The 142957-nt window shown below is 32.0% G+C and overlaps 12 protein-coding genes across 21 annotated transcripts; 7 read left to right on the plus strand and 5 right to left on the minus strand.

Annotated features, from left to right (window-relative positions):
* The first annotated feature begins 1685 nt into the window (after nucleotides 1-1685).
* LOC126774242 (pyrimidodiazepine synthase-like) lies at nucleotides 1686-3510 on the plus strand. The gene is made up of 5 exons (XM_050495665.1): nucleotides 1686-1904; nucleotides 1978-2145; nucleotides 2248-2405; nucleotides 2511-2756; nucleotides 3240-3510. The coding sequence occupies exons 1-5, from the start codon at nucleotides 1880-1882 to the stop codon at nucleotides 3405-3407; spliced, it is 765 nt and encodes a 254-aa protein (XP_050351622.1). The 5' UTR covers nucleotides 1686-1879; the 3' UTR covers nucleotides 3408-3510.
* Nucleotides 3511-5128: 1618 nt separating this feature from the next.
* On the minus strand, nucleotides 5129-15191 carry LOC126774160 (RAB11-binding protein RELCH homolog). Of its 2 annotated transcripts, none has more exons than XM_050495524.1 (16): nucleotides 14832-15191; nucleotides 14575-14745; nucleotides 14298-14458; nucleotides 13829-13999; nucleotides 13027-13349; nucleotides 12582-12776; nucleotides 12130-12292; nucleotides 11691-11856; nucleotides 11166-11537; nucleotides 10508-10856; nucleotides 9835-10119; nucleotides 8898-9016; nucleotides 8600-8756; nucleotides 8135-8328; nucleotides 7669-7795; nucleotides 5129-7497 (listed from the first exon to the last, which is right to left on the minus strand). In XM_050495524.1, exons 1-16 carry the CDS (start codon nucleotides 15055-15057, stop codon nucleotides 7275-7277), a joined length of 3402 nt encoding a protein of 1133 aa, XP_050351481.1. In that variant the 5' UTR covers nucleotides 15058-15191; the 3' UTR covers nucleotides 5129-7274. The 2 variants fall into 2 exon arrangements, with proteins under 2 accessions (XP_050351481.1, XP_050351480.1); XM_050495523.1 differs by having other exon boundaries at nucleotides 13775-13999.
* An 851-nt stretch (nucleotides 15192-16042) lies between these two features.
* LOC126774165 (centrosomal protein of 135 kDa-like) lies at nucleotides 16043-20246 on the plus strand. The gene is made up of 2 exons (XM_050495542.1): nucleotides 16043-19294; nucleotides 19754-20246. The coding sequence occupies exons 1-2, from the start codon at nucleotides 16184-16186 to the stop codon at nucleotides 19895-19897; spliced, it is 3255 nt and encodes a 1084-aa protein (XP_050351499.1). The 5' UTR covers nucleotides 16043-16183; the 3' UTR covers nucleotides 19898-20246.
* A 90-nt stretch (nucleotides 20247-20336) lies between these two features.
* On the minus strand, nucleotides 20337-22248 carry LOC126774262 (transmembrane protein 170A). The gene has a single exon (XM_050495698.1). It carries the CDS (start codon nucleotides 21980-21982, stop codon nucleotides 21584-21586), a length of 399 nt encoding a protein of 132 aa, XP_050351655.1. The 5' UTR covers nucleotides 21983-22248; the 3' UTR covers nucleotides 20337-21583.
* A 400-nt stretch (nucleotides 22249-22648) lies between these two features.
* On the plus strand, nucleotides 22649-26845 carry LOC126774240 (craniofacial development protein 1). The gene is made up of 4 exons (XM_050495662.1): nucleotides 22649-22794; nucleotides 25476-25983; nucleotides 26130-26307; nucleotides 26657-26845. Exons 2-4 carry the CDS (start codon nucleotides 25476-25478, stop codon nucleotides 26748-26750), a joined length of 780 nt encoding a protein of 259 aa, XP_050351619.1. The 5' UTR covers nucleotides 22649-22794; the 3' UTR covers nucleotides 26751-26845.
* On the plus strand, nucleotides 22814-25181 carry LOC126774181 (nucleolar GTP-binding protein 2). Its single transcript, XM_050495580.1, has one exon. It carries the CDS (start codon nucleotides 23003-23005, stop codon nucleotides 25049-25051), a length of 2049 nt encoding a protein of 682 aa, XP_050351537.1. The 5' UTR covers nucleotides 22814-23002; the 3' UTR covers nucleotides 25052-25181.
* Nucleotides 26846-28722: 1877 nt separating the features above from the next.
* On the plus strand, nucleotides 28723-83329 carry LOC126774189 (breast cancer anti-estrogen resistance protein 1). Of its 3 annotated transcripts, none has more exons than XM_050495592.1 (9): nucleotides 28723-28872; nucleotides 77605-77745; nucleotides 78707-78847; nucleotides 79205-79510; nucleotides 79622-79808; nucleotides 80204-80444; nucleotides 80554-80722; nucleotides 80884-81107; nucleotides 81204-83329. In XM_050495592.1, the coding sequence occupies exons 1-9, from the start codon at nucleotides 28819-28821 to the stop codon at nucleotides 81514-81516; spliced, it is 1776 nt and encodes a 591-aa protein (XP_050351549.1). In that variant the 5' UTR covers nucleotides 28723-28818; the 3' UTR covers nucleotides 81517-83329. The 3 variants fall into 3 exon arrangements, with proteins under 3 accessions (XP_050351549.1, XP_050351550.1, XP_050351548.1); XM_050495593.1 differs by lacking the exon at nucleotides 28723-28872 and adding an exon at nucleotides 30380-31229; XM_050495591.1 differs by lacking the exon at nucleotides 28723-28872 and adding an exon at nucleotides 75908-76042.
* Nucleotides 83330-85800: 2471 nt separating this feature from the next.
* Nucleotides 85801-91204, minus strand: LOC126774211 (uncharacterized). Of its 2 annotated transcripts, none has more exons than XM_050495625.1 (9): nucleotides 90955-91204; nucleotides 90523-90878; nucleotides 90172-90249; nucleotides 89554-89578; nucleotides 89349-89484; nucleotides 88720-88875; nucleotides 87319-87490; nucleotides 86437-86534; nucleotides 85801-86027 (listed from the first exon to the last, which is right to left on the minus strand). In XM_050495625.1, the coding sequence occupies exons 1-9, from the start codon at nucleotides 91005-91007 to the stop codon at nucleotides 85824-85826; spliced, it is 1278 nt and encodes a 425-aa protein (XP_050351582.1). In that variant the 5' UTR covers nucleotides 91008-91204; the 3' UTR covers nucleotides 85801-85823. The 2 variants fall into 2 exon arrangements, with proteins under 2 accessions (XP_050351582.1, XP_050351583.1); XM_050495626.1 differs by having other exon boundaries at nucleotides 86004-86044.
* A 465-nt stretch (nucleotides 91205-91669) lies between these two features.
* LOC126774254 (N-alpha-acetyltransferase 11) lies at nucleotides 91670-93726 on the plus strand. Of its 6 annotated transcripts, none has more exons than XM_050495688.1 (4): nucleotides 91670-91688; nucleotides 92382-92710; nucleotides 93207-93355; nucleotides 93465-93726. In XM_050495688.1, exons 2-4 carry the CDS (start codon nucleotides 92551-92553, stop codon nucleotides 93696-93698), a joined length of 543 nt encoding a protein of 180 aa, XP_050351645.1. In that variant the 5' UTR covers nucleotides 91670-91688; nucleotides 92382-92550; the 3' UTR covers nucleotides 93699-93726. The 6 variants fall into 6 exon arrangements, with proteins under 6 accessions (XP_050351645.1, XP_050351644.1, XP_050351642.1 ...); XM_050495687.1 differs by lacking the exon at nucleotides 91670-91688 and adding an exon at nucleotides 91829-91868; XM_050495685.1 differs by lacking the exon at nucleotides 91670-91688 and adding an exon at nucleotides 91849-91998.
* A 2311-nt stretch (nucleotides 93727-96037) lies between these two features.
* LOC126774247 (uncharacterized) lies at nucleotides 96038-97003 on the minus strand. The gene has a single exon (XM_050495672.1). It carries the CDS (start codon nucleotides 96742-96744, stop codon nucleotides 96100-96102), a length of 645 nt encoding a protein of 214 aa, XP_050351629.1. The 5' UTR covers nucleotides 96745-97003; the 3' UTR covers nucleotides 96038-96099.
* An 8215-nt stretch (nucleotides 97004-105218) lies between these two features.
* Nucleotides 105219-124868, plus strand: LOC126774216 (BTB/POZ domain-containing protein 6). The gene is made up of 2 exons (XM_050495634.1): nucleotides 105219-105544; nucleotides 122325-124868. Exon 2 carries the CDS (start codon nucleotides 122349-122351, stop codon nucleotides 123570-123572), a length of 1224 nt encoding a protein of 407 aa, XP_050351591.1. The 5' UTR covers nucleotides 105219-105544; nucleotides 122325-122348; the 3' UTR covers nucleotides 123573-124868.
* Nucleotides 124869-125240: 372 nt separating this feature from the next.
* On the minus strand, nucleotides 125241-125786 carry LOC126774259 (uncharacterized). Its single transcript, XM_050495695.1, has one exon. The coding sequence runs from the start codon at nucleotides 125719-125721 to the stop codon at nucleotides 125266-125268; it is 456 nt and encodes a 151-aa protein (XP_050351652.1). The 5' UTR covers nucleotides 125722-125786; the 3' UTR covers nucleotides 125241-125265.
* Between the last annotated feature and the right edge of the window lie 17171 nt (nucleotides 125787-142957).

Raw genomic sequence — 142957 nt, forward strand, 5'->3', positions numbered from 1 at the left:
TTACGCAGTTAGTCATAAGCCTGAAAAAAGTATGAAGGAAAGTTCATTTCGCTGATTTTCAAATTCGGAACTGCAACATATCTATTAATAAACAAATATTTACTTATTTAACCATGTCATTATCAATAACAAAAATAAACCAATACATAATATATGCGATAAACACAAATATTTATTAATATTAATCTGATATCATCTGGTACTGATTCGATTTCCAAGTACCATAGACTCGATACAATATCTAGATATTGAAATATATAGATACGATATCCGATATTCAAAACCGATATCTAGATACGATACAATATCGCTTCAAAGCGATATTACCCATGCCTAAATGTATGTGTATAAATATGGCTTCGATGCTAGTGCACTATGGATCCTGAGATTCCAATTTCCAATCATTTCTAAACATTTTTTATATAAAAAAAAATATTTCTAATTAAAAATAATAAGATTATTTATTTGCGTACGCGAAAGTCTACAGATACTTTGCTCGCACTTTACAGTTTTTGTACAATGAATGAAAAAGCCTAAGGTATGTTTTTCAACATAAAAAATAATTAAAATTTTGAAGTGTTTATAAGTTGTTAGGGGAACAGGAGTAACTAGTTACTTATGTAAGTAGTCGTCCCAGTTACTATTTGTGCATCTAAGACCTACGTACTTTGTAACTGCTTTAATTCGCTACTTAAGTAGCGAAACAAAATTGACAGATGGTGCATTCATTGTGTTTTTTGTTCAATTTTCGCTTATTCTTACGTTAGAAAACGATTCTACGTTCTCTGTCTATGGTAGACAGAGAAACTGAGTTAATTTCTCTGTCTACGATGTAAAGTGAAGATTTCAGATTGTGATTGTGAAGTATGCTCTGAAGTTTGAATTGTACGTTGACAACTTTATATAACATATGTAAATATGTCAATTATTTGTGTGCCTATAATAGAGAATAGTCCTTTCTATAAACAATTGCATGGCTTAACATAACGACTCTATTTAATGCCACTGAGCCATACAATTAATGCTACTTTAAAAATAAGCTATAATATAAAGCTAAAGAGAGATTTCGCAAACTTCACATTAAAAATATCACATACATGCACGAATCCACACTTTAAATTTTTTGCTTATATTAAATAAACAAAAAATTAAGTGTGGATAGTAAAAATATTGTAAAAAGACAAGATATATTAATCAACTCAACTTAAACGACATAATATTTGATAGTTTTTTTTTAAGTTAGAGATTGACCATTAATAAATTGCATTATCTATATATTATACCATAAAAAAATATTCAGAATACGTATATAATTTGTTTCACATTGTTTTGATAAAGTGGAAATAAAAGTACTTTAAACTTATTTTTTTATGGATGATTGCCTTTAAGTAAAACATGAGATACGTATGCTTAATTAAAAAGTATAACGGTGCTACATATAAAGATAATTTAATACCATAACATGTTAGCAAATAACATTATCTAATACATTATGTACTAGTCATGATGAATGTAGTTTAATTCTAAAAAATATGAATTTAGGTCAGGCCTGTTAAATAAAAAATGAAACTTTTTTTTTATTAATTTCGTCCTCGACTCCACAGAGTACCACTACGTTTTGTTCGACTCTACGACCACAATATTAGTACCTAGTATATTATACTCTTTGGTCTCTTTGGTCCGATCATTTTTATCATTCATTAGCTAGGTACTTTTAAAGATCTAGCAGAAACAGAAAGTAAAAAACTTCAGTTTTCGACGTTTCATCATTGTCAGTAACTGCCTTTTTTTCGATTTCTAGTTTGTACTTTCTCATCCCGTACTAATAATAATACACTGAATAAATACTTTCTACACAAATATAATAAGAAACCTAATAATGTCGGAAAAACATTTGCAAACGGGTAAGTGACAATTATATTGCATATTTTTACTGATAATTGATAACATTTTCAATTTATCAATTTTTACTTAAAGGAGACGACCTTCCATCGCACAATGGAAAATTGCGTTTGTTTGCGATGAGATTCTGCCCATATGCTGAAAGAAGTGTTCTTGTACTAAATGCTAAAAAAATCCAATATGACTTAGTTTTTATCAATTTGGATCACAAGCCAGAATGGATTTTTAATTATAGCCCCAAAGGTATGTAACACCAATAAAAACTATATTACATGCTACTCACAGGGGTAAACTTTTCTTCAACACCTTTTAGTGCTTAAAACAAATAATTATATTCTATTGTAGGCACTGTTCCCGCCTTAGAATATGAGCAGGGAAAAGCCATATTTGATAGCAACATCATCAATGTATATCTTGATGAAAAATACCCTGAAGTATCTCTTCAGTCATCAGATCCGCTAAGACGTGCTCAAGATAAAATGCTTGTGGAGCAGTTTGCAAGTGTAAGTCACATTTTTTTTTTATTTTTACCATTTTAAAATAACTTCTTGTATTTTCCTATTCAAAATTGTTAAGTTTATAAATTAACACTTACTTGTCCTTACTAGACTCAGTCGGCATACTATACAGCTGCTTTCAATGCTCAAGCTCTTCAACCGAATATGGCTGAAAATTATCACAAGGGTCTGGAGTTATTGCAAAAAGAAATTAAAGCCCGTGGTACTAAATTTTTACATGGAGATGAACCAGGCCTAGTTGACTATACCATCTGGCCATTCTTGGAACGTTTTGAAGCTTTACCTCTACTGGGCAAGACTGAGTTTGCTATTGAAAAGTCTAAATATGAAGTTTTGGTAAGTAAAAAAAATATATTTGGTAGTTGAGTAATTGCTACAACTGATAAGTAATATTTTGATAACCTTTTTTTTAATTTATATGTGCTGAGGTTTCATATTAGTTGTGTGGTAGAAAAATAATATTTTTTTTATTTTTATATAATTACAGTTCATTTATAAGTAAGGGAATAATTAATAGACTATTTTAAGCTTAGTATATTCTAAAATTACCTTGTAAATTACAGTGCACAGTAAAATGAAATATGCTTTATTTTGTTTAAAAACTATTTAAGCAAACATGAGTTAAATTAAAACATGACTCATCAAATTCTATTACCGCACTCACACCTGTCTCCTTTTTTAACAATTGTAAGGCAAGATTTTATTGTTGATTTCTTAGTTGGGTGGTGGGCCCTCAGTCCCATCCCCAGGGTTAGATTGGAACTATTCAAACATTCATAGTTATGATAAAACATATAAAACAAAAAAAAATCATTACAGACCAATTACATGGATGCCATGAGGAACGTGCCAGCTGTCAAGTCTTATGCCTTAGCTGCAGATACTCACGCTAAATTTACCGAATCCCGAATTAAGGGAGATGCTAACTATAACATGTTGGATTCAAGTGCAGTATGCTGCATGCGCCCAAGGAAGAAGAAGGAATAAACTATGAAACTTGTTACAAATATTATGTATTTAAAAAGTACTTACTCATGTTAAAAATATTATTGGTGCATTTAAATTGTAATAAAAGTACAATTTTATGTAAGATGTCTCTTATTTATCATGATTGGTGTCTAATTACACCAATTATACACAATTACAAAAATGAAGCAGGTGAAACAGCTGAGATGGCCCAGTGGTAAGAACGCATGAATCTTAACCAATGATTGTAGGTTCAAACCTGGGCAAGCACCACTGAATTTTCGTGTGTTTAAGTTGTGATTATAATTCATCTCTTGCTTGACGGTTGCATTGCATGTCTCTAAATTCACTGAAATTCTGCCACATGTGTATTCCACCAACCTGCATTGGAGCAGCGTTGTGGAATAAGCTCCAAACCTTCTCCTCAAAAAAATGGAGAGGCCTTTGCCCAGCAGTGGGACATTCACAGGCTGTTACTGTACTGTAATGGTGAAGAATAAAAATAAAACACACTACAGTAATGGTTTTTTTACATAAGGTGTAAAGTTTTTTAAATGAATAGTACCACAGCGTCTATTGAAGATCTTTTAATTCAAAATAAAAAAAATAGTATAATAACCAAACTGTATAACTTCATTGCATTCCTAAAATTGGATTATATTAGTTGGGATACTATAAGAATTCAAAAACATACTTCTACCATATCTGTTATATTACGGATTTGCATAATATGGAAACTTTTCCTTCTCTACGGCAATTTCTGATCATATTTATAAATTATAATCTACTTATATACATAAGCTCTTTCTTCAGGTATGACCTCTTAGCAATTTAAACACCACCAAACTAAGAAATATTAATACCTGAAGGCCGTTTCTATATATCTATTACATCGACATTCTCTCCTATTTCGCGCTTGGATGTGTCTGTAATTGACAAAGCATTTTTACCTTTTTTTCGTAGATTGTGTGTAAAAGTGTGTCGCCTAAAACAAAAATCAAGTTTTAACTTTATTTACTTAAATGACCTTTACAGACAACAATCTTTATATAATTAAATGTATGTCACTAAACTAAACGGTCGGATCAATCTTGATAATATTTATGAGTGAGTTAGAGTGGGTTACTGGATGGTTTACATTGGACTCGGTAGGTGGTGCTGTGATGGGGAAGTAAATAACTTATTCCACCCGTATGAAGTCGGAACGGACTGCTTGTAAATAATACAAAAATAATCCATTTACCTATTCTATTTCTATCATAGAATAAAGTAGCACAACAAATTGCAGTCTAAACTCGTCTGGCGTTTTTGCGGTTAGTTACGTTTGTCGCTGCCCGCTGGGTAACCACGTTTGGTTATTTATTTAGGGCATTTTTTATCTCTACTAATTATATTTTGAAATGTTATTCTTATGGCCCTGGCTTGTTTTGTTAACTGTTATCGCAATTTTATAACTACATTCATTTGGTTGTTTTTGTGGTTTCGTTGTTTGTGTATCGGTTTTGAATTTCGACAAATAAAATAGCGTATAAAGATCTGTAAAAGGTTAAAAGACAATAAAAACATTCGTTTTTTATAAAATTTATATTTCACCAAGGATTTACTACACAACCTATATTTTCGTGTACTAAATTAAAATAACCTGTAGGAATAGAATATATCACATTAACATCAACATTTCAAATAATAAATTGAAACAAAATTTCATTAGTTGGGAGATTCATAAATTATTTAGTATTTTTTTTATTTATTTTATTTTATTATGTTATTGAACAAACTCAATACAAATTATACAGTACATTCTACTCCAAAGAAACTGTCACAATATTTATTTATATTTAATCATTTTAAAATAAAATACTCATAAACAAATATAATTTTAAAATACTATTTATGTCACATATTTTAAATGAATTTAAATGAGAATAGACAGCACCATTTTCTAATTTTTTGTGTTACTAATATAATGTTACATTTTTTAAATTTAAATATGTTAATTGTACCAGTTAGTACTGCTGGGCTAAGGTCTCCTCTCCCTTTTGAGGAGAACGTTTAGAGCTTATTCCACCACGCTGCTCCAATGCGGATTGGTAGAATACACATGTGGCGTAATTTCAATAAAATTAGACACAGGCAGGTTTCCTCACGATGTTTTCCTTCACCGTCAAGTACGAGATGAATTATAAACACAAATTAAGCACATGAAAATTAGTGGTGCTTGCCCGGGTTTGAACCCACAATCATCGGTTAAGATTCACGAGTTCTAACCACTAGGCCATCTCGGCTATGTTTAATATTGTATTTTCATATAGAATAGGTGTGGAATTTCATGTTTTATCTTATTTTAAATATAATTGCTGATTACTATTACATTATTTTGTACCGAACTAGCTGCTAATTAAATTATTATGCATCGTGGAATACAGTATGTCCCAAAAAATATGTTAAAACGGGTCTTGGTCGACCATATAACCCTATAGGTTATAATTATTATAAAGGACCATCCAAATCTGTTAAGGCATTTAAAAGTTAAATTGGAATAAAGAAATATACACACATATGATATAGAAGTGTTTTCAGGGATCAAGTACCCTGAAAACAGTCCTTTTACACTTTTTTTTAAGTGGTCGTGTTAAAAATGATTTTGTCCAATGATGACATACGAAAAATGAAATGCTTGAAATGAAAATTTCGATCGAGTCAATTTAGAAGCAACAAAATTTTATATTGTAAATATTGCCATTGGTAACAACACAACAGGGTTTTATGTTTTTAATAACTACATTTTCAAATTGTTAAGCACAATTTGATTTCATTTTTAGATTTATTACAAAATTTTATCGGTTATGTATCATTTATCCGTTCCAAATTAGTTCTGCGAATAGCCGTTAGGGTATGTCCTTGTAAGTAATATTTATAACCTAAGAAAAAGTATTCAAGTCACGTGCCTCGGATATTACAAAAAATAAGGTAAAATATCAATTAATCGCTTATTATAATTCGGGACATCTGTAAAAAGCAACATTTATTTTAACAGCACTTAAAATTTGTATAATTTGAAATATTGTAGTTTATGGTTTAATATTATAAGCCATTATATATACTAATCTAAAATAAGCAAAACTGCAAATGTAATTTTTTTTTTGTAAACCTATCGCAATTCAAAACAAAATTTTGTTTGTATCTGATTTAAAATATTATATAATAACATTTTTTTATATAATACTAATAATATAATCTTATTCATCATTTCTAAAGTACTTACATATGGAATCAACATTTCAAATAAAGAATACCAGCAACATTTGTACAACGATATAAAATATTTACAATTCATTTACTTAACGATAGAGAGAAGCACTTTATAGAGAAATACATTTTAACGATAACAAAACACGAACATTTATATAAACTTTTATGTCAACATAAAAACTAACTATGAACCGAATAATAATATTAGCGATATTGTCTGTGGAACTTTCGAAATTTAAAACAATTAAGTACAAATGCCATTCGTTAATAAAATTTTGAGTGTCCTACGAAATATTAACTTCTATTATTATATAAAGCTGAGAATAAAGCGAATGTTTTTATGTCAACCATCTCGTTTCTACCAATCACTAACATGTGTTGCCATATTAATTTACTATTTTTTTAAATCTGTAAATCGATAATGAATTATAAAGTGAAAAAAGTTTTATAAAAGCATTCGTGACAAGAAAAAATACTTCATGATTTAAATAAATTAATTAATAACTACTGATATTGAGTGATGGTGTAATTTAAATTACATGCTTTTATTCTAATTTTATTAATAAAAGTTGCACAATGTATATCCGAATCTAGATCAAAGAATAAAATTAATAATTCTAAGAAGGACTTTTTAAACTACGTCTTTTTCTTAAAAATGTTCTGTAGATTCATATTAGTTTTGGACTGAAATATTTGCGTAACTCTTCTACCGACTTCCTGTGCAGCTTGAAGATTGGTCGACGGGCGGGGCGAAGGGCCGCGGGGGACCTCGGCAGACGAGCCCACGATGTGCAGGAGGGCCTCGATCGTCGGCTTGTACTGCGACAGGGACGGCGACTGAACAATCTCTTCTAGTTTCCTACGAATCATTACGTACATTGTCAGCTACCTCGATGAGTATTCGATAGTAACGAAGCAACATACCCGATACTTTTAAATGTTACGGGGGTAATACTCTATAATAACATTTTGTTTATTTTGAAATGTCGTAACGTATCAAAGTAGCAATAATATGAAACAAGGCAGTCACCGCAGCGCGCGCGGCAGGTCGCGGTGCGGCGCGGCGCGGTGCGCGGCCAGCTGCAGCGCGGGGCACAGCGCGCCCGCCGCGCCGCGCGCCGCGCCGCTCTCGCACAGCCGGCACAGCTGCGCCACCGCTGCAACCGACACACGAACACTATTATCTATGGCGATGACGCGAGCGACTCGACTTAATAATTATTCCCCGCATCGTTAAAGACGTTTAGGTTGTAAATACCCAGAAATTCATAAGCCGCTACGGACGGACTTCATTACATAAGTAGGCCGTGCGCATTATGAAGCTTAGTCTTAATATTAGAGATTTTTAAATGCGTCCACATGTTTAATGTGGTCTTATACATGAAAGGTAATGCAAATAATTATTGGATAATAATTATTCTGTCAAAATATTAGAAAAAAATTGTAAATTATTTGACACTGTAACGATTGTTCGATGGATCCCGAGAGTGAGTTACCTCTCTCGGAGACGGGCCGTCCGTCCTCGTGGGGCAGCAGGAGCAAGGCGAGCGCCTCGGCGGCGCGGGCCAGCTCGCCGGCGGACAGCTCCCGCGAGCCCAGCGCGCCCTCCAGCGCCGCCCACACGCGCGCGTCGCCCGCCACGCGCCGCGCCGCGCCGCCCCACGCAGAGATCCCCGCCTCGCGGACCGACCTGGCGGGCGGTGGACTTGTAGTTAGTTAATTTATCATTTAAAATATCGAATCAATGCCAGCAAGAAGCTGGTTGAATAAAGTATACATTTGTAATAAAAAAATTTGGGGAGCGTCAGAAAACATGAATAGACAAGGACAAAGAATGATGGATAAAAAATCACAGATTCTATGGTATAATATTAAAAGCATTTTAGAAAAAAAAAGATATTCTATGGAAAATCACTTATTTCTACCCAACTGGTATTTTAAATTTTTATATTTAAACTTACACATCGTCATCATAGAGAAAGGCGACGACGGCGGGGAGGATCTGTTTGTCAATACACTCCTCGTCTACATCCGTTATGTTCAGGAGTTCCGTGATTAGATTCGCGATGTACACTCGCACTGCGCTGCCGCTCGAACTGTCGCAACTAGTTGCTGAGACTGCAAATGAAAAAATAAAACAACATTATATAAAATTAATAAGTTTAAAAATTGGCTTTTAAATAACTAACATTTTAGTATTTGGAAAAAAGGTAAAATTTTGTAACAGATTCTTATATAATTAAAAAAAAATCAACTTACACTCCCGTAGATGTTGCAAAAAGAAATTAAGTGTATCCGGCCGGTTTTCTGCCAAATATTTAAACGGAATAGAGAATATTTTTGTTGGAAGACCTCTCAAGCTGCTGTACATGACCCATCTGTTAAGTTTCAATAAAATAAAATATCAAATACTTTGTTGTACATAACATTGTTATATATATGTGTCTAATTCAGTGAAAATTTTCATGTGCTTAATTTGTGTTTATAATTCATCTCGTGCTTGACGGTGAAGGAAAAATCGTGAGGAAACCTGCGTGTGTCTAATTTCATTGAAATTGTGCCATTGCCGCATGCCGCATTGGGGCAGCGTGGTGGAATAAGCTCCAAACCTTCTCCTCAAAAGGAGAGGAGTCCTTAGCCCAGCAGTGGGACATTAACAGACTTACTGTTAATACAGTGAAAAACCTAATTATTGGTTCTTTAAGAAGTTTAATTTCAAACAGGATTATCATACACCAACTATAACCATATTATATAATTATTGTGTATTTAAATAATTACTATATATATAATCAAAAGTAAAAAATATACTTGTTTTATTTACAAATAAATAGAATACAATCTTTTTAATTTAAGATTTTGGTAACATGAATATGTTAAAAAAAAAATATTTTTTTGGCTTTGGTAACTATTCGTAATAGCAAATTTAATTTAGTCTTCAAACGTCTAAGTATTAGAAATGCAAATAACTGAATTATTTTAAGGAGTTTCTAAATTATTTAAAGATACCATTTGTAGTGAATAATAAAACAGGTATTATTGGGATATGCAATCGCATGTCATAAGTAAATGACGATTTATTATTGCCGAATGAAGAATGAGCCGTTTGACTTAGACCAAACTAGATTAGTATTTATTCTCAAATAAGGTTGATATATAAGTACGGCATTCAAATTTTAATGAAATTATAACTTACTTTTCCAAAAATTCTCCATGTTGCGTCCTCGTTCCGCACGCTAGCAACACCGTTATTAAATATATGCCAACAACAACGACACAATCAATATTTACTTCATGTAGTTTCTCTAATTTATTTTCTAAGTCCATAATTATCTCATTGAATATAGGATTTAATATTTTCGAAGAGAATTCAGCACCAAAGTTATCTACGTAATTATTAAATAAATTTATAAGCATTTCATATATTGAGTGGTGATTTAATATCTTACTTTTTGTTGCTATATCTAAAATTTGTTTAACTCTGAAAAAAAAATTACACTGATGAATAAAATGTACTTTAACAACAAAATGCATTTAGGAAATATTAAAAACAGAAAGATTTTAAATTGCTATTAAGTGATAAGATTAAAAATTTTAATAAACAAAACTAACAATAATGTACAATATCTTCATAGAAATTTATAGATTACAATAAAAATTAAAATAGTTTTAATAGTTTTAATTTTAGCAAATTAACTTCAGTGAAATTCTACAATAATATCCAGATTCTGAAACGCTTATCAATAAGTCAGATTAATACTGAACTCTCATTGGTCACCGATAGCGTGATCAACTGCCATCGATCAATGAAAAAATTACAAATCCAAAAATAGGTGGTATGTCTCGAATAAATAAACTGATATACTCACACACTAATAAACCAATTCAATTCCTCCCATTTAGCTTCAGGGTTGTCTTTTAATAATCTAGACATTGTCGTTAATAAAACCTTAGCATCAACATCATCAGTCATATAACATTGTAAATCTATAAACTTTTTCTCACTCAACGGCACTTCTTGCAGGTTCACGGTTTCCATATCACAGTTACTCAGGTCAGTATTTTTAACTAATTGTACATTTATTACATAGGCCAATTGCGCTAAAACTAAAGCTTGCATCACATCCAAATATTGAATTACGGTTTTCCATTCGTTATCTGTGCTCGCTATAACTAAATTATTCATTATTCTGCTAAACAGTTCTGAAGAGAATTTGCCTGTAAGACAAAGATCAGAATTTATTAATTTTCTTAAAGCAAACATTTCATAGATATTGTTATAGTAAAAATGAAGCAAGCTGACAAGGCCTATGGGTGTCAAGAATGAAAATAAATATTAATATTTTGTTGTTAATAAATAAATAAATATATTAAATATTTGTATTAGGTTTAAATATATTAAGTTTGAAAACCTGTTAAAAAACCATATCATTCAAGGATAATAATTAAACAAGAGCTCTGTTATTATAAAATTAAATAGACTATTTGCCTTATAAAAATAAATATTTTAAACAATATAATATTTACCAGCAAATAGAGAAGTCCTTGCCAAAATCGGTACAAACACACTAATAGTATCTTTAACATTCTTCTCAACTGAATCCTTTAGGAAGTTAAACATGATATTCTCTAGCTGGCCATACTTATGCTCCGCAACCGGACATATAAGGCAGGCGGACTTGAGCCCCATGCTTCTGATTTCCGGTTCACTAGACTCGCACATGAGTACGACCAGACTGAGCAACAGAGATGTGCACAGCTCGATGGGCACGTACGGGGCTATCGAGAGACAGATTTGGCTGGCGAGTATTCTTCGTTCGGAGGACCTGGATGCTAAAAGCTCCGCTATCGAAGATAGCACCTCTCCACTGCCACCCCACTTTACGACTAAACATGTCGCTGGAAAAATAATAAAATTAAAATTAAACTTTGCCGTACATTGCATAAAGGTATTGGAAATAAATTGGCAAGATATTGAAAATCGTTACTCAAAGCGACATCTCAAATAAAAAAAATTTCTGTTGGTGACAAGGCAGTATTGCGTTAAAATACCTTCGCAGACGGCGCGGGCGTCGGGCGGGTCGGGCTTCTTGTAGAGCGTGAGCAGCGCGTGCAGCGTGCGCGTGCGGCGCGCGTCGCCCGCCGCCAGCAGCGCCGCCACTCCCGCCAGCAGCGCCGCCGCCTCGCCGCGCCGCGACACCAGCGTGTGCGGCAGCACCTGCGCCACCGCGACAACGACCTCAGAGCTCTGCTCTCCGTGGGCCTCCCCACCGGTGGAGGGGCAAAATCGGTCGAAAGAATATCGCCGCTTAATCCCAGCCACAGCGCGGATTTATTTTAATCTTTATACTACTTATTTATGCGAAAAAACTGACTATGATTCGGTTATAAGTTGGCACAACGTTAATTGACGTTTATGAACAGACATCGGCACAGTAAGTAATATGAGCTATTCCTTACAGGGCGCCACCTACTCATAATATTAACTCACTCGGGGTAGTGTGTCGGCTACCAGTGGTAACAGTCCAGGTAATGTGATGGGTTGTTTGCTGTTCACCAGATCTGAGAGTAGATCGTTTGCTAGAGGTTCATTCAGATCTGATGATTCGTAACACCACGACAGTATCGATTCCTTCAAGTTGTTGGGAAGATTACTAAAAATAAAATAAAAGAAATAATTAATGTATAATAGTATTTTTTAAGTTCTATTTATATTATAAGGTAAATTAATAATGTGTTTTTACCAGCTTTTATTTTCGTCAAGTTTTACGAGAAGCTTAAAAGCAGAACTTAATTGTAAGTCCAATTATTTTTTTTATTTCGATTATTTTTTTTATAAAGCAATTTTTTAAGTTTAACCAAGAACAGCGCAAAATCTATTAACGACTTTCATTTATGCCAATAGATAATTTGGACATCTTTGGTCATCTAATCTTATTTTACCTGTCAATCCACATTTCCTTGCTGGTTTCAATAGTATTATACTCATATTGCACTCTCGTCCACTCGCCCGCGTCGTTGATACTCAATGTTTCGTCGAGTGTGGTCACACTACCGCGTCTATAGGGTGAGCCGCGAACACTATCGCCAAGCAACGCAGGTTCGAACGAACTTGTGTTTGAACCTTCTTTTTTTGTTCTATTAATATTGAAGACACAGTTAATATATGTTTTTTTTTTTTAAAAAAATGTTTTTTGTCTATAAAATATTTTAAGATTTACAATTCAACACAATGACTTCATAAATGTCAAAGTTCCTGGATGAAATGAATGATTTGTAAAAACTTTTTCAACTATATCCCATGAAACCTATACATACACTGGCAGACTACAAACTAAAAGTAATCATAATATGAAAAAAAGTTAGAACATATTTGTATAATACTTACGATCCATTATTTTTCTCACTGTATATCATCTCAAATTGCTCTGGTGTGACACTATGAGTGGAATTTCCACTACCGTAATGATTTTCTGATGCTGAACAAGGGAGTGGTTTGTTTTCAAAATTCTGTTCTAATCTTGGTCGATCAACAAATAACTTATCACCTGGTATTTGCAGATCAAGAGCTTTGCCCTCGGATGTTGGACTTGTCAATGAATTCAAACTTACTAAAGCAGCGTCATACAACTTTTGAAAATTTAACTTTTCTGTTTCTAATGCTATTATTTTTTGTTTTAGCAGCTCTATCTCTTCCGCCTGAATTAAAAGCTGTAAATTTTCATTTTCTTTTTTTAAATGTACCATATATAAAAATGTTACGAAGTAATTAAGAATTTATATTTTTAAACATTGATAATATTTGAAAAAGTTATATAAATGCAACATAATTGCAAAAAGCAAGGAATGGTCAATGATTTATTATACACAATCAAAATATTTGAAAGGAAAAATGTAGCAACAATTAAATTTTACATTGCTGTTACTTTATTATTTATATTATTACACTATTTTTTTTATAGTATATTACATAATACAAAGAACCAATGTTTAGTGCCTGTTTAATATTATAACTATGCAAAAAAAAAACAAAACAATTTATTCTTAAACTGATATAAAATAAAAAAATTATAAAGGTAATTCAGTTATAATTGATCATTACCAGTGTTAGTAAATAGGAAATGAATGTTAATCACCTCATGATTCCATTCAGAGTCATGGTCTAATGATGTTTGACAACTCACACATACATTGCCCTCATCAAAATCAGTCTGACACTCCATATCTGCTAAAGATATACTTGTATTCATAGCAGAGTCCTCCTTAGGTACATTCAGATTAGTAGTGCTTCCTCGAAATAGGGATATCAAACTAGCCGGTCTCGGCATATTTAAACCAACATCATCCCAATCTTCAAATTCCTTCAATCAAAGTGTGTCTTAGAAACTGTAGGTTTAAGATAGTTAATACATAAAAATAAGTCAACTTCTGAAATTATGAGCAAAGTCCATGTACTAATCTCGCTAAACTATACAGTTTACTAAACTATTCAGTAACCAGTATTAGTATACACTAACACTATTTACAGAAAACTCGGCAGAAGCCACCATTCACATGAAAGTCAAATAAGTCAATCATCTAACTTTGATCGGTGTTTCAGAAACTGAAAGTAGTTTTTTTTTCTTTTCTTTAAGTATTGTAGTTATGTTAATAAATTACCTGATCTGGATTCTCATCGGAAAAAGTTATGCTTGTTAACTTGTAATTTTGAAGCAAGAGGTACTCGTTTATGAGAAAATTCAAAGCTCTCTTCTCATGTGGCTTTAAAGATCTTTCATTGAAGTTTTCTTTTGTTGTTTTATCTAAAGATGATTCTCCATCTATGATACATTAAAAATTAATTTCAATGAATTATTATACATTATTTAATACCAACTCCATAATTGTTATACAACTTTATTATAATGTTATGTTTAAATTTTCTTATTTTAATTACCAGCAAATTGAGTGAGGTTTGCCCTCAATGCATTAATGGTTTCACGAGCTTTTCGAAGTTCAAACTCAAGCACTGCAACATCTCCACCACTCCCTCCACGATCACCACCTCCATCTTCAGAATACCTTGCTGTGTCTAAAGAGTCTAACGTAGCTTGACTTGGTGTCCGGTCTACAGAATATAAGAAATTGATATTGAGTTTGTTATTTTATTTCTCATTTATTTTTTTAATTACATTTTTTAAGATTAACACATACGCATAGAACTAATATCTGTCGCTCGCAATACATGTTGCTCAAAATTGCCTGGATTCGAAAAGAATTCTCTAAGTTGAGGTAATTCCTTGCCGCTTTCGACAAGTTCTGTATGAAGTTCCAAAGCAGATAAAAAGAAATTGTCTTTTAACAATTTTGTTGCTATATCTTCATATGTGAGGTGTAATGTCGTAAAGGAACTCTCTTCTGCATCCTTATATGGATTCATTTTCTCGATACTTTATGTTAAAACATGACATATAAAAATATTTATTATTGGATTTCTTGAGGTAATCACATTCTCACTTATGTTTATATTTTTAATAATTGTTTTCACAGTGAAAATTAAAAACTAACCACTGTCTGTCGCACTGACGACAATTTGACAATGACTTCTTGTTCAAAGACTTGACTTGTCAATTTGACATTATTGCTATAGTGCTACTAGCATTTTAAACTAAGCCGTAAGATATGATTTAAAAAAATACATAATCTTGAAAACTAGGACCAATCCAAAGTGCAAATCCAAATCCAAAATGTAGCTATCACATAAGTGGTAAATATAATGCCACAAAACAAGAAAAAAAAGAATAAAAAAAAGGATAATGCCAGGTAGATACCACGGACTTATAGTATATTTTATTTTCCAGTTTGAAATGAGTGAGCCAGTGAACTACAGACACAAGGGATAACATCTTAGTCAAAGGTTGGTTTGCGATATAAGGAATAGTTAATATTTTTTTCAGTGCCAATGTCTATAGGCGGTGGTGACCACATCCCATCAGGTTGAAAAGGGCCAACAGACCGTCCGTCCGCCTAACTTAAAAAAAAAAAAAAATTTATTTATAGTAAGAGTTTATATGTAGTTGCTTATAAATTGTAATGACGACTAAATATATATTGTAATAACCGGCGCAAAAATATAAATAAAGCTATATTACCACAATGTGCGTCGCTACGCTATTTCGGAAATGTGATATCGGCTCAAAATACATGGTGGCTAACACAATAAAGGCCATTTTGCAATGAATAAATTGCTAACATCTAAATAGCGCTTTATTTGAAATTCAGTACAGAGTACTGACAAGACATTGGTTCATAGTCGGCCGAACACACGCGCCGAACGTGTACTGACTGGCTTTACACTTATACATATAAATGTTTCGAATTTTGATGTTTCACTGGACATATGTTACTTCATACTTGTTATGAATTTTCAGTTTTGAAGTTTGAACCATAACAAATAAACAGTTTAATAATTATTACAGTCAACGCAACAACTTTTGTTATTTATTTTAATGAGAAGCGGTATTTCAAAATATCGAACTTAATAATTTTACAGTACAATTTATAAAATGGGTGAAACATACTTCAATTTAAAAATGAAACTTGAAGAACTTGGATATAATAGCTCTTTGCCTATAGAAGCAGTGCCTTTAGTAGAGTGTATACTTGCTGATTTATTACAAACTACGCGTAGCTTACAGCATTATATGGATCTTTCTAAAGAGGCCCTCATGCAAAGAGAGGAACTGATGAAGGAAGCGGAACCTTATAAATGTGATAATATTAAACTTATTCAAGAAAATAATCAGCTACATAGAGATATCATACATTTAAAGGAAGAAAATATGAAATTGAGTAAAGACAGCAAAAGAAAACTTAAATTAATTAGTGAAGAACTTACTAAAAAAGAAACTTTAATTAGTAAATTACAACATGATTTAAGAGATTTAAGTTTGAGGGGTATTTGTGCGGAAACTCAGAGCAGCCGTAACAGAATGAAACGGAAAGATGGCGGTGATTGTTACATGTCCAAAAGCTGTATGTGCAATGAAAAGACTATTTCTGCTGACACAGAGGTTTTAGAATTGAACAAATCAATTCAGTCTTTGTTAGAAAAAAATAATGAATATAGTGACCAAATCATATTGCTTAAGACTCAAATTGAGCACAGAGAAAATGAAATTGTAAGATTAAAAATTCTTTTAGAAGGAGGTAGACCCATAGCAGCTATTAATAAAGATTTTTACTCATATAAACCAGATTTGAAAATAGAGAAATTATCAAAAGAAATTAAGGAACTTCAGAAAGCTAACGAGGATTTGAAAAAGGAAATAGAAAAAAGTTTAGAAAAGCAACATGAAGCCATGCTTCGTGCTTTATCTTTGGCAGATGCGAACAGAAACTTACAAGAAGAATTAAAAAAGGTTGACAAATTAGCATTGAAAGTTGAAGATGATTGTAATAAGAGATTAGCATCATTGATGAATGAGGTCAACTTCATGCAAACCAGAATAGAAGGATTGACACTTAAAAATTCAGAATTGGAAAGACAATTATCGCAACAATATTACAAAAGTAGTTCACCACAAGTTCAGGAATCTTTAATAATAGCATTAAAAGAAAAGGATGCTTTACAAAAAGAAATAAAAGACTTAGTTGAGCTCAATAAGAGCTTACAAGACAAAATATTTTCTTTATCTGAAGTTAATAACAATTTTACCGCAAGACTTAGAGTAAACAGTGATATTCCTAATTGTAACTTCAAAGATGAATTAAAAAAACTGTTTGAAGAAGAAAGGAGAAATTATGAAACATATATTAACAACATGCAACAGAAGTTAACTGAAGCAATGAATCTTTTTAATAAAAAAGTTGATCAAGGTGATAATTTTAAGTCAAAGACAAATATTTCATCTGACAGAGTTTTTATAAAAGATTTGCATACTAAATTATGTGAAAGTGAACAAAAAATTCTCATGTTGAGAAAAGAGAATGATGATTTAAAAAATAAAGCAATAAATAAAGAAGATTTTAATAAAAATAGTTACCAGGATATTATTAGTCATTTGAATGCAGAAAATTCTGAATTATCTAGGGAAAATATTTCACTGAGTCAACAGTTGAGCCAGTATAAAGCGTTAAACCTAGCATCAAATGGTAGAGGTGATTGCCATAAACAAGATCTAGTTCAACTTAAAGTTCAAATAGAAGATATGACAAAACAAATAGAAATATTAAAAAAGGATAAGCAAGAGTACAACTTGCGATATAAAGATGCAGTAGATTTGGCAGATAGGTTAAAAAGAGATTTAGCATATAAGCAGAAGGAGTTAGAAAACTTAGAGGAAGAAAATTGTTCTTATAAAATGACTAATAGAACTGGAAAAGCATCTGCTGATCAATTAAAAGATGAGTGTAATTTTTTAAGAGAACAAATCAAGAAAATGCAATCAGATGTTATTAAGGAAAAAACATTAGCTAATCAAATTAAAAATATTCAACTTGAAACTGAAAGAAGTAGTACTGAAATACAAAATGAATTATTATCTGCTCAAAAAAAACTCAGTTTATCTAAGGATACAATTGATGTTTTAGAAAAAAAAAGTAAAGAACTGCAGTCTGAAATTATAAAATTAAAAACAGAAAAATCTAGCCTCATAGATAATATTAAAATAATGGATACTGACCGTGATAAATTGGTAATAGATTTGGACCAGAAAACCGAAAATGTTTGTATTTTAGAGCAGAAACTAAAATCACAAACCTATGAGATTAGCAAGTTAGAAAGTGAAATTGCTGATCTTAAAAGAAAACTTAATTTGAATAAAGTTAATGAACACAAAGTAGTGGATTATGAGTCCCAAATTAGTTTTTTAAATAAAGAAGTACTTAGAATGTCTCAGCAATATGATACAGCTGTTATGGAAAATAAACATTTGCAAAATAGTTTAGCAGATGTTAACGGTGTTTTAAAACTTACTAAAATTGAATTAGAAAAGTCCAGAAAAGATGTTGATGGATTAAAGCAACAATTACAGCATTATGTAGCAGAAGTAAGGAGAATAGAAGATCTTCTCTCCCAGAAAGAAGCTGAAAGGTCTGATATGTTAGAACATTTTGCGAGTCTATCCGTAGAGGCAAATATATTGGAAAATAACAATCACTCTTTAGAAAGTGAATCTGCTTCTAAAACTCTTCAATTGCAAACATACATCAATAAAATCCAAAATTTAGAAGAAAAACTTGTCGAGAAAGATAATATAATTGATAGTCAATCAGCTCGAATTGCTTCAATGACATGTAAAATTCATACATTAGATAACGAAATTAAATTAATAACAGAAGAGAAAACCATTTTTGAGCAGAATGTATCATATCTTAAACAGATGTGCAATAATTTAAAATTGAGTCATAAAAACAGTACTTCAAGTTTGAATGATAGTAATTCAGAACTAAAATTGTATGAGAATAGAATAAAAAACCTGTCAAATGCTAAAGCAAAATTGGAAGCAGAGAAAGAGACATTAAGAGATAATTTAACGACTACAGAGAAACTGTTGTCAAATGCAAGAAAAGAAATTGTTGATCTGAAATTGGCATTACAGGATGCTACAAGTGAAACAAAGTCATTGCATGAGCGTGTATGTAGACTAACTACCACAGAATCAAACATAGAAGAGGTAAAATATACACACTATGACTTACTAAGACATAATAATAATAATGTCCTCCAGACCGATTTCGGCCATGGCGGCCATTCTCAAGAGAGATTAGCCAACAGCACAGGAAATATTATAGTGCATAAGTGTGTGCGCAAACACAGATGCAATTTCTATTCCCTAGCTCTCATAATCCGATGGGACGGCAATCCGACACAACCAGAAAGAGTTCAGGTGCAGGACCAAAGGCTTTACGTGCTTTCCGAGGCACGAGAGTGTACACATTTCCAACTTCCAGATCCTTGGCTGCTACTGAAAATTTTCTGACAGAAAAATCCAAAAACTTTTTTTGGCCTGACCTAGGAGTTGAACCCAGGATCTCCGGGTCAGCAGCCTTATATCTATCCACTAGACCAATGAGGTAGTTAGATACATACAGACCATACTATTTTAATTGATCATAGCAAATTTTTTTTCCAGAATATTTTATGCAAAGAACATTTAGACTTGCCGCTGAGGTTAGAAGAAACAATTCATGAATTAAGCAATGAAGATGATGAAAGTGAAAGATATAATCTTGCACATAAAAGCTACACAAAGTACTCACACAGCAGTACTCTATGATCATAAGTGAATGAAGGTGTTATGTTACATTTTTTTACTTATTGGTTTTTACATCAATGAACATTTTAAGTCACTAAAAAGTAATTAACTCAAAAACATAAAAATGCCAATGATGTCTTCATTTGTTCTGTATGAAATGTAATATATTTAAAAACAGAAGGTATGCAGGTGTTGTTTACAGGAATAATCAAATATAATATATATTGTAAAATATGTATAAATATTGTATAATACAGGTATGGTAACTGCAGCTAAGCGGGTGCTTAGCTGCAGTTGTATTCTTAAAATTAATTTACATTAAATATTTATATAATTTAATATTTTGTATAGAATAATTTAAAAATAAAGTTATAAGTTAGCATATCATTTTAACAGGAATCTTTGTATTTTTTTTATAAATAAGAACATTTTTTTTATATATGAAAACCAATTTTATTTTTTCTTTTTATATTGAAAAACTTATACATTTCAATAATACATATAAAATTTAAGAACTACATAATTTACACAGAGTTTAAGCTACTATTATATATTTTCTAATATTTAGGTTACTAACTCAATACCTAAATTGAGTTTATTAACTTTTTATGAATGTACACTTTATTTGTTTATGTTTATAAACTTTAACACATTAAACAGAGTCATTGGTGGAGTTATAAATTGATGACAACAAAAAATATATTATTTCATAAGTATCCAGCCAAGTGATTAAAATGAAATAAATTATCGGAATTATCTATTCTCAACTGAAAAAAAAAATTATACATAGAAATGTCCAATAAGTGGTAATTCACTTAAAACTTATTTTTCTTGATAAGTACAAACATAAATCTAAAAAAAGAAAAACACCAGAAATATACAAAAAAAATCTTTGCCAATTGTAACAATTTTGACTAATATTTACAAATATGAATACATTTTGAAATTCATTGCACTCATTTTTAAAGCTATCATAATTTACTATCACAAAAAATGTGCACTTTTTTTTCAAACAATATCGGTGGGGACTTTCTAGCACTAATAACTGACAACATTTAACCCAAATCAATTCAACAATCTTTATGTTTTTCTTTAACAACTGTTACAACATTAATTATGCATGGTTATACCTTAATGAAGATTTTTTAACATAAAAACTTACATTGTCATAAGCATTTAATTATGAATAATATTTTAGACAATTTTGTAGTTGTTATGGAATGCATATTACATTTATATCTATGAATATTATCAAAAGCACTTTGTCAATTTTCAGTCAAGTTTTTAATAATTAAGTATTTACAAAGTGATATTCAAACTGAAATCTACATAAATAGTTGTATCAAATATTTTCTTGTTATAATTTTCATAATATGATAAGATTATACTCTACAAAAACATGGATGGTTTACAATCTTTACAAATTCCTTTACAATAAGGTTAATTAATATCTACAATTTGCAAATAAAACATCCTCAAAGAATGAAAAAAATATCACTACAAATAGCGAGCACAAAATGTACACTAATGAGTATTTATCTTTATGATGCAAACATATTAAGAAACTCTGCGAAATTCAGCACCATTTCTTAAGATCTCTTCACCTTATTATACACTATTATAATTGACATAGCTATAGCTTTGAACTTAGATGTTCATTATTGTTGAACTTTATTGTAGAAAATGTAGTGATATAGTTTTTGACCATTACAAGGTAGCTAAAATTCTTGTGAATCCAATACCAGCTCCCAGTATAGTCTGTCCTATACCCCATATCATGGCATGTATAGGAGGCATGGCTAGGTTAGCGGCTCGGTAAATAAACGCAATAGCAGCGCTAGTAGCTACTCCTGATGTAACTGGACTCACCACACCCATCACTATTAACAATACAGGAAAAAACTTCCCATATTTGTGCTTTCTTAGAGTTCCGAAAGCGACTAGTGCTGCACAAGTATGAACAAACGCAGACGAGCACAATGACCACAAAAACACGGGATACCACATTTCACCAAAAGTATCTAACGGGTCGCCTGGAGTCAATCTTAATATATCAACAAATGAATCAAACTCTGATACTCGAAATTCCGACAACATGTCATACATGTTGTCCTAAAACGTTTTATACTTTCAGGCATCGGGGCAGTTAAAATCACAAACCTCTGAACGAAACAAAAAAAAACAAAACTAAATCGTTTTGTGAGGATTTCAAGCAACTTCACTTTGGTTGCTTTAACTAGTACTAACTAGTCATATTGATTAGTGTCAATGTAATATATCGTATCTTATATATGATTACTAGAAATACAAATTTACAAAAAATCTTAGGTTTTCGATTATATTTATGACAGAGATAAATTTTCGATTTTATTCTGACATTTTCTTATTTTGACATGATATGACAGTTTATGACATACCTAATCTTATGACATATTTATTTATTTGTAATTTACATAACTTTGTTTTTAACAATGTTGTCGGTACACTTTTTTCTTTGAAAAATTATTAGGATATTAATATTCAATATGTTAATAGTACAATTAATGTAAATTAAATAATATGGAAATATAATGGTTTTTCTATTATAGGGTTTAGGGTTAGGGGAACTAGGTATTCGTTTAATTTTACTTTTTAGACAATATATATGTACAATAATAATAATGAAATTGTTTTTTGAAGAAAGTTTAGTTATATAATAGGACTAAGTATATTTAATTATCATTGGGCAACATTTTGTGCGATTGCTTCTGTCACATTGAAAGTTTATGCTGAAGTTAGCAAATAGTGCCTATGGTTGAAAATAGTAAAATCAATAATTTGTTGATTATTAGTGTCTGTTTCTTTTGTTTTTCTATCTGTAAGGGTGTAAGTTTAAATCAAACGTAGATCCTTGAAAGTATTAAAGCTATTTCTTAAAGGTGAGTCATAGTCAATTTAAACTAGAAGCATTACCAATATTCATGACTGGTCGGAAGTTAGTACGCTTCTTTTATAGTTGAACTGTCAAAGAAAGATGTATAAACTTCAACATAACCTAAAATACTTTTAAAATATTATCGGTCCGCGTGTTACTTTAAATAATTAACATTATATTTTAAACTTCTACGTTTTATCAATTTATTTACCATGGGAAAAGTAAGATCAGCTCCGGGAGCCCCTCGAAAAGAGGGGTTCAATAAATCTGGGCATTCGATGAATCCCGACAGGCCTATAGAAGGTTTAAAAGGTGTTGGTAAACCAAGAACTAAAGGAACTATCAAAAGGCTTCAAATGTACCGTAATTTTAAAGCTAAAAGAGATAAAACTGGCAAAATCCTCACACCTGCGCCATTTCAAGGCTGGCTTCCGTCAGGTACTCGAGCTAGAGTAGAACCAAATCAAAAATGGTTTGGAAACTCTAGGGTAATTTCACAAGGAGCTTTACAGAAATTTCAAGAAGAATTTGGAGCAGCAATCAAGAATCCTTATCAAGTTGTTATGAAGCCAACAAATTTACCCATAACATTGTTAAACGAAAAGGCTAAACATGCAAGAGTGCATCTCTTAGATACAGAAGGCTTTGATAAAACATTTGGTCCAAAGAAACAAAGAAAAAGAGTAAATTTAAAATTTAATGATCTTGAAACTCTTTCTAAAGTTGTTGAAGAAAATACAGAAAAATATGATGAAAGTAAAGATGTAGATAGGGTTCGTGAAGACAGTGGTATGAAGGAAGGTCAAAGGGAGTGGATATTTGGGGCTGGAATGAGTAGAAGAATCTGGAATGAACTATATAAAGTTATAGATTCATCTGATGTACTGTTGCAAATTCTTGATGCAAGGGATCCAATGGGTACTAGAAGTCCATATGTAGAAAAATTTCTTAGGGAAGAAAAACCACACAAACACTTAATATTTATTTTAAACAAAGTTGATTTAGTTCCTAATTGGGTTACTCAAAGATGGGTTGCTATACTAAGTGCAGAGTATCCAACGGTAGCGTTTCATGCCTCTATGACTCACCCATTTGGTAAAGGATCACTTATTAATTTGCTGCGACAGTTTGCTAAATTACACATAGATAAGAAACAAATAAGTGTAGGTCTTATTGGTTACCCAAATGTTGGTAAGTCTTCAGTAATTAACACATTAAGAGCTAAAAAAGTTTGTAAAGTAGCACCTATAGCAGGTGAAACTAAAGTCTGGCAATATATAACACTTATGCGAAGAATATTTTTGATTGATTGCCCTGGGATTGTTTACCCTTCTGCTGAAACAGACACTGAAAAAGTTTTAAAAGGAGTTGTTAGAGTTGAACTTGTACAAAATCCTGAAGATTATATAGAAGAAGTTATTAAACGGGTTAGAAGGGAATATTTAATAAAAACATATAAAGTTGATGGTTGGACAACTGCAACTGAGTTTTTAGAAAAATTAGCAGCTCGCACAGGTAAATTGCTAAAGAAAGGAGAGCCTGATGTCCCTTCAGTAGCAAAAATGGTTCTCAATGATTGGCAAAGAGGTAAACTACCATTTTATGTAGCACCTGAAGGTTTTGAAATACCTCTATCAAAGCAACCAAATGATGCAGGTGCCAAAGAAACAATGACAAAGAATGTTGAAGAAAAGAAAGACGAAACTCAACAAGAGGTAATAGCAACAGAAACAAATGATGACACAGTGAAGGCACCCTTAATAGTAAATAAGTTAGTTATTGCTCAAGATTTTGCAAAAATTCGTGTAGGCTTGCAATTTGATAATGAAGATGATGTGAAGCCTCTTGAAAAGGTTGATATTCCAGAGGAGTTACAAGGCATTGATGAACAAAATGAGACCAAATCACAAAATGGAGATGACCAAAATGATATCAATAATGAAGACAGTGAAGAAGATTCTGACATAAGCAGTTTCTACAGTGGTGATGAAAATGTATGTAGTGATGTAGAAGATTATTTAACAAATGATCCTGAGACTGTAAAAGAGAATAAAAAAAGAAAATTAGAAGTTGCTAGTGGTACATTCACAGTAGAAGAAATTACTAAAGAAAAACAAAATAAAGCACCTGTTAAAGCTAAAATGACTGCAAAAGAAAGAAGAGCACTAGAAAGGGCACAAAAGCGCACTAAAACTGGAAGCAACTTTTATGAAGTGTCTAATGTTAAAAACAGAAACAGAAATAGGAAAAGACCCACATAATTAACTTTAATTAACTTTCTGATAAATCAATCCATTTTGTTAACTTTGCTCTTATGTACCAAGAGTGAAACAATGAGTAGAAACTTCACTTAATGTGTCTATAATTATTATATAACTGTTTTTGTGGACACTGCTGTAATAAATTTATTTTATTAAATAATTTGTTTTATTGATACATAGTTTAAGTTTTTGTTATTATTACACCCTGGGACACAGTTTAGTTGTACACAATTTTTGTTATGTCTATAAAATTAATTTCACTTTACGGAAACCAATTATGAATTACAAAACTATTTAATTTTAAATAATTTTATTTAAATATTTTTGTATATTTCTTCTTATATTATTGATACAAGTTATTCGAAATCATTAAGAATGCATGTGTTAATTTTCATATTTTATACACATATTAAATAAATTTCAGATGTCTTCTGGGAGTGAAAGCGATGATGATTATGTACCGGGAGAGCCGGAAAAAGTGTCGGAGGAAGAATCAGCAGATGATGAAACTGACTTACAATTTGAAAAAGAACTTGAACACAAAACAAACAAACGAAAATCTACACAATCATGTAAGGGTAAAAAGAAAAAAATTAAAAAAACCGTTAAAGAAGTTGCTTCTGACTCAAATGAAGAAATAGAAGAAAAGTCAATAGTGCTGGCAGACCCAGAGGAAGAAAAAAAACGACAGGATGATTTATGGGCAAAGTTTTTAGAGGGAACAGACACTAAACCTAAATCTGCAACAAAAGATTTAAATGAAACACAAACAGTAGTTAAAAACACAGAATCTAAAAAAGAGGAAAATGTTAAAAATACTGCAGATGATAAAGAAAGGGAAAGACGAATATTTGAATTTGCTGGAGAAACTATTGTTGTTGAAAATGAGACAATCAAAGAAAAAATTAAAACACAAGAGAGCACAGAGAAGGGTATGAAGTAATTTTGTTTTGTTAATGTTTGAAATGTTTAAAAAAAAAATTAACGACAAATGTTTTCTTGTTTTTTTTTTTTTTAAATTTTGAAGTCTCAAAACACTAAGTACTTGTTTAATACAATTATTATTATATTTTTTCAGCACAAAAGTTAGATGGACCATCACGAAGTCGTGGAGGGGGATTGTCAAATCTGTTGGGTCAGTTAAATAAAAAAAACCAACTGTCAACTCTTGAAAAATCTAAACTTGATTGGAATACTTATAAAAAAGTGGAAGGAATAGAAGAAGAAATCGTAAACCATAATAAGGGAAAGGCTGGGTGAGAAATATTTTTTGTTATGATAATGCGAATGTGCTGCCATGCAAAGTATTTGCACATCCATTATATAACAGTCAGTGCCAGGATGATCAGCAGCTTTTCACATGTACATTATAACCTTATTCGAAAAAGTTTTGTTTTAATTTCCGTTTTTCATGTTTACCATGACAGTGAGTTTGTTGTAAAGTTTCACGTCTTAGCTACTTAACGATTGTCACACACGCATAAACGTTGTCAGGGGTACAAAAAAGAATATATCGAACGTTACACCTCTCTCTTACACGTAAGTTAAGCCGCGAGCACAAACTAGTATTTTTTATAAAAATACATAGACATTTTTATTTTTTAGGTATTTGGATCGCCGAGACTTTTTGGACAGAACAGATGTACGTCAGTATGAGCTAGAGCGGGATTTGCGAATGAGTAAACGAAGCAATCGATAAATAAAAGCAATCAATGTTTACTATTATACTCACTATGTTATAAGATTTTAATTTGTAGTCGTCACTGTCAACTTAATAAAATAATCTGGTGGAAATTTATTCTTTTATTTTAAGGATAGTTTTTTAGAGGCAAGATGACAGTAGAAAACAAGTTTTGAGTTTGTAAACTCAAGATTTCGGGTTTAAATAGTCTTCAGCGGTGAAGGAAAACTGTGATGAAATCGGCACGGCCTTTCGAATTTAATTATTCCACGTGCGTATTCGTCAACCAGCAACCAGTGGGACCTAGACGCTCTTACGATACTTAACATATAAAAAACTATAATCTTAAACATGTAGAGCTTTATAATAAATTTAAAAATATAGGTTGGCATATTATATGGTGTTATAAAAAAGAAATAAAAAAACATTGCTCGATTAATGATAATTAGTTTTTGTGAAATTTTATAACAGCTTTTGAAATTGCTACTAAATTAGCTGAAAGTATTCATAATCTTAATGAATAAAAATGTATCATATGTTTGTCCTTAATGTGTCCCAAACCAATCATCCGATTGTGATGAAATTTTTATGAGTTGTTCTGCGTACGTCGGCGAAGGTATTTGGCCCAATGAAAAAAATGTATTTTTCTTTTTATGTTAGTATTAACATAAAAAGAAAAAATGTATTAACCTTGTTCCACTTGCGAAGTTGGGTAGCTAGTATTATAGTTTAAAGGTTCCACTTAAATTTACATTATTAAGGAAATGTTTGACATGCTTCGTGAAAACTACAGGTAACGAGCGTTAACGGATCCTATCATTTTGGAGCGGACGCGTCGAAATTTCGTATTATTTCGTCTTTGGGCGAAACCTAGCAATAAGGTTAAGTAATGATTTAGACTTTTTTCTTTAGCTAATAGTTTGTAAGATAAGTGATATCGGTAGTTATTCATTTGACAATCAATAAGTAAATGCTTCTGTATTGATTAAAGGATGTGAAGGTTTTTTTTAGTATCGTTAAGCTTGCCCTCGCTTAGTTACTCTTTTACTAAGAAAATCAATTGGGAATCCAGGTTTCTCATATACAAAAAGCAGATGTAATGAATATGTAAAAACTACGGATAATAAAATTAAATATAATGGAATTTATAAATGTTGGATAAGCAATCGATTTCAAAACCAGATTTCAAATATTCGGGTTCTTAGTATTTTTTCTAACTCTGTATAGTACAGAATCAGTGAGCAAAATTTTTATATTTTTTTGTTTTCTGAGTCGACGAATCGAATGGATGCAACTAAACCATGAGAAAATTATTTAGTACAGCCTAATTTTTTGACATTTTCAAAATGATGTCCCACGATAATGCAGACCCTTGGAGGACATGAGCAAATAATTTAGAACCTTTTTTATTTTTACAAATTTGAAGTCCTATGTCGCTATAGGACTTAAATTAACTGCATTATATCGATTCGTATTGATCTGAACTTAAATCATTATCCATATGAAATATAAGTAAATCATATATCGAAATACTCACCAGCTCCCTAATCATATATATGTGTGAGTTTGGAGTATTATTTTTCACTCGTCGCTACCAACTTTCCTGGGAGCGGAGGCGTGCTTGTAAAAGTATAAAAATATATCTTTAGTCTTGTAAGTATAATAGCTACATTCATACTTATAATATTGAAGTTGTGTAGGGTTGTATACGTTCACAAATCTAGATTATAAATTATTTAAATTTCAAGGCGTATTGCTATTAAATTTCGTACGCTCAATAACTACAAGTAGCAACCTCGCAAGGTCCATTTCATCCATTCGACTCAATCACGTCAATGAGTATGACTCGAGGCAATCAATTTCAATCTGAGAATATATACAATACCACGATCAACCGTGTTCGACCGTCGGAACGATTTGCACAGTTTGTGCTAATCAAGCACTAAATAGCCTATTTGTCGAAGCGTCACATCGCAGTAGTGAACTTGCCTTTGAGACTTCCTGACGCCTTTAAATAAAATGCAGTGAATGATTGCATTGGGTTAATTCGATTTTAGATATGAACTGAGGTAAATAATTAAGTATAATGACAACTTACGGAAGATGGACGATGTTCGAAGAAACGATGGACCGCATTCAGGTGGGTGAATTTATTTAGGACATTTTTTTCCATTAAATTAAATTAAATGTAAACTTCTAAGTTATTTTTATATTATGAATTATAACAATGGGCTACACATTAGATTATAATTTGATCGGTATGAACAATAGTGATATTATTTACCGATTACTTATGTAATAATATTTTGTATATAAATACTTAATGTTTACTATTATCATAGAAATTTGATTTGATAAGTTGTCTCACTATATAATAGATTATATGTAAACTAAAGAGTCATTGGCGCTTTTAACCTTAGTTCGGACCATAAAGTACCAAAAAAAGCACTGATCGGTTGCTCCGTGGCTGCGTGAAAGAGGAAGTATCCAAGAAACTCATATACTTATAAAATGTATATTATTACAGGAAATAACGTGTTAATAGTTTTTTTTAAACACCTATCTAGTAGCTCAAAATATGTTCTATTTTATTACATCGTGAATGTTAAATTGAAATATTGAAGCATGCATCCGAGAACGTCTTTCTGAAAGTATTTTAATAGTAGGTAAGTAATTTCATTATGCAACACTGACAGTTACTTAAGCATCTTTGCTTCATGATGGATCTATAAAATTATCAAAATATCAATAGTTTTATGATTTTACTTTTGTTTCATACATTTTTGGGATTATCGTCAAGAGGCAAAATAATATGCCCATGAAGTTGAATAAGACCAGATACCTACTTCTAATTTACAGCTTCAAATAAGCATTGAGTTACAAGTATGTATCTGGTAAGTAGAAAAATCTCTTAACGGCCATTATTAAAGTATCCTTAAAAATTAATCTTCGTTTTTGACAATTGAAGGAAATCTTTCAAAAAACAATATTTTTATTTTTATGTGATAGCCATTTTAATTTTGGGTATAAATGCATATTCAGCAAAGTTGAACAACTTCCCATTATCTTTTATTTTAATTTGTAATATATAAAAATAAATATAATATAAGTTTATTTTCTCGTTGTTATTCCAAAAAAAATTTACATATAGTTTTAGTTTAACACAGCTTTCAGGTACATTTAAATCTTTAGTAAATCCTTAATTAAATTAATTAGCGAAAAAAATACAATATTATAGAATACCTATCTGCCCACTTTAAGAAACAAGGTATTTAATGAAATAGCGACATTTAGATGACGTAATCTGGAGCGGTGAACGTAGCCGAAAGGAAAAGTGGGCGAACTACCTGAACTTAATAAGTTTGCCTCGAGAAGCGCCTACGCATATCCACTCGTCACTACCCTTCCTACGATATTTTGAAAATGTTATTTGAAGATTCTTAAAGCATTAGTAAGTAATTTTTGCCCGTAGCTTAGCTCGCGAGTTAGTTGAGGAGGGGCGGGGGGATTCAAGCTTGCTTCAAACCCTATCTCATCAAAATATTCTTAGTGGTTTAGCCGTGAAAGCGTAACAGACAGACAGAGTTACTTTCGCATTTATTTTATTAGTATACATGTATAAAACTTTTTGGACTATTATATAACATAATAAAATGCATCTGAAGAATAAGTCAACTCTATAAACATTAAAAAAAACTAAAGCAAGAGCTATACAATTTAGACGTGATATGTAATTAATATTCTACAGTAGAGACTGCAATTAAATTAAAACGTCTGCTTCAGACTTCTTGTTTGAACATTTCGAAACAATATTCCTATTGTCGAGTTCATAATATTTGCTCAGGTGTGTATGGTGCGATGCGATACCTTTAAATGAATGAGCCACAAATAGTGCGGTGAAGTGCGCATGTGTACTCTCGCTCGATAACCGCACTACGCCCGTGGCCGAGGCACGTGTCCATGTGATCGGCCGAAGGGACCACGAGATGAAGGAGGCTGAGCCGCGACCCCATGCGGTTGCGATCGCAACGTAGCGGGTCGGCAGTCGGCGCACGAGGGCCGTGTGAAGGCGCGGGGTGAGCTTGCGCGCGACCGTTCTATCGTGCCGTGCGGACTGCCAGTCGCACGCTCGCATTTATCGGGGCGGGTGTCAGTTCGGTGTCATCGTTGTAGAAATCCGTAATCTAGTTTCTTGGATTATTTCTTTACGAGTGTCTCTTTATCAAATGACTGTTATGGGAATTTTCATGTGATGTGCCAAATTTTAACCTGATAACCGTGCGGTGCTGCGACATCGAGAGCTCAGGGGTACGCTTTTTTGGAAAAGTGTTTTTCTTGTTGGTGCGAGGCGTCTGTGGGACCGGGCGCGGGCGGCGCGCGGGCCCGTAGTGTCGGGTCGGTGGATGGTGCGGCGCGGGCGGGCGCCGGGGCGCGGCCGGCGGCGCCGCTAGCAAAATGTCGATACCCCTGGGCCGGGAGACTGTTCTCCCCACGCAGGTGAGTTCGAGCTTTTCTCGCTTTTCCGTATACAGTAAACGGACGCGCGGCAACTTCCACGATTGCCTGCGTAAAGATTTAATTTCATTTAATTACGTGTTTGTGTTTCGTTTAGTAGGAGGCAAGTTAAATATTTTCCGTACGTTGACTCTATATAATTTTCTTGCTAAATACTAATATATTAGTAATTTTTAACGTTGTTTATTTTCATTGACTTGTGCATTTTCAATTCGCAGAATACTTGAATGTGTTAATTCACGTATATATAATGTATAAGTCCCTAATATAAAAGGACAAAGTAAGTATTCTTTTAAAATATACTTATAACACAATTACATATATATTATGTATTCTTATTAAACAGAAAAATTTTAATCAAATTTTAAGACTAAGTACGAATTTCGTAGTTATATAGTTCAAAGTTTTTTAGATTTCTACATGTATATTTAATCAATAATTTGTATTATACAAAAACTTCTTTCAAAGTAATGCTTAAGAACACAGCAGACTAAGTATGAGACTCCGACAAACTCCTATACTGATATTAAGTATAATATTAAGAGATTTTACAGAAATATTGTCATTTCAATGCAAATACAATTTAAACTATTTAAAAAATTTGTAAATATTGTAAGCAATTATTTACCCAGTGATTGAGTGTGTTACATTGTAATTTTAAGTACCAAGGACCTAGTTATAATATGACATTGACTGACCACTACCTACTTAATTTTTTTTTATATTTACGTAGTATTGATTGATACTTATATTTAAATACATTTAAATTTTATTATTTATAATGTAAGCTGTTACTTAGTTATATAAGATGGATACTGTGGTTTCCTATAATTCAAGGAGCACATAGACATATAACTAGTGTAAAATGTGATGTGTATTCCTTTTAGAAATCCTAATAAAATAATATATAAGCTGTTTTTGAGAAATGTAATATTAACTGACTACAAAATTATATCAGGGTTTCTTTAATTATGAAGAATGCAACACTAAAAATGGAACTATTAAAAATAGTATAAAAAATATTTAACGAAATACAATACCAAACAAGAAGACCTAGTTTTTTACATTTCATATAAATTGTCTGATTTTGTAAAGGTATCTTTCATCCGTGAAGTCTATACAAAATGTAATGCCATTAAGAATATCGCTTTTATATACTATAACTTTAGGTAGTATATTGTTCTAACATTTTCTTATGAAATGTAATCATGAACTGCGAAGGAAGTAAGTGAACAGGTTGACCGCTCTCTTATCAAACTCGTTATCGAGAGGAGTGTTTCGCGGAATCATTTTAAACATTATTCATTTTCGTCTTGGAAGTCCTAAAAATAGGGTGTAATAAATTTATTTCATTCTCATTAAAAAAATCTTTAAAAGATAATAAATTAAATTTTGGTGATTCAATGTTATTATATAAAATTAAATATGCAGTTTAAGTTTTATAAGTACACATTTCACACTTTTCCTCTATATCTATGCAAATATTTTAATTATTAAAATATATTATCTTAATGAGTATCTCTAAAATAAAAGTTGATTATAATTAACAGATGATTACTATAAATGCGGAAATATGTATCTGTTTGTGTGTAATCGCGTAATTGTTGGCTTTAGTAACATTGAATTACTGCTTCGTGCTTCTTGTAGATGAGATTGAGTTGAGTAGATAATAATAAGAGTTTCATTAATTAATATGTCTTATTCATGTATGAATTATCTTAATCAGAAACAGAACAATTCATAAAATAGGTATCGATTTCTCTACTAAAAATGTTATGTATACTGCCTGTAATACCTAATATTCAGAAAGTAATGTAAATATTTTATTAGAAATATAATAAATTCAGTTTCTTTACAGTATTCTCTGTAGTTACAGAAACGTTATTTATATTGTAACAAAGTGGAAAATATTATTCAGAACATTTTTATTGGTCTCAAGATTTTACAAGTCTACATAATATATTCATATATTTTTGAATAAGTATTTAAATATTATTTAATCTTATTTTCTTTAAAAGTAATTTATTAATTAATATAAGTTAAAGCAAAATCTTTACCTTGTGATGATGTGTGTAATATTCGACATTGTGTCGCGTTTGGAACAAATGAGTTTTCCTGGAGAAGCTAGCGGTCATAGTTCAAGGCTCTATCGATCCAGGAGTGCGAGGTCGCTCTTTACTGATTTGGCTGCTTGGCTCGTTACGAAAATAACTTTTACGTTCAATGTACAACTAGCATTAATAAAAATGGAATAAAATCATAAAAAGGCTTTGTCGCTTACTGTTATCATTAATAAAACAACAGTACAGTACAGTAAAGTACAGTACAGTACAGTAAAGTAAATATTTATTTGGTTTCGGTTTTTGAATGGGTTACTGATAATAAAAAATATATCAGTATATATGTATATACAGCAATACTATATATGTGTATCAGTTTACGTCACGTTGAAGTAACACGTTATTGTTTTTATTTTTAATACCAAACATAAATGCTTACATTGATCGCGCAAAGTGCAGTTGGAGATATTTTGATATTTTTATCTTAATTTGAATGGATTGGCAATATTATATAATCCTACATTTATTTAATAATTCATTCATACATTTTGTTTTTCATTACGACAAATGGCAATTTTAGTTATAACGTAAAATAAGTAAAATAACGTAAATCAATCATATTATAATAATTTAATTAGACTTTTAAGTCATAACTACGAAGTTTAAAAATGGAAATACCTATTTCACAATATCCGCTTTCTGTAGTTAAAATTCGTCTATTTACTTAGCCTGCGGTTATGCAGATAATATATATGCTTGTCTAGTTAATAATTCGAAGAGCGACTTACTTTTTCAAGATTTTACTTAGTTCATCCGTTACTATTTTGGGTATAATTTTTCAAAATTTGTACTAGTTCTAAGAATTGCGCTGAAATTTTGCATATTATTTTGGTGCCAGTTATAATTTAATCTATCATACTAAATATTTATTTTTTAAAATGGTTGCTTTTTAAGAGTTTGTTTTAAAAAGAGGAGGAATATAAAATAAATTTTAATAATTTTAAAAATTGATAACAATTAAATCGGAATACGAGATTGATATTTTTAAGTAGCTAGTCGATGCAGAAGGTAATAATAATATAATTTTATTTAATGATACGTAAAATGTTAACGTATTCATAATTTGAGCCGAGTATGCAGTGCCTGCTTATTTCTTGTTACATAGTTCTGGTATGATTCATTGTAGGTTGACTCTTCAATACAGTGCAAAATAAAGTTATAAGTTACTATACTCTGAATATATTACCTTCTCAACCTGGGTTGAATGTGTAGACTAATAATACAATGAGCTGTTATTGCTTTCATAGAATAAGGAAGACAATCTCGGCAGTAAATTTGTATTTTCAACTATAAAGTACAAAATTTAACTAATATTTGTACGAACTTACTTTCAACTGTACATATATTTATATAAAAAAATGTAATATTTAAAGTTTTAGATTTATTTGTTTATAGAATAATCGTGATTAGAACGTCGTGTTTCAACTTCGCTAGAAAGTGGACGTTAGAAGACAAATTGTTTTCACGGTTATACTACACCTTACCGCGCCAATAAATCGTCAGTAAGCGGTCTATAGATTGTAATTGATAAGCGTGGTTACTGATACAGTAATTGAATTAATCAGAAACATTAGCCTAACTATAAATATGGGTTATCAGAAAAACACAAAAGAAAATTATGCTTTGGAGTATCCACGGGATATAAACATTGTAGAGATATTGTATAAATCTTAGTGGTGGTGTTAAGATAGTGCAGCTTTGGATAGGTCTCATTAGAACTCACTTGTGTAAAACGTCTGAGTGAACATTATGGACTTTATTTTCAGAGTATTCACTGTTCTTCTCTATTTTTAATATTAAAATTACTGATATTTACAAAAATGTAAAATAAATCGAACAGAAAGAAGAATATTTTATTACAAAGCGCAATGTTGAAATGAAAGAAGTAATCATATAGATAAAATATTGAACCAATAAACGTATATTCTGTGATCTAATTAATTTCCTACAAAAGTATAAATATTATCAGATCAAAGCATCGTCAGCTAGAATTTCATAGGAATGTACCATCGTTTGTCATTATAATATCCCTTATTTGCAGCACGTAAAGCTATTTCTATATCAGAAGTGCTCTATCTTTGTGTCGCCCGGCACATTAGTAACTGGACTTTGCTTTGACGGCTGGATGCTTTCACGAACGCTGTTACAATGTAGTCAAGCGTAGAGTTGTCTAGATGTTGCAAACAATATTTGCACCTAGTCTTCCTAGTATAATACGAATATAAAGCGATTCCCAACTAATACTGTTCGATTAGTTACCAGTTCTCAAATAAAAATTCTAATATCCAATTCATAATATTTTGTATGAAAAATAGTGATATTATTATTTTAATATAAATCTGTAAATACCTGGAGAATAATAATATCACCGGAAATATAATAATAAAGATACTTTTCAAAATAAGTAATTAAAAATGTTACTATGACGATACTAAAAATAGATGAACACATCTATATATTCTTAAAGGATATTTTACTTTTATTTCTGAATCGTGCTAATTGTTTTTCTTTATTTATTTTATTATATTATAGTGTAATAATTTCTTATTTTATGTAAATAAAAAATGTTAAAAATATTCCTTACTTATACTATATACTATATGATATTTATGATTAGCGTGTGAAGTCATATTTCCTATGGTTTTTTTATCAGTACTGATATGTTTGGATAACACGATAAGAACTGTTTTAGCTATCGAATTGCGAAACACAAGATAAGAATGATTTAGTTTTTATTTTCATAATATATAATCTAAAATGAAATTTTGGTAAACATTTAGAAGACTAAGAATTGCTTACCAAAGAAGCAATGTCAAACTTTGTAATAATTTTATTTTGTATATTTATTAAATTTATTTTGTATGTTTGCCTGATAAATAAAATATTCAATGTGTAGTGGCAATCCACACTAAATAAATTTTCAATTTACGAGAACATTACGTCGTAAATATATATCAGACATAATGTCTTGATAAATTAATGAAAACTCAGGAAAAACCTTTGCTTTCCGACGATTACAATTTTGTATCGCAAGTTTTTAAATGATTTCTCAGTTTTAAAATGCAAAGATTTGTGTCTTCCTAAAAGCAGACTTGTTTTCGCCAATTAGCAAAAAACCGGCGCATCCGAATACCACATTACACGTAAGTAGTACGAGAATCGCGTGCGTGGTTTCGTGGAACTATCAGTTCCTTAAATAACCCTGAAGCCGGTAATTCGACTTCTTACCAGCCGTCCTCGGCGGTGTCCTTTAGTCCACTTTTGGAGAATGCTCCCCAGTTCCCATATTTGGCTACATAATAATCCATCCTTCCCATATCTCTGGAAGCTTCGATTGTTCGCCCTAGTTTGGAAGTAGAAGGAATTTTTGCTCTTTTTCATTTTAGAAGTTATTTTGGACGGAAAATGTTAAATTTTCAAATCGGAAAATTACTTTGTATTGGATCATAAATTAATTCTCTTTAAGAAAAATAAATATGAAATTCAAAGGTTTAATTAACCATTTCACAGTGACATTTAAATTAAGTTCAATGTATGCGTGTTGCATGTAAACAATTCAGAGCTTACGTCTAAATGCGGGGTGTCGCAAGGCAAGCTCGTCGGCCGCCAGTACCTTATACGGGGACCACGAGGCCGTAGCGCACTCGCTCCTGGCGTCCGGCGCTCGACTGCTGGCAAAAGCCGGACCTGAGCCTGGTTTTCTTGTGCTATAAATAATAAAATGATTGAATTTTTATTAGTCAGTTACTAGTTATTAAGACGCTTACATTTATATGATTGTTTTGAAATGTTTGCCTTTATCTATATGCATAACTTACGTGTTTATTAGCTTTTGATTTGAACTCGATTCTTAATTATCATAACAAAATGCAGTGTACATATTACTAATTATTTTAGCTAAGGTTGGCCTACCAATATTGCACAATGTATCTAAGGATTTTGTTATTAAAATATAAATAACTTATTATGATCACAACTTGTGTTCATTCTAGTGACAATTTTGATGTCAATGCCTTGAGAGTTCTGTTAACCTTTATAATCTTGTGCCTTTATAGACAAAGGACAGCAACTGTTTGTTACAAATTATCGTTTTCAGGCTAAATATTTATGCTTACCGAGATTGTTGTATTCAATTAACACAAAGAGGTATAATGTTACAATTTAATAGATTAAATATAGTGCTACTTTAAATGCATATCCGTGAACAATGCAATCCATCATCTATGAGATCTATAGAATCAATTACTTTCCCAAGAGGATAGCCGTTGGGTGAGATAAGACGCGATGCGAAAACTAGCGCAAATACTCTACAATCTAATTGACCAGCCTTTGGCTATTGGGCTGTTTCGTACTCGACGACGCGACACGCAATTTCTAATCCAATGTAGACCTAATTGCCTGCGGCACTTAGTACTTTATGAGCCTACACAAGCTTCGGATTACAATCGGTGAAACAGAAAGATCTTAACATTTATAAATGGCGTTTAAAAATAAGTCTTAGAACCCAGGTTTTATAGACTATTTAAGATAAGTATTATTGAGTTTACAGTACGCAAAGCCGTGACAGAATGAGAACTATTTCAAAGTCAAGAGCGGTAGATCGACACGGTCTGTCTTGATCTACTCTAAATTGCTGGGATAGTTACGTCTGTATCGAACACTGCCCTAATTTCTGAACTTTGAAATTAAAATATATATAATAAATAATGCAATATTGAAGATTACGAAAGTCATTACTTTTTTTAAATTGGATATCACTCTCGTAGGAGTGGTCAATGAATTATAACGCAGTTGGATACTTATGTTTTCGCCGCTACAAAAATTCTTTAAGAAAACAAATGAGAAAAAAGACGTATTTACGATCCAATTTGAAATCCAATTTTTCTTAAGAGCTTTTTTTGGCTATAAAATACTAAGTTAATAAACATTTCTACAAATTTATGTTAGTGTGTCTTAAAACCAAAACTTAAATATACTTAAATCGCTCGTTGGCCGTGAATTTAAATCTTAAGTGCAAATCACAAGATGGAATTGCATTTGCTGGAAAGCAAGTGCAGCGTATCGCCTGTTAAGATGCAGTGTAATGTTCAGTCACGTTTCACACATTTCATTGTTAGTCTATTTTATCCTGGAGCAAGTCTGTAACGGTATCCCTAAGCTCGTTTTATAACGTTTATTTTCTACGCGCTTTTTAATCCTCAAAGTGACGTGACTAATTCAACGCTATTAGATAAAAATCTCTATTGGTTTTATATTTATAAAACAGGTATGTTTTAAAAAAAATCTTATAACATAATCATTATAACAACACTGTATATAACACGGTAATGTTAATTTAACAGCTTCTTAAAGTCCTGCTGAGCTGGAAATTATCGAGTTTATTCCATCATGCTGCTCCCATATGCGTACATTTTTTGCAAATTTTCATTAAACACATGCATGTTTCCTCACGATTTTTCGATTATCAGTAAAAAGGTTTCCTTTTCCATTTCTATATATAACGTAAACGTTTGGGGTGGTGTAGGTAGGATTGCATATGGTAAAGCTTTTATTAAAAAAAAACATTTAATATCATTTAAATCAATAATAAATATATATTTTATACCTACATTTGCTAATGATATATTATACATTAACATTATTTATTATTAACTACATATAATAATGTTTTATATTATAAATAAATTATGTTTTATATTTATAACGTTTTATATATCTAACGATAATAGTAGTTATAAATTTCGCCTGTTCAAACGGAATAAATGATCCATCACAGACCAATATCGACATATTGAGGTATGTGGGTCATATTTTAACATAAACGCATGTTACGCGGTCATTTAGTTTTGGTTGGTCATTAGCAATCACTTAGATATATTAGTCACGTTGCTACATTTAACGATATCTCTTATGACTCGACATATCTTACAAGTTTTGAATAACCTAATATTTAAAAAGATTAGTTGGTTTTAGTTTTTTATTGTGCCTTTTGCTAATGACTTACCAGTTGTTTGTGTCCCCTGCGCATGCAACGACACTGGGTCATTCTTCTTACCGGAACGTAGCAGTATGTATTGTTGTTTAGAGATAAAATTATTGGTATCAATGAACTAGTAAAATGTTTTTGACTTGAAGTGGTTGCTATCTTTAAGACGGGTTTTTTACATTTCAGAAAAGATTAGCCGAATCTAGTGACTTTTAAAGCCTGTTTTGCCTGTTTTGAAACATCTAAATTATGATATACTAATTTCCGACTTAAGCGTCGAAAACATTTTACGGCGCATTGACATTTAATATGGTGTGTTGTTTAGTGTCGTGTCAACGTCCTCATGTTATAAAAAGTAACTTGAAGCTGTCCGCCACATTACTGCAAATTGACTCCATATCAGCCGATGCCAATACAACTGTCGAGGCTTTATAATGTGAGATTCTTGACAATATGTTAAATAAATCTATTAATATTTTTAATGGTTATCATAATAGCTTTTGAGTAGTAACCTTATAAATAGTATAGATTTAACTACTGTGACGTCGAACCCTTAGTCATGAATGATCAATTTAAAGTAATTATTATTGCTTTGTGAAATATGATTCACTATAAATAATTTGACAGTTCGGTTTCTCAAGACCTCACTACCATGAAACTAATTTATTAATTAAACTGTTATGAGATCTTAAAACAATATTTTGGGTGGTCTACCTTTCGAGCCGTCCTAAAAGTAGATATTCAAAATCGTTGGTTGTTTGCAATGTGGACTTTTATTAAGATCATTAAAGATTTATTGTGAAGATTGATGAAAAAAAGAGATATCGATTAATCGATAAAACATATATCTTGATCGAAGAGATAAAATGATAACGGATACGTATTCAAAAATATTTTACGCTCAATTGTGCTAATTAGAAAACAATGTGGAGAACAAAGCTTCGTGGATTTCAGTTAAGCGAAGCTTTCGAAGGTTTTTATCTAGCCGGAGCTGAGAAGTAGAATCGATTAATATAATTGAGCTCCCTTCTGGCTCTCCACGGTGTAATGGTGTATTTTACTTTCACTGATCAAATTTTTGCTAAAAGCCGGTCCATGTTTCGCGAAAGTGGTTGGTCGGGTGAAGGCTTATATATTAGCGGTCAACGCTGGTTAGCCTAGACATAATGTATTTCATTGCATGTTCATAATTTTATATATTTTTGGATGAAATAACACCAATATACGACTTTATTACTCAAGGCAAAAATAATTCAGGTTATAAGCAAAGACTTAATCTTGTAAATATATTAGATGGTGGGGAATCAAATCGTTTAAAAGGTAGCATATAAATTCAATCTCGAGGTTTCCAGTCTGACTCATTTTTGGTACAATATCAAGCTACGCTTTCAAAGTTCAAAACTGACATTACGTCATTGTCGTCAACATACTGCAAAAAGGAATATATGTAATAAATTTTACTGAATATGATTTTCATCTAATATTTATGTCGTGTTCGGTAGAGAAAGAAAACTGCATGTGTTGAATGGCATTCCGCCACATGTGCATCCAACCTGTACTCCGCGTGATAAAGTAATCTAATGAGCGTCTATATTACAAACTCTGTTGGAATAATAAGATTTCACCTTGTATGCAAGCTGCTATGGTCGCTAAGGTCTGGTTTTCATCAACAAACTTCTTCCTCTCTCGCACCACGAATTTTAATAAGGCTTAAAGCAGAGAATATTATTATTACGTAAACCTTTTACATATAAACTTGATCTACAGAAAGTGTAGTTCGGTGAGCTATACATATGAGGTTATTTTAAATGCATAATTTCACAGAAATATGTCCCACTTATACTTATTGTTCATGGTGTAATGTACACAGAAATATTTATTGAAGCATTGCGGTAATTCCCTTAAGGAATTTGACTATGGAGTAGTACCACGAGCACGCTCGGGATCCTTATTATGGACCCCTTGAATTCATGACACGTTTGAATAAATTGATATAAGCGCACGATTTTAAGAAACGACGTGTATTATGATACATTTACAAACGCCATTATAAGTCTAGGCATAATAACATTTTGAATTATTGTGTTTAATAGAAAAAGTATTTATTGATCATAATAAACGTGTATATAGTAAACGTGTATATGTAAATTTTCGAACGTATTTTAGGAGTATTTGTATCACAGATAAAGTTGATACATTTAACGCTCGTAGTTCTTTCGAAATTACGAATAAATAACAAGTTTGCGTGTATGTTTTGTTTATATGCACTTAAATAAAAAAGTAACATGGCCAAATAAGGTAACTAATTTGACTTGATCTTGCCGTACTGACAAATATGGTTAGACTTTATAGTGAAATTATAGTAATTATGTCACTAAAGGTCTTGTGCCAGGCGCGTGTGAGTATATTTTTATAAATCAGATCTGTAAGAAACCAAACAGGTACTACGGCAGTTTTGTTTATACTATCGTGGCTTCAAGTGTTGGATTTTAAACCAAATACAGACACAGTAAAAGTTCGTGCTAAGATATCATCTGACGATCGCACGCTCGCAGTTGACAGTCGTGATCGTGACTTTACACAATAAACTAGCTCCTGAAATATTATATTAAGAAATCAAGGGACAAATCGCTGTACCTCCTTTTTGACGGTCTTATTATATCCTTGTTATGAAGAAATTATATTTGAAATGATCTAACCAGCATAAAAATTTACTCTATATTTAAAGTTGTGTATACATACATAGTCATATTCTTTATCTATTGAAAAAAATATTAAGTATGCAAGTATATTAAGTAATAAATGTATATAGTTTACATTCCATCAATCTTCTAGCCGACTTACATGTATAGTTTGATCAATGTGTTTTAATTAAATAAATATACAACATTTGCTATATTAGAGAAGATTCTTGTTTGACTTTCTACTGTATTTTTCGAGTTACGTGTGAAAGGTTAAAGTAAAAGAGAGAGCTTTGTACTAGCTTGGCGATACAAATGAGGACATTATTTTTAATTTTGCAACACTATTGTATAATATAAGAATATAGGGGAGACGCATTTTTTATGATATTAAATAAATTACCATTAAAAGTACATAAGTAAGTCCTAATGCTGGACATAGCCTTTCCCTTCGAAGAGCTTTCATAGGAGGTTCTTCCAGCATGATGCTTCAATGTGGGATGGTCACCACTCAGGTACGATATGAGTTATAAACATAAGTAAGGTCCATGAAAACTCAATGCTTCCCTTGGTTTGAACCCACAGTCTTAGGTGTGTATTCACGTGTTTTATCTACCAGAACATCTCGGCTCTTATAATATAAAGTCTATTTAATTATATTATTTTCTAGCTTCTGGACAACGATATGCAAATTTTATATTTTGTTAGTTGTTATATTTTCCTTTGATCGACAAGAGCATATCGAACATACGGACAGCTTGAAGCGGAACATGTCTGATATGTAAATAGAGCAGTGTTATCTTTTCGGACTGATATTAGGTACATTTAAATCGATTGATGATGTTTTACATTGAATCGATAAGTATAAAGATTTTAAAAGTAGCGCTTGATTTATTTTACTTAACTGAATTTAAAAATATTTAATTTTATTAGTGTCAGTAGTGGTTTCATAGATTATTTCGCCAATGTCACGTACGATAAAACATACACGAAGAAGATTGATCGGTTTGTTCGAGATAACGACATTAATTGTTTGGTTTCAATTCATCGCTTAGCAGTATGGAAAGAAACTAAACAATAGGTAATTCTTTGTCAATATTTAACCAATTAATTGTCACTTAAGTAGGTTCTTTCAAGAATTTTTAAGTTTTAATACATTTTTAAAATATCACCGGTTCAGAATGTAGATTCTTCCGAGAAGAACCGGCAAAAAGCTGAATAGTTAATCTTTTCCGGCAGTTAATGTTATAACAAAATATATGAAATCGAAAAGTGAATATTTGAAAGTGTCAGTTTTCAAAGGTCATTTTAAAATATATCATTGACAATAAAAAAGCAATAAAAGAAACGAGATTATAAAATTGCACATAAATTAATAATGAAGTACTTGCGAAAGTACTATTAACAATATTAATTATTAATATCTTTATTATGAGAACGCTGTTGGCATAAGTTAATCTGTTTTGGAAATTAGTCATATCCCAAACTTTCTCTCTCGAATTATGTACTGTGTAATACTCAAGTTCTACATCTTAAAATTATGTTAAGATAAAAAGGACACAGTTTTTGTTAGTCCGTCACTGACTAATGTAAAAGGCAAAGCTATTTTTTTAATTGGAAACGTAGATAGTGAAAATTCGATAAATCAAATATTTACAAATTATAACGCAAAAATATGTTAGCTTTATAAAAAATGTAAACATTTTTCATGCAGCTGTCCATGATAATAGCAAATGTCATACTCCCTCTAGTCTGAAGAAGTGAGGCTTCACCGCCCTCTCTTCATGAGGAGCTCTTTTATACAGTGGATCATCAATGACTTACCTAGAGTTGTTACTTGTTACCGTTTGACATTCTGACTGTCCATAGATATAAGTTTGATATTTTAAAATAATTTGGGTTAATTTGCCTTATAATAGTCCCTTTTGTTCGAGCGATATATACATATTTTTAAGCTTTAAATAAGCTATTTTAATATCATGTGTTCGTATCAAAAATGTTTATATAATTCTAAACATGATGTTAATAATAATAACTTATCCCACGCAAACATGGATTATTACAAAAAATATCACCGAAGATGACTTGACCTGTAGCAAATACAAGATAGGATTTTAAATGTAGTAACAATAAGCAAGACAAATAGTCTCTAGATATATAACTTTGGAAACCAAAAAACGAATAAATTTGTTCGAGTACATATACATAGAAAAACCCACAAGTTCGTTTCAACATTGATTACTCATTTTCCTAAATGTAGGCAACAATAAAACAACCTTGTTTAACCTTCGATAAACACTAGTGTATAACTTAGTCATTTTATCAATATACCTTTAAGGATAAAAAAATTTGAATTTATAATATAACTTTAAGGATTTAATGATATTTCGGTTTGTGAACAAGTACCGACCTATTAAATGTTACTGAGATTGCGAAAGAAGTAAATCATTACAATTATACAACGTTTAACTTTTTTTTTTTTATAGAATAGGAAAGTGGACGAGCATATGAGCCACCTGATGGTAAGTGGTCACCAAACGCCCTTAGACATTGGCATTGTAAGAAATGTCAACCATCGCTTATAGCCAATGCGCCACCAACCTTGGGAACTAAGATTTTATGTCCCTTGTGCCTGTAATTACACTGGCTCACTCACCCTTCAAACCGGAATACAACAATATCAAGTATTGCTGTTTTGCGGTAGAATATCTGATGAGTGGGTGGTACCTACCCAGACGAGCTTGCACAAAGCCCTACCACCAGTAAACTACTGGGTTAAATATGTATTTTATCATAAGGATTGAGATTTGGAGCTTAATCTACCAACCCTTTTATTGCAGATTGGCTTATATACTTACTCCTATATGCATTTTTCTTCTCGACGCTTTCCTCCACCGCATATATGGGCGGTGCGATAAATTGTGATGTGATATTTGCCCGAATTTGAAACATTTCGATAAGATCCACTTGTTTATCAGCTAGTAGTAAGTTATTAATATAATTCCTTATCAGTAGTAGTATTATTGATGCTTCTTTTATTAACTAGAATTGACTAAGATTGAAATTATATATATATATATTTTACTTTTTAAATACAAAAATTACAGTTTTAAAATAGTGAACAGAAATTTAATAAATGGGTGATTGCATAAAGAAGGTGGTCATCAAGTCATTCGTCAGTAAGTTATTTATTGTTATACAAGATTGTTACAATCTGTCGTGTCATATTTACGTGAACAGTGGCTCGTCGAGTCAATAAAGAGATTGACGTTTTTTATTTAATTTATATTAATAGTTGGTTGCGTATGCTGTTAAAAAATATTACGAAAAACGACTTTCGTAACGAGTTTTAAATTGATGTATTCATGGAAAAATTCAATGAATTGAATTAAATATTATTGTCAACCTTATTAAACAAAGGGATCCATGACTAAAGTAATTTATAATAAAAGTGACAAAGTTTTGAAACGTAACCAAAGCTAGCAGTTACACTATTGGACTTCTATTCATATATAAAGGTGAACGGTGATCCAAAATTTACTTGTGCTGTATATTATAATATCGAATGAGCAGTTCCTGTTTGTATACATAGGTGTCTTTCCTGAAAAAGACAATTTTTCACAAAAAATAATATTATATATTAAACCTAATTGTAATTTTAATTAATATTAAAGCCGTGGGAATCTCAGTCGTTGAGGTACTATCACTTTATGACAATCATTTATACAACAACATGTTTAAAACTGAAATTTTTATTGGGACTGCCTAATTTTTTTATTTCGTTCATTACATTTGACATGTTAGTAATTCATCTTATCGATAAAAAAATTTAAATACTTATCTTCAAGAATGTAACATAGTCATATAAAGTAAAATTAAATATGTTAAAATAATTGCAGTTTAATGGCAGCGAGGCGCCACGGAATGAAAATTATCTTTTACAAATTACCTATACATATGTCCATTTACCTATGACGTACGTTCGTCCTGTTTTAGCCTTTTAGCACATTAATAACAGCCTTATCTTGTATCTAGCTTCTTTCTGTTTTCGTAAGAGATGTCGTAACGAAATTTTTAATTATTAGAAAATAAATATTAGTTATTTATGATTTAATTTTTAAAACTACGGTTACTTATAAATGTATCATAAGAAGCTTAGTTATATACATACAACGGATTCTTTACTTAAAAAAAACCTAACCTGAAAACTTGCAAAAGTTAATTCTTTATTTCAAAATACATTTTAAAATCTGTAAGGTCCGTTTCTTGCGCATCGTATAATGAATGAAATATGTTGCGTGAAGTTTTATAGCCATACCCTTAAGTGTTCTTAAAACAAATATTGGTGACAGTAAAAGGGTCACAAATGCCAACATTCAATGTATATTGAAAGAAACCGCCCAAGCCCTCCCAAGTTGTATTCTGATATTGATCTTTAATCGATTCTTTCTACGACAACGTGGAATAATAAATGCTATTAAAATCAATTTCGTTCTCTTCGAGCATCGAATTTGCTACTTATCAGTTACGATCTTTTGAAATAAATTGATCCCTAGCTTATAATTTAAAAAATGCATTTTAATATTATTGTTTATTTTATTTTTTTTCTGCTGAATTCAAACATAAAATAACGTTAAAACAAAGTTTTTACACGTCTTTTTTAGTGTCCATAATTAACCGAGTTATTTTTAGATAATTATTATCACATAAAAATATTTCTTAATTACATAAGTGTAAGTAATTAACAAAAACATATCTGTATTTAATATAAGGAAATGGAAGAAATGAATCATTAGCAATAACGAAAATACAAGTTTTTTAAACAATCTCAAGTCAAATTCTAACACGAATAAAAAAAAACCATAAAACAGAAAACATAAATGCGAAAACAACTCGTTATTACCCTACCAGTTACCACATCTTTTAATATTGAACTTTGTGACTGAGATACTTGGTTTGGGGCCATTATATCTTAAATTTTTTAAGTAATTCCGAAAGTGGCCGCGGTCTCGTTTTACGAGTGAACCCAATTCGCTTATATCCTCCCAGACATATTGCCGTATGCAAATTTAATGATATGTTGTTTATTTACACTCACACGGACGTCGTCTTCGTAACACCGAAACGAGTTTTTTTATCGCCATCGTTGCACAGATTTATTGAGATGTCGCTCATCACAATCTAATCTTAATTGCCGCAGTTTTAATAATTGTTTTTTTTTTGCTGAAAGAAAAACGAAATTAATAATAATAAGTATTTATAATTTATAACATCATAATATCTTATATGTATTAAATACTGCGGAGGTATTACAAGATGAAATAATAGTATTATTCTCGACGAGAACGCAAACATTATCACTGCAGCAAGTTATCTTTAATCCCGTAGAAACTAGTAGTCAGGTTAACGACCCTCGAAACTTACGCTTCAAAACAGAACCTGCTGTTATAAACCATAGAAACTCTCATATGTCTTCTAATTGTAATCGCTGATGATACTTAAACCTCATAATTTAAAAGTTCAAGCTTACTGTCAAAATAGAAAAAAAAATGGTTTATTGAGCCTTTTATTATATCTTCTCAATCCCCACACCCTTTGTATCCGATACAATACAAGCTGATGTAAACTGATAAATGTGTAAACGTGTCGTATTTATTTGTATCGTTCTTGAACGCTATCGATTCAATTCTGATTACCTTTTCTTTGTTCCAGGTATGTCCTTCGTGATATATTATCGCTTTTGAAGTAAGTGACGTATTAATTACAACTAGTATTATGTTTTATCTCATATACGAAACAATATTACTGAAAAATAATGAACTCTAAATAAATTAATAGTCGTCTTCATTCAATCATAAAATCTCTTTTTTACTTTGAATTTTTATTTAAAATTATTAAATGTTAGTAAACATTGAAAAGGAGACGTCCAGACGTCTAGCACGAGCTTCATTACAAGTTATTGGACACGGTTTTCAAACTTATGAAGACGTTATTTTGACTTTGGTTCATTGTATATATGCTTTAAACCTGAGTATTGTAACGATTTTAAAAGTGTTTTTAATAACATAAGCTTTGCTCAATTATCTAGTCTTGCCGACAAAGTGCGCGTTAGGGCGGACAATCGAATCAGTCTCGACAATTTCTCCAACAACCGTACCTACCTTTGTCCTTTGCTCTTTGTGGTGTAGCGCATGACAGCGCGTGTCATATTTCGTGACGCTATCTTTGTGCCTTCGGTCACAAGGACAAGTTTTGTACTGTAATCATTTTTCTTTGCTGTAACCGCCTTTTGTTGTTACACTTACGTTATTAATTTTCATAACTGTATAATGTGGGTCTGTTTTTACTTGATTTTATTGTCTTCGTTTTGTGTTATGTTGCAATGTGATGTGACTGCCTATTTAAACGTGCATTGCAATAGTTATTTAAATATTAATATAAATTATGACAAACATAAATATAATAAAAATATACTTGACTGAGGCCATATGGTCTTATGCGTGCAATCATTCGAGGTACTGGGTCAAAGCAGCATTAGCCTATCACTTTGGAGAGGTCGTACCGATCTCATCGGTAGCTGCATACTGATCGATAATCGAATTAGGTCGGGTAACCCATAATTGTAAAGCGTTTTATCTACGCTATAAAAAGCAGGTAGTTGCGTTCTCGGAATGTAAGGCCACTCGAGGACGTCTCGACATATTTAAAATTCAGATTTAATGGTCCCATTCGGGAAAGTGAGTTTTTTTAGTTTTTGCACAAATATTTGCTTTAAATGACCGACGAAGCCGTTTGGATGCCATGTGTTTTGTTTTGAGACTAAATATAGCAAAGATTGGAATTTCGATAAAGGAATTGTATTAACAGACTACATTTTAATGTTGTTTTTATTTTAGATAATAAATAAATATTACTCAGATAATATAATTCACGTATAATAACGTTGGCCAATGCAAACTAGGATTATGAGACGTTTCAATTTAATTTTGAATTGATAATATATAATAATAAATGAAGTTTAAGTTAACACCGTTCTATTGTTCTCAATAATTTTATTGAATATTTAACAGTCATTGTACTTAAATCCATAATTATTTGTTAAGTGTAATCATGTATTTTCACTTGAACTTCACATGCGTATATTTACCTATTCATAGATATTCTGAGAAAATATGTTCATTATCCATTTTTTATAAGATTTTAGAAGATACATCACTGCTTTGTAAAAAAAGTATAGAAGGCGGACCCCGCCTCTTTCTTAAATTGTTACTTATTTTGTATTTCTTAGAAAGTTTAAGGATCACAACCACTGAATATAGTCGCCATTGAACTTTTAAATCATATAGACAAAGAGATCACATCAATAGTTTTGAAGTAATTAAGCTAATTATTTACTTTTTTCATAAAAATAAATAAAACTGCGTATGTATGCATAATGCTACAACTATTTTATTCGTGTGTTAACCTCTGCTAAGTAATTAGGTTGACCAGTCAGTAATCGATAACAGCTGTGCGTCGACATTCCCTGCTTTCAGTATTGATTAGTATGCCACGGGTAGAATTCCCTATAACAAATGACAAACCATCAGTTTTGCTATGTATAGTGCCTAGCATTTAATTAGGTCGCATGTTCTCTGCAAATTGTGATATCGTAAAGAAAATTATCTTTCAAATTATTCTGCTTCAATTACTTTACTAAAGTAAAGCAAGTAACATAGTCCAGAAGTCATTAGAAACGTCGTCTTACACGACGTTTCTATAGGAGGCGAAATTTTAGTGTATGTAAAAGCAAATATATCCAGTATGACATAATATTATTTGATATATGACTAAAATATACTAACACAAATATACGCTATATAGCTTAAAAAATCTATTATATTTGAAATTAAATTATAGCAAAATCATCTATACATAACAATGAATAACAAATGCTTATGTTGTAAAACTTTTGTATTTTTACCTGAATTGCTGATTTGCATCGTTTTTCAACATCATAACGCATTACGTGGCATTTCACGTTATATATGATTCATATAAGCGATAAACTTGAACGTTGATTAATTGAAACTTGTGAAAATATAAAAGGAAAAACAGGCAGCCGAGATCAAGATCGAATAAACCGGTTTACTATCTGAGAACCAATGCCATGTTCGAAATTATACACTTCCAATTCGAGTCCAAGCAGATATTTTTGAGGATCATCGCATATCACAGAGTTTTTAAATAATAATCATATTTATAAAGCGTGTCCGTTAAAAAATTAAGATCTTAAATTAACGTGTGATGGAATACGTGTTAAGCATATGGCATAAATCAAGGCTCGATTTGATACGCACAAAACGAACATTCGTTCCGGATTCGGTTGCCTAAAGTCGTAAAATCATTTGTAATTACGTTAAAACCGATATGAGAAATCGAAGCTAGCATATAACGGTCCTTTATTGGTTGATTAAGTGATGACTGTATGTAAATTTTTAGGTCGCGAAACAAATACATTTCTATTAGTGTAAATATGATTTGCATATAAAAATTTTAACTCACCATTTTTTATTTTAATTGAGCAGCAATTTCGCTCGCACAGACTTTTATTAAAAATAACTCCTTATTCCTTATACCTCGCGAACTCCATCTATTCATTCGACATTATTATTTACATGCATATATATATGGTGGTGGTGGAGTATATAAGCATAAACTCCAAATGCATAATTATTATTCCGAAAATAAAGCTCTGTAAAACAAAATTTATGTTTTTGTTCCGTATATTATTTATAATTTTGCTCTTTATTTCAAATAGGGCGTAATGTTTATTACGGCTTATTATACAGCGTTTTGTCGTAATTCATTTTATGTAATAATATTAATATATTTCTAGGAAGTAAAATAGTTGTAGCTCTGCGATACTGGAATAAACCCTTCATCGAGTATAATGTTTATGTCGATATGCACATGGTGGATTTTAACCGTATGGCGGCAATAAAACTGGCAAATAGCTTGTGACGTTCATTTATGTTTTCCACGCGGATATGACGTGAACCGCACTGCAGTTTGTTTTTATTTTGTCCACACTTCCCAAACATTTGTTGCCACATGTGCTGTGGTTTAATGATCTTCTGATATTACATCATGTTTAGATATGCAGAATAAACTATATTTTGTCATTTGAAATGCTTATTTTTTAAATATTTTATAATATTTATATAATAAGATTAGGTAGATGGATGAGTAATATTATTTATTTTATTTAACAAATAAATGCAAGGGAGTTAAACTAAATTTTAAGACTAATAAATTAAAAAAAAATATAATAATTGTTAATAGGTTTGTGACATAAAGTTTCAATGATATTAAATTGCAGTAGTTAAGGGTAGGTAGTAATTAATTTTATTAGGATATTTAATCTAATCTATTCCTTTATCATATGTGTTAATATATATCTTAAATAATCTTGGAAATTTATGATCGCGGTAGTTAAACTTAGAGAAAATGTTATACGATAGTTAGATCACTTCACTTGAAAGCGATTATATGTGACGAAGATAGAATATGATTAAAATTACACGACCAAACTGAGTAGTATGTAATATAGAGTATTGATGTTTGACGGAAGAATAATTGACGAGTGGACAATAACCCCCTAGACGAGCGCACGTTAAGTCGTACCACCCGTTAAAATTTTCACATAAATAAACGAATACAAACTTAGTTGAAAGTAAGTCTAACAGAATGTTTGATCAAGACTTAACAGCACACCAATCTAAATCTACAATAAACAAACAATGAAAATAGTACGAGAAGAGCTGACCTGCGTTATCTCAGTGTAAATATTAATGCTTAAACATGTATTTGACGTGTTCTAGTTATGTATGTAAGCGCTGACTATTATGTCTAAAATCCAATATTTCGTTTTGTACGTCAAGTCATCATCGTGTATTGTATTGGATAGAACATGTGTGAGCAAATAATATATTAGGAACGGAGCAGTGAAGCTCGATCTCTGTCAATATTTCTGATTGGAAATGTGTTGGTCCTTTATCCTTTTATTTATTTCCTTCGGCCTTAACCGATTGAACAATTCCAACAGAATTATTCAATGGGTTCACTCTACCCTGAGATCTGTTATAGCTTATAAGGAATCTGAGATTCGATATGTTTTCTTTTTAAATCAAAACAATATAAATTTTATATCTTATATATTTTGCGTATTAAATAAAATACGTATATAATATTACTGGGAATCTTTGAGACATAATTCATTACCTTAAATATTTTTGTTCTAATTTTTTTTAATATTTATGTATAATATTATAATTTTACTATTATTATTTGTGATTACTGGTTATCATAATGCATTATGTTAAATGGCTACCTTTGTACTACGATATAAAAATCTATTACAATTTTCAAAGGTGTTAGTGATTAATGATGAGCAGGTTACAACCTAAAGCGTTCTCAAAACGGATCTAGGTATGGCAATGAATATTATATAGCCCTAACCTTCTAATTCAAAGAATTAGGTGATTCACTAAAAGCTGGTAACTTATTAACAAAAAACTTCCCACGTCTCAATACGCTTTTCGTTAAGCAAACCAAATGTGCTGATCTAATCTAAATAGTTGCAATCTAAAGCGTTTGGCGGTGGAATGTTTGCCTATGTTAAGGTTGGCTTATAAGGATGTAGGGGAAAGGGGACGCGTTATCTGTGTCGGGCAGCAGTGCGTGACCGCACATCTCGTTACGTCCCTACGGAATACAGGCAGCTATGCAAAGTAATCGAGTTTTTGCGGTATAGTTATAACACTTTTTTTCTTTTTTCAACGTTCGGTTTTTAAATAAAAGAAGATATCTTATTATTATATTAGACCTAATGTTACATTGTATAAAATTTAAACATATTTTAGTATTAAATAATATTAGTATTCATAGATAATTTGTGATTTTAGAAAATATAAGTTGAAAAAAATAAAATAAGGCGGAATTTATAACATGCGTATCTTTTTTGTATCCGATTAAGAGACATTCAGTTTACCGTCATTGCCCATTAAAGCTGCGTGTACACATCCCGTTATCCGACATGCACAATATACGGATAAATTGGTGTAGTTTCATGTCATCGCAATCAAACGAATAAGGTTCACTTAGTATACCTACATATGTCTGCTATCTATTAGTCGTTGGACCATGTGATCAAAATTTGCAGATATCTTGGACATAGATATTATAAAAGGAAAAATTCTAACCTATTATGTTTAATTGTTTATATTAATAAGGACGAGTGAAATGTTCAATGTACGTTTGCTAGCTGATTTAATTAATAGTGTTGGCCTTGACAGTACGATGAGATATATCTATAATCAATAATGTCAATGATATGCCAAATTCAATTCATCGACCTAAATTGTTTAATTAATTCGACGCCATTGCGACATTTTAATTGTAAATCACACCGGCTTACTCTCGTTTGTAGTGCGAAAGAAATGTATAGCTATGAGTTTATGAAACGTAAGTCAAAGTGTCGCCAGAATACAAGTTTTACTACTTCAAAACATTAAGTTTTCACGCCTGAGAGTTGTGAGCGTCTCTCCTTCAGAAACATCTTGACGTAACTCTGCAAGTTCGCTAACATGTTTATATGTATATTGCACGTGAGTTTTTGTTTTCGAACACAAGTTTTCATTACTATTTCTATCTTAAATTATCAGCATTACATTTTTTTGTAAATCAAATAGCTGTTCATCATTCGAATATTTTCGAATTTTACTTTTCATTTAAAATACATCATGGTTTAAACAAGACCTTCGTCAGTGATTGCTTTCATTCATTTTATGCGTTGACGAAAGTTCAGCATATTTTAAATTAATTCAGAAAATATTCCCTTATGAATTTACATTTATGTTTTAAAAAATAGGTCGCTTTGTGTTTTAGTATTTTATATAGATACGATGGAATGATTATATAAATTATTATTTACTGAATGGTAGTCTGTTTTTAATAATATTACAAATATGCCTATTGTAGTCTAAAGTTAACCGTGAAGCTTGTCTTAGTAGGGTGGGGTGATAATTACAATCCAAGAGGTTAGGGTAATCTGGTCGCCGCTCAACAACATTTTGTTTCACCACGTTAATAATGGCTCGTGATAAATAATAGTTTAAAATAAATAATCAACGGAACTGTAAATTTTAACCAAGACTCAAAATCAATCAATCAATCTTGTACCAAAAACCTTCTTTTACTTAATTTTGGGATAAGTATAGTAATTAAGCACAAATTAAGTATTTGTATAAACTGTAGCATCTGCTACAAATGCAAATTAAGTGACAGTGAAAAATATTCAATTAAGTTATCATTTGAGCAATTAATTACCTTGATAACGATCCGCGTCTGAATGGAATTATAACAGCTTTAATATATTTTCAAGTTTTATCAACAATTATAATGAGAAGCATTTTTTTTATAATAGCTATTTTTATTTGCTTTATACCTAAATCAATTTAAAACAATAACTATTTTTGCAAAACAACAAAAATGTAAATTAACTCTTTCTCTAACGTGTCACAAATTAAATTACCAATGATTTGAAATCAACTAAATATATATAAATAAATCTTTAAATTACATAATACATACATTTTTCCCTTTTCACTGGACTAAAGGGCTTATTAAGTACTTTTTTAAATTGAAATAATAATACATCTTTTAAGTGATTTGGGCGTGTTAGTGTGACTTATTGTTAGTGTCATAAATTATGATCATATGTACTGTTGTTAGGTTATTTTTTTTCTTCCTTAACTTTTGATTAGGCAAAGATATTTTTTGGAAGTCACACGAACTTATGTCCCTAGACTTAGGCACTTTAAGAAATATTAACTACTTCTTACATCGGTAATGCGCCGCCACACATGAGATCTATTTTTTTTTACATTAAATAATTTATTAATAAATCAAATGATCATGGTGATCATGTTTTATTGATTGAATCGCGTTGAAGCATTCACATAGTTAACTCATAATTATTTTCTGAGCCGTATAGGGTAAGATATTAATAGAACAAAATAAAAGATGGACTCGTGCCAGGAAATGAATGGGCGAGAATCGCGTAATTGCATTTAATGAATATTGCAACAGAAAAGTTTAAAAGCTGCTTGACGTTGGAAGTGTAATCCTGTAGTAAAAAAAACGTACATAAAAATTAAAAAAAATAAACGTTTTCCTCTGCTAATTTTAATCGGTGAGTGTCTCTGAGTTATTAAACAAATTATAATCAAGTTATGTGCTTAAGACAATTTAAATTACAGTAAAATGAAAACTCAAGTAGTATGTTATTATTTAAGGATAAGAAATGAAAAAATTCTAACCTACGTTAAAAAAACACGCATTCAGAATGTGAAGATTGTTAGCAGAACATATAATCAAAATTTTTATCTAGTTAGTAATAACACACGGTTTTGTAATATAATATTATTTTTATGTTAAGTCTGAATAAAAAATAACTTAATTTTAAGCGCTTGAAATTAAAACTTTACTAAAATAAAATAATGTTCGGCCAATGCATTTTTAGGCCCTCGCCACTAAACATATAATGGGTTTAATACTCTTTGTGATAATAGAGCAGAACAACTTTTAACCAGGATATCGTCCATACTTATCTCGTTTACAACATTTTTTTAAAATGAATTATAAAATAACAGCCGTATCGAAGCAGAAGGTATATAAAATAAACGCTATCTGTAATCTAGCTTCTTGTTTCATTCTTGTTTACTTTGTAGAATCCTAGGTTTAGGGTTAAAAATAATCCCTGTCTGAGTATTACGGCGCCTCCAGGTGCCTCTTTTCTGAGTCTAAGCTATGCTCATCGCTTCCCTATCTAGTTTTGAATATACCTTATATACCTGTAAATAAAGTCTTTTTTCAAATGAATTGTCTTAATAAAATCGATTAGGAGTTGTTTACGGAGCGGATTTGTATCGAAGCTGTAATCTGGCACTAGGCGTATCGCAAGTGGCGTGTTTCGTGTCTTTAGAAGATGTATATCGTGCTTAAAGTTATTGAGTTTGGTTCATTTAACTTTTTATATGTAATTAATACTATATTAATAGTTTTTATTTTAACTTATTCTTAAACATTGTTATAAGTAATTTTTAAGAATAGAAACAAAATAGATGAGATAAACGAATAATATTTTAAAATTAGTTGAAATGACCATGACTGTTTATGTGATTTAAGCTTCCAGTCAGTGCTTAGAAAGCTTGTATGTACTTTGCGCCGGCGCCGATACGGGCGCCGCGTATATTAGCATTCTACGTATCGCGTGTTGGCAAGCTATTTCTTGCAGTCAGGGCTGCCGTTACATCAATTTGTAATATCTAGATAAATGTACGTACTTATATAAAATAACAGAAAAGGCTAAATAAATAAATGCTAGCATTCTTGCCAATATTCCACGGTCATGATTTGTACAGTAGATTAAATATATTAATTGTTATTTGTATATATTTAAGGCTTTATTGTATAAATAATTTGAAAAAAGGAAACCAGTGTCGGATAATTGATTAAATTTACCATTCGAAATTACATAAATGTGCAAAAAAATAGTGACTGGTGTACATATTTATTTATTAACTTTGTTTTTATTATAAACTAAATCACCATTTTATTAGTTTTAAAGTCTTGTATTAGATCGAATACATAGAAAAACGTTTATTAGCTTATCATTAAAGTGCGTATTTTTATATAATTACGCTTTAAGACTATCAAATATGATAAAACATTGTCGGTCTGTCCGTCTAAACTAAAGCAAATAAATCTTTTTAAAATAGATTTATTGCAACGTAAATTTACTCTTGAACGTACTAGTTACTTATCTGTGAACGGATGACTGTCTGCGACTGTGTACAAAAATAGATGGGGAAGTTGACATAGTGACTTTCCATCCGGGTCAGTGCTGGTCATCAAGCAGCCCTGTCGACGCGACGAGCTACGCATGCGCAAGGTCGGCGGGTGCGCCTCTATCGCCGACGGCGCCTATTGAGCATCTTAACTACAAGCAAATTACGGCTCTTTGTTCGTTACTTTTGGACATAGATTCCTGCAGTGATCACCATTTGTATAATGTTTGTTTAAGCAATTGCAATAAATCAGTTTGTCGATTCTTCGCTTTCAAGTGACGTCCTATTTTAGACGCCTTTATAGCTAACATGCATCAATGACGGTCGTATGTATCTAATGCGTCAATTCAGTGTATCTATGCAAAACAATAACATAATTGTATATAAGTATAATTATGTATTATATTACATAATGGCATTGTTTAAATTATTCGTATTGTAATCACATACGTGTAGCCTTTAACAATTCTACTTTATACGTTTATCATGATATCAGATCTTCAAGAATTAAAGTATTTTTTATTTTAAATCGTGATAAGTTATTATTTTACATTGTACCTTGTAGATAAAATAAATTATGACTATTATTTTTATCCAAATACTATTGTTTTTTTTAAATGGTGCGTGATAAAATGTATTATATTCTTGTATGCCTATGACAGAAAATATAAAAAAAAGTTCATCAATTACGAAATAAAAAATATACAAATAGCATAAACGTCACGCACAAATTATTTCACAAGTCACGCACACAGGTCTAAAAGCAATTATTAAAATGACTTTTTAATAACAGTAAATACCAAATTTTTGTATTTTACAAAAAGTAATTATAAAAATTTTCTTTTTTTTTTTAATTTTTGTGAAAATTCAAAATCTTTATTATTAACAATGAAATATAATATTTCAATAACAATTATACTCCTTTTTCTAAAACTAGTTGCTAGTCAGCTTATCTATTGAAAAAAAACAACAAAATCAGAAAGACAAATTTAGTCTCTATTTAAGTGTTTGTTTCATCAACTATCTAAACCGGAAAGTGCGCTAGCTAGGCAGATACAAATACGATTATGACGAATATGTAATAGTTTAGAAAAAGCCCAGGGAACACTGAAAACAGAAACCTCTTTGAAAGAAACAGCCTTCATATGTTGCCACTGCTAGGCCTTGGACATTTCTCTTGAGAAAGCTTAGAGGTTATTCCACCAAAATGCTCCAATGCGGGTTGGTGAATATGTTCATACTACACAATTCCTCTTTCACTGGTGAGCACAAGATGAGACTAGATTCAAATACATGGGCACATGGGTTGTAACCCGCTATTTTAGGCTAAGATTCACGTGTTCTAACCACTGGGCCATCTTGGTTTCGAGCATTAGTAAGAAGCAACATTTGTACAACGCTCACTTTACGTCTGTTGTGCTGTATACGTGAATTTATATAGTTTTCCTTGTTATAGACCCGTAACTGCAATATTGTTTCATTATGACATAATGTTTATTTTGATTCTGAGAGCCCATTGACACGACTTGTTTTGTATCGCAATGACGGTTAATCGATTGATAACGAAGCAAGTGTTCACCGTATCTTATTACCGGGGCGTTGGTGTTCACATTCCTGCATGTTTTGTTCATTTGATAATTATGCTAAGGCCATTGTATACATACATATATATATATATATATATATATATATATATATATATATATATATATATATATATATACTGAATTTAGCAAATATTCTTTTGATCTTTGTTTTCAATCCCGCGTATTTTAAGCTTCTAAAAGGATAGTATTAAGCCTATTTCAATAAAAAGTTATTAGATTTTCTTGGAGGACATCACGAAATTTTGCTATTATTATGTAAAACATGAGTGAGCAACTGATAAGTTATGATGGATTAATACAATTACCCAAGATATTACAATCCACAAGGACAAGTGCTTTGAATTTTTTTAAATACCTAATATTTTTCATAGGCCATAAACATCGTTGAAAGAAAACGCGTTGATATATAAATAAAAATGTCTAAATAAATATTTTAATGCATACCGTCTAAATTCAAAATATTTTTTAATTTATTTCCGATATTTTTTAGGCTTTCTCGTAGCAGAAATGAGATACTATGAGAATTATGTACAGGTTTTAAGATGCATTACTTTTGATGTTATATTATTAATTAATCGAAAAAAAAAAACAGATAATAATATAATTTTATATATTTTTTGTTTTATTAATAGCACGCATTGATTACGTATGTAACGACCTACATTGCATTATAATTGAAGAACATTACAAATTGTCATGTTATAATTCCATTGACTAGTTTTTAAATGTAGTATCATAGGTTTTTTATTAACGTGACGTTTTATTTTGGTTTGCATGACATTGTTATAGTATTGTTATGTACAGTTAGCATTGCATCAAAATTGTATAGCAAAATGAGCATTATGCTCAGTTTTAAAATAACTTGTTTTTGTTTTGAGTAAAATTACATTTATCAATTTTTTTTTTTATTTTATATATTATAAAAATGACTGTACATATTCTTTCACATTAGTGTTTTGTTTCTATCATTACATTATTTTTCTATTTGTAAAATTATGAAGGTTTAAACTTTAATATTGTTTTTGTTTGAGATTCGTGTTTTTTATTTGCCCAATGATGATTAACGTAAGCATTTTCAAAGGTTATCCGGAATCAAAATAAGATTTTAATTTTCGCTTACCGAAGTCTTTTGTGAGCCGAGATGGTCTAGTGGTAAGAACGCGTGAATCTTAACCGATGATCGTAGGCTTAAACCCGGGCAAGCACCACTGAATTTTCATGTGCTTAATTTGTGATTATAATTCATCTCGTACTTTACGGTGAAGGAAAACATCGTGAGGAAATCTGCATATGTCTAATTTCACTGAAATTCTGCCACACATGTATTCCATCAATCCGCATTGGAGCAGCGTGGTGGAATAAGCTCCAACCTTCTCCTCAAAAAGACAGAGAGGAGGCCTTTAGCCCAGCAGTGGGACATTCACAGGCTGTTACGGAAGCCTTTTAAATCGAATTGTATAGCAATAGTTATATAGCGTGAAGCCATGTACAGATATATGTATATTAGTTATTACATTGCCATTTATTTGGAATAACCGAAACTGAACGTATGCTATCTTATAAAAATGTCGGTTATTTAGTCAGTTTGTTTATTGATTTATGTGTTTATTAAATTTGTAAATCACACGATTTCTTAAGACACGAAATTTAACTGTACTAGTTCTTCCGCATAGGTTCATTCACCTTAAACGTCACGTCGTGAAATGATGTTATTATATTCCATAACATTTCTCAATAAACGGGCTTAAAGCAAAAAAAAAAAATGCAAATAAGAATGGCAGATCCAATTGGATCCGATGAGATTAAACAATCTTGCGTTCCAAAAAAGAAATTCTACAATTTACGATTAAACATATTATTAAACATAAAATTCATAGTATGATATCGTAGTATTAATCTAATCTAAGCACTTGTATAGTAGGTATAGGTCTTGTTTTATGTAATGCATGTATTATCAAGCTTGGATTAAGTGCTGTAGATACATTAAAAGGAGTTGCATTAGTCTATTTATTATTATCGTCTATACCGCAATGTTTGAAGACGAAAGTCTTCAACCAATGCGTCTTACCTGCCATGACATACGGTGCCGAAACGTGGACACTAACTGCGGGACTAGTCCACAAATTCAAAGTCGCTCAGCGTGCTATGGAGCGAGCTATGCTCGGAGTATCTTTGAAGGATAAGATCAGAAATGAGATTATCCGGAAAAGAACCGGAGTCACCGACATAGCTTGCAAAATTAGCAGGCTGAAGTGGCAGTGGGCTGGTCACGTATGTCGTAGGACCGATGGCCGTTGGAGCAGACGAGTCCTAGAGTGGAGACCGCGAATCGGCAAGCGCAGCGTAGGGCGCCCTCCAGCCAGGTGGACCGACGACCTTAAGAAGGTGGCGGGCACCAACTGGATGCGGAAGGCGGAGGACAGTGAGCTTTGGCGCACCTTGGGAGAGGCCTATGTTCAGCAGTGGATAACGATTGGCTGTTGATTGATTTTTGATTGATTTATTATTATTAAATGCATTGCATTATATTATTTAAAGCAATACTTATATCATTAGTGTTTATTTTGCTGATGCATGTTAAATGATGTTTTAATGAAACTAAACATTTATTGCGATACAAAATAATTTATATTCCGCTTAATAATATACCATATAAGCAAAAGAGACTATTACTACATATGTATTTAATCAAAGTCACATATTTGCATTATTTATATAGTAGCAATATGTAAAGTCATGTGCACTGAAGTATGAATGAAGAAATCATAATAGAAATATTTTTACGTTATACTCGCATCACGCTAGCTAACTCTACGTTACGGGGGATTCTGTCGTCAATCGCAGGCGTGCTCTGACTAGACGTGGGGGGATTATCCGGCATGTTACGTACACACGCATACCATGCACCCCCAGCAAGTGTGCCTGTTTGTGATTATAGTTGCGTTTATTGCATTAAAATGATAATAACCCGAGTAATTGCAATGTGTAAGTTATTTGATAAATATGTTTTTGCATTAACTTACTTTTAACATCTATACCTATATAGTTGCATATTATACAAATGTGTTCGTTATTTAAAAATTCACCTCAGGTTTTATTTGTTAAATAATAAAGCTCTAAAAGTTAAGTTAAGAAACAGCCTGCAAATGCTAGACACAGGTTTTTCTCTTTCTTGAGGAGAAGATTTAGAGCTTATTCTATCAAGCTACTGTAATTTACGATGTTTTCTTTCACTGTGGAATCCGAGATTAATTAAATAAAGCACATTAAACTCTGCGCTGTCCTAGGTTTGTAACCCGGAATATTTGGTTAAGACTCAGCGTTCTATTCACTGGGCCATGACGGCTCAAGATAGTACTTATTTAAATATATTTGTATGATTTTAAATTAAATTAAATTAATATTATAGTATAATTATTTAAATAAATGCCTGAAGACAAAACTAGACACGTGTAAAATTTAAAATTACATTAAAATAATATTCACGACGTGTGTTTAAATTTTGTTAAATACAATTTAACACAATATATATTATATAAAATTTCACATATAAAATAAACGTCTATATTTTGAACATCTAAACCGTCCAAAGACAACTAAATAACTCTTACAAGTTATTATATATAGCTATAAGTTTTATACAAGAAGACATCACGTTCAGAACATTTGTCTCTTTTATTAGGCTAAGTGACATATTTTACACAGTTTATTGTTCATTCATGCCACGCTAGTAGACAAAGGTAATAACCAGACAACATTCTGCATAGTATTAGCATAGCAATTGCAACTTGTTGTATGGAATCTGAGAAATAAAGCATAATAGCAACTTAGAATCTTATAATATTATGTGTGTGTCCAATTTAGCTCTACCAGGGACAGCTTTTGTCTTATAAAAAAAATATCGTTTCGTATTAACATAGTTAACTATTTTTATATTACATATATATACGTTTTTAAAATATTAACTTTATTGTTTCTCAACTTTCCATCTTTTTATTACTTTAAAATTGTAAAAAGTTAAAGAATAATACCTTAAAAATCAATAACATTTTAGTATGTTTGTTTTTATATACGATTTACAAGTCGAAGTTAGTCCGAGTTGAAAATTCAAATATTTAAAGTCGTTTAATTTCTAATATAACATCCAAACCTAAAAACATTTTACGCTTAGATAACTGTCTGCAGTTGTTTTAACTAACCTAGAAAGAACAAGTTTATTTTCTCGTAGCCTAACCCCATTTGTCGAGTTTCAGTTTTTATAACGACTAAGCAATGATCAGTTTGACTTTTGTGATGACTCGATAAATAGCACCAAAGGCTTAAGTTTCATTCACTTTTCTATCACAATATATTAAACGTCCGCTTATCGGTTAGCTCTACTCTTGAGTAATTCGAATACGAATAGTGTTTTTAGTCTTTGCTGCCTTTTGTAGTATGAACTCATAAATAATTGCGATAAATAACAGAAACCTACCTGATAATTGTTGTGTAGAAAAAAGTAGATGTCCAAATATACATAATGACAATATGAAAGGTACTGCATATAATCTCTCGATCATCACAGTGCTCTCGAACAGTCAGTAGAAAATACTTAATAAACAGCACACAGGCAATTGAATTTATAAAGCGCTTTCATTGTTTATTCTAAATTACTATGCCATACGAACAAATTAACAAATAGTTTACCCATTTAGCGTACTAAGTTAATGGAAATATTATATTGTACTGCAGCGTACCTTTAAAATTGAGTTAAAACTAAAATAGTAATTAATTTAGGTGTATCAAATTTTTTGTCATGTAGACGCTAAACGTCAGAAGCCAATGACCTGTTTCTGATTCACATTCTTCTTTGTATTCAATCCATATTTATAAAATTTACTGCCTCGTGGGGTTATTGACTACCTAATGATTTTGCAAATCCCGAGGTCCTAGGTTCGACTACGTTTCGGGTTCTTTATAAAAAATAATATAAATTTATAAGACATTTATAAAAAATAATATATACTTAAGTTTGAAAAATCAGCTTAATTGTATTGCGCTCTAAAATATGAGTACATAATATTATGACAAAGCTTATTTGTTCTGTCTGTTATCAAGGAAAAAACTCCAGTCTGAATTTTAAAAATATCCTAAATTGGTTTATATCGTGGACATGTATATTACACCCAACCCTCGCTTCGAGATACCCCAAATCACTTAAAAAGAGGGATCTTCGAACTCGAGCGGTGAAGTGATTTCAAGCCGCTTTTACACATGAGGAAGTCGATTGGCATATCTTTATTCCACCCATTTACCACTTTGACATTTATATATGTAACAAAACTACTTTTCAAATTGTTTAGAGACACACGTCTTCTTTAAGATAGAAATACAAACAGTATTAGGCATTATCGTTAGGACGTTGAATGCAAATACGAGAAGGTAGGTCTTATTTCAATGATCGAAATATAAAGACGTCATGTATGTAACTTATATATATGCATATAGATACCTACCTACAAACGTATTTTGCGCTTTTCTCATGACACATGTCTAAAGTATGAGAGAACGCATCTTGCGGAACGTGTTGACCTTTATTTTGAATGCAGTAAAGACTATGAAATGTGCATAAATTCATCCATTGCACTTGTTATATGCATAACCAAGTTTATTGTAGCGAGCGACATGTCATTTTGTGTGATCTACAGTTCGTTCGTGTCAACACTATTTGTATTAACGCTGTATATATTAAGAAGCACGAAGTTTTTAAGGGTAAACGTGAATAAATAATATTCAAAATGCAAATAAAAATATTTGAATATTTGGAGTCCCTTAACATTACTACGTAGTTTTTATATGCATTGATTTCGCTCAATTCTCTTGGTTTTAATCATCATATCAATAGCGGACGATGTATGCAAAAATTTCGCAATATGTCAAAAGCAGGCAGACGGTTAGTTATTCGAGAGCCCTCTGCAGATTGAAGCGATGATGGCGGACAAAGTTGTACCGTTAGAAAAAAAATAAAACTATGTATTTTTAATAAGTTATTTAATTCTGATTCTGATTATAGCAATAAATAAATTATAAAAATGATTAACTGGATTTGAAATATATGTTGTATTTATGAGTACATATTATTTATAACAAGTTCTTTCTATTATTGTCGGCACATCATTACGATCTGTTTTATTATACTAAGAAATAGGTGTTATACTTTAATTAGTATAATACCTATTTTCGAAGAAAAAATTAATTTCTTTTAACTGCATGCCCAATGAATATTAAAATAAATTTTAGGTAAATAATTATACTTACGTAATAAAGAAATTTAATTAAAGTACGACTCTTGTTAAAAGTTTGTTAAAGGAGTTAAGACAAAGTATGTAATATTAATAAAATTTAATTGTATACTAGCGTAATTAAGATTATATCATTTGATATTTACACGTAGTTTAAATATATTTGTGTAAAAACAATAAATGTCTAAATTACCTCTAAGCCCACTGAACGATTGTTAATGTACATAACGCTATATATACTATTTGTTCATATACTATACTAAAATAAAATAATGAACGATAAAGGTACTGTTAATTGTTTTCACATTTTCAAGCTAAAAATGGATACTGTAACATATATCCATTAAATATTACTAAGATCCATAAAACTTACTACAATGCGTCGGCATGTCTTTGTTAGCTTTGCCAGTAACGATTCACATTCGATAAATTATGTCATAAAGTAAACTACGTCTTAATGCAATGCGCTCTGCATTGGATAATGACGAAGGCTATAAGTTGAAAGAAACTGCCACTTATTTAAAGTTATAAAAGCATATATTCTATTGTAATGCTATTTATTCATAAACATGGATATTGACCCTTTTTTTTTTGTTTCGCTGGAAAAACGCGTTTACGCGTTTCCCCCACCTGAAGTGGGGGGGTATGTGGGACTCGCCGGCGCCGAGCATGCGCCGGAATACCCACTAAAAAACCAGCGGTACCCACACTGCCTTTTCGAGGGGCGTCACGGCATCGCTTGTGCATACTACCGTGACGCCCCGACGGTTGGCCCGCCTCTGCAGGCCTCCAAATCCTAGGGGGTTCTCAGGGTACAAAGACCCCCTAACCCCGGCAACACTTACGGCGGGAGGAGAAGATGCGCATAGCGCCGACGCCTTCTCCCCGGTGTTATTCGGCGAAGCGAGTCAGCGGAGGCCCTCCCCTCACGCTCCCGCTCCGCTGCCTCCTTCTGCGACATGACATTTTCGCAGAAGGAGACCGTCTCCAACCAGCACCTCTCGCTACCAAGCATGGCGTTTATCACATTCGGCAGCGAGAGGTCTTCACCGATTAAGGCCGCCAGGGACAGGCGCTGAGGTCCCCAAGCGGCACACTCCATCAGAGTGTGGCACGCTGTGATGGACATTGATACACTATTAATTTTCTTTAGGATACACTATTAATTTTCAAATCTGGATTAAATTGACAATATAGGCCTTTCAAGTATGTGTCAATAATTTTATTGACACATATTTGAAAGACTTAAATTAATTCAAAGCAGAACTTAAATAGACAAAAAGAAGAAAACATATATCCTTTGCATACTTTGAAATTATTATTCTTCTTTTCTTATTGCCAATATCAAAATAAAGAAAGAGGAAAGAAGGTACTGAACTGTTTTGATTTTACCTAGTTTTATATTGATATAATTAATAAGTTTCAAACACTATAATATTTAAGGATATTTTGAATTAGTTCCTTTTTGGTATCTACAATTTTGTCTGCGGATTTCCTTTTTTTGCTTGGTTAGCTTAATTGATTGTTCCAGCCTTATAAACGCGTCATTCAATCGCTGTTTGCATTTGTTAGTTAAGCTTTTACCACGGCTATAAATTATAAAAAATATATAATTTATATACTTTTTTATCTTGGTCTCATTAACAGTAAATGTGTTTATACTACAATCAATTAAACAGTTTATTGTTATCCGATAGATACTTATACTAATGAGTATTTCGCTGAATTAAGTATATTATCTCTTTCAAACTATATCTCTGTTTCACGACTACAATTTGATGACCACATTTACCAAGTAATGTGTCTTACGAGGATATACGTCGTTGACCTTTTTCGACAGGGCTTTACCGATAAAATGCATGCCCTGTGTATGTGGATATAAGTATCACAGGTCTGGTCAGCGGAATGTCTCGCACTGTTTTAATAGGCGACAGAAGGATTCCACCGTGATTTACATGATAACTAATTGTTAAATTTTTTTTAAAGCAAATAGAAAGATAAAAATGATGTAAATCAATATATATATTTTATAAATCGATAGCAATTACCAAAAATAATATTTTAATGAAACCTCATTTTACATATATCCACAGATATGTTTCAAATATAAATATTTTTAAAATTATTTGTAACAACTTGTACTCAGAACTATTTAATATGAAGAAATATTAAATATGTTTAAATGATAGACAGACAGAAGCGACAACAAGACAGGCTATTTATCAATATGTCGCTGACACTACTGTGTACACAAAAACGTCTACCGTTTATGTTATCAACCGATTGATCTCTGTAACTAACTGATTTCCCACAAGCGCAGTTCAAGTTACAAACATAATTTTATATCCATGTGATTATTTTCAATACAACTTTGTAATTTACTTGACAACTCTCACACAAATTGTAAACATTATACTAATACTATAATATTTACATCTCCTAATTTTATATCAGATTATTTGATTTGAATATTAAACTAATTTTTTTTGATCTTAAATAACAAATTGACAATAGACTTTGCGCGTTTTGACATTTGAATATTATATTTTGCTTAGTTGGTTTTCTGTAACATTTTAGTGATTACTTAATTAAACCGCATGACCTAGCAACTAATGTGGCCGGGGTTTCACCTTATTGTTCTACAGATCGAAGATAATTACTCCGAGCTTCGGGACTGAAGAACAAAGACAGTAATTTTATATACGGGCATCCATCTTTTGTAATAATAGTCGTCAGTCAAAGTCCGCGTACACACACTGTTATTCCCTTAGACTTTTAATATATCGTTACGTATTTTTTATATCTATTGTTTGACTTGAGCGGGGGAGAGAAATTGTACAGTAATGAGTTGAGGCTATACAGATGTATAAATTCTATAAGTAGGATAAAAGAGGGTGGCACAGAATTTATCCCTGTCAAGAGACGTCCCGTAGCCTGGGGGAACGCGGCGACAAGATTCGCGCATTGTAGCAATTTTGAAAAAAGTTCGTTTTGAGGATATTTGGCACATGAAATATTACAATGTTGCTACATTTTAATATTTACAAATATTTATTTCAAGCCCTCAAAGGAACTTTTTGTGTTGTATTTTTTATATATCTGTTGTCACAGACTAAAAATAGCAAATTAGAAATCATATTGTGGTTACTTCAATGAAATACAAATTTGTGGTTTAACAACATAACAAAAATAAAAGTAGTTATAATTTATTTATTTATTTCATTTATTAGAAGTTGTTGCAATAATGTATAATCATAAAATTTACAACGAAATAATTCCATGATACCTACCCCGTTTAAAATCTTAAAGTAAGTTTATTGGATATAAATTTTATTAAGTCACTACAAGGGTAAATAATAAACATTTATTTAACCTAATGAGAGACGCGATGAAGGACTTCATTAGCTACTCCGTTTTTGTGTAGGTATATATATATAAATGTGCTTAAATAATTATTTTGTAGTTACAATTTTAAGGGAGACATAAGTTTTTCGCCTGGCAGTATCAAATCACCTATATTGTCAGCATTTGTTTCTGTTGACATGTCATTAATTAGAGTCAGAGTTGGTTTCAATATGATTACAATTAAGATAAATATTTGTTAATTTTCACAAATAAGGATAGTAACAGTTAGATTCTGAAAATATGGCGTTATTTTGTTTTTTCGTTTTAATTTAAATTAATAAACACTCATTTTGCTTTTATATTCTAAATAATTATAATTATAAAATAATTATTTCATAAGAAGATAAATGGATTTTTGTAATTCCATCTCACTTTAACCTGCTGTAATTTTCAAAACAATTATCATCCAAAAAATCTAGAAATCGAAGATATTAGAATAATTTATTCTCGACCTATGAGAAACGCTGGTTTAGCTAGGGTGCCATCTTGTGCATAGCATAATTGTTCAGTCTGGCTGACGGATTAACGTCAAGATTATGCCCACTTTGTATATTCAATTCTCAATAATAGTATTGTTTATTATTATAATTTAATGATCTAAGAATGTATTCTAAGTCCTGATAGCATGCACTATAACACAATTGGATGTAAATTAGTTAATTCTACCTTTGAGTTTAATTAAAGTTGAGTAAATATAGTATATTTTTATTTAAAGAACCGAATGCGTGGAATATATGCATTGAAAAACAAATGCCGGTTTGAATTAAAAATGCAATGCACCAAAAGATTTCTCTGAGTTACAAAAGATGAAAGGGTCTAGAAGATTTAAAGCAAGCATATATTCCGAAATTAACGAAATGAAACACCATAATACTAAGAGTGCTGCGTATAAAAGAGAATGCTGTGGCGGCCGAGTTTTAATCAGACACAGGGCTCTCGAGTGGTGAAGTGCAGTTGCCGACAAAATTGTTTAAGCGTCGGGAGCCATCGTTCAACTTCATTGCTTAGCTACATCGCCTCTAGTAAGCCTCTAGTTGTAGAGGACTCGCATGACGAAGAGCTTCAATTATGGTTCAGTATTTCTAGAATATTTCATTGTATTTTATACCTACTATCATCATAGTAGATTACAAAATATTTTATATGAACAATGGTATTCGTATAATTTATTATTTTGAAACGTTTTATAATAGTTATTTCCCATGTTTCCAATTTGACAAAACTCAAAAATTGCATTTAACTGCGCAAAGCTGGACAAATGCCAAATGATTCAACGCGAGCACAAGCTACAAGTGGCCGGCACGGATTGCCGTTTGGCATCAGTCCGCCCCAGACAAATTGGGTAACAGACCAACAAAATGAGGCCACGATGAAACGTTAATTATTCGTTTCGAGTGAAAAAAACCATCGACTATGAAATTTTCATTCACAGCTTCCATTGTTAAAATTTCTTTTTTTTGTGAAACGGCGCCTGAATAATTATTACAGTAGCTAAACCGAGGTAGAAATTCTTATTCTGGCTTATCTTTTGAATGCAATTGAAAATTGCACCTCTCTCCACTACGCCTCACCCTCTCTTGTCATTGAATGTCTTTTCAAACGTCCCCTCTCGGCGGCGTTACTCTATGTAGAGTTCTTGTGGTGACGTTTTTATTCAATTCGCGAGATGAATAAATTTGTTAATTTAAAATTCAAATTTGACATTAAACATGAGGGTGGCAAGCATGTATTCAAAAGAGCAGAGTTAATTTAATAATAATAATAATTTATGAAATGCATTTCTGTAGTAAACTGATAAATTTAATATGTAATTATAATATAATTATATATAATTTTGAATATATTATATTTATCTATCTATCCGACTACGACGGCATTATGATATTCTACATTATTCTGGCTAATGTTTACTCTTATGGGTGCATGGCGTATCACGTTTGATGTCATATCTCTGAGAATATAAATACTACTTGTTATGATCCACTCACCAATGATATTTTTTTCTCACGGCCTAAAAGAAGACAAATAAAAATTATGTACTAATTTTTAAATAAGTTTTTATAAAACTATGTATGAGGATTTATGTAAAATTATAATGATTAAGAAATATGTACACAGTTCACCATTTGTTATTCATATTCGTGTATACGTGTATAACGTCATTGCAAAGTCTTGTGATCTACTTACATACAAATATATATTAGACAATAAAAACCCAATACTTTGACAAACCATAACAATGATATAATCGAAATTTAGAAACATTTCATGTCACAGGAAAAGTTTTTATTATGACCGTTATATTATAAGTGTCATTTGCAGAGCACTCGACCCGATAAGGATATTTCATTTCGCATATGCGTATGTTATCTGAAGTGATTATCGCACTGGATTCCGACAAGTGGTCTGTTTTTGCGTCCACTTACTCGTTGGCTACATACGAGTTTTCTGTCATCTGGCATGTATAAATTAATTAAACCTTTTTGTACACTGAAGTTATCGTTTGCTATATTTTCCGTGTACTGACTCACTCGTCTGTTGTCTAGCTTATTATGCAAATCTTAAGGTTCTGGGTTCTGGACACTAGTCCAATAGAAAAGTTAAAACCAGAACCAGCCACTAGCCAGTAGTTTTGAATATGGCCGTGATTACTATCCCGTGCCTTGGAAAGCATGTACCTAAAGCCGTTGGTCATTTGCCTGATCTCCTTTCGCTCTAGTCGGATTGCTGTCCCGTATCGGATAATGAGATCGCGGGACTCAAAAGTGCGCCTGTGTTTTCACAAATATTTGTACACTATAGTTTAAAATATCACCTGCGCCAACTGCGCAGTAGTCACTAGTCTTCTTCGAGAATGGCCATCGTGGCCTGTAAAGATACGAAGGACACTTTACTTGTGCGTTTTGAGACTTTTTAATGACCCGAAATTTATAACAATGATTTATCATAAGGGTTTATCGTTAATTATTAAATTATTCTGACTGCATGTTACCAATATATGTACATATATAAACTATTATAAAAAATGTGATGTTTGTCATCTGCTAAACGTAACGTGGGGCACTTTTTTGTGAAATATTTAGGTAGGTATATAATGTTGCGTACCGATGCTGAATTATGATATATATATATATATATATTTATATAATATTATGCTTTGGTAAATAATACTACTGTGGTGTATAAATTTGAAATAATAAAATGTAGAAACATCGTTGGCAGTTAGTCATGATGTATCTTCGTTCCTACATAATATAATTATAGTACCTACATTATATATATGGAGCGTTTAATTAAAAACTGTGGTCGACTGGCAGGCGCCAGACAGACGACTCAACGTAGCGTTATTGGAACGACATCGTCGCTGTTACGACTATTTTAAGTGGTCACAATCGCTTCCTGATACATTTATTTGTTTTACAAGACAACTTCGACAACTTTATCAACTACTGAAATTTGGAAAACGCTACTTATATCGTATAATTATAAATATATATTACTTATATCGTATACTTCACAAATATACAATACGATCTCTTTTTTTCTTTAATTATAGGAATAAATGCAATTTTTCTTATTTGCCGTTAGTATGACTCTCAACTCATTTCTTGAGTATAATTTTAAGCAAACTCAACTTAAATGGCTACATACTCTAAGTAAATGTATCGCATATTAATGTTCTTTTAGCATGTAATTAGTAAAAGAAAAAATGTTTATTTTATTTAAAAACACAAGAATAATGAAAGTTTTTTTTTATATTACAATTCAATTTGGTTTTCATTCAATATACTATGTTCCACATTACATTCATTCTCGAGTCAGTAATGAAAATGACACTATAACTGTATTTTTTTTTTATTTATTATAATTATAATAAAAATAATTACCTAACGCTGTAAAATTTAATTCTTGAATAATTATTTTTGTCATAATAATTTAATATCACATCGTCATCTCTATTAATTATAATTTTAATTTAGACTTACCTTTTGTTATGTAATATAAATAAGTAATTTTTTAAATTAAAATCTGACAATAATTATTGCAATCTCTCTAGACATCTCAATTGATCCTTTCAATCGATTCAAGAGCGTATTATTTTAATCGGATATGAAATTAGGCCCATCGATTGTAAAAAATTAAGTTTCGCAGTTTTAATATACAAATACGATTCATAAATGGAAAATACTCCTACATATTCACCATGTATATAGGTCACTATGAATTTTCCACATTTGAGTGGGCTTAATAAAAAGTTTAAGCTGTTTTTTTTTTAAATCACAATGTTATAAGTTTTTCAATAATGTCTATCATGGGCTGGCATTTGACAAGATTATCGAATTTTTCAAAAACGTTCTAATATAAAAAAAATTTAGGTGTTTCTTTGTTTAAAATTTTATTTGGCTATGTTATTATAAATTGGAATCCAGTGAATAATTAATAACACCGGTTTTGCTTTTCGAGTACACTGATTACCAAATCAACGGAAAATGCATGAGCATGTTTCAGTTCATTGACGAATTATGTACCTAGTTGACGTTAGTCCCGTGTAGCGACTATACCTACCGTCGATTTTTCTGCACTTTCAGATATAGCTTTAGTTTATTCTTATCATTATTATTTACAACTTTTTTATTAAAATAAAACAGTAACACACCAATCCTTATCAATATTGTAATATTTGTTTAATATTCCTTAACACACAACGCCATCATACAATAAATAATTGATTATCCATGATTTATCTGTAAAATCTTTTTTTAATGCACTGTTAAAAATAATGAATCAACTATTGTTTTGTACATTGAAATTATATATAAAAACAAAATGCATCAAATGCGCATGCGTGTCGGAGGGTCGCGTACTACCAGTACTGGCGACCTTCGTAGGTCGCCGCCCGCCATTCAGCCTCTCCCTCATTGATTTTCGACTCGCCATATGGCAACTACTCAAGCGCGAAAACTGCCCAATCGGCTGAGTGGGCGAATATTTTCGTTCTTGGCCTTAATTTCAGTGGTGACGGTTCACTTTAGAGCACAAACCAGAAGTGAGGAAAACCAAAATAGTGACACATTGTTTTAGTTTGTCAGCGTCAATTTTTTCTTAAATTAAAAAAGACAATCTCATAATATTAGTGAACATTTTAAACATTATTTAAGTATTTAAGTGGTTCAATAGTATGAATTTTAATTTATTTACGAGTCATAAATAAATGGAAAAACAACTGCGTATATACAAATAAATTATAAATTAATTGCCGAGATGCAAAATGTACATGAATAAGAGCAGTATTGCTTTCCTCGTGTTTCGCCTAATTTTATCTCCGTTTGAGCTATTTAAATAGAAACACAAGACAACATTTACATTTACAATAGAAGGTCCACTTGTTTGTGGTTTATTTGCTTCTATAACTTGTTTGTATAAATAATTTTGTAGGTAAGCTAGTCGCAGCTTCTTGATTTATTTAAGTTTATTATCTAGTCATGACTTTAACCACAACACAAGCAAACATTACAGTTGCGGTTTCAATAAAATATTAATTTTCTCGAGACCATTCATAAAATATGATACAAATACAAGACGTAAACAAAAATTGCGAGTAAATATTTTCCTTTTGTAATATTTAACAGTTGTTCTAAGAAGGAATAAGAAACAAGGGCAGACTATAATCTTGGCTACCTTGGTCTTTTACCGTGTATAGGGTCCAATGAACTTTCTCAGAAAATATAAACAGTGAATATTTTTCAAACGGTAATTTAGAAGGGTCTTTTATCCTTATTTACTCTTTTTATCAACTTGTGTGTTCAACTGATAATTGTGAGAGATGTGGGAGACGAGGTGATGCTCGGGTCATGGCTGTGGATAATATGAAAACTAACCAATGTACTTACTGATTATGATTTGGTTGCAATTAGTCACTGATTTATTTAACGTCGACATTATAAGTTTGACGAAGCCGTTTAATGAAGAAATGAACGGGTATAATTGTTATAAATAGATTTATATGTAATAATAAAGTTACGGAAAGTTTTATGGTTTTTATAATTTTCAAGAATTGAACTACTCATATAAGTGCTATGGTTTTCAAAAAAATGTACACTCTTTCGTGTCTTAACTTATTTTCATTAGTACATTTATTATTAGTGATACTGTATTTTTTTGTAAAGACAATATCTATAACATGCTTGTACACACACACTCATAGTATTTTTACTTACTCTCTTTCAAGGCAACAATTAAATATACCTTTTAAGTTTTTTGTAAATCTATCAGTAGAGCTATTCTATAAAAGCAACCTCCAATGTCTTAGCAGGTCGTAGAATGTCAGAAAATGTTAGTATGCGACATTATTTATAATATTTGTAACAAAAAGATAAAAATAGCGTATCACCTCAAGTCACTTGTCAACATTTTACGAGTAAGATATATAGTGGGTCTTACAGAATAATAATGCTAGTTACTGAGCCTAAATATTTTCATTGTTCTAGGTAGTAAGCTCAATCGATGTAGAAGATCTGTATGTGTATGATTTCATAGGCTCCATTAATGAGCTTCACCTCTATCTAGATAATGATAGTTAGTCTATGACCTCATAATTTCGTGCACCGTGATGAGATACTGTTGGCCGTGTGTAGTTAAAATCGTATAGATGATTCCGCGAACGCCACCGGCATGATTCATTCGAATCCGTAAGCACTGAGCAGTATCCTTCTATACTAATCGGACCTGTAATATACCAACATAAGTTGATTTCTCATTACCCTTTCAGCCAATTTTGTTACTAACGGTTTTGTTTAAAACTATTTTAACCACACGATTAAAAGTGATAAATATCAGCGTCGTACTAATTATATAAATTGACAGATATTGGTTTCAAAAGCCAATAATGATATAAAATAAATAATGAACAATAATGATGTCCTTAATATGTATGTATTTTAATCTGATGTTATTAATCGAAGACGTATTAAATAAATTTTCTTTTAAAAACTGACGATTTATGAAAATGAAATCAGATCTGAATAATGGTGTGTCGTCTGTATTTTATGGAGTCCGATAAGTTTGCTCCGGCTTTAAGTATATTTCGTAAGAAGTAAACAGCATATCGAATTTCGCCCTGAACTCGAATTTATAAAAAAAACTTTTTGAATATTAAAACCACAACAGTAAGTGAAATTTACAAATATATCTTTATAAAACACAAACAGTTCTAATTGAAGAAATATATCAAAAAGTTCATGCAACTAATATTTGACCTACACGTCTAATATTACTCGTATTTTGAACTATATTATAAGAAATGTATACAATAACTAACAAAAATGAAATAATTTTTTTTTTAACGAAAACAAAGAGTATTATTATTTTGTATAAACGTAGGCGAAATAATGTTACTTATGAAAATAAAACTTTACCAAAAGTTATTAAAACAATGTAAATACTCAATATTAGTCAATAGAAATAAATAAATTTCTAATTTCAAATTAAACTACCTATTTAAAACTCGAAATGAATAAGTTAAGCTTTAGGTAAGTATAACAAGTTCACGTACGCCCGTGACGTAGTTTGATATCGTGCGTCGTTTGACTCATCTCCGACCGGTTCTAATGAAAATTATCCCGATTGAATAAGTTTATATATTTAACTTGTTTTGGTTACTATTAGTTCAGTACGCAACGAACAGTTCATGAGACACGTATACTCAAAATGGTTAATAAAATTAATTTTATTGCATTCGTGCGTAAATTTAGAAGGACTACTTGTGTGATGTGTAATACTCAGACTGTTAAGTGTAGAAATTTTGAAAAAAGATCGAGTATCCCGGTTAGTATAAATAACACCTGTATTTTGTTATAAACTGTAAAAAAATCATATAAAGTATTATTTTAACTATTGTTATTGCATTGAAATTGTTACCCTATTTGCACTTAAGCTGGAAGGTTGTTATAATAGAGTTATGCCTGATTCAATTAAATCCTTTCATAAAACTCGTTAGGAGCTTAATTAAAAACAATGCAACAAAGCGCCCGCATTCAGCGAAGTACATAAAATGTGAACGTTCTTTTGTGATTGTTGTAAAGTTATATCGGTTGCATAAACCATTGCGCTGATCGGAAACGGACATGGCCTGCCCCAACGTCGCCCACAGTCGCAGCGCGTTGCACAATGCAATCCATCATTATCGGTAGATTTGGGACGCACTGTTCCGACGCAGCTGCGCTCGCTTGGTCGGGACGCGCTGTCGATTTGCAATCCCGTAATGCGGGATTTATGATGACAGCTTCGTGACAGCGGGATATTTCTCGAAGTAATTTCAAATAAAATATGTATAAAATATAAATTGCCAATTACGTAAATCGAAAAATATTATACAGATATAAAAGATCATATAATCACAATATATTTAGAGTTGTTGTTTTTCTTCGAATTTCATCTACAAAGTGATAAATTGCACACAGCAATCACAACAAGTTTGAAGAAATGTTTATATAACGCTATTATAACACATGCACCTAATTATAAGAGGGGAGGGAGCGCAAAGGTAACAATTGTTAATAAGCAGGGGTTATATGTATCTCACGTTACTTTTATCCTTCAAATCAGACGCAGCTCATTTTCTTAAATTAGATTTTTTACGCTATCGAGACACGTTTTTTGTCAATGAAATGAGACATAAAATTAATGCAGCCCTTTTAAAATTTCCTTACATCCTCATTTATCACACTTATTATCATTGCAAATTTTGTTTATAATGACAGATAATGATGATCGAAGTTACCTACTAATTAGTATTGATTGGACAAGCGACAGAATGGGGAATTGGTCGCAATGAGGTTAATGCGAAAACAGTACCTCATTCGATTTCTGTTACGTTCATTTAATCAAGATTTATAGCAGAAAGACTTACGAGTGGTTAACTACCGTGAATTGTAACTTATAATGGAATTTACGATTTATTTAAAAATAACTGTAATAAAATATTTACTACAGACATTTTCATTAAAATCTGGAACACTGTCTGTCCATCAGTTAGTTGTCCAATAAATTGTATATATGTGTGGTACCGGATGGTTTTAAGGACCGTTAGCTTATAATAGAAATAGCTAGATTGTAAGCATTTGTCATGTACATAACTTATAAATAGTTAACTTGATTATTTCGAATCAAAAGTCAAGTTACCTACAGTGTATATAGTATATATAGTACATTAACTTAAGTTAGTTCCAACCATGTCTAGAAAAAATTGTAATATTAATTTAATCTTTTATCTAAAAGTTAAACATTTATACAACAAAAGAGTAAGTTTATTTGTTCATACATTCATCAAGTCCAATCATTTGTGTTCATACAAATAATGATTACTTAACTAAGTTTTTTTATTGTAGTGCATGGCGCGAGCACTCTACGACAACATAGCGGAGTCACCGGACGAGCTGGCGTTTCGGAGAGGGGACCTCCTCACCGTGCTGGAGCAGAACACTGGTGGCAGCGAGGGCTGGTGGCTCTGCTCGCTAAGAGGACGACAGGTATATATTAACTATTTGAGGGATAAAGATTAACACAGAATAATTATTTGACAACCAGTCATTTTTTGCCCAAAGGATAGGAATATTTACTTAACCGCGATATGCTGCTTGCAATCTGGCTACCGACCTGCAAATAAGCTATATTTTCCAACATGAAATCCGTAATAAAATGATATAATAAAAGTGAGGAGTATCCAGAACTGCATCGTGTACATTTTGATGTCAACGAAATGTTATGTAATTCACCTTAAAGTATTTACTTTAATTTGAATTCTGTAAAGTGCTATCTGGGACGTTATGGTAGCATCATGTACCTCAATATAACTTAAAAGAGACTGACATTGTAAGGGCAATGACTTGGTGAATTTTAAATCATGGCTAGACCAAGGTTGAAAATAACCTGACTAAGCTCTTAGGGAAATACCGATTCTGATGCCCATCATGAAAGTCACAATGAATATTACTATTCAAACACAAATCTTAAATATTTTTGAAGGTCTTGATACCAATAAGCCTTATTAAAATGACTTACATATTTTTATTATCATCGCAATGAAACTTTGTTGCCTTATAATAATTAGGTGTTGATTTCCAAAACATTTAAAGGTACACATTATAATACAGAAACCATATAATATTATCGAGTGGCACTTAATTAACGTAATTTATATATAAACATGCAATTCACATTGTACGTGTGCTTCCATTGTATTTATTGTGTCATATGGTGCGATGTTTACCATGATGCCATGTTTTTGTTGCTGCATGTTCTGAGGTCATCGTACGTCGTTTTTGTATCCTGTGACGCGCTTATGATAAGACAACATTATTAAACATCACCCGTTATTTTACATTAACGTTGATAATAATTTAACGTAAATAAATAAATAATTATTTGTTTTGTAATCTAAACGAGGAAGGTGTAATAGTTTTTTCATTTACCTAAACATATTCTTTTTAGGGAATATGTCCTGGAAACAGACTGAGGATTGTGGCTGGCGTGTTCGATGCAAGTTCCGCCTTGCAGAGACGACGCACGCGTACGCCAGCACCAGTGGCTCATCAACCTTTGCCGGCGCAGCAGTCACCCGCTTTCACAAAAGTAAGTGCTTCGGTTGTGTATATCCAAAAATTTAATGAAGTTTTATTACTTACGTGGCAATGAGGTGACTTTGTAAGAATATTGTGATGTCATGACATAATATCATAAATATTGTCCAAGAATTTATTACCAAGGGTGTTTGCTCTTTTTTGACTCTTTCCTTAAGGATAAAATACAAGAAATATACAAACAGGTAAATATAAGTACATTGTATAGTAAGTCATTGATGTATTTTTTATATAAATAAATATATATACATATGTATTTATATATTTATTTATATTTTATGGATTACTTTAATTATATAAACTTAAAAAGTGAAATGTAATAGATATTTAATTCTTAATTATTTCATAGATCGAAGAATGTTCACATTACGACGTACCACGGGCGCCACTGCCGGTTCAACGCATTATAGGCACGTACGACTGTCCGAGGCCGGCCGCAGACTGGTACGATGCTCCGAGAGCTCCACGACCCGCCAGCGCAGACTCGGCTTGCAGCGGTACCGGTTCCCTCACATCGGCAACGTCGAGTGCTTCTGCGAATTCTGGCAGTTCAGCGCACTCAGCCGCGTCCGCATCTAGTACATATGATGTGCCGCGTTCTCGCGCTTTACCTTTACCATGTGATGCAGCGTTGGAAGCCCTTGAACGATTACAAGTGAGTCACTTACTAATATCCTATACGGAATCGTTGAATATTCAACCTCGATGATAAAACGTTTATTTTAAAGCTATTGTAACCTACATAATAAAAAATATCGTGTTCCAGGAAGAAGCGTCAGCGGCGGTTTCGCGATTGCTTTCCTACGTATCGCCGGGATGGCGGCGGCGCGGCGCGTTACGGCCGCGTGTGCTCGACGTGCGCGTAGCTGGCGCGCGTCTACGAGCCGCCTTACACGATCTCGCAGTATTCGCCGACGCTACGCTGGCCAATGCTCATGATGCCCAAGATAAAGGTACGTTATGTGCCACTGCTTAAAGTAAAATTAAAACTGTTATCTTGAATATTTATGCTTGCCCGTGTCCATTGTTCCATTTCTTTGACCGTGTTTCGTTACGATTACCCAAACCAATTCGATGTTAATTTGAAACTTGATACTGCGTTTGAGTTGCCACTAAAAATGTTTAGTTTTTTTTTTACGTACGCAATTTTATGAAATTTTATATTATAAGGTAAATTAAGCAAAACTACATTAGGTTTTTTGAGTATAATGAAATTTTTATTTTATTGATATTATATATATATAAGGAAAAGAGAGTTCTAAATATTTTAAAGCTCCTTTATTTTCCATATACAGATATATTTTATTTATCATTTTGTAATAATTAATTTAACATTTCTCAATTACAGGTATCGCAGTAAAGTTACGGCCGCTAGTGAAGGCTCTCAAAGATGCAGAACGCATTACACACGAAGCAACTAGTGCTCTGGACGCAGGAGACTGGGCACCGGAGCGGTTAGAGCGCGACCGTGAGCCCACGGACGGCACGCAGGACGCCCTGGACCAGCTCGTAGCATGTGCGCGCTCATTGACCGAGGACGTAAGGAGAGCGGCATCTTTCATACATGGAAATGCTTCACTATTGTTCAGGTTAGTAATTCTTATCTGGTTCATTTACAATTAACTAATTTGACTTCCCCTAGAGTTATAAAAAAATCTGTATATATTAGCTTAGGTAATTTAAACGCTGTGTTTCCAGGCGGTCACCTGCAGTCCCAGAACACGAGTGGACGGAAGAGTACGACTACGTTCGACTCGAGTCCAGAACAGCAGTTGGTAGGCGAAATGCAGAAATTCGTGCTGCTTTGCCGGATAAGCTAAGGGCGTCTTTTGATGCCCTTGTGCGAGATGCTGACCACGCTGGCGAGGTTAGTAATTGTACAATTCTATGCATATATTATTGCATTGCATATGAATAAAAGATTAATATTTTTATTGTTTATTATTTCAGACTTCCTCCATAAATACGTAGTAGACAGATACAATCGGAGATCGATAAAAAATTAGACGTATTTTTTTATTCTTATAGGTTAGCGCAGTGGCTGCTGCCACGAGATTACCACCAGATGACAGACAACTAGCGGCATTCTACGCTGCACAAACGGCCACATATGGCGCCCACCTCTCCACAGCCGTGGAAGCATTCCTGCGAACTATTGAAATGGGACAGCCTCCAGACGTCTTTCTCGCTCACGGCAAATTCGTCGTCTTGAGCGCTCACCGAATTGTCCACGTCGGGGATACTGTGCACAGGTTATTATTTGTAGGAGTGTTAACACTAGTAATAATAATTACTACTATTTCTTTTCTGAGCAATTTTGATTTATTATTTTAATTTATTTTTCTTAGGAGCGCACAACACGCCGGTTTAAAAGCAAAAATATTACGATGCTCCGATGCACTCTCGGACGCCTTAGCTGCGACCGTCTCCAAAACGAAGGCGGCGGCGCTGCAGTTCCCATGCGCGAGCGCCGTGGCGGACATGGCTGAGGCGGCGCGCACGCTGTCGACGCGTGCGCAGGAGTTGCGGCGGGCGCTGGTGCGCGCGGCCGAACCGCCGCAGGACTCCACGCCGGCCACCACCGTGCCGCCCTCTGCCAGCGCCACGCCCCTCACGCCACTCACCCCCCTCGCGCCACACAACTCGCTTCCCGTACTGTAAGATGTATCTAGGACCGCTTCTCGACATGTGATTCGAGTCGAACATTAATTAGGCTAGTGTTCCAATGTTCCTTTGGCTTGGCAGATAACTGATTATGCTAGAATTAAATTTTATTGACACACTTGTGCTCTGAAATGCATCGAGTACGTGCAGCGTTGGAGTTGTATATGACTTTTAAGCTTTTGAAGAAGTGGATGATCTGCCGCTGAATTGGTGTACTTAAACGTAATGAATGATGGATTTAAAATTGTGTCAAACCATATGAGTATCTTTGAAATGACAACAAAACGTGCTGGACACTTAAATTAGTTATAACTGGTAAAATTGGAGGCTGGTATACCTTCACATAGATTACCAAAGAAAACCAAGAGAACAGATAAAATAAAGAATAATATTCACTGCCGATACTGATTAAACACGCGAAAAAAGTTTCTACTAAATGTATCAAATATAGAATACAATAAATTAACAAAGGCTGCCATTAGTTCTTATTTTACTGGTTTACAAAAAATACGCAAGTTGTAAATTGCTGGATGCTCATTTACCGTAGTGAGTTGAGTTATCCGTCCAGTTTTATACATGTTGCAACAATAATTTTATATTGTAGCGAATGAATTTACTACGGTATTAGACCGAAGAATGGTTGTATACTAAAAACGGTACAAATTATTGTTGTAGATTGCTAAATATCACAGGGATGTGTACTTTTAAAATTTGATTTATTTGCATTTTTTTTATCATATAAACTTATTAAGCTTTTATAAATTTAGTTACTTTTAATAACTATTGTCTTTAAAGCATAATTTATGACAAAAAATTACCATGATTGATTTCAATAGAAATTTCGCTCAATTTGTATGTATATTCTAAAACTTCTGAATAGGAACTTGATTTTGTGTTGGTTGTGTTTAGAAAATAGAAGTGATAAATATTAAAATAGACAAGAAGAGTGAAGAGGACAAAATATAATCCAAACCTAGAGTTTATATTATATTAAATAATTATGTAGGTACTTACGATCTATCTGATCTATCGCAGCTTATTTTTATTTTCAACGACCGCGGTGGAATGTACTCGAAAAATCAACTAAATTTTATATTTGAAAAGATATTAATAATTTAATCTTTTCTCAAGATAGTGAAATTAAATGAATGTGGAAAGAACGACTAAGCAAGCTTAGTATGCGCTTATCCAATTTAAAGTAGTCTTAGCTATTTAAGAGAATACAGTTTACTCATTGAAATTGACTATAATTACAATATCATTATAGTATATGCTAGCATTGTTTGAAACAAGCGATAATAAATGTAAATGTCACGCTATAAATTGAAATGACTTAAATTATGGCTGAGGCCGCGCTGCGAATCCTACTATAAGATGTTTATTTTGACGTTTTTAATTCGCAGTCAAATTTATATCAAACGTATGCATGATTGAACGTAAACGTAATAATAAAACCGGGTCTTTTATTTTCGTAGTGTGGGTTATCCCTAATATTACCTGCAATAAATGTCATAAAATGTCTTCGATATCGACAAGTGATTGGTGGCACGCATAGGAGTTTAGTCAACTTTAAGTGTCAATATTTTGTATTTAATAAATATTTTATTATAGTCTGCCGTAGATACAATATATCAATGTAAAAAGCATGTTGTATATTAGCAATGTGTAATATATTTCCTAGGTGTCGTAGATTAGCTAGGTATAGATGAAATTGTACAAATGCATATTAAAATAATAATTTTATTAATAAATTATAATTTAATCATCTTGTAAAACGCAATCAAGTAAAATATACAAATTTTCGTATTTATTTCATCTTTTTATTTACTATTTCCTTATGTAAATGTAATATTATATGTAAAAACCCTGTATATAAGCAACTTAGCTGTAGAATATCTGATGAGCGGGTGGTACCGTTCGTCGGGGTTTCGTTCTTTTATTAAAAGAATAATCATCAAATAAAAAATAAGAAAACCCCTTAACTATACTTTTTTCTAACCAGTATGACATTTCATGCTTCTCGAAAAACACACACTTTCAAGCAATTATTTATCCTTTCCTTATACTTAAGCGCGAGCGAAGCCGCGGGCAACAGCTAGTTACATATAATAAAAATGTAACTGACGCTGTGTGTACATGGCAGATTTATGAGTAAAACTATTATCGGGAGCTTTTATCAACGCAATAAACAATGACTTAGAATTGCATTTGTGCGCGCTAATCTTAGGAACTGCTTAACTGATTTGGGTGCGGTTTTCACTAATGTATTGTGGCAAACTTCACTTAAAATTTAATGTTTGGTTTATTTCAATCGTTTTATAAATAAAAAAGTTATGTCACTTTAAGGAATCATGTCAACCATTTATTTGATAAAAATGCTATAAAATAACTGTTCAGTTAAATTGGCTGAAACTTTAGCTATCTATAAATGATAGTCTGTAAAATTATGATGATTGAAAGTTAAAAAATGGACAGTTTCAGAGACTTAGATTCTTCCAATTTACGTTGAGATGATCAATCATATCAAATAGGTTTCAGCTTATGCCGGACATTTCGGTTAAACGTGCTCACGCGTATATGTAAAGCGCGCAGACTGCCGCGCTGTTGCCTATAGCATCGAGTTATATGCAGCGAACGCAGGTATGTCGGAGACGCACGGCGCTCCCTGATAACAGGGACCAGGTAAACCTCTGTCTGTATTCATTTGTGTTATATTTTGTAATGGTAGTGGCTTATTAAAAAAAACTACATATTACGGATTAAAAAAAAAACAATATATGTAGTACACATTTCTTTTGTTTTCCTATAATATACGTTTAACTAGTTATTGCCTGCGGCTTTGCTCGCGCGCAATAAATAGGTAAAGGATAAATGTTGTATGGAGGTCTGTGATTTTAAAGTCAGAAGCATGAAATATCATTCATTCAAAAATGTTGCAAAAACGGGAAGAATTTATTCCTTTTGAGAGCTTCCGTTGCGTTCGATGCTTACCGGTTAAAGTTACACAACAATCATGTATAACGGGATTGTTCCTCTTGAAAAGTTGTAAAAAAAGTCCGCGATAATTTATGTCTATCTTTTAAGATTGACACACTAACTTTTTCTATGGTAATCAAATTTGTTCAAAAATAATGCATTATTTGCGAAATCATTTTTATAAATATGGCATTAATTCTTATGAAAGATATCAAGATAAGATTGTAGACAGTTTTTAGTACTTTTTATAGTTTTGACATATTTCAACAGGTAATTGAATAGATTGTTTGAAAATACTCATACTCAAGTATTTATTTTCGGTTTGTAAATAACTTTGAAAGTTAACGTTTATAGGTTAGATGGGTATTTTGTTTCGTCGCCGCATATATTTTTTAGTTTTGTTAAATTTATACTTAGTCGGTAGTGAGTTAGTAAAAAGTATTTATTTTTTTAAATATACAGATTCATCTATCCGCTTTAAAAGGATACAATTTTCTGTAAAGGTATCGTTTGCAGTCACAATAAATAAATCACTGGGAAAGACATTCAAGTATGTCAGAATTGATTTATATGGAATGCTGGAATATCCTACGAAAATAAAACTAATAATGTTAATATACTGAAATATTATAAGTCTCCTTTAGAGTATACGCGGGTGAAACCGCGGGCGCAGCTAGTTTATAATATATTTATATAATTGTCTGCTGATACATTTGTTACATATTATGTATAGTCATGAATTATTTCACCGCAAATTAATGAAATTTCTCACCGACAATATTAATTGCAACATTTAGTTGCATGTTCAATTGCTTATTATATTATATATATTTATTAAGAACATTATACCTAGGGTGAGTTTTTGTACGCATTCGATAGCGTTGGAATTCCGATTATTGTCACTAGACGGCGCTGTTTTCATTTCATACAAATAGCAGTTAACGTTAGCGCTATTGTTTATAAATCGTCATAAATTAATTTAGTAAAATAGTAAATGAAATTAGAAAAACAAATTTCAAAATCTTAACTATTTAATGATCATTACATATATTTTTGTAGTACGTCATAAAAATAGTTTAACATGTCAAAGCAAATTTTCATAGCTTAATTAATTTAACCATTGTTCAAAATAGAATTTTATGATATTTTAAATATTTTACATTACAAAAGAATGTTTAGTTTTTTGTACGCTTGTTTTTGCCAAATTAAAAGGATCGTTTACATACATGCTATTTCTAACTATTATTATCCATATTTCCATCACCAGTTCGACATTGGTATAGCGATTTCAATAAAACGCAATGAACGTCATTAAAATTTTAATATTCTTAACTGTGCGGATACCGCATGTACTGCTGCGCGCGCGCCTCCCGCTCGCCGTAGTGCAGCGCGGGGTGCGAGGGAGACAGCTGCTGCTCGGCCGCCACGAGCGCCAGGCGCGCCGCGCGCAGGCGCAGCGACGTCTCGATGTCGCGCGCCTGGCGCTCGCTGGCCTCTGCTTGCGCCGCCTCTACGACCCTTTGTCTCTCTAACTACATTCAAAATGGGACTTGACTGAATCTTCTTAAAAGACTAATTAAGAACAAGGATATTTTATTTTTATATAAGATTAAGTGGGCTCTCTGAGTTATTTTATTTTTTGTGAGTTATATTTTACCCAGTCAACATTTTTATAAATAGGAATAAATTAATGATTTTTATATTACGCTTAATTTTATATTGGATTAAAAAAATCACACAAAATGATAAAGAGTGGTCGTTCGAACTGGATAGTAATTTTATTAAGATATTAGGAATTAAATACAAAAAAGATTGTATCTAGTTTAAAGATTTTCTATAGAGTATACTTTTGTAATACTCTAAAATAACTAAGATTTCAACTACGCTGTAAAACTAAATATAAAGAAATATATTCCTTATACTTGAATTAGAACTACTTACTTTGGCAGTTTCTAATTGGTATTTCAGAAGTTCTAATTTTAATTTCACCACTTCTTTATTTTCGAACTGTGTGCCGGAACCAAAATGACTTATTGAATCTAAAATGACAAATTGTTATTATTTAAAAATGCATGATGGCCTCCTGTCTCATCTCAGCCATGGCGGTCATTCTCAATGAAGACTATTCGTTAAGCAACTGCACATTAGACATGAACAAGTGCGAGCGCAACCACTGGTGTACACTCTATTCTCTAAAGCTTGTAATCCCATGGGATAGCAATATGATATCTGAGGTGCAGAATCAACGCCTTTAAATACTTATTGAGGCATGGGATTGTTGACACAGAAATGATAAATTCCAAACATAGAACTGCTACTGGAAGTTCATGATTAAAAAAAAAATATTGTTTCGACTCGGGATTTAATCCCAGGGCCTCGGAATGTGCAATCTATTATATATTTAGTATACTTTATGTATATACATACAAACGGTTTTTTGGTGACGTCATTTTATGTGCTACGTTGCTAGGGACGTTTATAACATATTTTTTTTACATTTGTTTGGTGGTACATACAAATAAGCATAATCAAAATGGACATGAATTGTACGACCCAACAAGAATATTTGGATATAATGTATAAATATAGACTTTATATAATATTATCGTATTCGTTATTATTCTTTAACAGCCTTACTTAAAAAGATAGTTCAGTGGCTGTTTAATTAAACACATATTTCGACCTTCTGTCATCATTGATTTGAAATTCGAAAGAAGACACTTTTTAACTAATCACTAACCAACGCTTATAAGGCCGTAAATTTATTATATATTATACAATATATGATTATTTATTAAATTTAATAAAATATAAAAATGTTACCTATTCCCGAGTCTCCTTTAAGAACCGTACCGAGGGGATCTGACATTTCTTCACAATGCTCATTAGATATCCCATGCAGGTCGTGGGAATCTTCGTCATCATTCTCATGATCATCTTCATTATCTGAGTCTAGATCATTTTTATATTCAAAGTGCGGCTCAATCTTTATTCCCTAAAACAAAATAAGCTATATACATTGTTTCTATTTCATTAATGGCCTTCAAACAAATCCCCGAATGTGTCTATTAATTGTTAGGTTTATTTGCACCTTACGGCCTTACTTATAAACTTTGCTTAGCGACTGTTTAGTTAAGCACTGATTTCGCTCTTTCTGTCATTATTGATTTGACATTAGAAGGAAGAAGACAGCATAGTTAAGTGACCACTCGCATAGCAAAGTAAGACCGTAAATATTAAATCATTTGATTTAAGAACTGCATTATTTTATTTTCAAATAAAAAAATTATGCGTTGTGAAACTATTTCACTTTTTTTTGTTACCACAGGCTTAGGTACACATTTTTGAACATTTTTATTGTTGCTATTTTTGCATTCATATACGCCTAGGACTTTAGTAGCTTGAATATTATAAAATAAAGTAAAAAATAAAGCTACAGTTAATGTCTAAGTAGTAAGTTTTTTATAAGACAGTGGAGTATTCCTTTTTTATTAAATACAATTATCTGACACAGTATTTTGACAGAAAAGGTATAGGATATCTAACACTTGCCCTTTCCGCACACTCAGGAATCTCGTCAGTAATGAAATAAAAAAACATACATATACAGCAATGACGTATATAGTCTAGGGACAAGCACATTCAAGGCAGTAGCGACGATGAGGAGGGTAATCGCTATGAAAGTTAAGTTTTATGAAAGTTCTATGAAAGTTAAGCTTTCAAGTTTGCAAGGTGCACTGGTAGGTGCACCTTGCAAACTACGGTGAAGGAAAACATCGTGAGGAAACCTGCATGTGTCTAATTTCACTGTTACTGTCACAAGTTCTGCCACATGTGAATTCTACCAACCCGCATTGGAGCAGCGTGGTGGAATAAGCTCCAAACCTTCTCCTCAAAAAGAGGAGAGGAGGCCTTTAGCCCAGCAGTGGGACATTCACAGGCTGTTACGGATACGGATACGGACTGGTAGGTATTGCACATAAAAAATTGGATATTAGTGTTATATCTCGCAACTGTTTAATCATAAATGCACAAGCTAGTCATGAATGCAAAACAGATTTTACTCAATATGATTATTATATAATGACGCTCAATCAATTTACAACAAATAAAATAATTACTAACTATATTGACCCGTCATTAACACCAAACTTTCATAAATTGTATTTTAATACACTGACTTACCATATTTAAAAAATAGCAAACAACAAAAACATTTCCTACCTCATTTCTATCTTCTAATAGATTCTCAATTTGATTTTTAATATTGAAGTCTTTATATCGAACTTTTTTTGCCATCCTCTTCATATTGTTAAACTTAGTTCGTAATACTTTTGTGGTTCTTTTCTGTGGACTCTGTTTATTGAAAGTGTATGTTATCTGAAATATTCACAATCTAAATAAGAATCTTATAACAAAAATCAGAATAGGTGTGTTATTTTTTTTTCAGTTTTTATGAACATTATTTGTTTAACTGCCTCTTGTCCCGGGTTGATCCAAGTAAAAGTTATTGAACTTTTCTTTCGAACAATTCTCAGTAGAGAAGTTTAGCAGCCCAAAGGTTAACTTTTGTATTTCGGAAATTACATAAAGGTTGTTAGCCTTATAATTACATGTAGCCTTGCTCCTGCTCTCTCTGCAGTTGCCTTCGACTAACATTGGACTAACCGGGTTATATATTGCAGTTTTTTTTTGTAAACATTATTGCCCGAACTTATCTCCAGCTGAGTAACCTCTTTTAGGAAAGTTAGCCAAGGCAAAGACAACAGTCAAATGTATTGTCAAACGAATTTTTCATTTAAACCAGATTTTGTTGGTATATTTTACATACATATATAACTAATAAACCTTACCCTGGCCCACGCATTGTTTTTCATCTTATAGGCTCTACCTGAGCTTTCTTTGGAGAAGATACTTTTCTTTTCATCCTTTATACATTTTAATAACAGACTGCATTCTTGTGGGGCGAAGTTTAGTGATCTATTCAACCTAAAATTTCATAATTATAAATTATCTAATATGTATGTATCATATATATAAAATATTCAGTCAACTTACATTAACTTATCATCCTCAGCTCCATCTAGAATAATAAAAGAATTTATTAATAATAATTACCATGCAATATAGTTCGGCTTCACTAAATATATGACATAGTATTTATTATACACATATTAGCTTGTTCACTGTCTTGTAGGTCTTAGCTTCAAAGGATGCAGATCCTGAGATACTGGATTCAATTGCCAGGTCAGGGGAATGAAATATCATAAAGTTCACCTAAAGTTTGGAAGTTGGCTACAGATATACATTCCTGTCTAAAAAAGCATGTAAAGCCACTAATCTTAAAAGGCAACTTCCTCTGGTCATATTGAATTACCTGATTGATGATTCTCATCTGATTATGAGAGTGAAGGAATAGAGTTACCTGTGTTTGTGTATACACTAGAGCATTAAATAAATAAATTCCTCCAGACCGATATCGGCCACTGTGGCCAATTTCAAGAGAGAATAGCCAACTATAACATAAAATGGCCTATGCAGTTTGCTATTTACTATGGAGGATGACCAAAATGACCAAAATTAATCCTGTGACAAATTTAAGTCATTGTGGTCAATTAATATGAATCAATGATGCTGTCATCATTATCATCATTAAGCTAGTGCAGTAGATCTTACCACTTGACTCCTCTGATTGTTTGTCGTTACTGTCATCCCAGAGCTTAGATGAATTATTTTCATCACCTTCATGTAAATCTACAATAGAAACATATATTATATATTTAATTAATATTAAAGCAAGCAGAGCAAACAATTAAAATGGCCAGTACCTGCTTTAGCTGAAGTGTAAGAAAAAATAAATTAAGATTTGGAAAACGTATTTTTTTGTATTGAACCAATTTCATAGTAAATTTACTTTTGAAAACTACTTAACATGCAATGTTTGCTTTTGCTTTAAATTAAATTGATTACACAATTAAGATGAATCAAAAATATATTTTTTATATAAATTTAATTATTAAAAATTACCATTTATTTCTTCTAGCCAATCCTGAGGTATTTCATTAGTATTTTTTTCTGAATCACTGATCATTGATACTATTTGGCAAAGAACATCATTTTCTGTCCTGTTTAAATTAATTAAATTTTTTGAAGTTTTTCTAGCCTCCTTCTTGAGATTTTCCCATTTTGTTTTTAAACTATCCACACTTCTCGAATATTTGAAACCCTGTTTGTTTATTTCTTTAGTTATCTTTACCCAAGCAGCCTCTTTTGCATGGTTGGTTGTGGAGTTTGTGCACTTGTTTAAAATTATGTGTTTATATTTTGCAACTAAATTAACCAACACTCTGACTTCTTCTTTACTAAACGCAGGGCTTCTGAAACTAATAAAGAAAAACATTTGTTTTTCAATGACAAAAAGCTAATTTGATTCGTATGAGCAATAAATTAAATACTTACGGGACAATGTATGATGATGAAGTTGTATCATTTTGTATATTTTGATCGTCCATATTCTATAATTCGTAAAGTAAATTATAAATATCTATATTCTTGTATAGATTTCAGAATTCTCAATATTATTAAAATGTATCACATATGCTTTAGATTTCATTAATTATCATTTAATTGATTTATAATACGTTATTCATAAATTTATAAATTAAATTGAAAATATCAGATCGGTAGTCGGCACAGAATACACTGTTTTTCAATTTGTCAACATGACAACATAATCATTAATCAATTATTTGTTTCTTTTTATTCTTTTTCTGGCTTGTGTCTACGTTAGTTGAGCGCAAAATATTCTGCCAATGTCGCGTATAAAAGAGATGACACAAATGAGATTACTCGGCTTCAAAATTTGATGCGTATACTGATTATGAGTAGAAACTATGTAATAATACAGTTGATATCTATAACAATATTATAAAATTATTAATCAATTATTATAAAAGTTATTCAAAAAAAACAAAGTCACAACACTAAATAAAAAAAAAACCTTGGTATGAACTATATTCAAAAAATACGATTGTAATAATAAAATAAGACAGTCAAATGTTCAATAATCGATTATATTTTACTTTATTATTCCCTTATAAAATATAATTTGTTGTTTTTTCACATTCCACACAAATACTTCTTGGCTGCCCAGCCGACTCCCGAGCACTGGGATTAATAACAATTGGAAAAAGGTGTTAGTATACGCTTTAAAATCTCAGATTAAAACTCCAATTATTCTTTGTTCTTAAGTTTTATAGTACTTTTAGCAAAAATCAGTGATAATGTTGATATTTTTTATTTTTGTATAGTATGTAGTAAAAGTAAATGTCAAAATTGACAAACTACAAAAATCAATGTTTAAAAAGTTTTAGGTTATTCTTACTGATTTTAATAATAAGGATAGAGAAATTTAATATAAAATAGTTATTTATACATCTATTAGCTTAAACAAGGATAATATGAACATTTAAATATCTTCATTTATTATTATTTTAGGTAATCGTAAGTTTACTTAATAGTCCAACATGGCGGAAATATTCGTTCCACCATACTACAGATTTTAGTTAAAAAAATAGTTTTTTAATGTATATTACACCAATAAGCATAAGTTATCACCATAGTGACTAATGTGATAAATTTATATTCCTGCTAAATGCATTCCGCAATAATCGTGTGTTCATTTTATTATTAAATTTATTATACGTAGTCAGATATGAAGGAAGTGATATTGGCTATTCTAACCTTTGTATGTAGCGTATTTTTAGTTTTAATATTTGTGTTGTTTTGTAAGTAATCCACTTTTGCTTATAAGTAGTTTGATAAAACTTTATAACGAATTCGTGTTTACTATAAGTTTGTTTTTAATTTGTTCGTCTTTGTTACAGGCTGGTACGTAGTTTGGAAGTGTTGTTTGTCTAAATTTCGCTTTGTTCGTGAGCTGCTTGGGGGTATGTCAGATACTCCCCCAGCTTCAGAGACACGACAACCGAAAGTAAAAAAAACGAGGCGAGAATAAAAAAATATCTTACATTTTTGGAAATATAAACATCTACAATGAATATTCGGTGTGCCCGTCCTAGTGACCTTATGAACATGCAGCACTGTAATCTATTGTGCTTACCAGAGAACTACCAGATGAAATATTATTTCTATCATGGATTGTCATGGCCGCAACTCAGCTATGTAGCTGAAGATGAAAAGGGTCACATTGTTGGTAAGCACATTTATTTATTTAAATTATTAAAAATAAAGTCTTAAGTATAAAAATTGAATACTACTGTACAAATCATTACTAGAATTGGGAATGGTACATTTTATATATTTTTAAAAATATATATTACAACTATAGCTACTTGTTATGGATGTATATTTAATTATTCAGATATTAACATTCTATATTGAATATGCCCATCCAGATATTATGAAATCAAGCAAACTTAAACTAATATTCTATAATATTAGCATGAGACACATTATATTAGACTAGTTTTCGCCAGTGGCATTGCATACCTACCTTACGCTTGAACCGTACAGTATAACAAAAAGCCTATTTCCTTTAAAGCAACCTTGGGGTTCAAGCTTGATTTAGTCATGAAAGCGTAGCAATCATACAGTTATTTTTACAGTTTTAACATTATTTATTGCTAAAAATACCTAAACTGTTGTCTTTATCACTTGAACTTGTAAAAATGTTATAATTTGTTGCATAGGTTACGTTCTTGCAAAAATGGAGGAGGATGGTGAGGACAATCGCCATGGTCATATAACTTCTCTTGCAGTCAAAAGATCTCATCGTCGACTTGGACTCGCACAAAAACTTATGAATCAAGCGTCACTTGCGATGGTGGAATGTTTCCAGGTTATTACTTATTTTGTCCATTATGTCTGTTATTTTTATTAAAACATCAAAATAATGCACATTTTAGATGTAATTTTTATATATTAATATATATTTTTTCTGTTTTCAGGCTAAATATGTCTCTCTGCATGTAAGAAAGAGCAACAGAGCTGCACTGAATCTGTACACTAACTCCCTTGGTTTTAAAATTTTAGAAATTGAACCAAAATATTATGCAGATGGTGAAGATGCATACTCCATGATGAGAGATCTAAGTGCATTTACAGCCGACAATAAGTGTGACAATCAATCAACTGAAAATTTAGAAATAAAGTCAGAATCAGCCATTGTATCACAGTGTTAAAATGCTTAAGGCAAACAATAAATGTAAAAAAAAACATGTTTTTCATTGAGAAATAGACAATGTCTAATCTAGTCTTAGTAAATAAATTTAAAGTAACAGTCTGTTAACATCCCACTGCTGGGCTAAGGCTTCTTCCTCTTTTTGAGAAAGTTTGGATTATTGAAAATCTTCCGTATGAATGTGGTCAAACTTTTTTTTTTATGCTGGAAAAACGCATTACCCGTTTCCCATACGGGAACAGTGGGGGTATGTGGGACTCGCCGGTGTCCAAGGCGCCGAGTGCGCCCCGAACATCGGGATACCCACTAAAAAACCAGCACCCAGTACCCTTAGCAGGTACCCTTTCCGTCTTAACGAGGAGCGCCACGGGATCGCTTTCGCATGCTACCGTGGCGCTCTGAGGCCTCTGCCTCGAATCTCGCGGGCAGCGGGGCGGCGGCGGCGGCGGCGCGGGAGCGGCAGGATCTTACGCGTATAATCAAATGGACCGGCCCTCGAATACAGCGGTGCAGGAGCGGCGCGGGGGCGGGCAACGAGCGGTGCACTCCAGTCAAGCGGTGACCGCCCGCGTTGCGCGTCTGCATTGTAGGTATAGTGTTGTATATTTTTTTTGTGACGTATCAAAATGTCTTCGGACGTGCAAGAGCTAATTATTTCGGCAATCTTTGAGAGGACACCCATATGGAACAGCAAAGATGTGAACCATAAAAATAGAAGAATAATTAACCAATTATTAGTCGTAGAATTTGTCGGGATTTTGTCTCTGTTCTTCATAATTTCGATAAACTCGCCATTTATTTTCCTTGCCCTATAGTAGGGATCCACTTCTTCTTTTGCCCACAATAAATCGAGCGTTAGGAATAAATTTGAATCAAAAAGATGTCGCCGTTTTTCAGACATTTCGTTCGCGAATAAAAACAAATATCTCGACAACACAACCATGAACACAACACTACACCGCTATAGTGCCGCGCGATCTGCCCGCTGGTTTGGAGAACAGGTATGCGTTGCCCGCCCCGCTGCCGCGCCGCCGCCGCCGCCGCCCCGCTGCCCGCAAAATTCGAGGCAGAGGCCTGACGGCTGGCCCGCCTATGCGGGCCTCCATTCTCTAGGGAAGGTTCCCAGGGTACTGTGAACCCCCCCTAGTCCCGGCGGCGCCAATTCTGGCGGGGGGAGAAGGTGCGCCTTTTTCTTCTCCCCGGTCTTTTCCGGCGGATCGGGTCTGCAGCGGCATCTTCCCGCGCCCGCTCCTCAGCCTCCTTCTGAGACATTACACTATCGCAGAAGGAGACCATCTCCGACCAGCACCCTTCGCTTTCGAGCATCGCGTCGATGATGCTCGGCAAGGAGAGATCTCCTCCAACAACCGCCGCCAGGGAATGCCTTTGGGGCCCCCACGCGCCACACTCCGTCAGGGTGTGATGCACCGTGTCGAATGGCGCACCACACTCGTGGCAGGAGGATGACACCTCCCGCCGCGCTATCTCGTGCAGATACTTACCGAAACAGCCATGTCCGGTAAGCACCTGCGTCAGCCTGAACGAGAGCGTGCCTCGATTCCTTTTGACCCAGCGACTCAAGTGGGAACGTACCGCCTCCACTGTCGCCAGGCCCGCCGTGGGGGACCTCAGGTCCTCCTCCCATCGGGTGATCAGGGCCTGCTGGGCTAGAGCCCTGATCCGCCCGACCTCCGCCGACCCTGGACGGTCGCCGCGTTCCCTCGCCTCGGCCCGAAAGCGGTACACCTCCGCGAGCACCTCCGCCTGGAGTTCCCAGGGCGGGTCGCCCGCGAGAATGTGGTCAAACCTGTGTTAAAGCAAAATGATGGAAACTCCATCATTTTGAAGATTGTTATCTGATACATGTAGGTTTTCTTACCGCCGCACATGATGATCTATAAGCACAGCAAAGAATTTAAATAAAATTACTAAAAAATAATTACTGACAGGGATACATTTATTGTTTTTAGGCATCAATCTATCAACAAATGCATTTATATAATAACTTTAAATTTGACCAAATGTTTATCTCATTTCCCAACATCAAATCATATTATAGTAGTTGGGGTGGTTAAAGGGTAGTCTTAATTCTTATTGTTTTAATATATTCACGAAAATTATTATTGGACGCAAAAATTATCATCATTCGTTATCATAGCTATATCATAGCAAAGAATTAAAGAAAGGTAGTACAAGTTTAGAGAATAACAAAATCACAATATACAACACAATAATAGTTAAGACAGAAAAAAAAATATAATTCCATAAGAAAATGAAGTTAATTCTGTTTTAAATTATTTAATATTAATAAAGGTTTTGTACACAATTTAAATACACGTGTTCAATAAGTCTATTTATTTAAAATTTTATATTATTTATATGTTGTAAGGAAACATGCTTTCTTAAGTAGTTTCATCATCATCATCTTCATACAGATGATTGAGTTTTAGTTCAACATGTTTAGCTTCTACATTTTTTTTCATTTTTTTATTGATTTTATCAGAGTTGGTTTTTTTGCGAGACATTCCTACTACATATTCTGGCATAATTACTTTGTTACTTTGCAAAACAGGTTGTGGTTTTTCCAATGGTGCTTGCTTTATTGTTTTCGATATATTAAAGCTTGGTTTCTTGAAAACAGCACCTGTTTCATCAATAACCATATCATTTTCTTTAACTTTATTAGCTGTTTCCTCCATTTTGCGTATAAATGCCAGTGCAGTCTGTATATTAGTTTTATCTGACATTTGGTCTGGTGTAACATCTGAAAGCGAGTAATATCTCCATTTTCCTGGATTTTTTATGTAATCTGGAGTGGTTTTAGCTTGCAAGCAATCTTGTATATTTGCTTCCGGCCTTTTGTATATACTAATTGTTTTGCCACGAAATTCTTTTACCTCACGTCTGAGTTTTCTATAAGTCTGTCTGTCAACATCACCATAATTTGGCGTTGGTGTGAGATTATTTGACTTAGAAAAACTATATTGCTCCTCAGCATCTTTTAAATGTTGGAATAAATTATTTTGTCTTTCACGAAAAGATGACATTATTTAATCCAAACCTTTCCCTATCAAAACTATTTACAGTAATGAAAGGATTAATAATTTTTCAACATATAAATCTTCATAAAACGCATAGAACATAAGAAAAAGCTACTAAGTACTATGACAGTATGACATATTATAACAGACACCAAACTTAACAAATATTAAACATATAATAATATGTACATAATTTACTGAACCTGCGTAAATTACAAAATATAGTAGTCTGAATCTTATCAATTTATGAGTTGTCTGTCAAGTTGTCAACTGTCAATGAAATGCGCAGTTATGTGTTGCAATTGCAAAGTTCGGGCTGCCCAAGATTGGAATTGTTGGCGAAGCAGCTATGGACGGCGATATACTGAAAAAAAATCACTATTTAAAAGACGTAACATTTAACCGTTAACAACAATTATAGTTAATTGCAGAATTTAACAGCAGCAGCAGAATATACAGAATTGCATACTGCAAAGCTACGTTGTAAATACACAAAATCGAAAAAAAAGACAGTATTGGCCATATTTTAAAATATGATAATGTAAGCGAAATGTAAACTAATTATGAATAATATAACTTGAAAGCAAATATTTCAGTAACAGGCCTTTTTTTAGAAGAATGTAAGAGACCATAAAAAAAAGTACGGATTGGGCTCCAAAATCAAAATACTTATGTTCTTTCAAAAGCTTATCCAAAAGAATGCTCAGACATTAGTAGTATTTAATTTATCTATTTGATATATAGAATTACTAACTGCCCTTCACGGCTTCGTACGGATAAAATAAATTTTCAGATTTTATTCTGAGATATTATTTAACCATAAATACACGATTAATTTTCGGTATTTACTTTATATATGGTATGAGATCCCTTGTGTTTTATTTATTTTGTCATCATAATTGATTGGTTGATTTGGTAGTTTCTATGCGACATATACACAGGACGACATTGATAGGGAATTTTTAATTAAATGTTGTAGTATAGTTTGGCGGCATCTTTGCTGGCGACAAATTACACCTTGAACGCGTTAAAAAACGTTTTCTATGTCATGATATACTACTATATTCTACTGTAATCATTCAAAATCATACATAAGTTGTTTACAATATTTAAGTATTGTTTGTTTGTATATAACGTAAACTATCCTTGCCTGTTAAGATTTTTTGTGTCATAGTCGAGAATTTACTCAGTGGGAGTGAGCCTAGAGTGGCGGATTTGAGGAGCGGTAAATCTAGAAACCAATTCTTTTCATGCTACTGCTCCTTTCCTTTCATTGTACCTGTACAAAGGAAAGGAAAGGAACACCTGCAACGGTAAATGATATCTACCATAAACTTATATTTGTATATTCAATGTTTCACCCAATTCGCGGACTAATCAGTAGTTAGCCTCCGCCCATATTGTTCTACTTTTCGGTTTATGTACCAATAGAAATCAAAAAATGTTGCTTAATATGAATGTTTAAAAAAATCTTATATAATACTAAAAAAATATATAACACTTACATAACGATTTTCTCGTTAAAGTTTTATGAATCTTTTTACAAATGCTTGACAGGATAAATGTTACATTGAGTTGTATTGTGACTTTTATCGTTCTTGTGCTTATTATAAACTATATTTTATATATTACAATTTTATATATATTAAAAATTATTTTATTTATATTATTAAATTTTATATATTACTATTTTTATTTTTTTATGTGCTGTACAATAGGTACCTAATTATTACGTTAACATTATATTTACTTTTATTGTCAGTTATATTCAAGACCGTCTTTAATCTATAAGAGGCCTATTGGGCACATTAGGATAATGAGGCCCCTACTACCCTGCCAATGAATATTTTTTTTGCTAATAAATATGGATTATCGTTTGGTGATGTGGCAGGGACTAAAGCGCCCCTAGCGGGGCCCTGGGAAAGTGCCCAGAGTGCTCAGCGGGAAAGAGGGGCCTGGTTATATGGTGCATTTGGTGAATCATACATATAAAACAAGATAAACCTGCATGTTTCGGTTGACATTCTGCCACATGTTTATCCAGCAACCCGTAGTAGAGTTACGTTGCGGTATGAGTTCCAACCCTTCTCTTTAACAGTAGTAAGCGCTTATCCAGAAGTGGGACATTTACTGCATAGAACGATAACACAATCAAGAATTTAATTTTGAATTTCTGTTTTATCTAGCTCTCTGTAGATCCAGATGACCCAATGTTAAATAAATTTAAATATTGCTATACAAATGAAAGATAAGATAGAGCAAGTTAAGTAAGCGCTTAATAATATCAAATAAGAAAGTTTTAGTACATGCCGACACCGACACATTTATGCAAATTGTTCGAACTGAATTTATTGTTTAACAGTTATAGAAGCACTAGTTTCGGCCCCAGGCTTAGCCAGTGTGTGAAGGGGTGGTCGTGGTGGTTTAAGCCAGTGTGTGGAGGTTTCAGGTACTCTATGTCCTTGATCTTTTATCGGTTGAGAAGTTTTGACGTCAAAGCATAACCAACAACCTCACTTTCACATCAGTAATATTCGTCAGGATTAGGAAAGTTCATGCTAATTGAGTTTTGAAGAATACAAATAATTACACTATGCGTTTTTTATGTTATAGGCAAGCAGACGGGCAAATGGGCCACCTGATGGTAAGGGGTCCATATTCCATAGACATTGGCTATGTATGAAATAACCATTCCTCACCTCGTCAAGGCGCCACCGACGCCACCTCCCAAGGTCGGTTCCCAAGGTGGCCTGTAGTTACACTGGCTCGTCGTTCTGTTAAGCAAAAGGCCGTTCGGGCTGCCGTGCCCGCCGACAGTGAATTCGAAACGCCGTAACCCAGGGCCGTTTATTTGTTCACATAGAGAACAACATACTTCGTTTTCTCAAAAGTACACTAGATACTAATGCTAGGTTGATGTTGCATATCCACTTGCAACATGGTGTTAGTCTAGCTACTCTTGAATTTTAAACGAATCATAAAATGACGTTTTTTTTTATTCCATCAGAGCATGAATTTAATACAACTTTGATTTGTAAGCGTGACCTTTGTCTAAGAGAATGTATTTGTGTGTTTTGACGCGTATTACTTTATTAATTTATATTATTGTTTATTATGAATTACGAAATTTATTAAGCTAATTAAGAACTTTTAGAATTACAAATTTGAAATTTGTACAAATTGTAATGAAAGTCGATATCAATGCAAAAGTTCTGCAACTATGTCACTTGTCAAAGTCCGTCCACATAAAACATAAATAAGTATATATACATATAAATGAAACAGAGAAATAGGTAAAGAAAAAAGGGAGGTATCTCCACCCTCTTTCTGCCTCAGTCCTTTTATTCAAAATTCTACCCTGTAATAATCGTTTAATTGTATTAATTATTAATCGTTTAATAAATACATATTTCTGTAATAATCGTTTAATTGTATTGAATATTAATAGTATTAATTTATTAATCGTTTAATAAATACATTTTATACACTATTATTGTTTAACCTTACAAACAAATCAAGAACAGAATTTTCTGCTAAGCCATTTTAATTTTAAATAGTTGTAAAATAAGTGAAAAATATTAATATAGTTGTCCACCTATTAGTACTAATATTTTTATTTCTCTTCATTGTTTTCTATTGATAAAGGGTTTTAGATTTTTTTCTTTCCGTAGTACTGGAAATACCGGAACAATTTGGCGGTCAATTGTAAATTGTAATCAATTTTTCTATTCAACTATATTCTGTAAATAAGGAACCTTAAAACCTCGAATATAATTTCAAAGTTTTTTATTTCAAATGAATAGCGCGTGAGTCACTTAACTTACACGCTACTAAAGTAGGTACATTAAAATTACTAATCATTTATAATAAGAATAATATAATTGTACCTAAATATTGTAATGGCGCCATTCAGCGATAAAATTAATAACAGACCCGTTGTACTACATTTGTCCGTCAACAAAGACATTTTTATTAAATTTAAGTTTAACATATTCTTAAGTTATATGCAAATAATGGGGTCAACCTGAATGTAACAAGTTACTAGTAGTTCTTCTGCTATTTGTGTCAGAAGACCCCGATCTTTATGAGTACGAGTATAATCTTTGTGTGCACCTGTGTGTGTTTTCATTTGGTAGTGTTTAAATTAGGTGAAACAAAGCTTATCTGTTTGTCTTTATTCACTATCAAGGTTTATCAAGTAACTTTTCTTTTTTTCAAAACCTAATCCTGCATCTAATCAACTAATTAATTAATTATTATTAGAGATTATATTGGAGAGTATGATGTTTACGGTCGTAGTAAGTATGTAAAAACTTCAAACGCATTGTTTAATATGTATCATTAAATATGCAATAGATAAAAATATATATTTTGCTTATTATATATATATATATAAAAATATAAAAAAGTACTTTATAGTTTATTTTAAATTAATTTTTAATATACTATTTTTAAATAAACGTACGAAATATATTTTATTAAAAATTCAAGGACGGAAAAATTTAGATAACAAGAAGGTACCTAAATTTGTACTGTATTGACGTTTACAGTAACATGTTGATACAATGTTTGTATTTATTAATTATATATAAAAGTTAAGACTTGAGTTAAATATAAAAAGAAAAGTCATAGGCGGATATCCGGAGCAAGCTGCTTGAAAATCCATACATATTTTTTATAACGTGTCTTTAGTCAAAGTTATTAGAATCTAAAGGTGATGATTACAAAAGAGTGAGATCATCGAACTTTATTATAAGCTTTATATAATTTGCCATTCACATTTGTGATGCCAGCAATAGAGGTATACGTCCACAATGCTGTATATATAAGACCAATAGAAATCTGTCATGAGCAGAAACCTCATCAACATAGACAGCAGGTTCACTGACGCGCCTGACTGCACCAGACGGCTTACAAAGCGAAAGAAACTGTTCAAGTTGATTAGTTTTATTACGTACTAGCTAAGTACCTGTCCAATGAGCGACAACTTTGTAATTATTGATTTTTATGACTTAAAAGGTAAATAGAAGGACTATATCGTATTCTATGACAATCTAAGTGTGCATATGCTAAGTTTTATTGGGAGTCGTTTGGGCTTAATTAACAAAAACATTTACTTAATATTAATATTAGAAAGTTTTTTTAACGTTGTGTGTTTGAATGACCTGCTTATGAATTGTCTCGTGTTTATGTATTGTGATGTCCTCTTGTCAGATTGCGACCATGTCGGCCATTATTGAGGGTGAATAACCAGTCACAAGAACTCTTTATTCCTTATTCTCAAAAAACGACGAAGGTTATGCACCGAACTAATATAAATTGGTAAATAAAACTTCTAAAATACTGACTGCTAAAGAAAATTTCTTGACAGAAAAACTCTACTTTGTATTCACAAACTAATTCTAGTTGCGGTGGTATCTCAAATTTTAATTATATCTTATAAAATGACTATTGAAAAGTCCTTGCAAGACACTATTTGAATAAAGTATATTTTGATCTGATTTGGTTGATCTACCCGGGATTTGAACGCAATAATTAGGAACTGCTACGAGTTTTACGAGAAGAATATTATAAGTATTTTCATCTAAAATTACTTTACTTACTTTATACTTTATAGTACACCCCAAAGAGAAAAAAAAAATACAAAACATGGATTAAAGTAGCATACAATTTTGGCGTCCTTATCGCTACATAGCCATCTCTTCCAGGCAACTAACGGTGTAAGTAATAACTCATAGATATCCTATGAGGTAGGTGGTGCTGTAATAATAAATAAAATAACATTAATCTATAATTACATTATACTATATTATTATAAAAAAATGATTTTATGAGTTTTATTGATATTAAATAAATATATGTATGCCGTGTATATATAGATGCCGTGTTAAACGGTCACGTGCTGGACGGGGGAGGAAAATCGTGAAAAAATCTGCACGTGGAAGGCAAATTTATATTTAGAAATTAATTTTTTTTAAGGGTCGCTAGCAGTTGGCATTTTTAGCCGTGTATTTCATTAATTCTTTTTCATTTTGAGAAAAAAAAACTTGAATATTGGTCCTAAAATAGAAAAGGGTATTTTTTAAAGCTATTTTATAAAAAAAATATGTCTAAAGTGGACGGAACCAGCTCCAACTGCAACCAGCAGAGTAAGTCGCTTTTTTAAGTTGTATTTTTTATATTTAATCATCAAAGATTTTATTTTACTTTGAAGTTATATAAAATCAGATTATGATAGCAAAATTAAAATAATGTAGGTACGCTAGATAAATCTATGTATTTTCTTCGGACCATCTTTGACACGTACGAGTAGTGCCGAGAATGAAGTACGAGTTCTGCATTGTTAGCATTGCCTTCTTGGACTGCATTGACTGACATATTATAATAAAAATCGTAGATTGTAAGATTGAATGATCTCGTAATCTTAAATAATATCAACGGATTTCATTTCCATTCCTGGCATAGGTTCTTAAACTTTAAAGATAACGCAATTGTAGGAGGCGCCAAAACATGTCAATCATCAATCTTAGAGAGCATTAGAGAGTCCCGCTAGCCAAGACAAGGGCCATAACAAGAACGATCTGGAGAACACCTTGACTTTAGAGGTGGTATGCTTGTGATTCATTGTATCTTTCGGTACGGAAACAAGGAGGGTTATTATTATTGTTAATTTTATCTACGACCTAATTTCGAATTTCGCTCGAAATTCGCTCCATGGTGTTGTGAAACATGTTGACTCATTAGTCTATAAATAACTTAATCAGAACCGGAACATTTAATAATAATATAAAGATATATATATATATATATATCCTTATCTTTGTTACTTTAGAATGGTATCATGTATGGTATGATGCAAATAAAAAACCGCAAAATAGAACAAAACAATTATGATACATAGTTGTAGGTACGTATGTTATGTTACTTTTATTTCGTAACTACATATGTATATATAATTTAATTTAATTATTTATAAAAAATTGATGCTATTATGATGCCAATAATTTATCAAATTAATTGATTAATATTGATGTTTTAAATATTTTATAACAAAAATTGCAAAATATTTATTAATTCATAAAAAATATTATTATTTATAAGTCTAAATAACTTAAAAAATATACTTTGACTAAAAATTCTACTAAGATTATTTTTGAAAAACTATACTGCCAATGTCTGTCTACAGGTGAATTAAATTGCCCATAACAATTAATTAAATAAATACTTTGTTATTTTCTATTGCTTTATTATATTGAATACAAAAGAAGCCTAAATGTATAGTCAAATACTCTATATAAATTAGATATATTGTTTAATTCTGACGCGACGTCTCGACGTCGTAATTTGCTGCTTCCCCCGACCGGTGCAGTCTAGACTCCTGTAAAATTGAAAATCGATTACAATACCTAGGTCTAAACAAAACTTTCTATAAGGTCACCATCTTAAAAGTTTTTATATATAATAATAATAATCGAAATTTCGATAAAATCCAGAATATTGTTTTTTTTTTTATTTGAAAAATGTTAAGATTATTAATTGTTATAAATGCTGCAATTTTTTCTATCTATTGTCCTGAATTAAAAATCGACTGTTGATCACAATACGATTATTTTTACATGGCAATGAAATTATTTTACAAAAAAATGATTGGAATGTAATGAGTGATGAGTTATCTTTTCAAAGCGACATAACAACGATGCTTGAAACGATTGTTTTCATAGATATATTGTTACCCAAAAAATACGCAGAATCAAATAGAGCAATAATTTTGTTCTAAATAATATCGTTATAAAAAGATTGAACTTAGCGAATAGTAGATTGGAGGCAGTTGTTTTTTTTTAATAATAATTTAAGTATAAATCACAGATTTTAGAGGTTTTCGAATGAATTCATCGATAATTGTAAGGACGTTAAATATATTCAGCAATAACTTCTACGTATTATAAAAATATTATAATTAATATTATTAGAATGATAAGAAGACAAGACATAAAAATATTCCAATGTTTTAAATAAATTCATGATATAAAAAGTGGGATTTTGAATAGTTAATGTAAAGTTCAGTACTTCTTTATTATACTATATCAGTATGTTTTGTTGTCTATATTAATAAACTTACTGTGTATGTTTTATTCAACGTGAATTAGTCGTGCTTAACCAGAAGATAAGGTGATGCATAAGTAAATCAGAATCTAGGTCATCTCCAGGATTAATCTATTATTAGCCGCGAGAAGGTTCTGTGTTAAAGTGGGTTTCATTCGTTTTCTTCATGAATCGAGTTAATAAGTTCTGTTTTCTTTTTAACTTTTAATGTAGTTACTTCAAACAAATATGTTATATGAGCTAAAATTTTGACGTTATTAGCAACGATTGCTTCTTGAAATACTGAACAGTTTGGTCAATACTGTAAGTGCGGAGCTACCTGTTTGTTGATAGGAGCGTTGCGCAGGCGCGCTCGCTTTCAGTCGAACGTCGGTACATTCGCGATCGGAGGCTAGTTGCGACTCCACGCGAAAACCGCTGCTAATATTAGCGCGGGAAAGCGCTCAGTGTGTCTGTGCGCGACTGAACGCTCGGGTTTTTCCAGGGCGGGCGGCGCGCGCATCGCACCCTGCCACTGCCCGGAGCTCATTATCCAGCTCGCCATTATAACAAACACACGCTGCCCTCCAGCACGTCTACCGAATATCTATAACTATAACAATAAACAAAGTGAACGTGTGAGTGCTGTGAAATTACGGGACATTCGGATTGACTAAGTGTCGTTCCTGAAATGTGAACTGCCCGACTCTGTATACAACAACAGGTAATGTATCGCGAGTAAATTTAGCCCTTAAAGCATTTTGTTTGTTTTGCTGATGGGCGTTTCACAAACATTGTATTCGTTTTACATTTTAATTAATTGCAGATACTTTAATTATCGATATATGTAAATGGGCTTAATCAGTTATATTTTATACAACTATAGAAATGAACGCTATTGTACAATAAATACATTATCGAATTTGTATTAAATACATCTTAACATAATTTGTCATTTATATAATTTTCAACAGCTTATAACAGACTTAAATTAAACGATTTAATTATAATATGTAATGCCTTTTTAATATTTAATTTACATATGCATAGTATAATGAGACAGCCGCCAGGGCGTTATCTTTGTATTAACTGATATTTAAATTTTTCAACATTTTATTCTGCTGTTTTTTTATGAAGACAACTTTGTCTATTATATATTATTAAATGTTAAATTAAAAAAAATAGAGACATTTGGAAACGTAAACAGAAAACCAATATGAGCAAGTATATAAAAAGTGTTTTATTTTGTGACTTGTAAGCTGTGCGAATTTATAATATTAACATAGAAGATATGCAAGTTAATCAGTTAATAAATAAAAAACAATAAGTTATTTTATTTTTTTGGTATTTGTCCAAAAAACCTGTAATCAACTACGAAAATACGATTTATATAATGAAAATATTTAATACATGGTATGTAGTAGTTTGTAATCATGACTAATGTACTGAATCATGAAATGATCATCAGGGTTCTTCTAATAACTGCCCAAGCTGTTGATCTTAAAATGATTCGTTTATTACTCATAAGTTCACTTTTGGAACAATTTTTCATGTTGGCAACTCTCCAATTTAGTAATTTTCTAAGGAATAAAAAAATATATAACAAGTCTTCATACAGCGGCATAAAAAAGTAGATACGAAAATGTGCAAAAAAAATCACTTCCCGATACTATGTATCTGCGTGAAAGAATCATAAACAATCACACTTTCTCATTTATAATATTAGTACGGATTAGAGTGAAAATAATTACAACATTAAGCGCTTAGAAATTGTTAGTAAAATGGTGCGCCTTGTAAATTTATATCAACAGAATTCTATTAAGTTCAAAATAAAACAATGTGGTTTGTCCTTATCATTATGAGTACTTAATTCTCAAATATATATATGTAAAGCTTTCCGTCCCGATTTTGCATAAATAAAATTGAGGATTATTCCATGACATTTTATTTTAAATAATTAAAAATAAAAAAATATTATATTGCAAATAATTTATATAAAGATTTCGAGTATCTGTTATAGGTTTGAGCGTTCGCTTTGAACGCTAACGGACTTGCCTGTTTATAATACTATTATGACTATCCCATTCTATTGGTCTCGTAGCATTGGGTTAAAATCTCGTATTGACTAATTGAAAGATTTATTGGATTTTTCAGTAGAAGCACATGCACACACTAGTATACAACAATGTTTACTGCGCATTTTCGCTATTGAGAATGGTTTTTGTAATTGCTGTTAAGATATAATTAAACATTGTTGTTTCATATTTTGTTTCCAAAAATATACAAAAACATAAAATTAATAATAAGGAATTTGAAAGCAATAATTAAAAATGAAATAATTTACGTTCAATGAAGTAATTATATTCCTTTATTGACGTCTGGATGCAACTGGGCTGGGTACAGCGTGGTGTAATAAGCTCCAACCCTTCTCATCAAAAAGAAGCAAAGGAAAGGAGGCCTTTGTCCAGCAGCGAAACATTTATAGGCTCTTTCTTTACTTTTATTATAAAGTCCAATTAATTTTGCGCAGATATTTGTGACATTATCAGAATTAGTTGGTACTTATGACGCTTTTTAATTGCCATTTGTACATTTGATTCCTGGATTAATTTTATTATCTTATAAAAAAATATTATATTCTTCGTTATTTATCATATCAATGTTATAAAGTTTTTGAATGTTTGTTTTTTACGAATTTATCCAAAAAGTAAATCATATAAAAGTAAATATATATGGAACATTTCATGGTTTAGACGTCACACTGCCAAATTATCAAACTTTTTTCGCAAGCATTTTAGCATTTTATTTTTAATCTACAAATCTCCGGTACCAACTACCAAAATAGCGTTAAAATTAAACTTATCATACAGTACATTGATTAACTGAAATCCTAAAGAATTAACTTGGAGCCTTCTATATCTCAAACGTGTCCTAATATTAGCCTCTGAATATAGTCATAGTTGCTTTGACAACATCAAAAGGTTACAACTGTAATGTATGTAATGTAATACGCCAATGAGCACCAAATACTTTAGGAGTACGCCTGTAAAGAATGATTGTATACTTGAATCCTTAGAAGAACTTTAAAGTACAATTAATCGTTACATCAACTAATGTATAAAAACATCTAATAATAAAATGGCTTTTAGATACGTCTTTGTTTCCTTATTTACTTTATTCCTGGTTGAAGGGGGAGGGAGTAAGCCAGTGTAACTACAGGGATAATTCAAGGGATGTTACATCTTAGTTCTTAAGTTTGGTGGCACATTGGCGATGTAAGGAATGGTTAATATTTCTTACAGCTCCGATATCTATGGGCGGTGGAGACCATTTAACATCAGGTGGTTCTTTTGTCTGTTCACCTTCCTATTTTATAAACAAGAAGGACACTACAAGATTTAACAAATAATATTTAAATCATGTAAATTTTATAGAAAAGTCTAAGTATTATTTCTATTAATAGCAAATAACGGAGTCATAACGACGTAAGAAGTCGGGCTGGAGAGCTAGTGGTATAAATAAGAACGATTATTTTCTGTTCAAATGTATATATATTTTTTTTTTTTTTTTTTTTTTTTTTTTTTTTTTTTTTTTTTTTTTTTTTTTTTTTATTTTATAGAATAGGAAGGAGGACGAGCATATGGGCCACCTGATGGTAAGTGGTCACCAAACGCCCTTAGACATTGGCATTGTAAGAAATGTCAACCATCGCTTATAGCCAATGCGCCACCAACCTTGGGAACTAAGATTTTATGTCCCTTGTGCCTGTAATTACACTGGCTCACTCACCCTTCAAACCGGAACACAACAATATCAAGTATTGCTGTTTTGCGGTAGAATATCTGATGAGTGGGTGGTACCTACCCAGACGGGCTTGCACAAAGCCCTACCACCAGTAATATATATTGTTTTTCCGCATGACTGGGTCATTGATGTTTTGTAGTAAAAATTATTACGTACAAAATGACGTGTTCGTGGTAAAATGTCATGTTCAAAAGTTCCTCTCATGGAATTTTTGCGGGTGCAATGGCAAATTCTATTCACAAACGATTCCATAGTTTTAGGGAATATGTATGATTAATAACGATGTATATTAACCCCTGACTTAGAAATGAACTCTCATACTGTTTTGTGCATTGAGAGGGCTGCACTGCTGTGCTGGTTATTAAGTTATTTGTAAGTACGCTTCAAATTGCTTCGTTAAGAGTTCTTTAAAAATGATACCTGTAAATGTAGGGACATTTAATTCGTTCATAGTTAATGAATACTTATTCTACGCAGGTCGATAACCTTCGTAGAATATAAATACGAATACGAATGTTTTTCATATAATTCATATATTAAAAAGATAATCGTGTACCTACTACTTATATTGGAATATATACACAGATGAACTAGAAGGCTTTAAAAAGTTAATTCTTCCCTGTTTTAAAACAGGGAGTTGCGAACGTAACTTTAATATTTTTTAAGCTAATCACTAATATCCATTTACAGATAGGTACCAAACAATTTTCAAAAAATATGTTTGCTCTATCAGTTTTTATTTAATTTATAACTATTAAACGTTTAACAAATTATTACTGCTATACAGAAACAATTATACCGTTGAGTATATACCAAAGAATTTTAATAAATATTATTATTAAAAGTTTTATGTAAGTTTATTAGCATAATTACAATTAACTGTTCATTGCGTGGGCGATGATAGAACCATAATTTATTTAAATTATAAAATTAAAAGGCACTTCAAATTCAATTTCGCTTTTGAACAATATTTGTATGAACACGAAATCATTGCACCCTTGTTTAAACTCTATGATGTGGAATAAACGCATAATTAGTACAATGGGAAAGTTACCCCTTTCTGACTATTTCTTACGAGTTTACATAGAATTTTAACAACATTTTGTTGTGTAATTTTATAATAATATTTTCTTAATTCAAATTAACAAAACATCTATAGAAAAATTGGTTTACTTTTTCAAGATGACTAAAATCATAACGTCTAATATCATAAATTAGGAAATAAATATAAAAAAGTTCGTTGTTTTGAGATTAATAAACTTATAAATTAATAAAAATCTCGTTCCCAAGGTTGACGGCGTATTGGCGATGTAAGGAATGGTTATTATTTCTTACCTCGCCAATGTAAGTGAATGATGGTAAGTGGTGACCACTTACCATCATATACAACTTAATAAATAAAGATAACCGGTGAAACGGTGTCAACACAGTTCTACCGATTACCATGAAAATTGGCACATATATTATGTATTTTTCATGAAGAATGTTTTAGACTTGTTGTAACTCTCCACTAGATGGCGCTATAGCATGTCAACTATACGGTTAATCGATCGCTTGTCATAGATGTTGGTAACATTTTTAAACAGGCAGGACTGTCAGCGTGATTTCGCTAGTCTATACTAATATTGTAAAGAGGTAAAGTTTGTGAGGTTGTAGAGGCTAATATCTGGATCTACTTAACCGATTTTGAAAATTCTTTTACCAATAGAAAGCCACATCATTTATGAGTGTCATAGGCTATATATTAACCCGAAAAATAAAAAGACTTTTTCGTGGTAGTGGGATTTGCAAAGTAAATCGGAGAAAAAACGGTCGAACGAAAACGTTTCCTACGAACGCTGCCTTAACGATGAGAGATATACATATGATTGAGTTCTAGAGAAAAGTTGTAGAGCTTGATAATGCCTACAAAAAATTCAGCGATAGCATATATCTAACTTTTATATTTAAGTCACAAAAAGTTGTTTTTTTTATATTAAAAAAATAATTTAAATCGTTAGGTCATGTTTATTGGTCCTATTATCAACAATTATGAATTATTATCAAAATAAGTAAACTTATTGTCTCAAGTGATTAAAACAAAAGACTTTCCCTTTTACTGCATATAATTTGGATGAATGGTTAAAGAGATAATACCTACGACATAGGTATGAAACCGCGACCGTGTCGTAATCTGTCGAGTGATATTTCTATTAGACGGTTTTTCATATACGTCAATCTATTTCAAAATAAATTGCTTTATTACCAAGGAAATTTTATTTGGATAAAATAAAATTTTTAAAGTTTTTTTTTGGTCGCATAGCTTAAGAGATAATTTAAAATATCAAATACGCGAGATGGCCCTGTGGTAAGAACGCGTGAATCTTAACCGATGATCGTGGGTTCAAACCCGGGCAAGCACCACTGAATTTTCATGTGCTTAATTTGTGATTATAATTCATCTCGTGCTTTACGGTGAAGGAAAACATCGTGAGGAAACCTGCATGTGTCTAATTTCACTGAAATTCTGCCACATGTGAATTCTACCAACCCGCATTGGAGCAGCGTGGTGGAATAAGCTCCAAACCTTCTCCTCAAAAAAAGAGGAGAGGAGGCCTTTAGCCCAGCAGTGGGACATTCACAGGCTGTTACGGTACGGTAAATACGCGAGACAATTTTATTAATGTTCGGCCAATCAATCACAAGTAAAAATGTTTACCGCCCAACGAAGTGGGCACGGGTCAGCTAGTAAAATATAAAACAAGTAATATTGTTGTAAATATGTAAAATAATAATATTCAAGTTTTCCTTGTTACTAAAGTATTTACGTCCGTACTTATAGCTCCAGATTTGTGGTTAGTTTCTCAATTTGTAACGTTTTTATTGCATATAGCTTTATTTATGAGATATATTTTTAAATAGTGACAAATGACAAACTTTTTAGACTCTGATACACTTGACTACAAGTTTTATGGCTAAACTAAAATTTCGATTTATCTCTATAAAATATGCCTCGTGTATAATCCGCTTATGTATAAGAAATATTATTTAATTTACACATTAGGAACATTCAATTTGTTGTTGTTGTTTGTTTAAGAATAGAAAAGAATATATAAATCTTACATGTTTGACAATTAGTCTCTTTCCTCATTGAATCGCATTTTTTTATAGAATAGGAAGGCGGATGAGCATATGCTCATATGGGCCACCTGATGGTAAGTGGTCACCAACGCCCATAGACATAGGCATTGTAAGAAATGTTAACCATCACACCAACCTTGACAACTAAGATGTTATGTCCCTTGTGTCCGCTCATTCACCCTTCAAACCGGCACACAACAATACCAAGTACTGCTGTTTTGCGGTAAAATATCTGATGAGTGGGTGGTACCTACCCAGACGAATTGGCACAAAGCCCTGCCACCGGTAATTCCGATTCTCTGGGTGAATAACTAACCAGCCATATGTTTTAATACGATATATATGATTTTATATCTTTGTATAAAAAGCAACTATATAAATCACCAAGTATTATAGAAATATAAATACCCATATATTAGTGTTCAATAATTTATGAACTTCATGTTTATTAAGACACAAACGTACTAGCGTTGTATCGATCACTACGTGAAAAACATACAACATACTTTATTACTTGTAGATTAAATCTATATACAATATACGAAATCTTCATGTACTACGTAAATTTGTTTATGCAAGAAAAAAGATATAGATGAAATAATTCTATTTATCTTTGTTTATAATTATTTTAAAACAATTATGCTCATCTCATTTTATTCGAGTTATCTTATTACTGGCTTAGAATAAACTTAATAAATAATTATTATTATTTCAAATTACTCGTTTTCAAGTTGTCAATTATGTACAGTTTTTAAATTATTTGCTTATGGACAGAGAAACTATTTTATACATTCCATTTTTAAGTAATATACAAAATATGATGATTTTTTGTTTCCTTTCAGTAAACAGCCAACTTTCAAAAATTAAAACTGACAGACAAAGTAACAGAAATATTATTACTTACGTGTTGAGTGTATGACCCTTAGCTCTAAGGAAATGATTCATCCATTTCGTGATTCAAATTAGCTCGTGGATCTGTATCGGTTGCTCATCGCCAAGTATTTTGACCTTAACGTTTTATAGATGTTTTAATGTCAATAGCCGAAATTCAAGTGGAGAACTAACTATAAAGTTTTTTTATTCAAAATCTTCTTTTATGAATACCAAGTAATTCACCGTATTTTAAATTGTATCTACAAACCAACTGAAATATAAATCTAAGTCATACTTGTACACCGTTCAAAGCACGTCATCAGAGTTACGACAATAAAATGTCTATAAATTTATTAGATATACCTACTAAAGTAAATTAAATAAAAAATATGTTTTAGTTACGTTGAAGAACAGTTTGTCAGTCTATTATTGTTATTTTAATATTTGTAATACCTAATCAGATATTTATGGGAGTCGGTGACAGTACAAACAAATTAAATTTAGAAATTAATACATTAAACAGTTGATACCTTTGTTTTTCTTACTTTCACTGTCACCATATAACCTTTGATCTGCGACTTGTTAAATTATTTTTGTGATAAATAATTGTTACAATTTATCCATTATTCAACATTTAGGTGTGGACTGGTCGGTTAACACATTCGGCAAAGATGTATTATAATATCTGAATTATATGAATATTAAATTTCTTTCTTTGCTGTCTATAGAAAAAAGAAATTCAATACTTATTTTTCAATAAATATACACGTTCAGTTTCCAAAACGTTTAAAGATAAAACATACGGTAGACTGCATGTTCAAATAGAAGATAATCTTCATAATTAAATAAGAATCAAATGCTATCCTTTTATTAGTAGATACTAAACTATCACGGATTCTATTAAATTAAAAAAAATATATGTTTTAAAAATTGATTAATTACCATAAAATGAAATCCAGTTCCGTACCATAGTTTCCGCGGTTACTCTTGACCCACTTCCTAAATATAGGGCGACAAGCCGGGGCCGCCCGGGCCCTGCCATCGCTACGATATTTGATAGTCACTTGTTATGGCATTCGGGCGTGTCTCTACATTCTTTAACTTTTTTTATGAAATCTATAATACACCTCTTGAGATTATGTATATCTAAACGAATGTTATAAAGTTGAAGAGTTAGATATAGCCAATTTATTGATAAAGGTGACTATGTAACGATCACGCTACGACCCACGGGGGTAGAGCTCGAGTCCTTTATATGAGTAAAAAATATTTGATATAGACAAAATAAAAATGACTTTTTGGTTACTTAATAATAATTGTTTCCGAGCCAGATAGACAAAATTACAACTTCATGGTTAGTTTTCTATACCGATTTTTTGTATGGGCTATTTGCACTTTAAAAAATATGTACAAATACACAGTCATACATATAATTTACTGTTCGACAATAAAATAATAATGAAACTATCCTTAATGTTATTCATAATCATAATTACGTAACATTACCAAATAATACATATTAAACAAAACCAAAATGGCATTTACAAGAAGTTTTGCGGTAGACTTCTAACGCTTAATTTAAATAAATAAAAGAAACTATTTACTATTTCCATTTAATTTTAGGTATATGTCTTGTTTACTATAGAATGAGCTTGAGCTCAAATTGTACAATACAAATAATATTACAATATTTTGCTTAACACACAGGTAACTTACATTTCAATGTCGATCTACCATAAATGGTTGTCTTACGAAATCTGCGGCCATTTGTACAAATATTTGAAAAGCTGAAAAGGACTATTTGAATAAGTAGCTATCGATGCTGTAATTTAAGTAAATATGTTCCTTAATAGCTAATGTATTTGAAGGCCTCGTTGGTGTAGTGGAGATATAAGGCCGTAGACTTCGAGGTTCTGGGTTCAAATCCCAGGTGGGGCAAGAAAAAAAAGTTATTGGGTTTTTCTGGCAGAAAATCTCAGTAGCAGACTAGAGTCTGAAAGTTGAAATTGTATAAACTTCCGTGCCTCGAAAAGCACTTAAAGTTCTGCGCTTGAACTCTTTTTTTTTCAATTCAATTCCATTTATTTGCTTTAAACATAAAATACATGTTTAGTCACTATATTTATGACATGTCACAGGCGTCTTTACGATGTTTTCCTCCACTGCTAAGCACGAGATGATTTATAAACACTATCTTCTTCTTCTTAGAATTACGTACCTTACCTTGCTCTATTTGAATTGAGTACAATTTGAAAGGTGAATGAACCAGGGAAATTACCGACACAAGGGACATCTTAGATCCCGTTGTTGACGAAAAAGTTGGTAGTGAAGAAGTGGTTTATTTATTTACAGTCAATTTGCAGGTTTGCCTTTAAGTTTAGTTAGTTTTTAATTTAATTAAGAAAGGCATACGAATGTTTCAACTGACGGTGACTTTCACATATAGAGACTGGCAGTGCAAGAAATATGAAACACTCTATACACCGCTCTGAGATCTAATATTTTATATGCATGTGCTTGTAATTATAGCACTCATTAAAATTTTAAACCGTAAAATAGTAATGAAGAGTATTGATGTTTGACAGAAGAATAGTTAATCAGTAGACGTCATCAATCCAGATGTTAATGTAATGAATACAAATAAATAACAAATTTTTATAGCAAATAAGTGAGACAATTATTTACGATTTAATTCCTAAGAGTAGTGTAATTTAGTTATACAAATTGAATAAAGAGTGATTTCCAAGCTATATTAGAGAAATCGTGACTGCAATACTCGATTTGCTTGCGCGAGTTACAGATTCATTTCCGCGTGTCGCGGGCGCAGCGCAGTTCTATTTCCGAATCTCCAGAGACGATCTTCGCTTCACATTGAAAGAACGCACGCTAAATTTGTGTATAATGAATATGTATGTATATACATTTTGTACATCAGTTTGATACGCGAACATTGTGTTTATATTGCATGGCCCATTTTATTTTTTCAAACTATTATTTCTTCAAAATAATTCATTACGTGTCCAATTAAAAAAAATACATTTGTAGAGCGGCTCGAATAAAACATTTCAACAGAATTTCAACAATTTGATTAAAAATACAAAACAAATATTGTTATCTTTAAATCTGTAAGCGTAGAGGCAAGTAATTAGCTTAAAATATTTTTACAAGCTTTTATTAATAAGCCGAGATGGCCTAGTGGTTAGAACGCGTGAATCTTAACCGATCATCGTGGGTTCAAACCCGGGTAAGCACCACTGAATTTTCATGTGCTTAATTTGTGATTATAATTCATCTCGTGCTTGACGGTGAAGGAAAACATCGTGAGGAAACCTGCATGTGTCTAATTTCATTGAAATTATGTCACATGTGTATTCTACCAACCCGCATTAGAGCAGCGTGGTGGAATAAGCTCTAAACCTTCTCCTCAAAAAGGGAGAGGAGGCCTTAGCCCAGCAGTGGGACATTAACAGGCTGTTACTGTACTGTACTGTTATTTAACTTCACCTGTTCTAGTAGGTGTATGTGTCAAATTGCAATAGTTCTATCCATCCGATTGAGTTAAAATTTGACACACACAGTTGACCAAAATATTTCCTCAATATTATGAACATTATAGTTAATATAGATGCGCGTGTTCAGAAATTAATTGCAAATTGTATACTTTAGTAAAGTTACTATTCATTAGTACAAACCGCATTGTGACACGGCTGTGGCGAACATGGAATAAACACGTGTGGTTTGCAACTCAAACATTAATTTTGTATAATTTATTGGAAATAATATTTTTGTAAATGTCCTATAAGACCCTTGATTTTATTTACATAAGAATTATTTACATTAGGGACTTAAATAAATATATAAAATCAAAATGAAAACCAGGCACTGTACAAATTTGGACAATGGCAGTGGGATGGCAATAATGCTATGAAAAAGTATTGTAACAACTGAGTGTTAATATATTATTAAAATATGTGGTAAACAATATATTGATATTGTAAACAACTACAATTTATATATTGTATAACAGTAACAGTAACAGCCTGTTAATGTCTCACTGCTAGGCTAAGGCCTCCTCTCCCTTTTTTGAGGAGAAGGTTGTGGAACTTATTTCACCGCGCTGCTCCAATGTGGGTTGGTAGAATACACATGTGGCAGAATTTCAATGAAATTAGACACATGCAGATTTCCTCACGATGTTTTCCTTCACCGATTGATTGTATAATGATTACATATTTATAATATAAATAAATATTTGAATCACAAAAAAAAAATACATACGCGCAAAAGTTTTAAAATTAGCTTAGTAGTTTTCAAATTTAATAATCTTTTTTATATTCATTTGGTCGATAATTAGTTGTTTAATTATCTCGAAGAAAGAAATATTAATAAACAATGTATATCGAATGTGATCTAATTAATAATCGCCTTGGCATAAACCAAGGCTAACATTATCACTCTTAAGACATTTTACGCAACTCGGATATACGCATCGGTAGAGGACTGATGTTTCCTAACCGTGTCTGTTATATGGTTAAACATTTACTTAATACGCTATTAATTTTATAATTAAATTCATTTTTCGACGAGTAATTTAATTAGGTAAGATGAGAAAATTTAAAGATGGATTTTACTGCGACGTTTTAAATATTTTTTTTTATAGAATAGAAAGGCGGACGAGCATATGGGCCACCTGATGGTAAGTGGTCACCAACGCCCTTAGACAATGGCATTGTAAGATATGTCAACCATCGCTTACATAGCCAATGCGCCACCAACCTTGGGAACTAAGATTTTATGTCCCTTGTGCCTGTAATTACACTGGCTCACTCACCCTTCAAACCGGAACACAACAATATCAAGTAATGTTGTTTTGCGGTAGAACATCTGATGCATCAGGGTGGTACCTACCAGACGAGCTTGCACAAAGCCCTACCACCAGTAAATTATTTAGTTATTAAATTATATATATGTAACATTTGAATATGCGAAGCCGGGACGGATAGCTAGTTTTCATTTAAAACATTTAAATGAGCGTTAAGTACCGCATATATAAGTAATTATTAAACAGAATTAACTGAAACATTTAATATCTAAAATTTAAATTATTATAATTTTTTATATGAATGGAAATGAGTAAATAGCTATGGCAATTTAATATTCATCGCAGTATTACACTTGTTTAAATTTGCGTCGAGTTTATTCTTGAATAAACAGGTCAATGTGAATATAAAGCCTTGGACCTCGTATTTATAACTTTATTGTGAACCTGAGTAACCGTGTTGTTTAAATAACGCATCCATCGTAACATTCCTCCTTCATACTGTACTTCAATACTGAGTACACTTTGAAGGAGACAGACATCGATGGCGTTTGCTCTTCCAGAAAATATACAGCTTTATATTTATAACGAAAATTACAGTTCAATACAATTTCGTACATTTTGTATGATGGAGAAATATAATCATTTTATCATATTGCGCATGGCTGGCTTATTTTGAGTGCGGTTATTGTGTTGTAGTCTTCGTACCCTCCATACCTATGTGTGGAAGTTGGAAGTGGGTACATTTCTGTGCCTCGGAAAGCATGTAAAGTGAACTCTTTCCGGTCGTATCGGATTGCCGTCCCATCGGATTATAAGAGTTAGGGAATACAGAGTGCACCTGTCTTTGCGCGCACACTTGTGCACTATAATATCTCCTGGGCAGTTGGCTAATTTCTCTTGAGATTGGCCGCCGTGGCCGAAATCGATATGGAGGGCATTATTATAATTATTGTGTGTGTACATATGTGTGGTGTTAGGCCTTTTTCAGAGATCTTTCTCATAGAAAGCGACAGTATTAGTTTCTAAATATTTAGTTAGCCTAAAAAGTCGGGATCTCTAAAAGAACAAGATTATATAAATATTAAGAAAAGCGTGGAGTTAAGTTTTGTTGAGTTTCAAGTTTCATATTAAATTAATAAAAAAAAAATGTCGGTTATTAGGTACAATTATTTGCTATGATAACTGAAAGCCGTATTTGTTCTGTGGTTATAATAATAAATTGGTTTTTAGTAGAAGTCTAGGTCCTAGAACGTGAAAGTGTAGCTAAGAGTAATTTAATCATGTCATACTCGATGATAAAGGAAAAAATCGTGAGATTACCTGCATGTGTCGGGAAAAAATTGAGATACGTTATATATTCAACTATAACTAGTGGAAGCGCAATGAAATAACGGCCAATGTCTTCTCAATAATGATTTAATTAACGATAGTACAATGAAAGAAACCTTAAAAAGGAAGATATATGAGAGAATATAATTATATAGAAAATAATAAACTAAAATATATTAGCTTAAATAAACAATAATTATTTTTTGTATTTATTCTTGTAAGTTATTAATATTAAATTACTAAAATTTTTTATGTATTCTTTTCCACCATCAACCTAACCTGAACCTAACTTTTGTAGGTAGGTATATATTTTTGTATTTTGTAAATTAAAAATCGAAAGATGTCGGTTAAAATTATCGTATTTTATCATGATGTAGATTTACGAACGCAAAAACACTAGAACAAGAAAAACGGGTAGGTAGTAGAACGAGACAACTGAAACATTAACCTTTCAACTGTAGTATGTGAACTTTTAATAGGTTTAATTTTAATCGCATTTGCAGAATTATTATTCGCTATAACTTGTAATACTTAAAGTAATAATCCTATTAAATGTGATGATGATTATATTTAGACGAGATTCATATGAGATTAGCTAACAACTTAAGATATACATATAATATGTCAAAACCACTACCTGAAAAAGTTTAGGTGCAGAACCCGTATATTTATAATTTACGTGCTATCCGAGGCACAGAGTGTAAATTGTACAAACATTACTAACTTACAAAGTAAGATGTAAATGACTAATTTCGACGGAAAAATCCAATTTCTTATTTCCCCAACCTTTAGAAATTAAGACTTAAAATTAACTTCTAGACTTACTTCTTCTTTACTTTCTTTACTACATACGTACAAGCAATAAATACCTTCAATAGGTACGTAAGTAATTGTTTCTTTGAATTTCACTAACAATACCGTTTTTGTTCGACACTCATGAAAATGAACTATTCGCAGAAACCCGTTCCATACTCTCGTAAGCTTAAATTCTGCATCTAAATATAGGGCAATTTAAGTTCAACACCGTAGCTATGCGCATGTATTTATATAGGTCACTAGGAATCATCAAATATCGGACAATCGTTATGTCGCTGCAGTTTCGAAATGCATTTCGTGGATCAGTTATAAATATACGGGGAAGAGTTTAGATTGCAACAGAAACAAAAATAATTGGCCGCCATGATGAACGAAATGTTTTTATAAAAATAAACCAAAACGAGTTAAACCGATTTTATTATTATGAAACCAATGATTTGAAAATCATTTAAAGTTTTTATAGAGATTTTGATATAGTTCTTATTATTTTGTATCCTAAACGCTCAAAAAATCGTTTATGTATAAATAAATCATAGAATCGCTTAAACAAATTATATCGCTAATTAAAATTAACTGTAGGTATTATTAAAGTACTTATATTCTAGTATACATATATGTATATATCTCAGTGGTCTAGTGAGTAGCTTCTAAGGGAGACTCCGAAGTTTATTCCATCACGCAGTTCCAGCGTAGATTGGTGTATATGGTGTACACATGTGGCAAAATTTTTATACGGCTCTTGCAAATCACGATGTTTGTTTTCTCTTGTTGATGATGTTCCTTTCAATGCTTCACTGCAAAAACAAAACAAAACTGCTATCTTCAGCCTATCACGTTAATCTCATCCACGTGCTAAATAAATAGGTAACAATTTTCTATATCTGTCCTCTAAGAATCTTACTCGCTAGTGGCGCCATCTGGTGATCTTCCAGAAACGATAGCCCACATTAATATTTGTGTTAATGTGGGCTATCTATATTTGTATTAAGCGCAAAAGCTTTTAATCGTTATAAAATTTAAATGAAAAGGATTTACAAAAAAAAACCTAATGCAGCCCTTGATAATGTATGTAAAATGTAAAAATTAGAGGACTTAATTTTATTATAATGTTATACACACAATATTTTGTTTTAATTCTAAACTGGAATGACATCTTGTAAAATCAAGAAAAATGTTAGCAATTTTGTTTTATACCCGTTCTTAATATTATTTATTTATGCAGGTTTAAACTCTTTTTAATAACGTTAGAAATGTTAAATTAATCTACAAAATATGACATGAGATATCTAAATTTGAGACGCTTTGGTAGATTTCAGGTCTTCTACGGGAATATCTCTTCTCTCTTTGTTTGTTTTTGTTTTTTTTTTTCATGATTTGTTCATGATTGTGATATTGCCATAAATCTGTTTCGCTTGGTTTCAGTAGAGATTCTCGTATCCTCTCCACTCTACTCATTTTAGCTTTAGTGGATAACGCTATCGTTTGTCAATAGGTCATATTGTAATCTATATAATTGTCTGGGTATATATATATCAATAATTATCATCGATCGATCGAATGGTATTATATTTGTTTTTGTTGTTATATTATATTTGTTATTAATGTGCTACAACGCGACGCCTTACCAAGTTAAAACTTGGTAGAGTTTTTATATACACTATTCCAATATGAATACATGAAGGTATGTGTCAACTTTTAGAATAATCGTTCAAACGGTGTCGAAGGTAAACCTCAAACAATGATACTTAAAATATATTTTCATATATAAGGTAATTGTCTTTAAAATAAATAATATTCACTCTTTACTTTTTTAATTTACCACTACAATTATTTTAAACTTTTATTAACTTTCAGTCACTCTAGTTTTAAGTGCCTTAGTTTGGATACTGATGGCATTTGATTATTGTTGAATGTTTAGAATATGGAGCTCTGCGTATAGTTCTGTTAATACGCTAGGGAATGTAAGAGAAATGACGCATTACCAGTAAGCATAGCTTTAAGAAATTGACGCACAATTCTGCATGGTTCTTCCGGTCAATGTGTAACATACCTTGATTTAATCCAAGAATTAGTTTTCTTTTACAAAAATATATATATATTATATATGATGTTCATTTTCATACAAATTGAAAATCATATCTTAGTTTAATTATTTTTGTTGATTAAGGAACAAGTGAAATACCCAGAAATAAATAGAAGTAATTCGTTTACCCAAAATGCTTCACATTATTTGTCTCGGTAAATGTCAAAGTTTTTTTAGAAGACTTTTAGTGTGTTCAGTGTGTTGAGCTTAGATTAACAATATAAAATATATATATATTTATTTACTATATATATATATATACTGAGGTATGCGAGCCGCTAAATAGTTCTCTTAGCGCCCTTATTATGTGCGAGGATATCAGAGCCATATAAAGAATAATTATTACCTCGGTTTGTATATATATATATTTACTAAAATATATGAAATTATATGACGGTGAATTGTAAAAAATATTATTCGTATATCAATTGCCCTTGTGTTTCTATTTAGCACCTAGAATGAATCGTAATACAAACCGAGGTAATAATTATTCTTTATATGGCTCTGATATCCTCGCACATAATAAGGGCGCTAAGAGAACTATTTAGCGGCTCGCATACCTCAGTATGTACACTGCTCCTAAACATACTCTATCATAGCTTTATATAAAATTCAATATGCAAAAAATATTATAAAAAGAATATTTTCTTCTTTCAGACGGAGTAGAAAAAGATCAACAACATGACTGTCGTAACCAACCCTGCGTGTATAGACGATGGTCTTGAAGGCCAAATATCACAGGCATCTACATCCGGTATTCAGTCTTTGGCGATGTCTGAATATGGACAATATGACCAACTGCAAATAGATGAAAATTCTAGGCTATATGACAACGAAAAGCAAAGCGACATCATATTTGTGGCTGGAATCAATGGGGATACCTTTCGATTCCCTGGACATCGCCGCGTACTCGCCGCTACTAGCCCAGTTTTTGCCGCATTACTCTCCACTAAAGCAGATGTAATAGTAGTCGATTATATAGATCGGAGAGGCTTTGAGCAGTTGCTCCGCTATTACTATTGTGAACCAACACAGTTATCAACTGTGTTTACGGCTAGGACAACCCTTAATGCCGCTTATAAGTTTCTGTGTCCCCAACTCGCAGAAAGATGTGCCCGTCGGCTTGATGAAATGCTAGATGCTGAAGTAGCGTTGGAAATATTACGTGACTTAAGATATTTATGCGCAAGACTACCAGGAGCTGCTTCGGCACCACCATTGCCTGCGCTTGAGAGCGATGCCGCTGCTAGAACGTTAGCACATTGCGCTATGTGGTGCGATTCACTTGCACACAATGCACTACTAGTTATCGATGATAATGCAGATGCAGCACTGACTCACGAAAAACTTGAGGATCTCACATATGAGGATTTGGCGTTAATAGTAAAACGCGATACTCTACGGGTATCCAGCGAACTTGTTTTAGCAGAAGCGCTTGCGCGCTGGAGCACAGCTGCTTGCAAACGAACAAAGCGTGAATTAACACCGGGTAATAAACGTGCTGCGCTTGGTGAATTGGCATATTGTCCACGGTACTTACTTCTCGTGGGAGAAGAATTAGATAGAGCTCTGGCTTTAGAATTGTTAGAACCGATAGAACGTGCTTTAGTAATAGCACGTGCACGAAAACTCTCCGCCCCTGTTCCAGTAGGTGCCGAACAAGAAGCAATGCTCCGTCGGTGGGCACATCCTCGACCTGCTGAGCCTGCTGCTGCTCCAGTTTCTTTGAGCCCACGGTCTGAGCCACTTGATGAACCTAAACCCAGCAAACTATGTGGACGTCGACCGAAAAAACTAAAACAACCATGCTTTGAGCCGGAAGAAACCAGAATACCACCTAAGAACAACTGTTGCTCGGATTGCTTCCATGGGTTAATTCATGCATTTGTCTGTTTATTTGATTAAGAGCATCAAATTTTCAAACAAGTTAAATAGCGAGATAAACAAAACCAAGAATATTTTTATTCTAATTTATCTAAATCTAGTACCTATATTAAAAAAATGTGATGAATTATAATTGGTTTTAAAGAAAATTCTACATTGAAAACAAAATTAAATAACAAAGTTTAAATGAGGCAGTCATTTAGAATGATTTACTCATTAACAAAATAATGATGATTATAAGATAAATATTGCTTCGAAACGAAGCCACATTTGAAAAACAAAGGCTATTAAGATCCCATTTAATCAGAATTAAAATATTATGATAAATTATTTAATGTCATGATAGGTTTGAAACTGCTGAAAATGATATCGGTAGCTCAGCTGCGATATTACTTGTTTTATTTAATTCTAGTGATAAATGTAATTTAGTTCGATACGTATATTTTAAATCGCGTAGAAAAGGTTCGAATTAACGTCGAAGCGTGTAACGATTTGGTGCACAAATAATTAAAATAGGTTAATTTTGTTGCATTTACTATACCTGACTTTTTTTAAGTATTCTAGAAAATTGTTATTTTTTACATGTGCGACATTGTGTTCAGCGTTAAATTTAATTAATGCGATTACTTTATTGATTGCATCTTAGGCATCTTTATTTTATATTTAAGTTAATGTGGTATTACCGCAGCTACAAAATTTATAAGGTTGCGAAAAACATTGAGAAGAAAAGCAAGGTAAGGAAGGGATGAGTAAAATGCTTGTTATTCTTTAATTGATTTTAGTTTAGATAAATATTCCTACAATTGTTAATGGTGCGCTAGTCTTAATTTAAGTACAGATGAAATCTTACGTCTGTTTGTTGTATTTTAAATTTAGCTACTATGATTATTTCTTCAAGTTTTCACGGAACGACACTGCCTTCTCTCGAGCGAGTTTTCAACGTCATATTATTATAAACTCAAATAAATATTAGATACATTTAGATTGTGCCATATTTGATGTTTATTATAAGATTATTTTTAGAGTTTACAGTAAAAAATATAAAACTATCTATCTATCTAGCTATGATAGGTCATTTAAGTAAATTTATCGATTGATTAATAAAAATATGTAATAAATGTTTAGACAAAATAGTATTGAATGTATTTTGGTAAATAATATTATCCTCTTTCTATTCTTGACACATGAACTGTAACACTAATATTTGTAAAATTTTGACTTTTGGAAAAAATTTTGAATGTTATAATTAATAATGAGACTATCTTACTACTATGTATTACCAATTGTATTCAAAAGCTTTAACATTGATATGGTAGCACATCAGTCTATATCTTTACTTTCAAAAAATAAAATTTTCCAAAATTACCATTACTTATATTAAAAAAATGTAATAAAAAATATTTAACTAGTTTTTAAGTATTTTTTCAATGTACCTCCTTTATCTATATTTTAAGGTAATTATGTGTTAGAATATCTGTGTACATCATCGGTGTGTCGTTTGAAACGATAAAACAATAAAAATGTTTCCATTAAATGTTATAATTTATGATTGTAACGATATATTATATGTTCAGCTCGGAGCTGCATTTATGTCCTAAATTAAATATGAAGACAAATAAAGAAAAATCAACTGTTCCAAACTTATTTTTTTATTTAAAAACCCTATAATGGATATTTCATTAAATTATAGTAGCAGTAGTAAGTAGGAATAAGTTTAAGTGATTCGCAGCGATACTGATTCTTTCTTCGTAACAATCGATTGCTGAGGTTTGCAATACGAGCTTCGAGATTGGAGGCTGGAAGCTTCGCTTTCTCCGATGATCCCCTCCATTTTTTCGACTTTTTCAATCGTGTCTACCAAAATGTTCTCCGCTTGTCGTAAATCATTTCTTAATAGTGTTATTGTAGTTTGAATATTAAGCATTGAATTTATTTTTGCATCGATTTTTTCAAATTTGTCCTGAATAGATTGTCTTGCTCTCTGTACTTCATCTACCTCTTTCATAATTCGTGAACCTATTTCACCTTTTAATTCTTTAAATTTTCTATCGAACGTTGAATCTTCTTTGCTCTCTCGTCGCTTCTTCTCTCCTGTATTAGTAGATAGCGTGCGATACTTGTATCCAGTGCTGCGTGATGTGTAACAGCTTTTATGAAATAGCTCTGACATGGTCCGTAAAATAATCCACTCACTACTGTTTTTTTATTTATTTTTAAAATTGTTAGAGTGATAAATCCCTATTTAGTCATAGTTTTCTGTAAATTTACTGTCAATTATTGTGTCACATTATTAGGTTATCGTTTTAAACTTCGGAGAACATGTTGTCATTTTTAGAAGGCATTTATGATTTTTTCGTATTCAAAACAAATTACTAACAGCGCCACCTTACGGTTATGTTTGAAATTGTATTGAAGAATTTACCTTATATCATACTTGATGATTTGTTAGGACTTTTAAAAAAAGCCACTAGATGGCAGTATAAAGAATCTAATATTCCTTATACTGCCATCTAGTGACTCGACTAATAACAAAATATTTAAAAATAAAATGAATTTTAAAAGTAACAAAATGCATATAATAAAACCCTACCTGGATTTTGTTTTAAAAGGTTTTCAAACTAAGGTATTTAGAACCGTGAATAATTTTATCTTCTTAAACAAAACACAGTATTAGTCATTGAAAGTGGCTAACACTTTTTTGAGAAATAAAACATAATTCATGAAATTAACATAATATATTTAAATATACATGTTTTTTTATCGATATATTGTACGTCAAAGAAAATATATATATAAATATGTAAGTCATTACGGTTTGTCAATGCAACAACTTTTGAATTAACCAGAGATGAAAAAGCTAGTCCAACCCTAGCTTGAAATCATAAATTCCAAATGTTTTAAGTAGGTAATTGATTTAAAAAAAATCAAATTATATTTAATTTTATATATATTTGATTTAAAAAATTGTCATGGTTTTTTTTTTTTTTTAATTACACCAATATAGAAAGAGTATTATTTTTACACTTAGTAAGTAGATGCCTGTTTTTAAAAGTCAGACAGTAATTAATTGTGTTGTTAATCACGTGATAATATATTTTAGGTTGAATTTTTATTTATGAATACGACTTCAAAGAATTCATGCAAAATATTTTTAATATAAAATCTTAAAAGGAACCTAGGACATATTGCCAGTTACATTAAATTGTATTTAAAAACCGTTTAAATTAAGAAAAAAATACGAGCTTTCAATGTCACACTTGTTATACAGATTAGAAGTGCTACACAAAAACGTTTAGGAGTATCTATTCAAAAACCACTCGAGAATACAAAGGATAAAGTTGGTCAAAAACAATAATTCAGGTTCGTATCTGTACTGACAATAGTTTGGGGAAGCTTGGGTTCCATTTTTTTTTTAATTCTATTGTGTTAAAATGACAATGACTTGAGCAGGTTGAAATTGTATTATTTGAAGGTAAATTTATTTTTGATGAAGTGCAATAGTCGGAGTCAGTCTTTTGACGTTTACTTTTTTTACCCAAAAATCTGGAGGCAACGTGGTCTCAATCGGCCGTAAATAATTTTGCACATATGGGCTCAATGTGTCCCATTGTGTTTTGTACACCGCTCCTAATTATTGTTAGTGTGAGAAGATCTTAACAAGTGTCACTTTGATTGCATTTTTTTATTTACGGTACAAGGTTTTTTTTTTATTTGTCATATGAAATCTTTAACTATATTGTTACTGTAACTATGTTTTCATTTTAATTGGATGTTGTTGCTGTTAATGTCAATAAACTATTACCAAACCTAAAAATTTAGTATTAAGTATTGTTTGTTATTACATAAGTAATATAAACGCAATAGAAAAATCTCAATACGAGGATGGATAGCATAAAATATCTGAGGTTGTCAGATTCGAAGTTTAGTTTTTCTTATTACATTCTAAATTCGTTGCACATAGATTTTTTATTATTGTATTATTAAATAAATAATTTAATAACCAATTAATAAAACAATAACTGGAAAAGAGGTTAGAGTAGGCTTTTGTCGAATCTTTATTTTTTATTAGAATTAGTAGTCATTCACGTTTACGTTAAACAGGAGTCCTGAGGGAAGTTACAAGCCAGTAGTTATATAATTAGGTACAATAAATTTTGAGATACATTACTGACGTAAAACAAACAGACAGCGCAAAGATAATTACATTCAGAAATGGTATTAGTGTCGATATTTTTGCAGCCCAAACTATAGTTTTCCATAAATAGTAGTATTCAATAATACCATAATAGTAGTCAATTTCTTTAAAAGTTTAGTTTCAATGATTTTTCGCATCACAATAAATACTGCAAGCAAAATGTTCATTGTACCATAAGTTGTGAGACGCCACAGGTAACATGAGGCTTTTAATGTGAAATAGCGCTGCAATAGAAACTATTCTTAAACACTTTTACAATACAATAGATACTTCATCTCCATGATACTTTTTCATACTTTAGCGCCATCCCTAAAGTGGTATTGACATTTTTTTTTGGTAACGTAATTCTGTAGTAAGATACTATAAGGGCCCGACGTCGCCAGTATTAAAACGCAGGTAATATTTTTTTTTCTAATTCAAAAAAAGGTCTTCCCCAAACACAAATCGCTGGAGACTTATTATCGAAGAATGGGGGTTAAATTATACATATTATAATATAATTTTAATTATAATTTAACCGTATTAATATTTTTTATGGCTGCCTCGTTGGTCTAGTGGCTTGATGTATGTCGAGTTAAAATAATGTAATAGGACTTGTAATAATGAAAACAAGCCTTATTTTTAGTGTCCATGATGATTTGTTTGACATCCATAAAGCGCTATTTCAAACACCAATAATATTCGTTTTGATCCTTTGGTCCATATTAAGATATGTATGATATTCTGATCGATTTCTTCTCGGTAGAATGATTTATTTATGAGGATTACTTATGCTTAGAAATAGTTGTACTGTACTTTATATACTGTATATACAGTGTCATTTTAAAATATGTATGGAATGTAAGTACTAAAAATAATGTATGCGCCACAAGTCACAACAAAACAAAATCTTGATCTAATCCTTAAAGGTATCGTGTATTTTAAAACAGTAATTTGACACGTAAATTTGTTTACGGTCTAAAGTAAGAACTCGCAGGAACCTACTACACATTCCGATAAGTAACCTGATACCGCATTGCCTTAGAATGTGAAAAAATGTAAATAATGTTGATGGTGCGCCACAGGAGTTAACTTTTTGTTATGTCTGTTCCGTGTTGATCGCTTTTATTAGCGTCGTTGCTCGGGGGCCGCGTACACCCATAAAATCGTTCTCTTTTTTACTTTTATTGGCTCTACATTGTCCGCCACTAGGCCTCGAGATTAAAATGAGCCGATATAACGAATAAAAAGAACACTTCAGAACTCCTGCGTTATTTTCGTCTCTAGTTTTCAGTAATCAAGTACTTGGTATTTCTCGTAGTTGTAAATTGATATATTACTGTGATCCAATCAGATATTCAAATATTCACTTAGTTTATTAGAGAAAAATATCGGTACAATTATCTAATTTTACGCAGGCATCTTAGCTTAAAAAATATAAATCCCTTGTCAGTTTTGATAAAAATATCGTCACCAAAAAAATATCGGTGGCGCCAATGCTATTATATAAGACGTGACATAAACCTCGCTTATGAGAATTTTATCATTTGGTCAAAAGGAATGCCCGTCTCCGATCAACAAAAGTAAACGTTGAACTTTTGTGTCTGTTTCGAAAATGAATGCGAAGATAATACAGGAATCGGTCGCATTCTATAAGCTCAAACAGAGAAAGAGAGATGTGGAACTGACAAGGGACTGTATTTAAGAGTGATGTTTGTTAGATGGTAAGGCGCGACGCTAACGCGGACAATGCGGGACGATAATTCCTGCCCTAAAAGCTCTAATTGGTCGTTTTTCCTCGACCAGAGGACGGACGGCCGAGCAAAAAGTGGAGCCGTCGCGGAATGTGCCCGGTTGAATAACCAGCCGTCTGTGTGCCAGCGTTACTAACTATATATAAACAAAGAGCCTGCGTTGCGTAAAAATACGTTATACCGACCGTACCATTTCGTTGTGATTTATTTTTCGTGCCACTGTGCGCACTTTCAAACTCGGAGTGAGCTTATTTACGTTGCAGCTCGTTTATTTTTTTCTCAGATTATCGGAGCTGCGCCAAGAATGTCGAAATCATTCAGGCCAGTAAGTGGGTAGAGGAATTTGCCATTCATATTGACGATGCCGTCGGAACAAAGAATTTAATTTTGGGAAACGACGATTTTTGTCAGTCTTACCTTGCTACACACAAGCCTTAAAATAGAAAAGAAAAAATATTAGGATGTACTTTTTATTTACTAAGTAAAAATGGGAGCTACAAATACAATATCCTTCGCATCGCACATAAAAACTATGTGTCAATCTTAATGTAAATAATTGCTATACTACGACTTAAAAACGTGGTCGAAAACTAGTTTAATTAAATATAATTGTATATTTAGAGGTCAGTACTGCTTAATTATTCGAGAACCTTATCATGTAGTGTTTAATAAGTGCGCACATTTAAGGATTTATTTTAATTACAATTTATATTATAATAAAATAAAACAAATATTAACGACACAACATTCAAACAATGTATTTACATTGGTATTTTCTTGGCAAAAAAAATTGTAAATCGAATCGAACTTTTTTGCGATACTTTTTTATTTACGAGGGTGAGAAATTTCATAAGATATAAAAATATATAATATATCAAATAACAACAACCTTGTACGCTGAGGTCAGGAAATTCATTAAATATTCAACCCGTGCCAAGTATTCGGAAAAAAGTTGCAACAATATTGCACAATTTTAAATTTCGAAGACCATCCATCCGTATGTGCTTATATTTAAAATATTATAATAATATTGAAGTTAAATCTGCGAGTGCTGTATATATTTTATTTTAGGTTCGGACCATCTGTGGTCCGACGTGTGTTTACTCTGGTAAACACACGTCGTTTATCCTCATTCACGTTAATATCAATGTGTAGGTGAAACGGTGATTCATATTCATATTAGAATAAACACAAGGATGAAATACGATTTAAAGTGATTTTTATTTATAAAATTTAACATTTTAAGAACTTGTATTTTATTTTTACTGAAATATAATAAATTCGAAACGATATGAATGACGAGCATTTGTTATTACAGATGTATTTGTGAATTTCGACTTTCATCTTTCAGTAGCTTAGATACCTTCCGATAATTTAACATTTAAAACAAAATCTATACTAAAACAGCAAAGTTTGAACCTTAAAAATATACATTCATAATAGATTTAAGAACCCACGAAAATGTACATTTTATATAAACATTAAGTTTGGTTAAACATGCGAAACAAATAAAGCGTTTCATACTAGCAGAATAAGGATACAAAGACTTCGAGGAAAATATAAATGTTTCACAGGAATCTAAATTATTACCTTATAAAGTACGTTTATACTAAACTTAACACAGCCCTACAAAACAAAACATTTACAAAGAGAGCGCTGCTCGTACAATGTGTACAAGACAAACAAAAGTGTTATCGCGATGTATAGTTGGATACACAAGTTAACGATATTTATAATATTGACGTCGACATACATACACTGAGAGCTTCTGTGTACAAATTACAATAATCCATAATGTGTACCCACATTAGCACTTACGGACACGTGACTTTAATGTATTGAACTTAATCGTAGTTATAAATTATATATGTCATATAACTCTATGTTAATTTATTACTCTAAAAGTAATAGGGTGGTAAAATAATTTGGCGAACATTTTCGGTTTTTTTAGAATAGTTTTGTAACAATTTGTTATCCATTGTTAGTTTCACATCTGTATTTACAAGAATATGCCACTACTGCAGTGTGCTGTGGTCATTACAATTGTTTGTTGCACTAACGGTCCCGGGTTTGCATCTCACTTAAGACAAATTTGTGTTAAGACCACTTGTTTTTTTGTTATTCATTTACCGGATTTTCAATAAGGGGTATCCGATTTGGAGAATTTTATTCATTTATTTATACAACTAAAGAATATAATAATCAAATTCATCAAATACATCTAAATTCGGTGTACGTTACATAATTAAGAATTTTTTTTTTAATGCTTTAGTGTTCTGCAAGTACGAACATGCTTAATCCGCGAAACAGGAAAATGTTTTTGTAATCTCGAATACAACTCTTAGGAGATACTTACTCGTTATTCTAGTTCTTGTGAACATACACAATTCGCAGAAATACTCTGATAAGGAAGAAGACATCGCTGACTCGCGATCAAACTTATGTATTATTTTTTTGCGGATGTTATATTTTTTAACAAGCAATTGTTTTGTATTTAATACATTGCAACAAAAATAAATATACTTATATTATTTTTCCCTTTCTATATACCCGTTTTCCAGTAGGTACCTAATAAGCGCCGATTACTTTAAATATTAAAACAAAAGAACGGGCCTCTCTAATTTTTCGAGTATAATTTTAAAAATATACTTTTTCGCTTAAAATTTGCGAGGCCATATATCCATTTTCAGCGAAATAAATTGTCTACCGTATCAGTTGAATTGTGTTGATGTAATTTCAAAATATATTGTGTAATAAAATAAAATGAAGAGATCACGCTTCGCTCAATCGCCTACGCATGCAATTAATGTAGTGGTACATATCGTGTATGTAAAATAGGTTTGTAAGTTCCAATCTCTCCGGCATCAGTTCATATAGCTGCTATAACAATAGTCGATATAATAAAATATGTAGTTCGTAGTACGCATCGCTATTACGGCACAGAGCACGGGCGCGGCGCACGGGCATACTCGGGTCATTATCCTGACACATACAGATTATGTCAAGAAGCGATCAACTGACTATACTTTTCTCGTTTCAGTTATCCATTGCGGGTATACAAAGGGTGCAATTAAATAAATTGTTGGAAAATGTTCGATGTAATACAAACAGTGTTTAGTATTGTGAAATGTTGTGAGGCATTGTGCTCGGTCTGCCGTTCCAACTGGCAAGTATAGTAAAATTGTAGTAAAGTGCTTGCGCTCGTGTTTGTGGGCGCGTTCGATGGACGCAGGCATTTCGAGCGCTTTGCGAGTACCTAAGTGGTGTTCATCTCTTCGTGTTAGAGGTAAGTGCTTATGATGCAATTACAGTACCTACATTGTATTTATGTTGAATAAAGTAAGCATTGTATGTCAGGTTAATTATACTGTAAAGAAATGCGCGTATAACAGTTATATTATGTAAATGATTGTTTATTTTGTTTTCTACTTATCTCTGGTAATGTTCTTATTACAAAAAGCTTACAGTAGTTTAATAAAAATAGGTGAAAATTGTAGTAAACAAAACAAACTTTGAAATAGAAGTAATTAAATATTATATCAATAGTGTCAATAGTAATATTCAATTTATACAATATTTTATATTAAAGCAGTGTAATATAATTATTTTTGATTAAGTACCTTAAATAACGATTAAATAATTCATCACAGAAAAGGTAATTTATTCATCTGTTGCGTTTTAAGTGTAGTGTTGAGTTGGTTTAAGGCTTAAAGCTGATTGAAATTAATTGCGAGGCTCAAGGTTGCCGGGGTCGACGTCCTTGTCGCGCTCTGCACAAACGCAGCAACACTACCTAACCTCAACTGCTAGTGCTGGGACATCCCAGTATCGACAAAACTTCATCGCCACAAATATTTTTCTTAGAGATTTGCCACTAAATTTGACTAGAAGATCTAAATTTGACTAGATTTAACTAGAACACTAAATTTGACTAGAAGACTAGAAGTTTGAAGAGAAGATTGATAGAAGATAGATTGTAATACTATAAATTTAGGCTCATATCTTACAATTAGACTTAAACTACTACTTGATACTACCTAATATATAATTCGTAAATTACTTATACATTTTAAATACAAAAATGTTAAACTATTTTAGACGAAGATACAATTTATGGCATTTATTAGAAATATAATTTAATTAAGTATATGAAGTTTTCAACAATTTTGAATCGTTCTTAACAACTTGTAAATGTCGCACGGCTGGGCTAAGGCTCTCCCTTTTTGAGGAGAAGGTTTGGAGCTTATTCCACTAAGCTGCTCCAATGCGGGTTGGAATCATAATCATATAAAAATAAACAACACAACAAAAATGGACAAAGGATTAAGGACAACAAATTAGCATTAATATATTATATATATATTAATTTAAAACACGAATCGATGTTTATGTCATCACCACTACCGCTACCGCGCTACGCGATCCGTATTCCCGCTCCGACAGCAGCCTCGCGATAATTGACTAATTGTCGGCAATCATTTGTTTAGTGACTTTAGCCGAGTATTTAATAAGTATCAACGATTCGCGCTACTTGATGCTATTTTAAGACATCGTACGTTCTGTCCCAGTTTGTTGTGCTATTATTATCGCGTATAGCTAACGAGCGTTGTTAAGGATCCAGATAAAACTTTAAACGCTACTAATTAGACGAATACGATAAACGACGGAGTGGTCGGACGTTTTATCAGTTATTTTTGTGCAATGAGAAGTAATTGGAGTAATAACCCCTGATTGCTGTTCATACATAGTCCTAGATTTTGAGTAAGTAAATAATTCCTTTATTTATTACTGTAATTTTTAATGCTCTAGATAAACAATATATATGATAAATACGTAACAGCTAGTATCTAACAAGTTATATTTTATTAAATCAATTAATTTTAATACTTAATATTTCCTACAATTCCATTAAAGCTCCAATTTAACATTTACTTTAGTGTTTAGTTGTAAATTCAAAACAAATATATAGTGACTACTTATACGTACTATTTATCTTAGTTTATATTTTCATATGAGTAATATAAATATATGATGAAAGAATTAGAAAAAAGTTTTAAAACATTAAATCATAATAAATGATATGTATTTACAAAGCTGCCACTGGCTTGTTATGCAAAACATTACTAAAAGGCTGTGATGTAAGAGCTATCTCTGGAAACAAAATTTACTTATTTCCTTTGTTTGTTTAGCTGCCTAATGTATTTTCACACGGCACCTCGATTGACGTAGCCATAGAATAATTCATTAGAAAAATATTAGACTTGAAGATTTAAAATAAGTTCTCGTGTTATCGTTATGAGTTCAAGCAAATAAATAGATAAATAAATATGCTCATTACTTTTTGATATAAGTGGTTACGTACAAATAAACACAGGCGGTGTTTATGTTTATACCTACGTTTCATCATCTTATTAAATATATTCTTGTAAAACATTATATTTTAAATATATGTACGTAGGTATGTGTATTTTCTGCATAGATCCAACCTTTTTAATAAAGATAGATATGTATGCCTTTTGTCTTGAAAATATAGCTTACAAAAAACATTTGATTATTACATATTTTAAAAATAAACAAGCCATTCAAATGCTAAACACAGTAATATATCAACTTGTCGTATCAATAAAACTGATTTAAATAAATCGTGACTGCACAAAAATTTTAAGTAGCATAAAAACCTACATGAGTTAGACAACGATACGTGACATACATACATATGTATCAAACTTTCATAAGCATATACAGATTTATTCAGGTATTACGTCTGTTCTTTTAGCTGAAACTATCATAAATAAAATGTACTTGATTATATTTAAATGTAAAAAAAATGTTTTTGTTATAGATAGGTTAATTATAATAGTATAATTATTGTTAATATATTCTTAACTAAGGCAGTTATTATTCTGATAAACAAAAACCTCTTAATTTAAATAATATATATTTTTTTTTATAAAATCAGGAAATAAGATAAATTAAAACGACTTAAAAATATAATTATAATAAATTATATGAAAATTCACATGATAATGTAATTCCAAATTCTTGTATGTGAACTATAATGTTCTATTATATTTTATTGTTTATTAATATAAATAAATGTAAGTATTGTATTTGCACAGATTTTATACCCGAAAATGTTTTACAAAGATATCAAATATATATAACAAAACCTTATCATTCCAACGTGAAGTCTTTAGTGAAGGCTTTAGTGAAGTCTAACACAAAAAGCCTGAGATGCACACAGATGGCTTAGTGGTTAGAACACAGCGACGAGTCACTTTCCGACTTACGCAGGTAATGACCGGTCACTGTTGTTTTAAAGAATACTTGAGTAAGATCGGACGCGAATCATCGGCGATGTGCCACCACTGCGGTGCGGACCGGGACACCGCTCAGCATACGCTGTAGGCGTGCCCCGCGTGGAACGCGGAGAGGGAGATCCTGGTCCGCGAAGTCGAACAAGACCTGTCCCTGCAAGCAATCGTGTCGGCGATGCTTCGCAGGGAATCGGCGTGGAGCGCCGTAGGGTAACCCTGGGGCCGTGGATGCGTGAGGTGGGGGCCTCGCGTGTCCTATTTTAGGCAGCCCTGTGGAGGACGGCAGCCGGGAGAGCCTCGCGCTGCCGTACGCACTTCGAGAAGTGTAGAGGGGCGATTACCTTCGCTCCCCGAGGAGAGCTCCGCCAAGCCACGAGCGGAGCACAGCACAGGAGAGGCCGCGGATGCGTTATGTCAACACGATCCCGCAGCCTCTTCGATCCGTGCCGAGGACTGCCATCGTAGTGGTTTTAGTGGGTAAAAATCCCACATAACCCAGTCCCTCCCCCCATGGGAGCTATATAAAAAAAAAGTGGTTAGAACACGAATGTTTTACCAATTATCGCGGCAATTATTTAAAACCGGGCAAGCACCATTTTCATGTACTTATTTCGTGTTTCATCTCGTACACGGTAATAAAGGAAAACATCGTAAGGAAATCTACATAGGTATATGCAAAATTCTGCCATACGTGTTTCCGCGAACCCAAATCGCAGCAGCGTGGAAACTTCAAGTCGTCTGCTCAAGAGGAGAGGAGCATAGCCGTATGAAATTGATGGACTGGTACTTTTACTCTAACAGAAACAGACATACAGGTGTGTATTGTTCTTTGTAGTTTTTAATTCTTGTATATCAATAATAATAATTATGAAAAACAACTACTGACAATATTCATGCCTACTGACAATCTCTCCCTGTTGTCTAATAGCTTTTATATCTACAAAGTCTATATTAATATTATGTATAAAGCTACAGATTACCTATGCGTGTTTAAGCGAACTTATCTCAGGATTATGAAAAAATATTTTCGAGATAGATAACCCATTTATTACGAATGGATCTATTTATCACGCTACGACCCACGGGGACGCAGTAGGATGCCAATTCTACTAACAAATTGTCATTTTATTGAAATCGAATTGAAATCGTTGTCGTTTAACCGCCTTTCTATTTTACTAACACAACGATCTAGTTGAGGTTGATTTTGTATAAAAATATAATCGGGAACGTATCGTTTATTAATTAGTATTTTTCCCAATGACGTTTAACACTGGTGAAACCATGCAGACCAGCTAGTTTATTATAAAGATACAATAAATTACTAATACTTCAGTTATTTCAAGCATTTATTACGTCAAATATATTTTTATCTACGAATTATTTACTGTAAATAAATATTTAGGTAGGTTTGGTTAGCAGATTCTAAGTATGCTTAAAGAGATGCCACGAAATCGTATTCAAGTCATTGTTGCAGTACAGAATTAGCACTGGAAGCTTCCTCTTGGCAAGCGTAGAAGAAATTTAATTAATTAAACATCACTGCTTCTTGATCCGACGTTCGTTGTATGTACAGGATTATCTTTTGTTTGTTATGTCTGAGCGTGTTCTGTTGAAGAAAGCATTTATTTAAATTACATTAAATTAAAATTAATTACTTTGAATTCTTAATTATTTGCGCCACGTTTTCATTTAAATTTAAATGTTATTTTTATTTTTTTTTATTTTTTTATAGAATAGGAAGGCGGACGAGCATATGGGCCACCTGATGGTAAGTGGTCACCAAACGCCATTAGATATTGGCATTGTAAGAAATGTCAACCAACGCTTAGGGTCCGTTCACACAGACCGGCTCGGAGAGCATCGGCCTGCTTTTTTCTTTTCACACAGACCGGGTCGTATACGCTTGGAATTGGCCGGAGCGGAGCCGCCAACTATTTCACATCGACCGGCTGGAAGAGATCTGAAAGCGGGTGCGAGCGAGAAAGAGCACGCAAGCGGAGCCGGTCGGCTCCTTTTATTACTTCACACGAAGCGCGTTCAGGCATTTTTAATGACAAAAAAGGTGCAAATGCAAAAATAAACTTTACTACAATCACTCAAAACACTGTTTCCAACGTGATAAAAATCTGCTCTCCTCTCCGAGCCGGTCTGTGTGAACGGACCCTTACACAGCCAATGCGCCACCAACCTTGGGAACCACGATTTTATGTCCCTTGTGCTTGTAATTACACTGGCTCACTCACCCTTCAAACCGGAACACAACAATATCAAGTATTGCTGTTTTGCGGTAGAATATCTGATGAGTGGGTAGTACCTACCCAGGCGAGCTTGCACAAAGCCCTACCACCAGTATCATTTTTACAAATAAAATAATTTTTAATATTGTTTATTCTTAAGATTCGCTTGTAGGTCTGCAGATTCCCAGGTACTTCGTTCAAATCCCAGGTCCAGCCAGGTCTGGCTAATGATAAGTCATTGTGTTTTTTGTCTTGAAATTATCAGTTTATTTATATCTTCGTGTAAGAGAGTATCAATAGATATTAGCTAAAACTACCATTACTGTTCATAGAACTTTTTCTGTTTCTCATCTGAGTTGTTTGTAAGAACGCACAGAAAAAATACATAGAGTATGCGTTAAGACGAGCGGCTGAGAGGCTAGTTGGGGATTGTACATCTTATATTGTTTGTTATAATTAATTATAACAAATTTTTGTATTTAATTCAGCAAAGGTCACCGAAGTTTTCTATTCCGAAACGTTTTGCTCAAGCATATAAACGTTGATCTAAAATTGGACTCTAAAATATAATTCTCAACCTGCAAAGTAACGTATCTACTTACTAAATAAGTAAGTCTATATATATTAACATTTTACTATCTAAAATCTCGTATATAGTTTTGGTATTAGGTAAGTATATACATGCTTTAAAGTTTTTGAATCGGATCATGAACACTAATGGCTTTTGTTATTTCCTTTTCTGTATAAAAAATACGTGTTTTTTTTTAATAACATCATCAGTATTGTTTTGAAAATTAAAATATAACAATTAGATTAAAATTTTCTAAATGGATGAAATATAAAAATAAACAAACGAACGAAGAAAAATAACCACACAGGCATATTGAAGCTTCGATGTTTTTTTTTAAATATATTCCTAATTTAAATGTTTTTTATACGCTAAACATGTTTAGCGTCTTTTCAATAAATCTGAAAGAAGTGTTCTATACAAAATATTCCCAAAAATGAGTTTTCGTATAACGTGAGTTAAGAAAGTTCTCACGCGAATCATGCGTTCAGAGGTTCGCGTGATTGAAACGTCGGGCTTCAACCCCTCCCATGGGAAATTTATCAGGTTATCCACACCATACCGCATTATAACTTACACAAATTTCTTACACGAAACATAAACTTATGGAAAAAATTATCATATCTGACAAAAAAAAATGATATTACACTTCAATCATACTTATATGAACAAAAATATTATAACATAGTCGGTTACCTTTTTATTGGATAGCATATAACATAGTAACAAATAAACAGCAGCAAATAGGTTATCGTAAATGAAATATTATAACAAGATTTTATTTGATGAAATTTCTTACCAGCTCACGTATTCCCCTCCTCTTACAACTCGGGTTCCTTCAAACGAGGCGTGAAGAGGCATCTTGCGGCCCGGCAAGGCGAGGGCGGCTAGTGCAGAACATTCTTCCCGACTGTACTGGCCGTCGTCGCGTTTGGACTCTACTACCACATACCATCAGGTGGAGTAGAGTCATTTACCCTCCCGGCAAATATAAAAAAAATCAATTATTTGCTTATTGATTATATATTTATTTTGCTTTCATAGTTCCAATATAGTTATTAAAATAAATTATGTCTACAAAATCAAAATCTTGAAGCACTTGTATATATATCATCCACTTTAGCTTAATGTAGACAAAATTGGCTATAATAAATTCACGCAGGTTCCCTCGCACTCCATATAGAATTATCCTTACATCCTTAGAAGTACGTTTATTTGTCAGCAAATAATAAAACAAGCTGAGGATTGCAGACGACAAAAAGAAGGACACAAACGCCGGCGGAATTCTGAGTTGCTTTTATTACGTCTACACAAGTGCAAAGCGTTTTCTTTTTAATTTCAATGAAAAATCATACGCACCGGCTCTAAAAACTGACATTCCATCTCCGCATTAAAAAAGTGTGTTCCCAGAAAATGCGTTGCTGGAATGCAGCTGCACAAACCTGCTTCATTAGGGACCCGCCGGCATCGCGGCGAACCAATTAGTACAAAATCTTTTCTAATTTTGTTTAAAATAATCAAAATTTATTTATATAAAAATATTTATTTATGACATTGTGCAATAAATTATTAATATGTATATCTACTATGAAATATTTATGGTCATCATGTATGAAAACATAACAATGACTAAATATGTTTTATTGAAATACAATAAACAGTTTTGCGGTTTAATTAATTATCTATTTATTATATTCTGTAATCACGTTGCGTTTTATTGTCTACGACAGTAGACTAAGCGACCACGTTACGCTTCCCACGGACATCTTTTTATATTACATATTTTATCCACCATCTATAAAATAAAATTCACCTATCGATAAAACATCTCGCAAAGAGTTCAGAGGTTGAATGTGTCAGGAACCTCGCGCATCGTTCAATGAATTATAAGCTTTTTCCTATTAGAATGTCTGGCCACACAACGATACACGTTATGTAATGACATGAAATCAATCACGACGAATATGGCGGATAGTGAGCGGAAAGAAAAAAAGTATTTCAGCGAATAATTCATATCGTGTACGAAGAGCTTAACATTGAATGCTTTCCAATAGCACAAACAATCGCAATCGAGTGTACGCATTGCATGTCTTTTTCAAATATTTCTTTTTCTCATTTCGCCGTTTCCTTTCCTGGCTTAGTGCCACATGTTTTATTGATGGGCAGTTCATTGATATTGCTGCCTCGTTCAGCCGGTGGGTGAGTGGCCACTTATATGAGCCATAAAAGGCCTAGCCTTGGCCATATGGGGAAGCCGTCACACCGCGAATGCATTCATGCGCGCGCGCATATCAGATCGATCGCTGCAGTTACAAAACAAAGTGACGGCCGAATCTGTAAGAGAATGAATAATACTTAACATTGTTACTCGTTTTCTTTCGTTATAAATACAATGTATTTTAATGGCCGACGCTGCGTAGGTATTTTATTCGTACAGGAAATACTACTTATATATTTTTTGTTTCTTTTGTTCATAAGCATTTTAAAAGTGTATCTAGTTCTTTTAAAGAGTATATAACTTGGATTTTTTTATATTTATTTACTTTGCTTTTTTCATCTGCCTGATGTCATATTCAACTGCGCAAGCATTTCAGCTGTTTGGAATACAAAATTCACACACTGTATTTTTGATTTCTTAAAGGAAAAAGCGACGTGTGTATTGGGTCGATGCGGGAAGACTTTGTTTGCATAGATAACATGTAATATGTAATGTATACTCGTAGATGTGTATTACACATAAAGCATGTATAGCGTACACTCGATACTATGTCCGCACGTGTCGCTCAGCTGATTGAGTGGGGCGGTGGAGATCAACCCTCCCCCCGCTGAATAATTTTTCTTATCGACATTTTTATTGAAACATTTGAAACAACCTTTGGTTAATATTATATGTCATTTTTTGGTAACAATAAACATTATTATAATATTATTTTAAGCATATTATTTATCGCCTATTTAATTGTAATTAATTATGATTCATATTTTCATAAGCGCAAGGATTATATTTGTATCTCAAATATTACTGTAACGGAGAGCCCTGATCGCAGCCCTAGTGACGCACGTGTCTCGCGGCCAAGGCTGCGTCGTGAAAGCTCTGTGTACGTACCGCCTACGCTTACACCGTACACATACAGACTCCGACCCACACAGGTGCAGTTGAACCTGTGTGCATTAGCGAACACTTCGGCTGTAACTAGGCTTCACGCGTTTACTCATCGTGTTGTCACTGCAACATGTGTTTGTGTGCGTAATATCACATTTACACTCTATACACGTACGTATGTACGTAGGTATCGAGCTTCATAACTTGTTTAGTGAATAAATTCTAAGAATTACGATAATGTCAGAGTATTAAAATATTTACAACATTTTTCTATCTATGATATTTTATTTTATAAGATAAATTTCATGAAGGTTATATCTTAAAATATTCTTAACAATTACATAGAAACACTGTTGGTAAACATAAAAAGCAGTGCCTATAATGTTGTTTAGGGAGTGAATAGTTAAACAATGATGTGTCTTCTTTTTTCGAGTATCAAATCAATGAAGACAGAAGAGTTCAGGTAACAGAAATCAGTGTGTAACTAAACACCCGTTAAACAATTGTTATAATTAAGATCGAAAATGTTATGGATATAATTTAGTGCCTTTTTTATGGACTATAGTTATTTAAGCCATAGATCATAGTACAGATAGTTTTAATTACCAAGTACAAAGTCAAAACGTTTATGCTTATAGGAACCAATGCAACTGGATTCGGCTTTTGTTAATTAAGTTATCTTATTTAATTAGGACAGTCATTATCTTAAATAAGAGAAGGCACTTAAAATCATTAAATAGAATTTATATCAGACACAAAACTCATTAATTATGATCCCATAACGTATTCATTAAACTGATTCATTTAAAAATAGACTCGACTATCATGTAAATTATTGAACTTATACAAGATAATGTTTTTTTTCAGTTGTATTTTTAATTACGTATGCGTTTGTATTTTGTTGTTTATTAATTTAAATTATATCAAGTGATTATTTAAACAATGCTGTCTTATTCTTTCAAATGTCAACTCAATAATGAAAGAAAGAGCGAAATCAGTGCTTAACAAAATAGCCGCTAAGCAATGTTTATAAGTAAGGCGAATAATAATAATAATAAATTTTTAATACTTTTTACTTGTAGGTAGCAACTTATTTTAAACAAGTATAATTAATTAATACCGTAGGTGTAATTAAGCCAATTAGGAATATTTGAACAGGGTTGCCATTAGCAAACATGGTACATTATGATTGAACACACTAGCCACTAAAAGAAGACCTGTAGAATCCGTTGTTACAAGTCTTATTATGTAGC

Source organism: Nymphalis io, chromosome 16, assembly GCF_905147045.1.
Source record: "Nymphalis io chromosome 16, ilAglIoxx1.1, whole genome shotgun sequence".
Lineage (NCBI taxonomy): Eukaryota > Metazoa > Arthropoda > Insecta > Lepidoptera > Nymphalidae > Nymphalis > Nymphalis io.

Bases quoted from the DNA above. Each gene is read 5' to 3' on its own strand.
- LOC126774189 (XM_050495591.1), top strand. From the start codon at position 75,926: ATGGTTAATAAAATTAATTTTATTGCATTCGTGCGTAAATTTAGAAGG. The intron at 76,043-77,604 runs GTTAGTATAAAT...TTTTTATTGTAG, and splicing joins AAAAAAGATCGAGTATCCCG to TGCATGGCGCGAGCACTCTA. The intron at 79,511-79,621 runs GTGAGTCACTTA...ATCGTGTTCCAG, and splicing joins AAGCCCTTGAACGATTACAA to GAAGAAGCGTCAGCGGCGGT.
- LOC126774254 (XM_050495688.1), top strand. From the start codon at position 92,551: ATGAATATTCGGTGTGCCCGTCCTAGTGACCTTATGAACATGCAGCAC. The intron at 92,711-93,206 runs GTAAGCACATTT...TTTGTTGCATAG, and splicing joins TGAAAAGGGTCACATTGTTG to GTTACGTTCTTGCAAAAATG. The intron at 93,356-93,464 runs GTTATTACTTAT...TTCTGTTTTCAG, and splicing joins CGATGGTGGAATGTTTCCAG to GCTAAATATGTCTCTCTGCA.
- LOC126774262 (XM_050495698.1), bottom strand. From the start codon at position 21,982: ATGTATGACATGTTGTCGGAATTTCGAGTATCAGAGTTTGATTCATTT.
- LOC126774160 (XM_050495523.1), bottom strand. From the start codon at position 15,057: ATGAATCCATATAAGGATGCAGAAGAGAGTTCCTTTACGACATTACAC. The intron at 7,796-8,134 runs GTAACTCACTCT...TGTCGGTTGCAG, and splicing joins ACGGCCCGTCTCCGAGAGAG to CGGTGGCGCAGCTGTGCCGG. The intron at 7,498-7,668 runs GTGACTGCCTTG...AATGATTCGTAG, and splicing joins GACCTGCCGCGCGCGCTGCG to GAAACTAGAAGAGATTGTTC.
- LOC126774247 (XM_050495672.1), bottom strand. From the start codon at position 96,744: ATGTCATCTTTTCGTGAAAGACAAAATAATTTATTCCAACATTTAAAA.
- LOC126774259 (XM_050495695.1), bottom strand. From the start codon at position 125,721: ATGTCAGAGCTATTTCATAAAAGCTGTTACACATCACGCAGCACTGGA.
- LOC126774211 (XM_050495625.1), bottom strand. From the start codon at position 91,007: ATGGACGATCAAAATATACAAAATGATACAACTTCATCATCATACATT. The intron at 90,879-90,954 runs GTAAGTATTTAA...TTTCTTTATTAG, and splicing joins TCATCATCATACATTGTCCC to TTTCAGAAGCCCTGCGTTTA. The intron at 89,579-90,171 runs GTAAGATCTACT...TTATTATTCTAG, and splicing joins ACAATCAGAGGAGTCAAGTG to ATGGAGCTGAGGATGATAAG.
- LOC126774165 (XM_050495542.1), top strand. From the start codon at position 16,184: ATGGGTGAAACATACTTCAATTTAAAAATGAAACTTGAAGAACTTGGA. The intron at 19,295-19,753 runs GTAAAATATACA...TTTTTTTTCCAG, and splicing joins CAGAATCAAACATAGAAGAG to AATATTTTATGCAAAGAACA.
- LOC126774242 (XM_050495665.1), top strand. From the start codon at position 1,880: ATGTCGGAAAAACATTTGCAAACGG. The intron at 2,146-2,247 runs GTATGTAACACC...ATTCTATTGTAG, and splicing joins TTTTAATTATAGCCCCAAAG to GCACTGTTCCCGCCTTAGAA. The intron at 2,757-3,239 runs GTAAGTAAAAAA...AAATCATTACAG, and splicing joins AGTCTAAATATGAAGTTTTG to ACCAATTACATGGATGCCAT.
- LOC126774240 (XM_050495662.1), top strand. From the start codon at position 25,476: ATGTCTTCTGGGAGTGAAAGCGATGATGATTATGTACCGGGAGAGCCG. The intron at 25,984-26,129 runs GTATGAAGTAAT...ATATTTTTTCAG, and splicing joins ACAAGAGAGCACAGAGAAGG to CACAAAAGTTAGATGGACCA. The intron at 26,308-26,656 runs GTGAGAAATATT...TTTATTTTTTAG, and splicing joins CATAATAAGGGAAAGGCTGG to GTATTTGGATCGCCGAGACT.
- LOC126774216 (XM_050495634.1), top strand. From the start codon at position 122,349: ATGACTGTCGTAACCAACCCTGCGTGTATAGACGATGGTCTTGAAGGC.
- LOC126774181 (XM_050495580.1), top strand. From the start codon at position 23,003: ATGGGAAAAGTAAGATCAGCTCCGGGAGCCCCTCGAAAAGAGGGGTTC.